Below are 115,459 nucleotides of genomic sequence, written 5' to 3'. Positions count from 1 at the left end.
ATCCTTGTTCTACCTCTTCGTCAGAGGAGGAGATAGAAGAGAGCCGTTACAGAGTTGTGCATCATTTTGGCTGGTGACGATGGTAAATAACCCTACCACAATATAGCCGGCAACAAGGCATATGTACCATTAACTGCCAAAATGAAAGGAAACACCAACATAAAGTGTCTTAATAGGGCGTTGGGCCACCAGGAGCCAGAACAGCTTCAATGGACCTTGGCATAGATTCTACAAGTGTCTGGAACTATTGAAGGGATGTAACACCATTCGTCCATGTGAAATTCCATCATTTGGTGTTTTGTTTATGCTGGTGGCACCGCTCCAGAATCTCCCATAAGCGTTCAATTGGGTTGAGATCTGGTGACTGAGAAGGCCATGGCATATGCTTTACATAGTTTTCATGCTCATCAAACCATTCAGTGACCACTTGTACCCTGTGGATGGAGGCAATGTCCTCCCACGGGGGCACAGCCATGGGAGCTGAAATAATGGCCTCCCCAGCATTTTTATACATGACACTAAGCATGACGGGATGTGTATTGCTTAATTAACTCAGGAACCACACCTGTGTGGAAGCACCTGCTTTCAATATAGGCCTACTTTGTAGCCTATCCCTAGAGCAGAATTGGGTAGCAAATTGGAGCCCTTTATTACGGCGAACAAACACACGGCACTAAGAAAACTAAACAAACACGGGTTGATTTAACCCGGCGCAAACCAGTCTGACGTGCACATACAAGTAACAACAAACAATACCACACACAGACATGGGGGGAACAGAAGATAATATACACAGAGTAATGAGGGGATGTAAACCAGGTGTGTGGGAAAACAAGACAAAACAAATGAAAATGTGGACCGGTGATGGCTAGAAGACCGGTGACGTCGACTGCCGAACGAACAAGGAGAGGGACCGACTTCGGCGGGTGTCGTGACATATGGTCCAAAAAAAGTTGGATTCAGACGTTTATTTGATAGTGAGGGACACATTTCTTCACTTTACGTCTGGTAAGTACAATTCCTAGAGATTATACATTGAGCAGTCAGAGCATTAGGAACACCTCCTTGCCCTCAGAACAGCCTCAATTGGTCAGGGTGTCTCAATCTATGTCATGGAAAGAGCATGAAAAAGCAAAAACCTACAGGATGGTAGCTCTCCAGGAACCCTGCAATACATACAGTATATTATGAAGGCACACAACTTTCACTGGGGACGGAGACTGTTTCAGGCAGCGGGATTTAGGACCACCCGGACACCACAGAGAGGGCGGAAAGGCTGTGTGAAGGCAAAGCTTCTGAAAGGCTGGCTGGACCAGCACGGGAGAGTTGAACAGAGGCAGCTGCAGAGCAAGCAGAGCAGCAACTGGCTACTCTTTAGTTGACTGATGTAGCTGACAAGGTAACTGCTGTATAACTTAAAAGAAACAAAACTAAACTAGTGTTTTTTTCCCAGTGCTGAGCTAATATTGTAATTGACATGCAACGTTAGCTAATAGTTCATCCCCTCTTAACTGGGGTGAATGAATTAGATAGCTACTGTAGCTACCACAGTCAGTTCAGCTCTAGCCTCTAGAAACTAGTTTTTCAACCACTCCACAAATTTCTTGTTAACAATCTATAGTTTTGGATAGGACATCTACTTTGTGCACGACACAAGTAATTCTTCCAACAATTGTTTACAGACAGAGTGAATTAGAAGTGAAATAACCTATCACAATTCCACTGGGTCAGAAGTTTGAATTCACTAGGTTGACTGTGCCTTTAATCAGCTTGGAAAATTCCAGAAAATGATGTCATGGCTTTAGAAGCTTCTGGAAGGCTAATTGACATCATTTGAGTCAATTGGAGGTGTACCTGTGGATGTATTTCAAGGCCAACCTTCAAACTCAGTGCCTCTTTGCTTGACATCATGGTAAAATCAAAAGAAATCAGCCAAGACCTTAGAATGTAAATTGTAGACTTCCACAAGTCCAGTTCATCCTTGGGAGCAATTTCCAAATGCCTGAAGGTACCACGTTCATCTGTACAAACTATAGTACACAAGTATAAACACCATAGGACCACACAGTCGTCATACCGCTCAGGAAGGAGATGCGTTCTGTCTCCTAGAGATGAACATATTTTGGTGCAAAAAGTTCAAATCAATCCCAGAACAACAGCAAAGGACCTTGTGAGGATGCTGGAGGAAACAGGTACAAAAGTGTCTATGTCCACAGTAAAACGAGTCCTATATCAACATAACCTGAAAGGCCACTCAGCAAGGAAGAAGCCACTGCTCCAAAACCGCCATAAAAAAGCCAGACTATGGTTTGCAACTGCAAAGATCGTACATTTTGGAGAAAAGTCCTCTGGTCTGATGAAACAAAAATTGAACTGTTTGGCCATAATGACCATCTTATTGTTTGGAGGAAAAACGGGGAGGCTTTAAGCCGAAGAACACCATCCCAACCGTGAAGCAACAGGGAGGCAGCATCATGTTGTGGGGGTGCTTTGCTGAAGGAGGGACTGGTGCACTTCACAAAATAAATGGCTTCATAAGGAAGGAAAATTATGTGGATATATTGAAGCAACATCTCAAGACATCAGTCAGAAAGTTAAAGCTTGGTCACAAATGGGTCTTCCAAATGGACATTGACCCCAAGCATACTTCCAAAGTTGTGGCAAAATGCTTAAGGACAACAAAGTCAAAGTATTGGAGTGGCCATCACAAAGCCCTGACCTCAAACCTATAGAAAATGTGTGGGCAGAACTGAAAAAGCGTGTGCGAGCAAAGAGGCCTACAACCTGACTCAGTTACACCAGCTCTGTTAGGAAGAATGGGCCAAAAATCACCCAACTTATTGTGGGAAGATTGTGGAAGGCTACCTGAAATGTTTGACCCAATTTAAACAATTTAAAGGCAACGCTACCAAATACTAATTGAGTGCATGTAAACTTCTGACCCACTGGGAATGTGATGAAAGAAATAAAAGATTAAATACATCATTCTCTCTACTATTATTCTGACATTTCACATTCTTAAAATAAAGTGGTGATCCTAACTGACATAAGGCAGGGATTTTTTTACTAGGAATAAATATAAGGAATTGTGAAAAACTGAGTTTAAATGTATTTGACTAAGGTGAATGCAAATTTCCGACTTCAACTGTCGCTATGTGAGATGGCTATTATTACTATCTAACAGCTGTTTGTATGGAAATGTTTTGTAGACTTTTTGTCCCGTTTCAACAGATGTAAATTAATTTAGCTAGCTTTCGCCACTCGATATATTGTTAGAGAGAGCTGGCCAAAACTAGGTAGGGATTATTTTTGCCTCATTCACACTAGACCTGAATCAAACGATGAAACCAGTGGGCAAATGATTGAAGACCAATAATTCTGACATTTCTTTTGTGCAATGTGAGTTTTTATTAGAGTCAGGATAGCAATATAATGTTATCGATTTGTCAGTTTCCCTAGCTAATTGCCTACTTTTAACACTAACACAGTAATAAACAGCTCTACAGGCTTCACCGTCAATACACAATATTATGATCATCATGTCTTAACAGGATCAGATGGTGACATGTGTCCCAGTAAGGGTCAAACAGCCAGTCTACAGAGCTCAGGTGAATTTAGCAGAATACTAACAATAACAATGTCAGTGAATGATACAAAGTTCCATCTTGAGTTGATGGTTGGACCTACAGTAGCTACAGGACAGCTTATTACAGTCTGGGATCTGGTTCAATTACTGAACCATTGATTATATTCTTGGAAAATATAATGTATAAATGTTCACCAAGTAAATCTTTGTCATGCCTCATCTTAGGAGGATCAGATTGTGACGGGTCTCAGCAGGGTCAAGCAGCCAGGGAAGTCCAATCTGTGATGGAGCAGAGGTGAATTTTTGCAGATACAACACTTTATTCTCTTTGTGCAGCAACACTGGGCAACCCAGATGGTTCAAAGATTTAAACTATTGTATAGCAGTCTGACAAACCTCCAAAGTTGATTTCAAACTGTAACAAGTGTTGTTGGAGGCTTTTCCTGATGACACAAAGCATGTAAAATCTAAATGTGAGGAAGACATGATAGAAGCTATTGATGATAAATTGATACAGATATGTTTGAATGCCCAGTCATGTTCATAATGTTCAAAATCTCAGACACACAGGGCATTCGGAAAGTACTCAGACCCCTTGACCTTTTCCACATTATGTTACATTACAGCCTTGTTCTAAGATTTATACAATAATCTTTTCCCCTCATCAATCTACACACAATACCCCGTAATGAATTACCGAAAACAGGTTTTTAGATTGTTTTGCAAATGCATTAAAAATGCTAAGCAGAAATACTTTATTTACATAAGTTTTCAGACCCTTTGCTATGAGACTCGAAATTGACCTCAGGTGCATTCTTTTTCCACTGATCATACTTGAGATGTTTATACAACTTGATTGGAGTCCACATGTGCTAAATTCAATTGATTGGATATGATTTGGAAAGGCACACACCTGTCTATATAAGGTTCCACACAGTTGACAACGCATATCAGAGCAAAAACCATGCCATGAGGTCGAAGGAATTGTGCGTACAACAGGATTGTGTCGAGGCACAGATCTGGGGAAGGGTACTATAAAATATTTCTGCAGCATTGAAGGTCCCCAAGAACACAGTGGCCTCCATCATTCTTAAATGAAAGAAGTTTGGAACAACCAAGAATCTTCCTAGAGCTGGCCAAACTGAGCAATTGGGGGAGAAGGGCCTTGGTCAGGAGGTGACCAAGAACCCGATGGTCACTCTGACGGGGCTTCAGAGTTCCTCTGTGGAGATGGGAGGACCTTCCAGATCGACAACCATCTCTGCATCACTCCACCAATCAGGACAGACGGAAGCTACTCTTCAGTAAAAGGCACATGACAGCCCGCTTGGAGTTTGTCAAAAGGCACCTAAAGGACTCTCAACCCCTGAGAAACAATATTTTCTGGTCTGATGAAACCAAGATTGAACTATTTGACCTGAATGCCACGTGTCACATCTGGAGGAAACCTGACACCATCCCTATGGTGAAGCATGGTGGTGTGAGCATCATACTGTGGGGATGTTTTTCAACGGCAGGGACTGGGAGACTAGTCAGGATCGAGGGAAAGATGAAAAGAGTAAAGAACAGAGAGATCCTTGATGAAAACCTGTTCCAGAGTGCTCCTGGACCTCAGACTAGGGCGAAGGTTCACCTTCCAACAGAACATCGACCCTAAGCACACAGCCAAGAGAACGTAGGAATGGCTTCGGGACAAGTCTCTGAATGTCCTTGAATGGCCCAGCCAGAGCCCGGACTTGAACCAAATCGAACATCTCTGGAGAGGCCTGAAAATAGCTGTGCAGCGACAATCCCCATCCAACCTGACAGACCCTGAGAGGATCTGCAGAAAAGAATGGGAGAAACTCCCCAAATACAGGTGTGCCAAGCTTTTAGTGTCATACCCAAGACTTGGGGCTGTAATCACTGCCAAAGGTGTTTCAACAAAGTACTCAGTAAAGAGTCTGAATACTTATGTAAATGTAATATTGTTTTTTAAAAACTTTAAAAACTTTTTTTTACTTTGTCATTATTGGGTATTGTGTGTAGATTGATGGGGGGGACAATTTAATACATTTTAAAATAAGGCTGTAACACAACAAAATGTGGAAAAAGTCAAGGAGTCTGAATACTTTCCGAATTCAGTGTACATTCCTGCAGTTTGTGACCATCAATAGAATGTACTATATGCAAGTGTAACTGAATAACATTGACTCAGAAACTGCCTCTGGAAGCAACATCAGGACACAAACTGTTCATCGGGAGCTTCATGAAATGGGTTTCCATGGCCGAGCAGCCGCACACAAGCCTAAGACCACCATGCACAATGCCAAGCTTCTTCTGGAGTGGCGTAAAGCTCGCCGCCATTGAACTCTGGAGCAGTGGAAACGTTATCTGGAGTGATGAATCGCGCTTCACCATCTGACAGTCCGAAGGACAAATCTGGGTTTGGCGGATGCCAGGAGAACGCTGCCTGCCACAATGCATAGTGCCCGCTATAAAGTTTGGTGGAGGAGGAATAATGGCCTGGGGCTGTTTTTCATGGTTCGGGCTAGGCCCCTTAGTTCTAGTGAATGGAAATCTTGACACTACAGCATACAATGACATTCTAGACGATTCTGTGCTTCCAACTTTGTGGCAACAGTTTGGGGAAGCCCCTTTCCTGTTTCAGAATGACAATGCCCCTGTGCACAAAGCAAGGTTCATAAAGAAATGGTTTGTTGAGATCGGTGTGGAAGAACTTGACTGGCCTGCACAGAGCTCTGACCTCAACCCCATCAAACACCTTTGGGATGAATTGGAATGCCGACTTTGAGCCAGGCCTAATCGCCAACATCAGTGCCCAAAATCACTAATGCTCTTGTGGCTGAATGGAAGCAATGATCCAACATCTGGTGGAAAGCCTTCCCAGCATGGAGGATGTGCTGTTTCTCTGTGTTCATTTACATGTGTCGTTGTATGTTTTTTTTTTATTGTTGTTTTTTAAACTTTTGTTTTTAAACCTTTCCCTTGGGAATAAAGAAAAAAAAGGTGGAGAAAAATGTGTTTTGGGAGAGAGTTTAGGTATTGACCAGACTGTTGGGGGTGCAGGTGGCTCAGGCTAGCTCGGCGGTCTGGCAGGAATTTTATATAGAGGATATCTTAAAGAATGTGTTTGATTGTTAGGCTATTAGTTAAAAGTGCAACACAATATTGATTATTGAATTACTTTTGATCTAGTTCAGTCTTATTAATCACTTAAAAAGATATTTAACAATGATCTCTTACCTAGCTTGATGACTGGGTGCATTTTTTCTTAATTTGAGTTGTTCTGAATAGAGAGGGCTAGAAGGGCCATTGGTTATATTGGATTGTGTAGAAATGCAGGAAATTTGCTTTAGATGCCAGACCCCTCGCAAAGTTATGTTCCCCCCACTTCTAAAACCAAAGTTGGGCCCCTTATATTAAGGTATTTTAATGTTGCGTGAAGCTAAATCAAGCTCTTTCGTTTTCAGTGGCTGGAGGTGGGTTCAGTGTTGCCAGCTCCTCAGTAAGGAAAGTAGCTATTGGCTGTCCTAAAAGTCACTAGAAATCGCTAAATGATGTCATCACCTAATTTGCATAATTGGCTATGTGCATGTAATTGTGATGGACGCTGTAGGTGAGAGGAATAACGTCGTGGTAGGGACAAAAAGTGAGTGAAAAACACCCTAAATATGTTTAGAACTACAAATGAACTTTCTTCTGTCAGTTCTTTTTTTTAATGTCACAATTCCAACCCTCCTCCTCTATCCGGGCTTGAACCTGGCAAAAGTGACCCAAAAGAGACACTCTGGCGGAGTTACTCAGTTTTTTAAAAAGTTTTTATTTATTTAGTTTTTTTAGTTTAGTTTAGTTTTCTTAATTTGGTTTGGGTTTTAACCTTATGGTCCACTTGGGAGCCTACAACAAGTCACAGTAAAACATGAACATTTATAACCATAACTTTTTAACATTTAAAACAAATACAATCTAAATGGACCAAAAAGAGACAATAGAAAAAAAATGTCAATGACAATGTGAGAAAATTATGTTCAGGTTAATAAAAGAAAAAAAAAATGGAAACCAGGGCGGGATCAGTCAGCGGTGGCTTCCCGCTTGCGGGATTCATTTGCAGTCTGGACGCGGAGGAGTGCTCTGACTGAAGCTGGGAGGGACTGCTATGCGAGGACTGGGCCGCCTGTGAGTACTTTGGGACCGGGGTGCTCGTTGAGAAGAGTAAGAACGATACGTGCTTTCACGTCTCCAATAACACCAGAAAGGGGTCTGAATACTAAAGGGGTCTGAATTCTCGCTAAATATAGCGACACATTCGCCAAGTTGGCAACACTGGGTTCCCACTAGTTACCACAGCCACAAAGCTGTGTCATACTACTTCAATATTGACTATATTGTAAAAATGCATGAAAACACAAATTTGCTTTATGGTCTTCATTTAAAGGTTAGGGTTAGGGTTAGGCATAAGGTTAGCAGTGTGGTTAATGTTAGGTTTAACATCAGATTTGAAGAAGAAATGGTAGAATTAAGCGGGGTTAATAATTTTGTGGATGTGGTAACTAGTGACGACCCCGGAGGTGGAGGCTAGGACAGCAGGACGTTCTCGCGCCTGCTCATCAGGTAGAATGTTTCAAATTGGGTGTGGCTTACCTATTTTTGTTTTTGACTGTTGTTGTTTCTTCAGAGGCGATAGGGGTCGTGAATCGTTTTTTAAGTGTTAGGTATATCATATGGGACTATTTTCTAGAGATATATACCTAGACGTGTTAAAACCGTCCACACCTGTTTGGAGCTGAACCTCATCTGAGTTCTGGAGTTTGTAAGGTAAGAAGCTCGACGAACTCGGGGCTTTTACTTTTCAGTAAAATATGTAGACGGTATTCACCCGCAGGGTTGTGTGCCGTTAATGTACAGACTACTTCTCTTGTATTTAAACAGTAACCAATTGCAACAACAAACATGTCCCAATATTTAGCCCATATCCGTTTGATGACTTACTGTGTAGAAAAATAATTTACAGAATATGGGTATGTAGGACAAAATTTAGAACACTACTTCACTGCTGAATCTACTGTACTAGTTCACATCAACACCCACAGAATCAGTCTTGAGACTGCATAGCCAGACACTTTTTGATGTCTGGGTTTAAAACAATCACAGTACAAACTGATGTCATAATGGCAAATTGTAGTAATAGTAGGCCTAGAGTATCAATAAGAAGTAGTATGACACTACCATTGTCTTTTATCCAGCTTGCCTTAAGTTCTCAAGTGAGATCTATACAAGGGTCAGGATGGCTGAGACTGAGCCATGGATCGGGACTGGAGGTCCATGGGAAGCCACTGTCCATCGCCTCCCTGTCTCATGGATCAAACAATGGCTGTGGCATCCTCCAACCTCCAGACCCAAGGTTGAAGACCTGGAGAGACATTATGCAGGACTGTTAGAAGACAGCACTACCAGTCCCTCCAGTTGCTGCTCTCGCCAGCGCATCCTCCTGGCCATCCTCATCATGGTGGCCCTGACAGTCATGGCACTGCTGCTACTGTGGAACTACCAGTGCATCATGGTGTGGCACCTCTGCCAGGAAGAGCACTCTGGCTTCCCTAAGATGATGGAAGGGGGTATAGGACTGGCACGTTGGGGGAGAGACTAGGGCAGCTTGAACAGGTTTAAGGTGTGATAATGCGAAAGCACATTAACCCTATCCAAACATATAGACCTGCTAGCTCATTTTTGTCCTGATTTTGTTTGTTTTTCTGCTTGGATTCTATGGTGCTATACATTTTGCACAATGTTAGTTTTTCCATATAAGTTATGAACAGGTGACAGGTTTTTCAGTTACTGTCAGATTTGTTTGTTTGAAACTCGGGTTCAGAAATAAACAAGGCCAAAAGTATGTGGACAGCTTATTCCAAAATCATGGGCATTTAATATGGAGTTGGTCCTCCCTTTGATGCAATAACAGCCTCCACTCTTCTGGGAAGGAAACTTGTTGTTAGAACATTGCTGCAGGGACTTGCTTCCATTCAGCCACAAGCATTAGTGAGGTTGGGCACTGATGTTGGGCGATTAGGCCTGACTCGCAGTCTGCGTTCCGATTCATCCCAAAGGTGTTCGATTGGGGTGATGACACGGCTCTGTTGGTCAGTCAAGTTCTTCCACGCCGATCTTGAAAAAACATTTCTGTATGGACCTCGCTTTGTGCACAGGGGCGTTGTCCTGCTGAAACAGGAAAGGGCCTTCCCAAACTGTCGCCACAAAGTTGAAAGCGCAGAATTGTCTAGAATGTTGTGTGCTGTTTCATTAAGAACCATAAAAAAACGCCCCAGACCATTATTCCTCCTCCACCAAACTTTACAGCACTATGCACTCGGCCATCCCGTTCTGTGAGCTTGTGTGGCTTACAACTTCGCAGCTGAGCCATTGTTGCTCCTAGAAGTTTCCACTTCACAATAACAGCACTTATAGTTGACTGGGGTAGCTCTAGCAGGGCAGACATTTGATAAACTGAGTTGTTGGAAATGTGCATCCTATGACGGTGACACATTTGAAAGTCACTGAGCTCTTCAGTATGGGCCAATCTACTGCCAATGTTTGTCTATAGAGAGTGCATGGAAGTGTGCTCAATTTAATAGAACTGTCAGCAACGGATGTGGCTTAAATAGCTGAATCCACTCATTTGAAAGGGTGTCCACATACTTTTGTATAAAACACACTTTCAATGGTTTATTTTTGCCATGTGTATTACTCAAGCTGGAATATATAAACTCTTATGCTCTTATTTCTTTTGTGAATATTAGAGGGTGATTTTATATTTTGTAAGTGTTCCTACACTAGAAATAAAGATACTTGTTTGTCATATTAAGCTTGATGCAAGTTTGCCAACCTACTATAGTTTTGTTGTATTTTACCACAAGGGGGAGTTATTGTCCATAAATAAAACATCAAGTCCCAGCTCTGATGTTTCAAGGTGCAGCACTAACTGTTGTTTTGCATGTCTTTTGGGGTTGAAGGTGGTCTCACTGATTTTCCTGCTAATTTAAACCAAGGGTTGGATAAAAATAAATAAAACAGTGTGGCTCTCAAATGGACTGTGTGTCTACATTGTGATGCCTCTGTGTGGTCAAAGCATGGGGGGAAATGTGTGTGATTATGTGAATGTGATTTTCACTTGGGTGGTATCGGGTGTAATCATTCCGCAGATTTTTGCAACAATCTTTTTATTCCAAATGGAAAATGTTTTGTAATGAAAACAAGAGTTTCTATTGGACAAGTTCATGTAGCTCCTTCGTCATTTCATTCCATTTGGTTGGTTCTTAAACGGTAAATGGTTTCCTTTGCAAGACATAACGAATACATCCCAGGACTTTTGCATGCAACAGTGTTCCTGTCATAAGTGAGTCTTGTGGAACACAGTCCATTCTGACCCTTTGATTCTGGAGTCCCAGGGCCCTGTCTGGTTTGAGGAAATGGCCATTTTTCCCTTTGCATTGGCAGACACAGGTCCTTGTTAAGGACCGGTAGTTGTGCCATTCTTCAGGGGATTAATCACAGATATTCCAATGGAGGCAATAAGGCATGAGCCCAAGGGATGGAGGGGAAGTAGACACATCGGAAGGCTGGTAAAGAACATTCTGAAAGTGGACAATAGGACAATTCCTGTTTATGTCATCAAAATTGTTGTACGACTATCATACTATCTAGTATGGTGTCTTATTGTCGTTCAAAAAGGTGAGGGCAAATTAAAACATGGTCATTATTGCACTTGTTGTGGAATGAAGTTGCCATGTAGGCCTAGTTTATAATGCCAACCATCATTTTTCCAACACTGGTGCAATGCTGTACTAGCCCACCATCATTATTGTCCCCGGCGATGACAACCGGGAGGGGACTGTGGATCTGTCCCAGTACATTCGTTTGTGTGTTCTTTCTTACAGTCGTCACACGATAACTCTGGCACTGGCCCAGTTTTAAAAATTTAAAAAACTTGGGCGAATGATGCGTCTTGCCATAGAGATCCAGCATTTACAAAAGTACACTGATTTGGCAGATTATGGCGCTATAACAAGATATTGAAAATGCAAAGTTTGAAACGTCAAGCCCCCCCTCATCCTGTTTGACCTAAAGTAATGAAATTCGGTACATGGGTCCCTCTCATCAGAAGGAACAAATGAGCCCCAGGGACCCATAAAGTCTGCCACGATGGATTTTCCGTCATTTTGAATTTAGTGAAAAATAATTTACGCAACTCTTCAGGCAGCAAATGACATATTTGCACGAAACTTGATATGTGGCATCTATAGACAGAGGTGTCTCAATGCAATATTCTCCAGACTAGTGCTTAAAACAACATTCAGCCTTGGCAATACAGCCACACCAACCCACATCAGTGTGTGTTTTTCTGTCTTTGTTCCTTTGTTGTCCTGTCTGTCTGTCTTGTCTGTCTTGTCTGTCTGTCTGTCTGTCGATAAAAGGTATGTTGAGCAGACACAGGTCCTTGTTAAGGACCGGTAGTTGTGCCATTCTTCAGGGTCCGTCCGTGTTAATTGCTGTAACATATAAGTACATCTGTGTCTCTCTGTTTTGTTCATACCTACACTGCACTCACCTCTGAGCTGTGTCTGCTAAGCCTAGCATCCTTTCCCACATCACTGGTACCAGAAGACCAGAGGATCACACTGCCTGTGCTGGGTCGAGCAACAATCTAGTTGTGAATGAATAAACACATTTATTTGATAAAGAAGAAAGATTATTGAACTTTTTTGTTTTTACATTGTAGAATAATGGGGAAGACATCGAAACTGAAATAACACATGGAATCATGTAACCAAAACCATGTTAAACAAATCAAAATATATTTTATATTTGAGATTCTTGAAAGTAGCCACACTTTGCCTTGACAGCTTTGCACACTTTTTGCATTCTCTCAACCAGCTTCATGAGGTACTCGCCTGGAATGCACTTCAGTTAACAGGTGTGCCTTGTTAATAGGGAATTGTGGAATTTATTTTCTTAATGCATTAGTAATGTTGTGACAAGGTATTGTTGGTATTAGTGATGCACCGATATGACATTTCTGCCCAATACCGATATCCAATATTTTCCTTGCCAGAAAAACCAATAGCAATAACCAGCAGGGTAGCCTAGTGGTTAGAGCGTTGGACTAGTAACCGGAAGGTTGCAAGTTCAACCCCCCGAGCTGACAAGGTACAAATCTGTCGTTCTGCCCCTGAACAGGCAGTCACTATAGTCCCTGGTTCGAATCCAGGCTGTATCACATCATCCGGGCCATCATTGTAAATAAGAATTTGTTCTTAACTGACGTGCCTAGTTAAATAAAGGTTACACACACACCACACTGACCAAAAAGTTATTTTATGTCCCGATTACCAGTAAAACATAATCAAAACCAATTTCTTTCACTTACTTGCTGTGCTGTTTCGTTGTTCAGTCATTTCATTCTCAACCATGATTTCTTTGGAATGCAGTTTGGGTCTTTGCGTGTCAAAAAATATACACAATCTGTTGGCTAGCTAACTATATAGCTAGGTGTCATCATCTAAAATAACCCTAATTTATAAGACAGTTCTTATTTGATTTAATGGTGGTCGGACCCATCTATGTGAAGCTAGCCACAATAATGATTATCCACAATAGTGGACTTTGCAGGTTAGCCTTCAAAATAAAAGTATGGCATATGGCATTCTACTATTTGTATTCATTTGTATTACTGTCAATGCCATACTTTTATTTTGAAGGCAAACAGCAATTTCCACTATTGTTCCTAATCCTTATTGTGGCTAGCTTCACAAAACAACCCAGTGTGTTCAAGCCTCACTAGCCAGATAGCTGGCTGCTTATAATGTTGCTTTTGGCAACAGGGTTAAATTGCTGACTAGCTATTTATTTTCATGAACTGAAGTTCAATTTCAATAGGGAAACAACAAGTGGCAACCTAGCTAATACTTACAAGGATTCCTAAATCATTGCTAAGATTGAATGAAAATGACTGCAGGTTCTACTGGTCATTGTTTTCAGGTTGGTTGTATGGGTGCTAGCTAGGTTCTAAGCTAAAGATAGCTACCCCAGACATTGCGGTCGAACAAATTATGCTTAATTACCAACGCGATATTGTAAACACATCGTTTGTGGCCGGTGTTTGCTTGTTTGCAGACTTTTTTTGTACATCTTTGACAGTGCTACTGTATCTTTTTTGGCATTCCATCGTATGTATGTTGTGAAGCTAATAGCAGTGACGCTATTACTGTGTAACTCCGGTAGGGCAACATTTTAAAAATACCACACTTGGTAGTGTGGTCGAGCACCGGTACAGTCGGCGAAAACCAACATCACCCACTACAGAGAACGGTTGATTGTGAATTATTTTGGTATTAATGGATTAAGCCTTTGAGTTGTCTCGTACGGGGGGGGGGGGGGGGGTGCTTTGTGATTAATAACTCATGGTGTAATCATGAAAACATACAGGAACTCATGTCCTTCTGTTCAGCCGATCTAGAATTCCTTACAATCAAGTTTTGGCCATTTTACCTACCAAGATAATTCTCATCAGGTATAGTCACAGCTGTGTACATTCCCCCTCAAGCAGACACCAAGACGGCCCTCAAGGAACTTCACTGGGACTATATGCAAACTGGAAACAATACATGCAGAGGCTGCATTTATTGTAGATGGGGATTGTAACAAAGCAAATTTGAGAACAAGTCTACCTAAATTCTTCCAGCATTTTGACTGCACTACGTGCATGCACAATACCGTCAACCACTGCTACTCTAACTTCCGCGACGCATACAAAGCCCTCCCCTGCCCTCCCTTCGGCAAATCCGACCACAATGCCATCTTGCTTCTCCCATCTTATAGGCAGAAACTTAAACGGGATGTACCAGTGATGAGAACCATTCAATGCTGGTCCGACCAATCGGAAGCCACGCTTCAAGATTTTTTTGATCACATGGACTGGAATATGTTCCGGTCAGCCTCCGAGAACAACATCAACCAATACGCTGACTCGGTGAGTGAGTTTATAAAGAAGTGCATTGGAGATGTTGTACCCACGGTGACTATTAAAACCTAACCTAACCAGAAACCGTGGATGGATGGCGGCATTCGTGTAAAACTGAAAGCGTGTTCCACCGAATTTAACCATCGAAAGAGGTCTGGGAATATGTCTGAATATAAACAGTGTAGCTATTCCTTCCAAGGCAATCCAACAAGCGAAATGCCAGTACAGGGACAAGGTGGAGTTGCAATTCAACAGCTCAGACACAAAACGTATGTGGCAGGGTCTATAGGAAATCACGGACTACAAAAAGAAAGACACCGACGTCACGCTTCCAGACAAACCATACACCTTCGCCCGCTTTGAGGATAATACAGTGCCACTGTCGCGGCCCGCTAACAAGGACTGACCCCCCTCCTTCTTTGTGTCCGACATAAGTAAAACATTTAAATGTGTTAACCCTCGCAAGACTGCTGGCCCAGACGGCATCCCAAGCCTCGTCCTCAAAGCATACACATACCAGCTGGCCGGTGTGTTTATGGACATATTCAATCCCTCCCTATCCCAGTCTGTTGTCCCCACATGCTTCAAGATTGCTTCCATTGTTCCTGTACCCAAAAAGGCAAAGATAACTGAACTAAATGACTACTGCCCCGTAGCACTCACTTCTGTCATCATGAAGTGCTTTGAGAGACTGGTCAAGGATCATATCACCACCTTACCGGCCACCCTAGACCCAGTTTGCATACCGCCCCAACAGGTCAACAGACGACGCAATCACCATCACATGGCACACTGCCTAATCCCATCTGGACAAAAGGAATACCTATGTAGGAATGCTGTTCATTGACTACAGCTCAGCATTCAACACCATAGTTCCCTCCAAGCTCATCATCAAGCTGGAGGCCCTGGGTCTCAACCCCGCCCTGTGCAATTGGTTCCTGGACATTCTGATGGGCAGCCCCCAGGTGGTGAAGGTAGGAAACAGCATCTCCACTTTGCTGACCCTCAACACTGGGGCCCCACAAGGGTGCGTGCTCAGCCCCCTCCTGTACTCCCTGTTCACCCACGACTGCGTGGCCATGCACGCCTCCAACTCAATCATCGAGTTTGCAGACAACACAACAGTAGTGGGCTTGATTACCAACAACGACGAGACAGCATACAGGGATGAGGTGAGGGCAGTCTGAGTGTGGGATCAGAAAAACAACCTATCACTCAACTTCAACCAAACAAAGGAGATGATCGTGGACTTCAGGAAACGGCAAAGGGAGCACCCCCTATTCACATCGAATGGCAATGGAGAGCGTGGAAAGTTAAGTTCCTCTGCGTACACATCACAGACAAACTGAACTGGTACACGCACACAGACAGTGTGGTGAAGAGGCGCTTCTTCAACCTCAGGAGGCTGAAGAAATTTGGCTTGTCACCCAAAACCCTGACAAACTTTTACAGATCCACAATCAATAGCATCCTGTTGGGCTGTATCACAGCCTGGTATGGCAACTGTACCACCTTCAACCGCAAGGCTCTCAAGAGGGTGGTACGGTCTGCACAATGCATCACCGGGGGCAAACTACCTGCCCTCCATGAGGCCTTTCAGCACCCGATGTCACAGGAAGGCCTAAAAGATTATCAAGGACATCAACCATCCGAGCCACTGCCTGTTCACACCGCTACCATCCAGAAAGTGAGGTCAGTACATGTTAGAGGTCGACCTATTATGATATTTCAACGCCGATACCGATTATTGGGGGACCAAAAAAGCCGATACCGATTAATCGGCCGGTTTTTATTTATTTATAATAATGACAGTTACAACAATACTGAATGAACACTTATTTTAACTTAATATAAAACATCAATAAAAATCAATTTAGCCTCAAATAAATAATGAAACTTGTTCAATTTGTTTTAAATAATGCAAAAACAAAGTGTTGGAGAAGTAAAAGTGCAATATGTGCCATGTAAAAAAGCTAACGTTTGGGTTCCTTGCTCAGAACATGAGAACATATGAAAGTTGGTGGTTCCTTTTAACATGAGACTTCAATATTCCAAGGTAAGAGGTTTTAGGTTGTAGTTATTATAGTATTTATAGGACTATTTCTCTCTATACCATTTGTATTTCATATACCTTTGACTATTAGATGTTCTTATAGGCACTATAGTATTGCCACTGTAACAGTATAGCTTCCGTCCCTTAATTAATCGGCCATTCCCATTAACCGGTCGACCTCTCCAATGGATATTAGAGTGGTTGAAATCTATCCTGTTGTCTGATGAGTCGAAACTTGCGATTTTTGATTCCAGCTGTTGTGTCTTTGTGAGACGCCAAGTAGTTAAACGGATGATCTCCGCATGTGTGGTTCCCACAGTGAAGCATGGGGGAAGAGGTGTGATGGTGTGGGGGTGCTTTGCTGGTTACACTGTCAGTGATTTGATTTAGAATTCAAGGCACACTTATCCAGCATGGCTACCACAGCATTCTGCAGCGATACACTATCCCAACTGGTTTGTGCTTAGCGGGACAAAATTTGTAAGTGCAGGCTGTGTAAGTGCTATTTGACCAAGATGGATAGTGATGGTGCTGCATCAGATGACCTGGCCTCCAAAATCACCTGACCTCAACCCAATTGAGATGGTTTGGGGTGAGTTAGACTGCAGAGTGAAGGGAAAGCAGCCAACATGTGCTCAGCATATGTGGGAACTCCTTCAAGAATGTTAGGAAAGCATTCCAGGTGAAGCTGTTTGAGAGAATGCCAAGTGTGTGCAAAGCTGTCATCAAGGCAATGGTTGGCTACTTATTGGACATGATTTGGAAATGCGCACACCTGTCTATATCAGGTCCCACAGTTGACAGTGCATGTCAGAGCAAAAACCAAGCCATGAAGTCGAATGAATTGTCTGTAGAGCTCCGAGACAGAATTGTGTCGAGGCACAGATCTGGGGAAAGGTACCAAACATTTCTGCAGCACTGAAGATCCCCAAGAACACGGTGGCCTCCATCATTCTTAAATGGATGAAGTTTGGAACCATCAATACTCTTCCTAGAGCTGGCCACCCGGCCAAACTGAGCAATCAGGGGAGAAAGGCCTTGGTCAGGGAGGTGAGCAGGAACCCGATGGTCACTCTGACAGAGCTCTAGAGTTCCTCTGTGGAGATGGGAGAACCTTCCAGAAGGACAACCATCTCTGCAGCACTCCACCAATCAGGCCTTTATGGTAGAGTGACCAGATGGAAGCCACTCTTCAGTAAAAGGCACATGACAGCCCGCTTGGCTGTCGATTGAACCCAATCCAACATATCTGGAGAGGCCTGAAAATAGTTGTGCAGCTACGCTCCCCATCCAAACTGACAGAGCTTGAGAGGAACTGCAGAGAAGAATGTGAGAAACTCTCCAAATAGAGGTGTGCCATGCTTGAAGTGTCATACACAAGAAGATTTGAGACTGTAATTGCTGCCAAAGGTACTTCAACAAAGTATTGAGTAAAGGGTTTGAATACTTATGTAACTGGTTTGTTTTTAATAAATTACCAAAAATGTGCTTTGTCATTATGGGCTATTGTGTGTAGATTGATGAGGGGATAAAAACAATTCAATCAATTTTAGAATAAGGCTGTAACCTAACAAAATGTGGGAAAGGTCAAGGGGTCTGAATACTTTCCCAAGGCACTGTTGCTGATTTAAGATGAAATCGTCAACGCTTGCTTTATTTGTTTTACGTAATACGCGCTTACTATAGTCATTTTTATTTAACCTCCTGAGATGGAAAATAACATTTTTGATTAAGTTGAACATGTGCTCTTTTAAATTATAATTGTTTAACTCTTAAGTTTTACACACACACAGACGAGACAACACAAAGCAATATAAATCATATACTACACTATAAAAAATACAAATAATACATTTTTAAAAAATAGTTTAAAGATACCATACTTTAGACAAGTTAAACACACCAGGCAGAAGGCTACAAAGGTTAAAGGGCAATCTATAGTAAGGGTACAGAGCAAACACCTCACCATTGTTCCTGTATACAGTCAAGGGATAGGAGTGGAGAAATGCAACCACTCACTGACCGTCATGGCCACAGACCGACCAGCCACAAAAAACACAAAGAAATGCTCATCCAATCCACAAGGGGGTCAAATACAGACTTATTTTGGTTTTAATAGGAATGCCATCAAAGGATGGACTGTTTAAAGTAAGACGAATGGAGCCCAAACCTCATTTAAACATTTTTTCTCGTTTCAGAGAGCACAACACATCTCTCACCCAATATTTATAAGATGGGGGAGCTACCATCCATTTTACATCTGACACAGGTAGGATCAAAATCAGAGAATATTCTTCCAAGTTTGGCCCCAGACCAGTGGATACTGTGAACCACCTTGAATTGAATGAGGCTGTGTCTAGTGCTAAATGAGGATGAATGCACCCTGTGCAGCACAGATTCTCAGGTGTCTTCCCCAAGTTCCTCCCCCAAATCCTTTTCCCATTGAGTCTTTAAAGGCACCAAAGAAGGGTTCTGTAAGTCACGAATGATTGCATATACATCTGAAATTGCGCCCCAGGAAGCTTGTTCAGCTCCAAGATGCTCTGTATGGCTGTATTCGCAGGCCTATGGGGAAATTGAGGTGTGTTAGCTCTGACAAAGTTCCTAGTCTGGAGATAGCGGAAAAAGTGGGATTGGAGGAGGTTGAACTTTTCCTGTAGCTGAGCAAAAGAGGCAAATGTATCATCAAAGAATAATTGGGCTAGTGAGGAGAGGCCTAGTGAGTGCCAGATGGCAAAAGCCCCATCATTCAAAGATGGAGGAAATAAAATGTTATGATTAATTCGGCCTGATAGAGAAAAGCCTCGGAGGCTAATGGCTGAATGGGACTGATTCCAAATTTTAAGAGACTGCTTTTAAATTGGTTTGACACACCTTTTGCCTAGGGACACTGGGAGAGACGAGCACAACACAGAAGCAAGTGCAGCAGGTTTACATGATTCAGACTCCATCTGGATCCAGAGTGGTCTAGGATCAGTCTGCAGCCAGTACAGAAGGGCTCTGAAATTTGCAGCCCAATAGTAAGTCTGAATATTTGGTAGAGCTAAACCCCCCAATGACTTAGGCTTCTGTAAATGTTTTCTACCAATTCGTGGTACCTTGCCATCCCAAATAAAATGCATGAATCTTTGATCCAGTGAAATAAAAAAACAGTTTGGAATAAAAATGGGTAAACATTGAAATAAATATAAACATTTGGGCAACACACTCATTTTAATGACATTAATCCTTCCGATAAGAGAAAGCGGTAGCGAATTCCAAAAAGTAAAAGATTGTTTCAATCTGTCTGCTAGAGCAACAAAGTTTTCCTGAAACAAATTTGAATATTTCCTTGTTACTTTAACTGCCAAGGAGGTGAATTGATCCTGGACAATCCTAAACTGAGAACTTGTAAAATAGCACTTTAAAGCAGCCGTATTTACAGGAAAAAGCTCACTCTTGCATAGATTCAGCTTGTACCCTGAGATTGATCCAAACTTTTTAAGAACAGATAAGGCACGTGGCAATGAGGTATCAGGGTTAGAGAGAAACAAAAAGAGGTCGTCAGCATATAGCGAGAATTTCTGCTCTAAACCCGTCCTGATTATTCCTTGAATGGCAACATTAGAGCGTAGTGGAATGGCGAGAGGCTTGATTGCCAAAGCAAACAACAAGGGGGAGAGTGGACAACCCGGTCTGGATCCGCGGTGCAAGGGAAAATAGTCAGAGGACAAGTTATTAGTCCGTACCGAAGCTATGGGGGAAAAATAAAGAATCTTTATCCACGCAATGAATTTGGGGCCAAAGCCAAATCTATAAAGGGCAGCTATTCTGTAATCTCACTCAACGCGGTCAAAAGTACACTGCCGAAGGTTAGGCAGAAGTTTTTTGTCCAAAAAGAAGTAATCAATCCGGGAGTATGTGTCACGCCTTGGTCATTGTATTTTGTGTTTTTGTTATATGTTTGGGTAGGCCAGGGTGTGACATGGGTTTATATGTTGTGTTTCGTATTGGGGTTTGTATTATTTGGGATCGCGGCTGATTAGGGGTGTGGTATAGGCTTGGCTGCCTGAGGCGATTCTCAATTAGAGTCAGGTGCTTATCGTTGTCTCTGATTGGGAACCGTATTTAGGTAGCCTGAGTTCGCTTTGTATTTTGTGGGTATTTGTACCTGTCTCTGTGTTGTAGTCACCAGATAGGCTGTAATTAGTTTCACGTTCCGTTCTGTTGTTTTTGTATTTAGATTCAGTTATTTCATGTACCGCGATTCCTTCATTAAAGTCATGAATAACCTACACGCTGCATTTCGGTCCGACTCTCTTTCTTCAACAGACGAACGCCGTTACAGAAACACCCACCTCTCACGGACCGAGCAGCGTGTAAACTGGCAACGACGTAGACAGCTGGAGCAGAAAAAGGAGGACGAATTATTCGGAGAATGGACATGGGAAGACGTGTTGGATGGTAAAGGTTGTTACACTTGGGAGGAGATATTGGCCGGAAGAGATCGCCACCCATGGGAACAGGTCGAGGCACTAAGGAGAGCAGAGGCAGCCGGAGATAGGAGCCGACGATACGAGGGAACACGGTTGGCAAGGAAACCTGAAAAGCAGCCCCAAAAAATTATTGGGGGGACTAGAAGGGAGAATAGTTATGCCAGGTAGGAGACCTGCGCAAACTCCCTGTGCTCACCGTTGGGCTAGAGAGACCGGGCAGGCACCGTGTTATGCTATGGAGCGCACGGTGTTTCCAGTGCGGGTGCAGAGCCTGGTGCGGCACATACCAGCCCTTCCTATTGGCCGGGCTAGAGTAGGCATCGAGCCAGGTAAGCTTGGGCAGGCTCGGTGCTCAAGAGCTCCAGTGCGCCTGCACGGTCCGGTCTATCCAGAGCCACCTCTACACACCAGTCCTCCGGTAGCAGCTCCCCGCACCAGGCTTCCTGTGCGTGTCCTCGATCCAGTACCACCAGTTCCAGCACCACGCACCAGGCCTCCAGTGCGCCTCGCCTGTTCAGCGCAGCCAGCGCTTTTCTCCTCTCCTGTGCTGCCGGAGTCTCCTGTCTGCCCAGCGCCGCCAGTGCTCCCAGTCTGCCCAGCGCCGCCAGTGCTCCCAGTCTGCCCAGCGCCACCAGTGCTCCCAGTCTGCCCAGCGCCACCAGTGCTCCCAGTCTGCCCAGCGCCGCCAGTGCTCCCAGTCTGCCCAGCGCCGCCAGTGCTCCCAGTCTGCCCAGCGCTCCCAGTCTGCCCAGCGCCGCCAGTGCTCCCAGTCTGCCCAGCGCCAGTGCTCCCAGTCTGCCCAGCGCCGCCAGTCCCAGTCTGCCCAGCGCCGCCCAGTGCTCCCAGTCTGCCCAGCGCCGCCAGTGCTCCCAGTCTGCCCAGCGCCATCAGTGCTCCCAGTCTGCCCAGCGCCGCCAGTGCTCCCAGTCTGCCCAGCGCCGCCAGTGCTCCCAGTCTGCCCAGCGCCGCCAGTGCTCCCAGTCTGCCCAGCGCCGCCAGTGCCCCCAGTCTGCCCAGCGCCGCCAGTGCCGCCAGTCAGCCCAGTGCCGCCAGACAACCAGTCTCTTCCAGATCTGCCAGACAACCAGTCTCTTCCAGATCTGCCAGACAACCAGTCTCTTCCAGATCTGCCAGACAACCTGACTCTTCCAGATCCGCCAGCCAGCCACGATTTACCGGAGGCTACTACCTGCCTGAGCTTCCTCTCAGTACTGGGCTTCCTCTCAGTACTGGGCTTCCTCTCAGTACTGGGCATCCTCTCAGTACTGGGCTTCCTCTCAGTACCGGGCTTCCCCTCGGTACCGGGCTGCCCCTCAGTCCCGAGCTGACCCTCAGTCCCGAGCTGCCCCTCAGTCCCGAGCTGCCCCTCTGTCCCGGGCTGCCCCTCTGTCCCGGGCTGCCCCTCTGTCCCGAGCTGCCCTTCTGTCCCGAGCTGCCCCTCTGTCCCGAGCTGCCCCTCTGTCCCGAGCTGCCCCTCTGTCTCGGGCTGCCCCTCTGTCCCGGGCTGCCCCACTGTCCCGGGCTGCCCCACTGTCCCGGGCTGCCCCTCTGTCCCGGGCTGCCCCTCTGTCCCGAGATGCCCCACTGTCCCGAGCTGCCCCACTGTCCCGAGCTGTCCCACTGTCCCGAGCTGCCCCTCTGTCCCGAGCTGCCCCTCTGTCCCGAGCTGCTCCTCAGTTATGTGGGGATCTGGGTGAGAACTATTAGGCCATGGTCGGCGGAGAAGGTGGATTATCCCAGGACGCGAAAGGGAGGAAATAGGACATTAATGGAGTGGGGTCCACGTCCCGAGCCAGAACCGCCACCATGGACAGACGCCCACCCGGACCCTCCCTATGCTCTTGAGGTGCGTCCGGGATTCCGCACCTTAGGGGGGGGGGGATTCTGTCACGCCTTGGTCATTGTATTTTGTGTTTTTGTTATATGTTTGGGTAGGCCAGGGTGTGACATGGGTTTATATGTTGTGTTTCGTATTGGGGTTTGTATTATTTGGGATCGCGGCTGATTAGGGGTGTGGTATAGGCTTGGCTGCCTGAGGCGATTCTCAATTAGAGTCAGGTGCTTATCGTTGTCTCTGATTGGGAACCGTATTTAGGTAGCCTGAGTTCGCTTTGTATTTCGTGGGTGTTTGTACCTGTCTCTGTGTTGTAGTCACCAGATAGGCTGTAATTAGTTTCACTTTCCGTTCTGTTGTTTTTGTATTTAGATTCAGTTATTTCATGTACCGCGATTCCTTCATTAAAGTCATGAATAACCTACACGCTGCATTTCGGTCCGACTCTCTTTCTTCAACAGACGAACGCCGTTACAGTATGTTTGATGAACATGAGAATAAAAGGAATACTGTCTATCTGTAGGATGTAGGAAACGCCAGGTCTCAAACATAGCATATTTCTGAAGAAAGGATTGAATAAGTAGGGCACATTTAGATGGGCCTGTAGTTGTTCGTGAGGACTTGTCAAGAACTGGGGACATTTTACAGTTGAAATCCCCCCCCCCCTACAATCAACAAATAAGAATCTAAATTGGGTATAGCATACAAAAAGGAAGAAATTAAACTTGTGTCATCCCAATTGGGAGCCAAAACAGGAGGGGTAGAAAACAGTTTGAAGTAAGGAAATTGTAGTAAGACAATAAAAAATAAATAAAAACAATAGTTGTCTAGCTAAGACAGCTTACAACCAAGACCAAAAAACTACGTAGTCGTTTGGCCTGTCTGAAAGATGAGCGCTGCCTAGAAACAGTGGGGGTGTAGTCCTGGTAGATGGAGAAGCTCTGTCCTTGAAAGCTCAGTGGTATTGCGGGCTCGTCGGAGAATCTCCATCTTCTCATGGAAAAAGTGCACTCAAAGAATTATGTCACAGGGCCTCTCCCCATCCCAGGGCTTTGGGCGCAGCGACCTGTGGGCACAATCAATCAGGGGCTACCAAAGGGACATTATAAACTGAAATATCTTATGTTTCACAGAGTCGTGGCTTAACGCCGACATGATTAATATACAGCTGGTGGATTTTAAGCTTTACGGCAGGATATAACAGTGGCCTCTGGTAATACAAGGGGTGGCGGCCTATGCATATTTGTTAACAACAGCTGGTGCAAGGATATCTAGAGGTTTTGCTCGTCTGAGGTAGAGTGGCTCATGATAAGCATTAGACCACACTATTTACCAAGAGAGTTTGCATCTATATTTTCTTAGCGGTCTATATACCACCACAGACCGATGCTGGCACTAAGACCGCACTCAACGAGCTGTATAAGGCCATAAGCAAACAGGAAAATGCTCATCCAGAGATGGCACTCCTAGTGGCCGGGGACTTTAATGCAGGGAAACTCATAAATTTTACCTCATTTCGATCAGTATGTTAAATGTGCAACCAGAGGGGGAAAACTCTGGACCACCTTTACTCAACACACAGAGATGCATACAAAGCTCTCCCTCTCCCTCCATTTTTGGCAAATCTGACCATAATTCTATCCTCCAGATTCCTGCTTACATTCAAAAACTAAAGCAGGAAGCACCAGTGACTCTGTGAATAAGAAAGTGGTCAGATGATACAGATGCTTTACTACAGGACTGTTTTGCTAGCACAGACTGGAATATGTTCCGGGATTCATTCGATGGCATTGAGGAGTACGCCACATCAGTCACCTGCTTCATCAATAAGTGCATCGATGACGTCGTCCCCACAGTGACCGTACGTAAATATCCCAACCAGAAGCCATGGATTACAGGCAACATCCGCGCTGAGCTAAAGGCTAGAGCTGCCACTTTCAAGGAGTGGGACTCAAGGAGTGGGAAGCTTATAAGAAATCCCGCTAATCCCACTATTGGGTTCTGATGGGGTATGGCGATTGAATTAAGCTCATGAGGCATACTATAAGTTATATTCTTCAAGAATCAATGGGTAGGCGACATCAATAATTTATAGGGCCAAAAATGGATGTAGCATCTACACTGAACAAAAGTATAAAAACAACATGTAAAGTGTTGGTTACATATTTCATGAGCTGAATAAAAAGATCCCAAGTTTGTGCATGTTTGGGATGCTCTAGATCGACTTGATGACAGCGTGTTATAGTTCCCGCTAATATCCAGCAACTTTGCACAGGCATTGAAGAGGAGTGGGACAACATTCCACAGGCCACAATCAACAGCCTCATTTAATTTTATGTGAAGGATATGTGTGGGCTGCATGAGGCAAATGGTGGTTACACCAGAGACTGACTGGTTTAATTATTTTTTTTTGTAGTACTTTTTACCCCTTTTTCTCCCCAATTTGTAGTTAGTCTTGTCCCATCGCTTCAACTCCCGAACGGACTCGGGAGAGGCGAAGGTCGAGAGCCATGCGTCCTCCGAAACACTACCCCGCCAAGCCGCACTGCTTCTTGACACACTGCTCACTTAACTCGGAAGTCAGCCGCGCCAAACTGGTGACCAAAGTCAGCATCCATGCGTCCAGACCGCCACAAGCAGTCACTAGAGCCCCAAATCGACAAGGACATCCTGGGATCAAACCCGGGTCTGTAGTGACGCCTCAAGCACTGCGATGCAATGCCTTAGACCGCTTCGCCACTCGGGAGGCTACTGATTGGTTTTCTGATCCACACCCCCATATTTGCATATCTGTATTGCCAGTCAGGTGAAATCCATAGATTAGGGCCTAATGTATTTATTTTAATTGACTGATTTCTTTATATGAACTGTAACTCAGTAAAATCTTTGAAACCTGTACCCCCTAGAGGTCGACCGATTTAATTAGGGCCGATTTCAAGTTTTCGTAACAATCGGATATCGGCATTTTTGGACACCGATTATGGCCGATTACATTGCACTCCACGGGGAGACTGTGTGACTTCAAGCCTATCAACTCCCGAGATTAGTCTGGCAATACTAAAGTGCCTATAAGAACATCCAATAGTCAAAGGTATATGAAATACAAATTGTATAGAGAGAAATAGTCCTAGAATTCCTATAATAACTACAACCTAAAACTTCTTAACTGGGAATATTGAAGACTCATGTTAAAAGGAACCACCAGCTTTCATATGTTCTCATGTTCTGAGCAAGCAATTTTGCACGCCCAATTTTTCAGGTTTTGATTTGTTAAAAAAGTTTGAAATATCCAATAAATGTCGTTCCACTTCATGATTGTGTCCCACTTGTTGTTGATTCTTCACAAAAAAATACAGTTTTATATCTTCATGTTTGAAGCCTGAAATGTGGCAAAAGGTCGCAAAGTTCAAGGGGGCCGAATACTTTCGCAAGGTACTGTATGTATGTATGTATGTATGTATATATATATATATATATATTGGTCCTCCAATAATCGGTATCTCGTTAAAATCATAATCGGTCAACCTCTAGTACCCCCTGTACATAGCCTCCTTATTGTTATGTTATTGTGTCACTTTTTATTATTTACTTTATTTGGTAAATATTTTCTTAACTCTTCTTGAACTGCAACTGTTGGTTAAGGGCTTGTAAGTAAGCATTTCACGGTAAGGTCTACACTTGTTGTATTCCGGCATGTGACAAAGTTTGTTGTGTTTATATTTTTGTTCAATGTGCAAGATTTTAACTGCAATTTAAATTCCGTGAAATAAACCTTTTTTCCCCCACCAATTTACACAACTCAAAAGGCACCCAATTTTTGGAACAACCCACATAGAAACGTGATACATGTAGAATGGCAATACATATGGTATCGCCAAAGTAAAAGTGATGATATCTTATTGTGAGGCACTTCCCAGCCCCACTACCAATGGTTCTATCTGTGGGGTTTTGTGATGGGAAGTAAAATAAGTAATTGAAAGTCATGCCGAAGTGACTTAAATTATGCTTTGTATGAAGCCAAACCCATTGTGTAGTTACCTCAAGTTGTTATCCAAACTCCCTTGCCTTCACTGCCAAATCAGGCAGCGCACGCACTGTGGATTTCATCTGCAAGAAGTGCACTGCTCAATTTTTAACAATGGCCAAGCGACGCTGTCATATTTTCGCTTCGGTTGCGCTATTACTGTTTGGGATTGTAGCCATTCTCCTTCTCACTATTCCCACGGATGACTTGACCGAAACCCCGGAATTTATGGTAAGATTCGTTGGGCTATTTTTGGACTGTGTCAGCGTTTTATATGCTGGTTCGTGAAATGTAAGCTGAACACAATTAGCCTCACCAACCCCTTACGAAAAAAAGATTGCAGTCAGAGTGCAGTTTAACTGTAGTATAATGCAGTATTACTGCAGTTAAAGCGGAGTTAACTGCAATATGCTGCAAATACTGCTTCCAAAATACTTTTTTTTTACAACTAATTTTGCTGTGTGACTGCAGTTATTCTGCAATTACTGTGTCCAAAATACTACAGTGCACTGCAGTTACTGCACTTGTACTTCAGTTTCAAAAGTGCTATATATTTTTGTAAGGGACAGTGTAGGCTGTGAATGGAGTGGAGTGAGGTGTCTATCTGCAGGCAGCAGCATGCATAATATAAACCGCATATTTGACAAGGTAATTGTAAAAGGTAAATGTCTACTGACTACAACACTGAAGATAATAACATTGTCAACAAGCATTCAACTATTCAGTCAGTTTTATCCACCTCTGCAACCTGGTCCCGAAGCATTTCATAATATTCTTTATGTAAATCCAAGATGCTCCTTTTAGTATTGCATGTCACGTTTCATATGGTATGTATACATTTTTGGATGCCCATCATCCATTTCATATAATGATACAAATTACAATTTGTATGATATGTTATGAATTTTTAAATGTACAATATGTTACGAATTTGCAAAAGGTATGAAGCGTTACGAATGGCAGTTTCTTGTGGCTAACGTTAGCTGGCTAGGGGTTAGGGTTAGCTAACATAAGTAGTTGCTAAAATGCTAGTGTCCATGATGAGATTCAAACACGCAACCTTTTGGTTGCTATACGTTCACATTATACACCCACCCTGACCAATGACCCTCCTTTCGTTTTTTTGCCTCAAGTAACCTGTCTTGTGTTAAGTTTGGTATGGTTACATATCATACTAATTTGAACGTCTACTATGCTAAATCAAATCAAACTGTATTTGTCACGTGCCAAATACAACAAGTGTAGACCTTACCGTGAAATGCTTACTTTACAAGCCCTTAATAACCAACAGTGCAGTTTAAGAAGACGTAAGAAAATGTTTACCAAATAAACTAAAGTAAAAAATAATGAAAAGCAACTCAATAACATAACAATAACAAGGCTATATACAGGGGGTACCGGTGCTGAGTCAGTGTGCGAGGGTACAGGTTAGAGGTAATTTGTACATGTAGGTAGGGGTGAAGTGACTATGCATAAATAAACAGCGAGTAGCAGCAGTGTACAAAATAAATGGAGGGGAGGGGGTTAATGTCATTGTCCAGTGGCCATTTTATTAATTGTTCAGCAGTCTTATGGATTGGGGGTAGAAGCTTTTTCAGGAGCCTTTTTGGTTCTAGACTTGGCACTCCGGTACTTCTTGCCGTGCAGTAGCAGAGGAAACTGTCTATGACTTGGGTGACTGGAGTCTCTGACGTTTTTATGGGCTTTTCTCTGACACCGCCTATTTATATAGGTCCTGGATTGCTGGAAGCTTGGCCCCAGTGATGTACTGGACCGTATGCGCTAACTTCTGTAGCGCCTTACGGTCAGAATCCGAACAGTTGCCATACCTGGCGGGGATGCAACGGATCAGGATGCTCTCGATGGTGCAGCTGTAGAACTTTGAGGATCTGGGGACCCATGTCAAATCTTTTCAGTCTCCTGAGAAGGGGGAAAAGGTTTTGTCTTGCCCTCTTCACGACTGTCTTGGTGTATTTGGACCATGATGGATCGTTGGTAATGTGGACATTTCTCTGACCACCTCCCTATAGGCTGTCTCATCGTTGTCAGTGATCAGGCAGAGTGCACTGTGTCGTCAGCAAACTTAATGATGGTGTTGGAGTCGTGTTTGACCACACAGTCGTGGTTGAACGGGGAGTACAGGAGGGGACTAAGTGCACACCCCTGAGGGGCCCCAGTGTTGAGGATCAGCGTGGCAGACGTGTTGTTGCCTACCCTTACCACCTGGGGGCGGCCCGTCAGGAAGTCCAGGATCCAGTTGCAGAGGGAGGTGTTTAGTCCCAGGGTCCTTAGCTTAGTGCTGAGCTTTGTGGGCACTATGGTGTTGGATGCTGAGCTGTAGTCAATGAACAGCATTCTCACATAGGTTGTTATTTTGTCCAGGTGGGAAAGGGCAGTGTGGAGTGCGATTGAGATTGTGTTATCTGTGGATCTGTTGGGTCGATATGCGAATTAGAGTGGGTCTAGGGTATCTGGGAGGATGCTGTTGATGTGAGCTATGACCAGCCTTTCAAAGCACTTCATGGCTATCAACGTGAGTGCTACAGGGTGATAATAATTTAGGCAGGTTACCTTCACTTCCTTGGGCACAGGGACTATGGTGATCTGCTTGAAACATGTCGGTATTACAGACTCAGTCAGGGAGAGGTTGAAAATGTCAGTGAAGACACTTGCCAGTTGGTCCGCAGCATGCTTTGAGTACACGTCCTGGTAATCCATCTGGCCCCGCGGCTTTGTGAATGTTGATCTGTTTAAAGGTCTTGCTTACATCGACTACCGAAAGTGTTATCACACAGTCATCCAGAACCGCTGTGCTCTCATGCATGCTTCAGTGTTGCTTGCCTCGAAGCGAGCATAAAAGGAATTTAGCTCGTCTGGTAGGCTCGCGTCACTGGGCAGCTCGCATCTGGGTTTCCCTTTGTAGTCCGTAATAGTTTTCTAGTCCTGCCACATTCGACGAGCGTCAGAGCCCGTGTAGTAGGATTCAATCTTAATCCTGTATTAACGCTTTGCTTGATTGATGGTTCATCTGAGGGCATAGCGGGATTTCTTATAGGCGTCCAGATTAGTGTCCCGCACCTTGAAATTGGCAGCTGTAGCCTTTAGCTCGATGCGGATGTTGCCTGTAATCGATGGCTTCTGGTTTGGATATATACGTACGGTCACTGTGGGGATGATGTCGTCGATGCACTTATTGATGAAGAACATGACTGAGGTGGTATAATCCTCAATACCATTGGATGAATCCCGGAACATATTCCAGTCTGTGCTAGCAAAACTGTCCTGTAGTGTAGCGTCCGCGCCATCTGACCACTTCCGTATTAAGCTCTCTTGGTAGATTGTGTGGTCTACAGCTTATCGTAAGGTACTCTACCTCAGGTGAGCAATACCTCGAGCAATACCTCGAGACTTCTTTAATATAAGACATCGCGCACCAGCTCTTATTGACAAAAAGACACACACCCTCACCCCTCGTCTTACCCGACTTCTTTGTTCTGATGGTGCATTGAAAATCCCTCCAACTCTATATTGTCGGTGAAACATAGGATATTACAGTTCTTAATGTCCCATTGGTAGGATAATCGGAATCGTAGGTCATCCATTTTATTTTCCAATAATTGCATGTTAGCAAGTAGAATTGATGGCAATGGGAGTTTACTCGCTCACCTACAGATTCTCAAAAGGCAGCCTGATCTGCGTCCTCTTTTCCTCCGTCTTTACTTACATTTACATTTAAGTCATTTAGCAGACGCTCTTATCCAGAGCGACTTACAAATTGGTGCATTCACCTTATGACATCCAGTGGAACAGTCACTTTACAATAGTGCATCTAAATCTTAAAGGGGGGGGTGAGAGGGATTACTTATCCTATCCTGGGTATTCCTTAAAGAGGTGGGGTTTCAGGTGTCTCCGGAAGGTGGTGATTGACTCCGCTGTCCTGGCGTCGTGAGGGAGTTTATTCCACCATTGGGGGGCCAGAGCAGCGAACAGTTTTGACTGGGCTGAGCGGGAGCTGTACTTCCTCAGTGGTAGGGAGGCGAGCAGGCCAGAGGTGGATGAACGCAGTGCCCTTGTTTGGGCGTAGGGCCTGATCAGAGCCTGGAGGTACTGAGGTGCCGTTCCCCTCACAGCTCCGTAGGCAAGCACCATGGTCTTGTAGCGGATGCGAGCTTCAACTGGAAGCCAGTGGAGAGAACGGAGGAACGGGGTGACGTGAGAGAACTTGGGAAGGTTGAACACCAGACGGGCTGCGGCGTTCTGGATGAGTTGAAGGGGTTTAATGGCACAGGCAGGGAGCCCAGCCAACAGCGAGTTGCAGTAATCCAGACGGGAGATGACAAGTGCCTGGATTAGGACCTGCGCCGCTTCCTGTGTGAGGCAGGGTCGTACTCTGCGGATGTTGTAGAGCATGAACCTACAGGAACGGGCCACCGCCTTGATGTTGGTTGAGAACGACAGGGTGTTGTCCAGGATCACGCCAAGGTTCTTGGCGCTCTGGGAGGAGGACACAATGGAGTTGTCAACCGTGATGGCGAGATCATGGAACGGGCAGTCCTTCCCGGGAGGAAGAGCAGCTCCGTCTTGCCGAGGTTCAGCTTGAGGTGGTGATCTGTCATCCACACTGATATGTCTGCCAGACATGCAGAGATGCGATTCGCCACCTGGTCATCAGAAGGGGGAAAGGAGAAGATTAATTGTGTGTCGTCTGCATAGCAATGATAGGAGAGACCATGTGAGGTTATGACAGAGCCAAGTGACTTGGTGTATAGCGAGAATAGGAGAGGGCCAAGAACAGAGCCCTGGGGGACACCAGTGGTGAGAGCGCGTGGTGAGGAGACAGATTCTCGCCACGCCACCTGGTAGGAGCGACCTGTCAGGTAGGACGCAATCCAAGCGTGGGCCGCGCCAGAGATGCCCAACTCGGAGAGGGTGGAGAGGAGGATCTGATGGTTCACAGTATCGAAGGCAGCCGATAGATCTAGAAGGATGAGAGCAGAGGAGAGAGAGTTAGCTTTAGCAGTGCGGAGCGCCTCCGTGATACAGAGGAGAGCAGTCTCAGTTGAATGACTAGTCTTGAAACCTGACTGATTTGGATCAAGAAGGTCATTCAGAGAGAGATAGCGGGAGAGCTGGCCAAGGACGGCACGTTCAAGAGTTTTGGAGAGAAAAGAAAGAAGGGATACTGGTCTGTAATTGTTGACATCGGAGGGATCGAGTGTAGGTTTTTTCAGAAGGGGTGCAACTCTCGCTCTCTTGAAGACGGAAGGGACTTAGCCAGCGGTCAGGGATGAGTTGATGAGCGAGGTGAGGTAAGGGAGAAGGTCTCCGGAAATGGTCTGGAGAAGAGAGGAGGGGATAGGGTCAAGCGGGCAGGTTGTTGGGCGGCCGGCCGTCACAAGACGCGAGATTTCATCTGGAGAAAGAGGGGAGAAAGAGGTCAGAGCACAGGGTAGGGCAGTGTGAGCAGAACCAGCGGTGTCGTTTGACTTAGCAAACGAGGATCGGATGTCGTCGACCTTCTTTTCAAAATGGTTGACGAAGTCATCTGCAGAGAGGGAGGAGGGGGGGGGAGGGGGAGGAGGATTCAGGAGGGAGGAGAAGGTGGCAAAGAGCTTCCTAGGGTTAGAGGCAGATGCTTGGAATTTAGCGTGGTAGAAAGTGGCTTTAGCAGCAGAGACAGAGGAGGAAAATGTAGAGAGGAGGGAGTGAAAGGATGCCAGGTCCGCAGGGAGGCGAGTTTTCCTCCATTTCCGCTCGGCTGCCCGGAGCCCTGTTCTGTGAGCTCGCAATGAGTCATCGAGCCACGGAGCGGGAGGGGGAGGACCGAGCCGGCCTGGAGGATAGGGGACATAGAGAGTCAAAGGATGCAAATTATGTGGATCTGAGCCTGTTCCCGGGATAGCAGTATATCTTTCACATCGGACTCGTTAAAGGAAAAAGCTTCTTCCAGTCCGTAGTGAGTAATCCCAGTTCTGATGTCCAGAAGTTAATTTTGGTCATAAGAGATGGTAGCAGCAACATTATGTACAAATGACGCAAAAAAACGTCAACCATCCTCTTCAGTGCGATTCTACCACTACTGGTCTGTGAGACCAGGCTGATCCACCTCATACATAAAATAATATGAGAAACTTGTAGCAATTTAGTTAGCCTACCATTTTAGGATTATAGGGTTAACATTCTTCCTTCCATACGTTTGAATAAGGTTGATAGCCAACCTTGCTGAGCATCTATCCAATATTACAGTCACTGAAAAGTACCAAAACATATTTGGCCATTAATGTGTCTGGGTCACATTGTCATCATATAATATTCACCCTGAGAAGTGTTAACATGGGTGTGAGTTGCTAGTGAACCTAGTGACACTACTTTGTGGTGTCCAAAGCAATCTGCTGAGACAATGTATCTTTCACCTTATGTCACTTACTGGGGTCCAACATATAAAGAAAAAGACATTACAGAAAAGACTACAATTTACATACATTAACATGTAGTGTAGAGTTCAACCGATTAATCTGCAATTTAAAAAAAGTTTTCATAACAATTGATAATCGGCTTTTTTGATGCCGATTACATTGCACTCCACAAGGGGACTGCGTGGCAGCCAGACCACCGGTTACACGAGTGCAGCAAGGAGCCAAGGTACAGTGGGGCAAAAAATTATTGTCAGCCACCAATTGTGCAAGTTCTCCCACTTAAAAAGATGAGAGAGGCCTGTAATTTTCATCATAGGTAGTACACTTCAACTATGACAGACAAAATTAGAAAAAAACATCCAGAAAATCACATTGTAAGATTTTTAATGAATTGATTTGCAAATTATGGTGAAAAATAAGTATTTGGTCAATAACAAAAGTTTCTCAATACTTTGTTATATACCCTTTGTTGGCAATGACAGAGGTCAAATGTTTTCTGTAAGTCTTCACAAGGTTTTCACACTGTTGCTGGTATTTTGGCCCATTCCTCCATGCAGATCTCCTCTAGAGCAGTGATGTTTTGGGGCTGTTGCTGGGCAACAGACTTTCAACTCCCTCCAAAGATTTTCTATGGGGTTGAGATCTGGAGACTGGCTAGGCCACTCCAGGACCTTGAAATGCTTCTTACGAAGCCACTCCTTCGTTGCCCGGGCGGTGTGTTTGGGATCATTGTCATGCTGAAAGACCCAGCCACGTTTAACTTCAATGCCCTTGCTGATGGAAGGAGGTTTTCACTCAAAATCTCATGATACATGGCCCCATTCATTCTTTCCTTTACACGGATCAGTCGTCCTGGTCCCTTTGCAGAAAACCTGCCCCAAAGCATGATGTTTCCACCCCCATGCTTCACAGTAGGTATGGTGTTCTTTGGATGCAACTCAGCATTCTTTGTCCTCCAAACACAACGAGTTGAGTTTTTACCAAAAAGTTATATTTTTGTTTCATCTGACCATATGACATTCTCCCAATCTTCTTCTGGATCATCCAAATGTTCTCTAGCAAACTTCACTGCAGGATTTGAGTCCCTGGCGGCGTAGTGTGTTACTGATGGTAGGCTTAGTTACTTTGGTCCCAGCTCTCTGCAGGTTATTCACTAGGTCCCCCCCGTGTGGTTATGGGATTTTTGCTCACCGTTCTTGTGATAATTTTGACCCCATGGGGTGAGATCTTGCGTGGAGCCCCAGATCGAGGGAGATTATCAGTGGTCTTGTATGTCTTCAATTTCCTAATAATTGCTCCCACAGTTGATTTCTTCAAACCAAGCTGCTTACCTATTGCAGATTCAATCTTCCCAGCCTGGTGCAGGTCTACAATTTTGTTTCTGGTGTCCTTTGACAGGTCTTTGGTCTTGGCCATAGTGGAGTTTGAAGTGTGACTGTTTGAGGTTGTGGACAGGTGTCTTTTATACTGATAACAAGTTCAAACAGGTGGCAATAATACAGGTAACGAGTGGAAGACAGAGGAGCCTCTTAAAGAAGAAGTTACAGGTCTGTGAGAGCCAGAAATCTTGCTTGTTTGTAGGTGACCAAATACTTATTTTCCACCATATTTTGCAAATAAATTCATTAAAAATCTTACAATGTGATTTTCTGGATTTTTTTTCTCTCATTTTGTCTGTCATAGTTGAAGTGTACCTATGATGAAAATTACCGGCCTCTCATATTTTTAAGTGGGAGAACTTGCACAATTGGTGGCTGACTAAATACTTTTTTTGCCCCACTGTAAGTTGCTAGCTAGCATTAAACTTATCTTGTAAAAAACAATCAATCTTAACAATCACTAGTTAACTACACATGGTTGATGATATTACTAGTTTAACTAGCTTGTCCCGCGTTACAAATAATCAATGAGGTGCCCGTTAATTTATCATCGAATCACAGCCTACCTTGCCAAACGGGTGATGATTTAACAAGCGCATTCGCAAAAAAAGCACTGTCGTTGCTCCAATGTACCAAACCATAAACATCAATGCCTTTCTGATAATCAATACCTATGTATTTTTTAAACCTGCATATTTAGTTAAAATAAATGTATGTTAACAGGCAATATTAACTAGAGAAATTGTGTCACTTCTCTTGCGTTCTGTGCAAGCACAGTCAGGGTATATGCAGCAGTTTGGGCCGCCTGGCTCGTTGCGAACACCATTTCTTCCTAACAAAGACCATCATTAATTTACCAGAATTTTACATAATTCTGACATAACATTGAAGGTTGTGCAATGTAACAGCAATATTTAGACTTATGGATGCCACCCGTTTGACAAAATATGGAACGGTTCCGTATTTCACTGAAAGAATAAACGTTTTGTTTTTGAAATGATAGTTGCCGGATTTGACCATATTAATTACCTAAGGCTCGTATTTCTGTGTGTTTTATTATATTATAATTAAGTCTATGATTTGATATATAATAGAGTAGTCTGACTGAGCGGTGGTAGGCAGCAGCAGGCTTGTAAGCATTCATTCAAACAGCAGCTCTTAGCAATGTGGGATGCACAGCGCTCTTAGCAATGTGGGATGCACAGCGCTGTTTATGACTTCAAGCCTATCAACTCCCGAGATTATGCTGGCAATACTAAAGTGCCTATAAGAACATCCAATAGTCAAAGGTATATTAAATACAAATGGCATAGAGAGAAATAGTCCTATAATTCCTATAATAACTACAACCTAAAACTTCTTAACTGGGAATATTGAAGACTCATGTTAAAAGGAACCACCAGCTTTCATATGTTCTGAGCAAGGAACTTAAACGTTAGCTTTCTTACATGGCACATATTGCACTTTTACTTTCTTCTCCAACACTATGTTTTTGCATTATTTAAACCAAATTGAACATGTTTCATTATTTATTTATGTATTATGTTAAGTTCAAATAAGTGTTCATTCAGTATTGTTGTAATTGTCATTGTTACAAATATATATATAAAAACTGTCCAATTAATCGGTAGCAGCTTTTTTGGTCCTTCAATAATCGGTATCGGCATTGAAATATTGTAATCGGTCAACCTCCAATGTAGTGTGTGTGTGTGTGCATCTACATGCCTTCTGTTTTCACAAGTGAAGCTTTGACCTCCACAGAAACTATGCCTCACTGACATAGGCCTGCATTACATTGCAGCCAGGGTCCTTGGAACTATATTACCTTCATCTGAAATATCCTATTGGTGGTGTCTGCTTTCTCACTTTCTCTGTGTTCTCTTCACTGCTCATGGAGCAGTCGCCTGGACTTCTTCAAAATGATCTTTACACGGATGACATGTAAACTAACAACACAATGTGGGCAACATGATGTGTGGTCAGGTATAGTGAAGTGTTTGCATTTTAACAGTCACATACCCTAATGCATGCCTGGCTCTTTGTGCAATGCTGAAAGGAGCCTCTGTTTGCTCGAACAGACGTTGCCAATGGCACAACCCTGTGTATGTTTGGGTGAATTTAAGAGCCTCAAAGGGAAGAGTAGTTGAATGCCTTGAACCATAACAGATAACTACTACTTCTTGTATGGGTTATTGACCGTCTGTGTATATAAAGAATGTGAATCAAACCTCTACTGGTCCTCATATAAATGTTATGAATACCCTTCAAGTTGTATGAATACCCTATATGGTGTTGTCAATGGAAAAACAGGAAAGCAGCTCTTTGTGGAGGACTGGTCTTGCAGTTCTGTCTGATCACACCGTAGAACCATACGAATGACTACTGCTGTATTTTTTTGTCAATGGGGCATATTCATTATGTTAATTTAGTTGCATATCCATGTTGCTCTGTTTTTGGAAGACTCTTCTTCCTTCTCTGCCTCTCATTGGGTGAGTTTGTGTAATTGAGAAATCTTTGTTTAAAAATCGGAAAACCTATCATCACAGCTAGAGACTACTATTGGTTTTCTGTGTGTCGCCCCTACCGGCTCGCTCTCTTCCCCCCATACCGAAGCCATCAACCACAGCTTCCTGTTAGCTGGTGAAATGGTTAACAGTCAGTTTGTTTAGAAAAAGTTTGAAGGTCTCATCCTGTTCCACCCCCGCCCCATCAAACATGTCATCGGGTGAGCTCGTTTTCAACTGAAGCGTTTTGGGGGGGTTTATTGGGAGGTCAAAACAGGAAGTTGTAATCCTGGGGTGGAACATGCCGGCCATGCCAATCAGCTGTTTCTATTCCATTTAGTGCCAGATAAATGTACAGAGACAGCACTTCAGTTAAATATAATTTCAGCTATGCACAGTATGCAAACCAACTCAGTGACCTTGTGGTTTGAAGGTTGGGAGTTAGATCCCCTGCCGAGTCGTACCAAATACTGTAAAAATGGGACCCAATGCATCTCTGCTTGGCTCTCAGCATTAGAGCTTCACTGCATTCGGAAAGTATTCAGACCCCTTCCCCTTTTTCCACATTGTTACATTACAGCCTTGTTCTAAAATGCATTAAATACATGTTTTCATCAATCTACACGCAATACCCCATAATGACAAAGCGATAACAGGTTTAGACATTTTCGCAAAAAAAAAAAAAACTTATTTACATACGTATTCAGATCCTTTGCTATGAGACTCGTAATTGAGCTCAGGTGCATCCGGTTTCCATTGGTCATCCTTGATGTTTCTACAAATTCATTGGAGTCCACCTGTGATAAGTTGATTGGACATGATTTGGGAAGGCACACCTGTCTATATAAGGTCGAACAGTTGATAGTGTATGTCAGATGAATTGTCTACAGAGCTCCAAGACAGAATTGTGTTGAGGCACAGATGTGGGGAAGGGTATCAAAACATTTCTGCAGCTCTGAAGATCCCCAAGAACACAGTGGAGTCCATCATTCTAAGTGGAATAAGTTACTCTACCTAGAGCTGTCCGCCCGACCAAACTGAGCAAACAGGGGAGAAGGCCTTTCGTCAAGGAGGTTACCAAGAACCCGATAATGACTCTGACAAAGCTCCAAAGTTCCTCTGTGGAGCTGGGAGAACCTGCCAGAAGGACAACCATCTCTGCAGCACACCGCCAATAAGGGCTTTATGGTAGAGTGGCCAAATGGAAGCCACTCAGTAAAAGGCACATGACACCCTGCTTGGAGTTTACCAAAAGGCACCTAAAGGACTCTCAGGACATGAGAAACAAGGTTCTCTGGTCAAATGAAACCAAGATTGAACTCGTTGGCCTGAATGCCAATCCTCACGTCTGGAGGAAACCTGGCACCATCCCTACGGTGAAGCATGGTGGTGGCAGCATAATGCTGTGGGGATGTTTTTCAGTGGCAGGGACTGGATAGACTAGTCCAGATCGAGGGAAAGATGAATGGCGCAAAGTACAGAGATCCTTGATGAAAACCTGCTCCAGAGTGCTCAGGACCTCTGACTGGGGTGAAGGTTCACTAAGCCAAAACAACGCAGGAGACAAGTCTATGAATGTCCTTGAGTGGCCCAGCCCAGAGCCTGGACTTGAACCTGATCCAACATCTCTGGAAAGGCCTGAAAATAGCTGTGCAGCGGCGCTCCCTGTCAAACCTGACAGACCTTGAGAGGATCTGCAGAGAAGAATGGGAGAAACTCCCCAAATACAAGTGTGCCAAGCTTGTAGCGTCATTCCCAAAAAGACTCGAGGCTGTAATCACTACCAAAGGTGCTTCCACAAAGTACTGAGTTAAGAGTCTGAACACCTATGTATATTAAATCAATATTTTTGGGGGGGGTGGGGTGGTAAATGTCTAAAAACCTGTTGTTGCTTTGTCATCGTGGGGTATTGTGTGTAGATTGATGGGGGGGAAACAATTGAATACATTTCAGAATAAGGCTGTAATGTAACAATGTGGAACAAGGCAAGAGGTCTGAATACTTTCCAAATGCACTGTAGATTGGGAGTAAATGGTAATCAAGCATTCTCACGCTACAAAAACCGTAAATAGGCTCCTGCTCCTATGAGCTGTTCAGGCTTGCACAAGCCAAGTCTTGTCCTAGGCTACTTACTTATGATGTTAGTATCACGTTTCCTTTTCGCAGGTTCACATATGCATGAATGCTCTGAGAGACATGGCAATCAGGTCAAAAATGATTGGCACCCTGTATAAAATTCATACATACTGAGCTATATTGTATGTAAAATAGCTCTTTTCATGTGATCTGATTCCAATCCAAGTGCCAATGCTGTTTAGCAATCTCCAAGCATTTACATTTGTTAGATGACATGAAGATCGAGCTCTTTGCCCACGCACACCAGTGGTGGGTTTGGTGTCGAAAGAAAGATGCATGAAAGATGAATTCACTGAATCCAAAGGTGGAATGTACAAGAAATTTAGCTAGGCCAACTGAACATGTAGCCGATAAATGGACGCACTCGCTTTGGCTCTACTGGTGCCTATATTGCATTGATGTTACAAGTCATTATACCACCCTGCTCTTAGTGAGCTGCCCGTTTTGTCCCCGTGGGAGAAAACCAGTACGCCCCTATCGGTGGTTGTGTGCTATATAATATAACTGTAGGCTACTTCAGTGGTTGTATGCCTGCATCTGTACTATAGATGCCTAATTCCTAAATAATCCAATTCATTTTATTTTCAATTAACACAGTGATGGCAAGTGTTTTTGTTGTTTTTCCTTTGTTATTGACTCTGAGAGGGATAACCTATCCCTTTAAAAAAAACAAGAGGTCTATCACACTAGCCAGGACAATATATTTTAATGTGACAATATATATTTTTGTTCTTTGGTATTTTACTTATCTATTTTTTACTCTAGTTATTTTCCTTAACTGCATTGATGGTTATGGGCTTGTAAGTAAGCATTTCACTGTAAGGTCTACACCTGTTGTGTGTCAGAAGGCAGAAGCAGACCTAGACAGGGCTCATTAATAATATTTACTATATTTACTTCAAACACTCAAAAAAACAATTATAATAATAAAGGAATTTGAAGAAAAAGTCATTTCATCCTAGTTGGGAAATATACACTCAGTAGCCAGGTTATTAAGTACCCCTTTCAATAAAATTGTTCACTCCTACAGATACAGTTGAAGTCGGAAGTTTACATACACTTAGGTTGGAGTCATTAAAACTTGTTTTTCAACCACTCCACAAATTTCTTGTTAACAAACTTTGGTTTTTGTAAGTCGGTTAGGACATCTACTTTGTGCATGACACAAGTAATTTTTCCAACAATTGTTTACAGAGATTATTTCACTTATAATTCAGTATATCACAATTCCAGTCAGAAGTTTACATACAAAGTTGACTGTGCCTTTAAACAGCTTGGAATATTCCAGAAAAGGATGTCATGGCTTTAGAAGCTTCTGACAGGATCATTTACATAATTTGAGTCAATTGGAGGTTTACCTGTGGATGTATTTCAAGGCCTACCTTCAAACCCAGTGCCCCTTTGCTTGACATCATTGGAAAACCAAAAGAAATCAGCCAAGACTTCAGAAAAACAATTGTAGACCTCCACAAGTCTAGTTCATCCTTGGGAGCAATTTCCAAATGCCTGAAGGTACCACATTCATCTCTACAAACAATAGTATGCAAGTATAAACAATTGTAGACCTCCACAAGTCTAGTTCATCCTTGGGAGCAATTTCCAAATGCCTGAAGGTACCACATTCATCTCTACAAACAATAGTATGCAAGTATAAACACCATGGGACCACGCAGCCGTCTTACCACTCAGGAAGGAGACGCGTTCTGTCTCCCAGAGATGAACATGCTTTGGTGCGAAAAGTACAAATCATTGCCAGAACAGCAGCAAAGTATCCATATCCACAGTAAAATGAGTCATATATCGACATAACCTGAAAGGCTGCTCAGCAAGGAAGAAGCCACTGCTCCAAAACAGCCATAAAAAAAGCCAGACTACGGTTTGCAACTGCACATGGGGACAAATATCGTACTTTTTGGAGAAATGTCCTCTGGTCTGATGAAACAAAAATAGAACTGTTTGGCCATAATGACCATCGTTATGTTTGGAGGAAAAAAGGGGGAGGATTGCAAGCTGAAGAAAACCATCCCAACCGTGAAGCACGGGAGTGGCAGCATCATGTTGTGGGGGTTCTTTGCTGCAGGAGGGACTTTTGCACTTCACAAGATAATGGCGTCATAAGGAAAGGAAATTATGTGGATATAATGAAGCAACTTCTCAAGACATCAGTCAGGAAGTTAAAGCTTGGTCGCAAATGGGTCGTCCTTAAGCCATTTTGCCACAACTTTGGAAAACAAAGTCAAGGTATTGGAGTGGCCATCACAAAGCCCTGACCTCAATCCTATAGAATTTGTGGGCAGAACTGAAAAAGTGTGTGTGAGCAAGGAGGCCTACAAACCTGACTCAATTACACCAGCTCTGTCAGGAGGAATGGGCCAACATTCACCCAATTTATTGTGGGAATCCTGTGGGAGGCTACCCGAAACATTTGACCCAAGTTAAACAATTTAAATGTAATGCTACCAAATACTAATTGCGTGTATGTAAACTTCTGACCCAATGGGAATGTGATGAAATAAATAATTCACTCTATTATTCTGATTATTATTATTCTGATTTCACATTCTTAAAATAAAGTGGTGATCCTAGAATATTTACAAGGATTAAATATCAGGATTTGTGAAAAACTGAGTTTGAATGTATTTGGCTAAGATGTATGTAAACTTCTGACTTCAACTGTAGTCACTTGGCCGAGCCCTGCTACAGAAAGCAGGCAGACAGGCATTGAAGCATTCAGTTACTGTTTCGAAAGGACGTTAGAATGGGCAAAACAAGTGACCTAAGCGACTGAGCGTGGTATGATCATCGGTGCCAGGCGCGTCAGTTCCAGTATCTCAGAAGCAGCCGGCCTCCTGGGCTTTTCACACACATCCAGTCAGCAGCAGTCCTGTGGGCAAAAACAGCTTGTTGATGACAGGTTCGAAGGAGAATGACAATCATGCAAACTAACAGGCGGGCCACAAACAAGAAATAAACAATTAAGTACAACAGTGGTGTGCAGCACGGCATCTCAGAACATCGTCCTTGTCACGGATCAGCTATAAACAAGAGGCTCCAGTGGGCAACCGATCACCAACACTGGACAATTGAGGAGTGGAAAAACATTGCTGGTCTGACAACTCCCGGTTTCTTTGCATAATGCTGATGGCAGAATCAGGATTTAGCGTAAGCTGCATGTGTCCATGGCCCCATCCTGCCCGGTGTCAACGGTACAGGCTGGTGGTGTAATGGTGTAGGGAATGTTTTCCTGGCACATGTTAGGTCCCTTGATACCAATTGAGCAACATTTCTAGGCCCCGGAGAATTCAGACTGTTCTGGATGTAAAGTGGAATCCAACCTAGTACTAGATGGGTGTACCTAATAAATTGGACTTACCAATGGAATCATGATTCGTGTTATTATATAGATTTAATCTTCTTCTTTTTTTATACACACCTTGTTTAAAATATTACATTTGTGGTTGACTAGAGCACAATTAAGTCTGGCCAAGACTATATATTTTTTTTCTTTGTATTGCGTAGAGACAGTCACTGACCAATAACCTGCATTAAAGGGAATTACCACTACAGAGGCACCAATAAGGTCGCTCTCTCACTGGTGCATCAGTACAGGACAGATTCACACAGGAAGCATCAAAGGGGAAAGGGGGGGAGGTGAAAGAGGAACATGAGGGATTTGTATTTATTTTGTATGTCGTGTGAATACATGCCCACTTAGAAGCTTAAGGGTTGATCAATACTACTTTCATTGTAGCTGTTTATGTAGTGTACCTTACATAATGTGTGGAGTCAAAATGTGAAAATATATGAAGACCCATCTCAATGTTATGTGTTTTTGTTGGAGGGGTATTGGAGGACAACTGGAGGTCTACTTAGAGTTAGTATGGAGAAGTATCTCAAAATGGTTGAAAGGACAACGATGAGTATCTTAAAATGTAACCCATCATGGTAATCAGTGTATCAAGTATAGCTAGCTATAATTCCACTGTTTATGCTGATAATAAGAAAATAATTTTTACATGGCTAAAGGACAAGGATTACATATTTTGTCTTCAGGAAAATCATTCAATATCTTTAATGAAGTGCCCACGATATTGATTATTGAATTACTTTTTATCTAGTTCAGTCTTATCAATCACTTAAACATATTTAACGATCTCTTACCTAGCTTGATGTCTGGGTGCATTTTTTCAAATTGTTTGTTCTAAATAGAGAGGGCTAGAAGGGCCATTGGTTATATTGGATTGTGTAGAAATGCAGTAAATTTGCTTTAGATGTCAGACCCTTTGCAAAGTTATGTCCCCCCCACTTTAAAACCAAAGTTGTGCCCCTTATATTAAGGTATTTTAATGTGTGAACCCCCTCCAAACCGCATGCGGGCGAGCTAAATCACGTTTGTTAATTTTCAGTAGCTGGAGGTTGGTTTCCACTGAAATGATTTGTTGATTAGTGTAGAAGAACTTTACTGGCCTGCACAGAGCCCAGACCTCAACCCCATCGAACACCTTTGGGATGAATTGGAATGCTGAATGCGAGTCGGGCCAAATTGCCCAACATCAGTGTCGGACCTCACTATGCTCGTGGCTGAATGGAAGCAAGTCCCCGCAGCAATGTTCCAACATCTGGTGGAAAGCCTTCCCAGAAGAGTGGAGACTGTTATAGCAGCAAAGGGGGGAGGGCGACTCTATATTAATGCCCATGATTTTGGAATTGGATGCAGGTATCCACATACTTTTGGTCATTGTGTATTTATAAGAATCTAATTTGACTCAACTATTTTACAATGGTAGGTAACTAGGAAAGGGGATACCTAGTCAGTTGCACAACTGAACGCATTCATAAATGCATTCAGTTCTCATGTCTTCTGCATTTAACCCAATCCCTCTGAATCAGAAAGGTGCACACTATTAAGTACATCAATAGACCGTAAAGGCAATAATACTGCTCATTTTCACCCTCTGGCGCTCATATTATGAATTATGGACACGTTGGCACTGGTTGATGTATGGACGCTTAAAAACCCGGACATACTTGTCCCAAAGTCACACCTGCGTTTGTCTTTGGTGCGTGCTTAGGGTCGTTGTCCTGCTGGAAGGTGAACCTTCGCCCCAGTCTGAGGTCCTGGGTGCTCTGGAGCAGGTTATCATTGATCTCTCTATACTTTGATCCATTCTTCTTTCCCTCAAAAACTAATCTCCCAGTCCCTGCCGTTGAAACACATCCCCACAGCATGATGCTGCCACCACCATGCTTCACCGTAAGGATGGGGCCAGGTTTCCTCCAGACGTGAAGCTTGGCATTCAGGTCAAAGAGTTCAAACCTGGTTTAATCACACCAGAGAATCTTGCTTCTCATAGTCCGAGAATATTTAGGTGCCTTTTGGCAAACTCCAAGTGTGTTGTCATGCCTTTTCCCGAGAAGTGGCTTCTTCCATAAAGGCCTGATTGGTAGAGTGCTGCAGAGATGGTTGTCCTTCTGGAAGGTTCTCCCATCTCCACAGAGGAACTCTAGAGCTCTATCAGAGTGACCATCGGGTTCTTGGTAACCTCCCTGACCAAGGCCCTTCTCCCCCGATTGCTCAGTTTGGCCGAACGGCCAGCTCTAGGAAGAGTCTTGGTGGTTCCAAACTTCTTCCATTTAAGAATGGAAGCCACTGTGTTCTTGGGGACCTTCAATGCTGCAGAAATGTTGTGGTACCCTTCCCCAGATCTGAGCCTCTACACAATCCTGTCTCTGAGCTCTACGGACAATTCCTTCCACCTCATGGCTTGGTTTTTGCTCTGACATGCACTGTCAACTGTGGGACCTTTATATAGACAGGCATGTGCCTTTCCAAATCATGTCCAATCAATTGATTTTACCACAGGTGGACTCCAATCAAGCTGTAGAAATATCAAGGATGATCAAGGGAAACAGGATACACCGGAGCTCAATTTCGAGTCTCATAGCAAATGGTCCTAATACTTATGTAAATAAGGTTTGCAAAAAAATTCCAAAAACCCATTATTGCTTTGGTATTGTGTGTAGATTGAGGATTTCAAAAATTATACATAATCCATTTTAGAGTAAAGCTGTAATGGACCCAAATGTGGAAAATGTCAAGGGGTCTGAATACTCCGAAGGCACTAAATCCTAACTGGTTATCCAGTAGGCTACTAAGAGAGACACATCCGGTGTTTCAAATGGGTCTCTTTGCTGTTATACAGAATAAAATCATACATTTCCAGTCACTTGACAATGGAGCCCTGTTTAAATGATCCTCTTTTTTAAAATGAGGCTTTACAGAGTTGGCTACTATTCCAATTTTATCATCCAGAAGAGGCACAACATATTACGGCAAATAATATGGCTAGACGCCAATATACGGAGAAGATAAACCAGTTCTCGTGTAGATAATGTTTTAGGAACGTTTGGTTATGAATGATATAAAACAGTCAAATTATGTCACGCAATTAATCAAGGGGTATGGAGATGTATGCTCAATACAAAATGATAACCAACTCTTCCCAGCTCTGCCACAAAAAGGTGAGGAGGATTATTTAAGATACTGTTTGAAGAGGTAAGGTTCCAGATGTTTTCAAAAGATATGCATGGACTCTGTATGGGTGGGAGGGCAAAGAGACTGGAGGTGGCACAACGGAGTGCTGGGGTGTAGGGTTTGAGCGTGGTCTGAAAGTAGGGAGTAGCAGTTCCTCTTGCTGTTCCGTAGGTAAGCACCATGGTCTTGTAGTGGATGCGAGCTTCGACTGGAAACCAGTGGAGTGTGGGGAGGAGCGGGGTGACATGAGTGAACTTGGGAAGGTTGAAAACCAGGCAGGCTGCAGCGCCCTGTATAAGTTGCGGGGAGCCCAAACAAGGAGTTGCAGTAGTCCAGATGGGAGAGGACAAGTGCCTGGATTAGGACCTGCGCCACTTCCTGTGTAAGGTAGGGTCGTACTCTACAGATGTTGTAGAGCATGAACCTGCAGGAGCGAGTCACTGCTTTGATGTTTGCAGAGAACAATAGGGTGTTGTCCAGGGTCACACCAATTTTCTTTGCACTCTGGGAGGGTGACATTGTGGAGTTGTCAACCGAGATGGAGTTATTTGAGCTGGCAGGCCGTCCCTGGCAGGAAGAGCAGCTCTGTCTTGTCGAGGTTGAGCTTGAGGTGGTGTGCTGACATCCAAGTTGAGATATCTGCCAGGCACGCAGAGATGAGTGTTGCCACCTTGGTGTTAGAAGGGGGGGAAGGAGAAAAATAGTTGAGCATAGCAATGATAAGAGAGACGATGTGAGGATATGACGGCGCTGAGTGACTTGGTGTATAGAGAGAAGAGGGCCTAGAACCGAGCACTGAGGGACACCAGTTGTGAGAGTATGTGGTGCAGACACAGATCCTCTCCACGTCACCTGGTAGGAGCGGCCTGCCAGGTTTGATGCAATCCAAGAGTGTGCAGAGGCTGAGACGCCCAAAACAGAGAGTGGAGAGGATATGATGGTTCATGGTGTTGAAGGCAGCAGATCGATCTAGGAGGATGATAACAGAGGAGAGTCAGCTTTGGCATTGTGGTGAGCCTCCATGACACAGAGCAGTCTCGATTGAGTGAACCATCTTGAAGCCTGTCTGGTTAGGGTCAAGAAGATCTTTGTGAGAGAGAGTTTAGAGACCGCACACTCAAGTGTTTGGGAAAGAAAACAAAGGAATAGGTCTATTGTTTTTGACGTCAGGAGTCGTGTTGTGTGTTTGAGGAGGGGAGCGACTCGGGCCATTTTGAAGACCGAGGTGTCACAACCAGTGGTCAGGGATGAGTTGATGAGGGAAGTGAGGAATGAGAGAAGGTCTGGGGTCCAGCAGGCAGGTTCATTGAGAGTGGACTCAATAGGCTGAGTGAATGAGTAGCATGTCAAAGTGGTTGACAAAGTTGTCTGTATGGAGGGAGGGGAGGGAGATTAAAGAGGGAGGAGAAAATAGTTTCCTAGGGTTAGAAGCAGAAGCTTGAAATTTAGAGTTGTAGACATTGGCTTTAGCAGCAGATGCTGAGGAAGAGAAGGTAGAGAGGGAGCAAAAGGATAGGTACACCACACCGGAAGATTACTTTTCTCCATTTTCGCTCAGCTGCCCGTAGCCCAGCTCTAAGCTTGCAATGAGTTACTCAGCCAAGGAGCAGGAAGGGAGGGCCGAGCCACCCGGGAGGAAAGCGGACAGTGCGAGTCATGGTATGCGGAAAGAGAGGATAGTAAGGTAGAAGAGGCAGAGTCAGGAGGTGGGAGGGAGAAGGATTTAGCAGAAGGGAGAGATGATAGGATAGAAGAGGAGGGTAGTGGGAGAGAGAGCGAAGATTGCGACGGCGGGTGACCTAGGTAGTGGCTGAGTGGTTAGAGTTGGAGGAAAGGGAGACTGAAAAGGAAACAAGTAGTGATCAGAGACCTGGAGGTCGGTTGCAGTGAGATTCGGAGGCGAGCAGCCTCTAGTAAAGATGAGGTCAAGCGTAGTGCCTGCCTTGTCAGTTGGAGGAGATTGGGAAAGGGTCAAGGAGGCAAGGAGGGGAAAGAAATGGAATTAAATTAATCGAATGCAGTCGTCGGGAGGTTGAAGTCGCCAAGTACAAAGTGTGGTGAGCCATCGTCAGGAAATTAGCTTATCAAAGTGTCAAGATTGAGATCTGAAAATATCTTTGTAAGATACTCAAGTGAGAGAGTGGTGTAGAGCCTGCCTGCCTGCCTGCCTGCCTGCCTGCCTGCCTGCCTGCCTGCCTGCCTGCCTGCCTGCCTGCCTGCCTGCCTGCCTGCCTGCCTGCCTGCCAGCCTGCCTGCCTCCCTCCCTCCCTCCCTCCCTTTCCGGCCTACCTTCCTTACTCAAACAACGGTCTTTATTTTAGGCGCCACTGACACAACCGCCACTTTCAGCTGAGCTGACCATGGAAGACTGAAGTACTAACACTAATTGCTAATTGCCTAGGCAGAGGTGAAACCACTCCCCCTCCAATACAGCCACTGATTACCAAAACAAGTTGGCAAATTGCCCTGCCCCTTAATTCTGGTTCCTGTGTCCACAACTATCTGCAAATTATGAGCAGTCAGCAGTTCACACACCATGTAGCCCACTGGAAAGACAGGCAATACTTAAAGTAGATTGCCCGAGCTAGTAAAAATACAGTACTGGACCACAACAGATATAAACAAAAAGATATATTTCTCACTCCTGGAGATATCAGGAGTCCTCTAGCTGTAGAATTAAGCACATGCAGAGTATACATGTTTAAGGTCCTCCAAACTTGGCTACAAGTGGATCTTCCAGCAAGACAATAACCACAAGTACACATCAAAATCCACAAAAAAATGGTGAATTGACAACAAAAATCAAAATTTTGCAAGGGCCATCTCAGTCTCCGGACTTGAACCCAATTTAAAATCTGTGGTTTGAATTGAAGAGGGCTGTCCATAAGAACAGATGAAGGATATCAAGGATCTGGAAAGATTCTGTATGGAGGAATGGTCTAATATCCCTCCCAGCGTGTTCTCCTATCACATAAAATATTTTAGAAAAATGCTCAGTATTGAAAATAGGGGTGGCAATGATTTTGACCTCTATCTTAAAAAAAAGTATTACTTCTCAAACAAAATCTACTTTCAGAACATTTGTATTAGTATACAATTAGAAAATGATTAGTTCAGCATTGTATTCTTAATTGTTTTCAGTATTTTTTTCCTCATCTTTATCAAGGGTGTCAATAATTATGAACCTGACTGTATATATGTGTATTACCATGTAAATACTTACACACAAACACATGCAAATTTACCATGAGGTCTTCAATACTGTAGTCCAGCTATTCCCAAAAGACTGCATCCCAAACACGCAATGGCGTCGGTGGTATGCCAAATAAAAATGTGATTCACATTTTCAAACAGTCCATTCAGATCTTCCAACAGGGCTATACATTTGGGTGATGTTTTTTTCTCGCCTGATTAGCCTCGTTTCACTGCCAAAAATTAAATGAAACCATCTAGTGTTCAGGGAAATAACAACGCAATGTCAAAAACAGGTAGCCTAGTCAAATAATTCCCTCTTTCGCGGGAATTCCACTAACGGTCCGGTCCGTATGTAGCCAAACGTAGCTGCTGCTTATTCCGTTTGCTCGAAAATGGATGAATGGTTAAAAATAAGTAAGGCCAGCATCCATAGAGACACATACCAGCTCTACTGGCAGTACTGCTACTACCAGCAGTACTATACCTGCACCTGTCAACGACACAAGCTGTTCTGCTTTCACGAGCACATCCAATGCTAGCATCAGTCATTTTACATTTGTTGCTAGCCCGGCTAGCATGGACACTGACAGTTGGGAATATGATGCAGCCGAAGAGCTACTGCCCCCTTACCCAGGAAAGCAGCGAACAACAGACAGGGACGTTGGCCCATCGAAGAGGCGCAAATATGACGAGAAATACTATCTCACAACTCGATGAAACCTTCACTCTTGCGCAGACATTTAGAGACAAAACATGCCAATTTGAAAAATAAGCCTCAGGATTTTTTTGAGCAAGAATTAAGATGACTTTCGAGTAGTAAGACATGTATAAAAGCAACAGATACTATTTAATAAGAAGGTAGCTCACCATATAAGACACTTCTAGACCCAAGTGGCTAGGACAGGCAAGCCCCATACTATTGTGTAGGACTTAATTCTTCCTGCTGCTGCAGATATGGCTGGGACAATGCTGGGGGAAAAGGCCATAAAACCTATACAGACAATGCCTTCATCAAACAACACTGTATCACGATGCATCAGTGACATGGCTGGAGATGTTTTGAAACAATTACTGTTTCGCATACAAGCCAGTGAATTCTATGCGTTACGGCTGGATGAGTCGACAGGCATTGCAGTCCTGGTATATGTCCGTTATGTTTATGGTGGGTCAATTAAGGAAGACATTATCTTCTGCAAACCACTGGAAACCAGGACAACAGGAGAGGATCGTTTTTAAGTACTGGACAGCTTTGTGATGTCAAATGGACTTTGGTGGTCAATATGTGTTGGTATCTCTACCGATGGCGCAAAAGCCATGACAGGGAGACATAGTGGAGTGGTAATGTGCGTGCAAGCAGTTGCTCCCGACGCCACTTGGGTACACTGCAGCATCCACAGAGTGGCTCTTGCTGCCAAGGGAATGCCTGACAGCTTGAAAGACGTTTTGGACACTACAGTGAAAATGGTTAACTTTGTTAAAGCAAGGCCCCTGAACTCTTGTGTATATTAAAGGCATAATGCAATGATATGGGCAGTGACCATGTTACGCTTTTACAACATACAGAAGTGCGCTGGTTATCAAAGGGAAAAGTATTAACAAGTTTTTAACATTTTCTTTACTGACCATAATTCTCACTTGTCTGACCGCTTGCATGATGACGAGTTTCTCACACAACAGGCCTATCTGGGTGATGTTTTTTCTTGCCTGAAAGATCTGAATCTAGGGTTACAGGGACTCTCCTCAACTATGTTCAATGTGCGGGACAAAATGAAGGCTATGACTAAGAAATTGGAGCTCTTCTCTATCTGCATTAACAAGGACAACACACAGGTATTTTCATCATTGTATGATTTTTTTTGTGTGCAAATGAACTCAAGCTTACAGACCATGTCAAATGTGATATAGCGAGTGAGTGAGCAGGGTGCGCAATTACACAGGTATTTTCCCGAAACAGACAACACAAACAACTGGATTCGTTATCCCTTTAATGCCCTGCCTCCAGTCCACTTACCGATATCTGAACAAGAGAGCCTCATCGAAATTGCAACAAGCGCTTCTGTGAAAACTGAATTGAATCAGAAGCCACTGTCAGATTTCTGGATAGGGCTGCGCTCAGAGTATCCTGCCTTGGCAAATTGCACTGTTAAGACAATGATGCCCTTTGCAACCATGTACCTATGTGAGAGTGGATTCTCAGCCCTCACTAGCATAAAAACTAAATACAGGCACAGACTGTGTGGGAAATGATTTAAGACTGAACTCTGCAATGTTGGGTTGTATTGGAGAGAGTCTGGAGAGAGTCTATGTACATTCTTTCAAGCACACCCTTCTCATTAGCCTGTGGTGAGTTATTCACAATTGTTGATGAACAAATAAGGTTTTATATGTAAGATGGCTAAATAAGAACAAAATTATTGATTATTATTATTATATTATTATGTGTGCCCTGGTCCTAAAAGAGCTCTTTGTCACTTCCCACGAGCCGGGTTGTGACAAACTCACACTCATTCTTATGTTTAATAAACGTGTCGTATAGTTTTGTGTGTGGCAGGCTTACAATGATGGCAAAAAAATAACATTTGAGAGTGTGCTGACCCTGGTGCTAGAGGGGGTACGCAGCTGGAGGTTGAGTGTTTGAAGGGGTACACGATCATAAAACGTTTGGGAACCACTGCCGTAGGCTATTCCCAAACACCCCCTTCCACCTGCCTTACCTTTGCTCTTGGGTCCTACACCCATAGTTACATATTTTAATTGCTGCCTCTCTTTCTCTGACACTGCTGTTGAAACTTGTATAATTACCTGACTGTGTTTGGCATCTGACTGGTTTATATGATATTTGTTTCGTGATGTATAACTACACTGAAGAAAAATATAAACGCAAATGCAATAAAGACGCAATTTCAACAAATTTACTGAGTTACAAGGAAAATCAGTCAATTTAAATAAATGAATTAATCTATGGATTTCACATGACGGCAGGAGCGCATGCATGGGTGGTTCCACCCACTTGGGATCCAGGACCTGCCAATCAGAATTAGTTTTTTAAATTACAGACAGAAACACTCCTCAGTTTCATCAGCTGTCCGTGTGGCTGGTCTCAGATGATCCCGCAGGTGAAGAAGTCCTGGGCTGGCGTGGTTACACGTTGTCTGCGGTTATGAGACCAGTTGGAAGTACTGCCAAATTCTCTAAAATGATGTTGGAGGCTGCTTGTGGTAAAGAAATTAACATTCAATTTTCTGGCAACAGCTCTGGTGGTTGTTCCTTGCAATCTGCATGCCAATTGCACACTCCCTCAAAACTTGAGACATCTGTGGCATTGTTTTGTGTGATAAAACTGCACATTTTAGAGTAGCCTTTTATTGTCCCCAGCACAAGGTGCACCTTTATAATGATCATGCCGTTTAAACAGCTTCTTGATTTGCCTCACCTGTCAGGTGGATAGATTATCTTGGCAAATGAGAAATGCTCTCTAACAGGGATGTAAACTAATTTGTGCTCATAAGAAATAAGCTTTTTTTGTGTACATATAATGTAGATTTTTTATTTCAGCTCATGAAACATGGGACCAACACTTTACATGTTGCATTTATATTTTTGATCAGCATATTTTGGTCATAGCAAGTTCCGCTGTAATAATGTCATCATTACAAAGTGGCCTCATGCAGGATGTTGGCCCAAGGGTTTTAATAGAAGACAGTATCTTAGAAAGTTAATGTTGCCTTAATCATTTGAATATTTACACACAATTTACTATGTTTGGAGTTTATGATTCATAGCATAATCAGGATTGGAGCGTACACGCTCTAAACTGTTCCTTCATGATTTTCAATCATGGGTTGTTCTCAGACCAGACAGGGCCTCTTACTTCTCCTAATTAATTCCCTCATCCTCTTTCACATCCTCTACAACTTTCCATCTATCTTACCATGACGTAAACATGCAAGCAACATTCTTGCTGCCAAAATGTATACACGATGTCATAAAAGCCAGAGGACAGGCCTTCAATCTAGTTAAATGTCTTCCAGATGTCTCTATCCATATTAAATGTCTTGGCATAGATGGATTTCAAACACCTGATCGTTTGTAACCTTTTATGGTTTGGAGTATACCCAATTAGGTTGTCTTTTCTTGGGGATTATTCTAAATCGGCTCTTTTTTATCAAGATTTGTCTCTAATCTCCCTCTCTTCTCTTCTCTCCAACCCTCTCCTCAGTATGGGATAGTCCTGGACGCAGGCTCCTCTCACACAGCCATGTACATCTACAAGTGGCCGGCAGACAAGCAGAATGGCACGGGTGTGGTCACTCAGCACACTGAATGCCACCCCAAGGGTAAGACAGTATCCCAATGGAAGGATTCTTCCAGGTGGTTGTCTGCTATTTACCAAGTGTTTACATAGAAATTAGTTGGTAGAATCGTAATTAAATTGTTATTACTCTTTTGTTCCTTAAAACAAGTAGTATTACCATGTGTTACCAGTGAGTAACCAATTATTTGAAGTACCAGAAAGTACAGATTTACATCTGAAATGTTTATCAAAGAGCAGGCAAATTGGGTGGCAGGTAGCCTAGTGGTTTTAGCATTGGACTTGTAACCGAAAGGTGGCTAGTTTGAATCCCCGAGCTGACAAGGTAAAATCTGTCATTCTGCCCCTGAACAAGGCAGTTAATCCACTGTTCCGAGGCCATCATTAAAAATACAAATTTGTTCTTAACTGACTTGCCTAGTTAAATAAAGGTAATAAAAAATATATTTTTTTTAAACAATAATAATTGTAAAATACTGTATTACCCAAAACCTTAAACCCAAGAAAACTTTTTGGGTGCTCCAGTTGGCAAAGAACAGTCCCCATTGTGTGCTGTGTTCACGCCGTGTGGGTTACGGTATCTCATCCCACAAGGCCAGAGATAAAGAAGCAGAAAAACATAGATGCCTAGCAACGGTGGATCTGTCAATAGTTCCGCAGTGACTCAGTGCACTGTGTGGTTTTCCAGTCCTGTCATGCCTAGAAGAGTTACGTGTTTGTATAGATCACGGTAGTTGGCTGCTTTAATTCATGTGAAGTATTTGTAAGTACACCAGCTCTCCTAGAGTACATGTAAACAGCATATACATTAGATCGTTAGGTCAGACAACTACATGTCATAGTAAGCACAGTAAGTTATCAGAGAAGTCAGTGCAAGTAGGTTGCAGCTAGGGAGTTCTGTATAGCACTTTGTGACATCGGCTGATGTAAAAAGGGATTTATAAATACATTTGATTGATTGAAGCAGCAACATCAACTCCTCAACAGCTCCTCCCATCTGTCATCACCTGTACCGCTAGTGCCAGGAAACAATACATGCTTCACTTACTGTACTTTACTGTCTTTCAGCAAACGCATGGGTTAAGACCTTTAAATATCCTGGGATTCTCTGACCAGTATAACATGATGGGATCAAACACTGAAATCTCGACTTCTTCTTCCTCCTCTCTACCTCACAGGGTATTAGAAACAAAGAGTTCAAGGGTGTTAGACTCAAGGTAGCACCTGGGCAGTTTGGTCTGTCTTGGAATTCGTCGGGCTCCAGCTAAGCTAACTGTATTGGAAAGTAGTTTGTGTGCGTGTGTGAGTTGTGTGTGTTGGAACAGAAGCATTCCAAGGGGTGAGACTACCCAACTTCTCCCTCACAATGTAATGTGTTGAGCAGAAAGCTCTGCCTCCTGCTTCAATGCCCCACAGAATGCAGGGAATTCGCTTGATCTGGTCTGAGTTGGGGGAAGGCATGCATGACCTGATCCCTGGGTCACTGCCTGGGCTTAATCCTTCCTGGGCTTAATCCTGCTCCATGAACCAGGGCATGGACACCCAGGTGAGGGGTGTTTGTTCTGCCATAAAGTATGTCTGTGTGTTCCCGCTATGCAGGCGGAGGAATCTCTAGCTATGCGGGACAACAGCGAGAGGCAGGGAGAAGCCTCCAGTCTTGTCTGGACCAGGCCACGCGGGACATCCCCAGAACCAGGCACCACCTCACACCTGTCTACCTCGGAGCCACCGCTGGCATGAGGCTGCTCAAGTGAGTTATAGTTTGTGTATGCATCTGTGTGTGTTTGAGTGTGAGTGCACAAGCATTTGTGTCTGTGTATCTTTGTGTGTGTGTACCTTTGTTTACATACAATCAGTGGGTAAGGATTTCACACTCAGAGGCAGACAGGCAAGAACAAGCCCCCACCTTTAATCTGCCAAGCTCTAAGCAAACACTACCACACCTGTTTAAAACAAAGGGATGTCATATTCCGACATTCTGATCAAAGAAGCAACAGTAGAGGCAGCTGAGGGGAGGACGGCTCATAATAATGTCTGGAATGGAGTGAACGGAATGGTATCAAACACATCCATTCCGTCATCCTCCCCTTCCTCCCCTCCACTGATACACACACATTATGTACACACAAAGTTACACTAAGACACCCATGTCCATGCAGATATGTACACATAGTCATTTCTCATGCTCTTGCACACAATGGTTTTAAACACAAGCAAAGTTAACAGAATGTACATCAGAGACAAACAGACGGACGGACGGACAAAGTCAGAAGTTTACATACATACAGTTGAAGTCAGAAGTTTACATACACCTTAGCCAAATACTTTAAACTCAGTTTTTCACAATTCCTGAAATTAATCCTAGTAAAAATTCCCTGTCTTGGTCAGTTAGCATCACCACTTTATTGTAAGAATGTGAAATGTCAGAATAACAGTAGAGATAATTATTTATTTCAGCTTTTATTTCTTTCATCACATTCCCAATGGGTCAGAAGTTTACATACACTCAATTAGTATTTGGTAGCATTGCCAAATGTTTCGGGTAGCCTCCACAAGCTTCCCACAATATTTTGGATTAATTTTGGCCTATTCCTCCTGACAGAGCTGTTCTATAGGATTGAGCTCAGGGCTTTGTGATGGCCACTCCAATACCTTGACTTTGTTGTCTTTAAGCCATTTTGCCACAATTTTGTAAGTATGCTTGGGGTCATTGTCCATTTGGAAGACCAATTTGCCACCAAGCTTTAACTTCCTGACTGATGTCTTGAGATGTTGCTTCAATATATCCACATAATTTTCTTACCATCTATTTTGTGATGTGCACCTCCTGCAGCAAAGCATCCCCACAACATGATGTGGTCAGCAAAGAGCATGGCCCCACAACATGATGCACACATGACTCATAAAAGCGTCTGCTAAATGGCATATATTATTATTATTATATTATGCTGCCACCCTGTACTTCACGGTTAGGATGGTGTTCATCGACTTGTAAGCCTCCTCATTTTTCCTCCAAAATAACGATTGTCATTATGGCCAAACAGTTCTATTTTTGTTTCTTCAGACCAGAGGACATTTCTCCATGTGCAGTTGCAAACTGTAGTCTGGCTTTTTTATGGCGGTTTTGGAGCAGTGGCTTCTTCCTTGCTGAGTGGCCTTTCAGGTTATGTCGATATAGGACTCGTTTTACTGTGGATATAGATACTTTTGTACCTGTTTCCTCCAGCATCTTCACAAGATCCTTTGCTGTTGTTCTGGGATTGATTTGCACTTTTCGCACCAAAGTACGTACATCTCTGTGAGACAGAACGCGTCTCCTTCCTGAGCGGTACGACGACTGCGTGGTCCCATGGTGTTTATACTTGCGTACTATTGTTTGTAGAGATGAACGTGGTACCTTCAGGCATTTGGAAATTTCTCCCAAGGATGAACCAGACTTGTGGAGGTCTACAGTTTCATTCTGAGGTCTTGGCTGATATCTTTAGATTTTCCCATGATTTTAAGCAAAGAGGCACTGAGTTTGAAGGTAGGCCTTGAAACACATCCACAGGTACACCTCCAATTGACACAAATTATGTCAATTAGCCTATCAGAAGCTTCTAAAGCCATGACATAATTTTCTGGAATTTTCCATGCTGTTTAAAGGCACAGTCAACTTCGTGTATGTAAACTTCTAACCCAGTGGAATTGTGATACAGTGAATTATAAGTGAAATAATCTGTCTGTAAACAATTGTTGGAAAAATGACTTGTGTCATGCACAAAGTAGATGTCCTAACTGACTTATAAAACTATAGTTTGTTAACAAGAAACTTGTGGAGTGGTTGAAAAATAAGTTTTAATGACTCCAACCTAAGTGTATGTTAACTTCTGACTTTAACTGTACATAACGTTACTATAAAATACATTCACACAAAAAGTTGCACAATAAGAGATTCTAACACATGAAAATATGGAATTGTCGCCTTGTCTTTCTCTTTGTGTTATTGCAGGGTAAAATGTGAGTCAGGTTGGGGTTCTGAGATGAGTCAACAAGATTGAGAGATGTGCGTGTGTCTCGTTAACAGGTTATTGTCAGTGGTGGAAAAAGTACCCAACTGTCACACTTGAGTTAAAGTATAGACACCTTCATACAAAGTTACTGAAGTAAAAGTGAAAGTTACAGAGTAAAATATAGCATGATTAAAAGTCTAAAAGTATTTGGTTCTAAATATACTTAAGTATCAAAAGTTAAAGTATAAATATTTTCAAATTTCCTATATTAAGCAAAGCAGACGGCAACATTTTTTAAATTTCCGGCTAGCCAGGGGCACACTCCAACACTCAGACATAATTTTCAAATGATGCATTTGTGTTTGGTGAGTCCACCAGAGGCAGTAGGGATAACCACGTATTATTTTGATAAGGGCATGAATTGGACCATTTTCCTGTCCTGCTAAGCATTTCAAATGTAACGAGTACTTTTGGGTGTCAAGGAAAATGTAGGGAGTAAAAAGTACATTATTTTCTTTAGGAATGTAATGAAGTAAAAGTAGTACTTTAAACTATTTCTACTTAAGTACTTTACATCACTGGTTATTGTTGTCAAGCTGAGTAATGTTGTTCAGTCAATACCCCCATGTTGATTCGTGCCTGTACCTTCTCTTTGCGCATCTGAAGTGGTACATTTCCCATTCTCAACAGTATCTCCAGCCCTGTCCAGTCAGCTCAGGTCTTAAAAGAAGTGGGTCGAACAATCCAGTCCTATCCTTTTAACTACCAGGGGGCAGCCATCTTAAGTGGCCAGGAGGAGGGAGCGTACGGCTGGGTCACTGTCAACTATCTCTTGGAGAACTTCATCAAGGTACCATGGCTCAGCTTTCACCATTCTATAGCTATTTATGGTACCCCAAATAAGTGTTTATTTATACAGTTGTTTGTAAATAACGATCCTGCATAAACATTGCTATGGTGGTTCGAAATCGATCCCTGCCTTAAGCTTTTCTTTCAATGCAACCATAAGCAGTTAAAAACTTAAGAACCCTGTGTTAGTTTCCTTTCAAGCTTCTGTAGACATTCTTTGAAGATTGAAAGGAAATTGATTATAGCTACCAAATGACTGATTTCCACTAAGGCTGATTCTTGTGTTAGGATTAATTGGTTGAGTATATGGCTACCTGAGGACCTCTAGTGACCATTACAGCACAGCTGACTAGACAAGCTACCCACACACCTCTCATATTACTATGTTTATCCCTATGTGCCCACTGCAGTATGGCTTTGTGGGCCATTGGCTGAGCCCAGGCAGACAGACTGTGGGGGCGCTGGACTTTGGTGGGGCTTCCACCCAGATCACCTTTGTGACCAAGGACGAGGTGGAGGACAAGAGGGACAGGATGAATCTACGTTTGTACGGCCATGACTACTCCCTGTACACACACAGCTTCCTGTGCTACGGACGAGACCAGGTCTTCAAACGCCTACTGGCTCACTTGGTGACGGTAGGAAACACTCTGTTTGGCCACAACAACATCAGAACCCCCTAAAGGCTACTTACTGTAAGCTTCACTCCATTTCACAGCCTGTTCACCCTGCCATCATCCAGAAGGCGAGGTCAGTACAGGTGCATCAAAGTTGGGACCGAGAGAATGAAAAACAGCATCTATCTCAAGGCCATCAGACTGTTAAATAGCCATCCCTAGCCGGCCTCCACCCATTACCCTGCCCTGAACTAAGTCACTAGCTGGCTACCACCTGGTTACTCATCCCTGCACCTTAGAGGCTGCTGCCCTGTGTACATAGACATGGAACACTGGTCACTTCAATAATGTTTACATACTGTTTTACCCATTTCATATGTATATACTGAAGGTCGGCCTTGAAACACATCCACAGGTACACCTCCAATTGACTCAAATGATTTCAATTAGCCCATCAGAAGCTTCTAAAGCCATGACATCATTTTCTGGAATTTCCCAAGCTGTTTAAAGGCACAGTCAACTTCGTGTATGTAAACTTCTGACCCACTGGAATTGTGATACAGTGAATTATAAGTGAAATTATCTAGAAGATTGAAATTCTGCTCGTTTTTAATGACCGCATGCTTCCGAAAAACGAGCAATCTCGCCCCAATGCTAAGATTCGCATTTTCATGGAATCCAATTGGCTGCAATAGCACGCTGACAAAAAACTAGCAGTATTTCAATATTCTCGATGTGTCAGATGGGATAATTAGGAGTACACTGCCATCTCCCACCCCTGGTTTGAGGTCCATCTTCTGTCCTGATTATGGCATAGTCGCATTCTGACTAGAGAGAGAAGGTAATGAAGGTCTAGACGGATGTTGGTTAATATAGTCTATATATCAGATCAAGGAACCAAGCGACAACACTGCACCCATGTCTGCAAAGGGAATGATAAGGCGCTTTTCAGTTTTTAGGTTGTCCAAATTTCGCCAAATCCCGGACTGTATTACAAGGAGCCGCCCCTTTTGTGACGAAAAAGAACACTGCAGTACCGTGCAACGCTCTGTACCTTCCGTCTCCATAGTGTGTGTATTTACCTTTATGCACTCCAGCAAGGGCCCGGAGTCTTTCCCAGTCATGTCACGTTACAAGAAATCTAGTGACTCTGTTATAAATCATTGGAAACCCACCCACTAATATATCACCCCCAGATTGTTTCTATGTGTTGTATCTATAACAGATTAAGATAACCATGTGTATTTGAAAGTCATCCCAGGCATTAATTCCAACAATAGATATTGGTCCTCAGTACCATAGTACTCCATTTATGACTGTAGCTTGGTCTCTACTTGTTATAGGAAAGTGTCAAGTTACTGTAATAAATTCTCTCTCTGTCTCTCTCTCTCTCTCTGTCTGTCTCTCTGTGTCTCTCTCTCTGTCTCTCTGTCTCTCTCTCTCTCTCTCTCTCTCTCTCTCTCTCTCTCTCTCTCTCTCTCTCTCTCTCTCTCTCTCTCTCTCTCTCTCTCTCTCTCTCTCTCTCTCTCTCTCTGTCTCTCTCAGGGTCAGGGTCACACAGGGAAAATGTCCCACCCGTGCTTCCCTGCAGGCTACAACGTCACCATGAAGGTGGGGACATTGTTTGACTCTCCCTGCACAGTGGGCCTGACACCCAGCTCTGGCTACAATCCCCAGGCAGCCCTATCTGTGGAGGGCAGTGGCGACTATGATCACTGCCTGGGCAACATGACTGAGATCTTCTCCTTTCACAGCTGCCCCTTCTCCCAGTGCTCCTTTGACAAGGTGTTCCAGCCCAATGTCAGTGGCAGCTTCATGGTGAGAGGCATTAGGAGGGGCCCATACAGTGGTTGAGTCAACCCTAACCCTATCCTCAACTACAACCCTAAACCTAGTTTCATGTCCACATCGTGGTTCAACCCTAACCTTAAACCCAACCCTCAAAACACAAACCTAACCCTAACTACAGCTCTGACCCTAATCATAACTCATCCTTTTTTTTCTCTCTTTCTCTCCATTTGTCCATCAGGCGTTCTCAGCCTTCTTCTACATTCACCAGTTCCTACAGACTACTACAGGAATCCTTGTTGCAACCCCTGCCCAACTGGAAGAGGCAGCCCGTGCTGTCTGTAACATGAGCATCAATGAGGTCAGCAGCCCTCTCTTTGTGTGTGTGTGTGTGTGTGTGTGTGTGTGTGTGTGTGTGTGTGTGTGTGTGTGTGTGTGTGTGTGTGTGTGTGTGTGTGTGTGTGAACATTTGTGTGTGTGTGTGTGTGTGTGTGTGTGTGTGTGTGTGTGTGTGTGTGTGTGTGTGTGTGTGTGTGTGTGTGTGTGTGTGTGTGTGTGTGTGTGTGTGTGTGTGTGTGTGTGTGTGTGTGTGTGTGTGTGTGTGTGAACATTTGTGTGTGAACATTTGTGTGTGAAGGGGAGAGAGCCTGCATGCATGTGAGAGACCCCGTCAGTGTTTGCATGTGTTTTCATGGATTTCATGGCTATGCAGTACACATTTTTGTATCCTGTTTCAGATGTTGGTGCTGGCCCCAGACCAGGAGCCTCGTCTGCAGGACTTCTGTGCTGCTTCTGTCTTCACCAAGGTGCTCTTCACGAGAGGCTATGGCTTTGACGAGATCTCATTCCCCCGCATTTCTTTCCAGAAAAAGGTAAACTTGCTTGATGTGAATATGATTTTTTTCTCGATCTCCTTATTTTACTCCAGATACCAGCATAATCATTGACATTACACAAAGTCTTGTTAGTGTTTGTAATTGACTTATTTTTAGGCTACAGCCTCTCCCCCTAGTGCACCAAGTGCCTATCAGAATGCTCTGAGTGTACCCAGGCTAACCTGAGGTGTTTGTTTGAAATGTCACTAGGCAGGGGATACCTCTGTGGGCTGGGCCCTGGGCTACATGCTCAGTTTGAGCAGTCTGCTGCCGGGGGAGAGCGTAGGCCTGAGGAAGGCTCTGAAACCTGGAGCCTGGGCGGCCCTGCTCTTCCTCTTCGCCCTACTCCTCACCACCGCCCTGATGTACGTCTCCCTGCAAGCCTGCCGCGGGAAGAAGAAAGGAAGCAGTGACATTGCCAGCTAATCATCATAAGGGAATCCCTTATGCTGGTGTTACTATCCTGGAGTGTGTAGATATAATGTTGGATAAAGTATTAATGATATTGTCTCTCTTTGCACAGAGATAAAAAGTGGGTCCTCCCAGGCTGTCAATACATTTTAAATATCCTCGCTTTAACAAATAGGGGGTTTTCTGTACAGCACGCAATGTAGGCTATAATTAATGTTCAACATCACTCTCACAACACATTTACCCAACATTTAAGTGCCATTTGTTTGTGATTTATATTCATTTTGTATTTTGATAACAAAAAATAAACTGTTTTGTTTTGTACATGAGTGGTGTTTGTATATTGACTACAACTGACTTAAACTACAAGTACCATAATAGCATCTTTCTGTATTTCCGGAAGTGTGCTTCGGATCTTTCTTTCCACATTGATCATCGCAGGAAGAATTGTCTACTATTTCAAATTCAATCATTATCAGCTGTGCGAACTAGCTAAGTACGTTGCATTTCGTGGAACTATTTTAAGGAAAAATGTGTACTCAAACGAAGGCTGCTTCCCTAATGGCGAACATTCCAGAGGCAGAAATCGACCCGACGGGTGTGTTCAAATACGTTCTCATTCGAGTACACAGTAAAGAAGACGGCGACGATTCGAGCGTAGATATTGTACGTGGATATGCCTGGGCCGAATATCATGGTAAGAGGACCAAGAATGAGGATGCTTTTTGTCTTTCAGTTTTAGTATAATTCATGTATATGTCACTGATCTACTAGCTACAGACTAAGACTCGTACTGTGCCGGCGGTGACGCTAGCGAGCTAGTAGGTGGGGCTTATGTCACTGGAAATGTCAGACAGTCCAGCCCTACCTTGCTATATTGTTGTCTTCGGTCTCTCTTCGTGTGTGTGTGTGTGTGTGTGTGTGTGTGTGTGTGTGTGTGTGTGTGTGTGTGTGTGTGTGTGTGTGTGTGTGTGTGTGTGTGTGTGTGTGTGTGTGTGTGTGTGTGTGTGTGTGTGTGTGTGTGTGTGTGTGTACAGTTTAAGTCGGAAGTTTACCTAGTGTACAGTTTAAGTCGGAAGTTTACCTAGACTTCGGTTGGAGTCATTAAAACTCTTTCTTCAACCACTCCACAAATGTCTTGTCAACAAACTATGGTTTTGGTAAGTCAGTCAGGACATCTACTTTGTACATGACACAAGTCATTTTTCCAACAATTGTTTACAGACAGATTATTTCACTAATAATTCACTGTATCACAATTCCACTGGGTCAGAAGTTTACATACACTAAATTGCTAATTACTAAATTGACTGCCAAAAACAGCTTGGAAAATTCCAGAAAATTATGTCATGTCAATTATCATATCAGAAGCTTCTAAAGCCATCATTTGAGTCAAATTGGAGGTGTGAATGTACTTCAAGGCCTACCTTAAAACTCAGTGCCTCTTTGCTTGACATCATGGGAAAATCAAAGAAATCAGCCAAGACCTCAGAAAAAGAATTGTAGACCTCCACAAGTCTGGTTCATCTTTGGTCAGAAATTTCCAAACACCTGAAGGTACCACGTTCATCTGTACAAACAATAGTACGCAAGTATAAACACCATGGGACCATGCAGCCGTCATACTGCTCAGGAAGGAGACTCGTTCTGTCTCCTAGAGATGAACGTACTTTGGTGCGAAAAGTGCAAATCAATCCCAGAACAACAGCAAAGGACCTTGTGATAATGCTGGAAGAGACAGGTACAAAAGTATCTATATCCACAGTAAAACGAGTCTTATATCGACATAACCTGAAAAGCCACTAAGCATGGAAGAAGCCACTGCTCCAAAACCGCCATAAAAAAGCCAGACTACGGTTTGCAACTGCACATGGGGACAAAGATTGTACCTTTTGGAGAAATGTCCTCTGGCCAGATGAAACAATAATAGAACTGTTTGGCCATAATGACCCGTCATTATGTTTGGAGGAAAAAGGGGGAGGCTTGCAAGTCAAAGAACACCATCCTAACCGTGAAGCATGGGGGTGGCAGCATCATGTTGTGGGAATGCTTTGCTACAGGAGGGACGGGTGCACTCCACAAAATAGATGACATCATAAGGCAGGAAAATGATGTGGATATATTGAAGCAACATTCCAAGTTAAAGCTTGGTCGTAAATGGGTCTTTCAAATGGACAATGACCCCAAGCATACTTCCAAAGTTGTGGCAAAATGGCTTAAGGACAACAAAGTCAAGGTATTGGAGTGGCCATCACAAGGCACTGACCTCAATCCTATAGAAAATTAGTGGGCAGAACTGAAAAAGCGTGTGCAAGCAAGGAGGCCTACGAACCTGACTCAGTTACACCATCTCTGTCAGGAGGAATGGGTCAAAATTCACCCAACTTATTTTAGGAAGCTTGTGGAAGGCTACCTGAAACGTTTGACCCAAGTTAAACCATTTTAAAGGCAATGCTAACCAATACTAATTGAGTGTATGTAAACTTCTGACCCACTGGGATTGTGATGGCTGAAATAAATGATTCTCTCTGCTATTATTCTGACATTTCACATTCTTAAAATAAAGTGGTGATCCTAACTGACCTAAGACAGTTAGGAATTGTCAGGAATTGTGAATAACTGAGTTTAAATGTATTTGGCAAAGGTGTATGTAAGCTTCCGACTTCAACTGTGTGTGTGTGTGTGTGTGTGTGTGTGTGTGTGTGTGTGTGTGTGTGTGTGTGTGTGTGTGTGTGTGTGTGTGTGTGTGTGTGTGTGTGTGTGTGTGTGTGTGTGTGTGTGTGTAATGACACAACACTACATAAAGAGAGACCTAAGGCAGCAACACATGACAACGCAGCATGGTAGCAACACAACATGGTGCAAACATTATTGGGCACAGACAACAACACAAAGGGAAGAAGGTAGAGAACGATGCATAATTGCCTCCACTCTCCTGGACAGTGGTGTAAAAATACTTTGAAGTACTACTTAGTTATTTTTGGTATCTGTACTATACTTTACTATTTTTATTTTTGACTAATGAGCTGTTTTTGCACCTAGACGTTTCCACTTCCACAATAACGTAACTTCCAGTTGACTGGGGCAGGTCTGGCAGGGCAGAAATGTGACGACATTACTTGTTGGAAAGCTGGCATTCTATGACGGTGCCACATTGAATGTCACTGAGCTCTTCAGTAAAGCCATTCTACTTCCAATGTTTCCCCTCTGGAGATTGCATGGCTCTGTGCTCAATTTTATACACCTGTCAGCAACGGGTGTGGCCGAAATAGCCAAATTCACTCATTTGAAGGGGTGTACTTTTGTAGATATAGTGTACATTCCTCATACAAAAAACAACAGCCTTTCATTGGGTTATTCTGCACATCAGTGCTTTTGAAATATTGTGTATTTTGATTATTTCAAAGAGATTGGTTCTGAAACCTTGAGTACATGAATGATTTTTGTGTTTTTGTCCCTGCAGCGGATATCTATGACAAGGTAGCAGAGGAGCTTGAGAAAGGAGGGCACCTGGACTGTGAATGTATTGGAGGAGGAAGGATTAAGCACGACTGCCAGTCAAAGAAGATCCACGTCTATGGCTACTCCATGGTAAGAGAATGCAGAATAGCGTTGTTATTTCAGTGGAACTCGTACGTCTATTGATTGGGTTTTCTGATAGTGCACGGCTGAGATTACATCTCTTGAGGTTCGTTATTTCCTAGCAGCCAAGTTATCCTTTGAATTGCTTTCTTGTTCTTTGCAGGGCTTTGGCAAAGCAAATCACGCTGTTTCCACAGAGAAACTGAAGGTCCGCTATCCTAAATACGAGATCACCTGGGCTGATGAGGGATACTGACCTACACTGGACCCACCTCTGTGCTTGGACTTGGTTCGGGCCTGACTCCTTCCTGAGTGTGGACCAACAGAACACTGCAAAACCTCAGTGGCATCACAGTATGTGAGATCTGAAGACAAACCTGTCGGTACAAAGCTGGGACTAAGACTGACATATTACCTAGTTCATCGTTTCCCAAACTCAGTCCTAGGGACCCCAAGGGGTGCATATTAATTTTTGTTGCCTTACACACAGTGTATTCAAATGATCAAATCATCATCAAGCATTGTTTATTTGAATCATCTGTGAGGTGCATGCATATTAATTTTTGTTGCCTTACATACAGTGTATTCAAATGATCAAATCCTCATGGAGCTTTGTTTATTTGAATCCGCTGTGAAGTGCTAAGGTAAAAAGTTTGGGAAATGCTGACCTAGTTGCTGACTAATATACCCAGAACAGTGCTTGATTTTTGTATTTTGTTTCAGTGAAACAATACATGGAAAACATTACTTAACAGGAATCTTTTCATGTTTAACCATAAAACTAATAAATGTTTACATCGATTTAATACATTGTAACGTATGCTTTATTAGCATGAATTCATGTTTAGTAAGGACATTTTATATCATACAATACCGGTTCCTGAAAACGAATGAGTATGAAATTCCATCTCCGGTCATGGAGTCATAAAACCATTATCATGTTGAGCAATGTGGTTCAACATAGGGGAAATATAACACTCCATCTTTCAAATAGCGCACTCCTGCTTCATAACAGAAAAACGCATCTGTCATTACGTTTCTCTACTTTTATCTCACTGTGTATCTAACTACAGGAAGTTCATGTGGTTTTGGGAGCCACTGAACTTCAAATTGCTGAGCAACTGCTACGTGAGTGATTATAAATGTGGATATCAGATAAGGTCAGGTGAACTCATTGATCTGAAATGTGTTAACTTCCGATGTTGCCATACAGGCACAGTGGTATAGTGGAGGGTAATTGCAGTTTACATGAAAGTATAGGGAGTGTTACTTTTTACACCGCAATCAGTTTACCCACCTATTGTTTTTACCATTACATCACTGTATACTGCAACTCTACACTCAATCATGTACCTAAAATATACCTTGCTGTCAGAATGTGCTACTGCCAATTAAATGATGCATCTATAGTGAATTTAAAGTATCCATATCACAAGTTTGATACCTTCATAAAGGTATACATTGAAAATTAGTATCCTATCACTATTCAGTGCCTTGGCTCTGAGCATATAGAAGTCAGGTTTCTACATGACACTGAGCACTGCAGAGCTGCCATGAAGAGGAATTCAGGACCTTTGATGAATGCATGCAGCCACAATATGTAGTCCTCTGTTCAGTAAAGTGCCTTTAAAGATGGAACGTGCTGTTGTTTTACGACCGACGGCTCTGACCGATGCAGGTGGATGTAAAGTCTACCTGTTATCCATCAGCAGATCAGAGGAGGTCAGAGGCAGACCGTGGCTGTTATCACAGTCTAGTAGGTGCCAGCTGGTGTTCAGACGTCCACAGCTCCAGCAGAAAGAGAAGGGTAACATGGGATTTAACAGAGGGATTTCAGCGCTGGTTTTACTGCTGACGTTTCTCTGGGGTAAGAACATTGACACTAGTCTTCATGCAATACTTTGCTAAATGTAGGCTAGTGTTTACTGAACTCACTGTCCGTGTCAGCAACAAGGACATTTTTTAAATTCACAGTTATCAAGGAAGTGCAATATCGTTTTTGTTTTAGACTTGAAATAGGCTGTGTAGATCACAGGTGCAAGATGAACCTAGGTCCTGTGGCTTTGGAAGTTACTGCTACCACAAAAACGGTTATTTATTATGTACAGTTACTTTATGGACTCTTGTGACATGGATTCTGTAATAGCTGCTGTCAGGGACCTTGGCTTGAACATTTCCCAGATTACTGCACTGTATGACCTTTGAGCCTGCTAACATTAGCAGCCTCATAAAACGTTGATTATAATGGGTTCTGATAAGAGGGGAATTAAGGGGTTAGTTACTGCCCGGGTAATTATTGCACGTACTCACTCGGGTCCAAGAATGGAAGATCCTACTGGGGCATTTATGCAATTGGCCACTTAAAAAAGTCTCAGTTTTAGTTTTGTCTGCATAAATCACTCTCCTACTGTACTGTAGATGGAGATTATTTTCAAAGTCAATGATGAGTCTGTTGTTTTGCAGCGATTGGCTCACAGACACTTGCATGCCAGACCCCAGAGCTGAAGTGTGACTTTGTTTGTGACTGTACAGACTGCATCGATGAAAACGGCTGTGGTAAGACTCCCTCTGCTCTGACTGAGCCATACAAATCAATTCTAAGTACCTGCGCTCCAGTGACCGTGCCCATTTGCCACTGAACACCAATCATGCAGCTCTGACATTTACTAAACGTTATGTTATATCACTAGAACGGGATGGAAAAAAGTCAAGAAAAAAACATTTCCAAGAACACACACTGCAGCTCCCTCAGACCAACACATTGCAATACAAGCTTTTGATTTTAAGTGATGCCTCTCTGTCTGCCTGTCTGTATCGTGCGTGTTGGTGTGAAACCCAAGGCTACAGAGGGATGGACTTTGTGTGTGACTTTGAGGACCCAGATGTGTGTGGCTGGCAGGACCAGTCCTTGGAGAAGGCCTACTCCTGGGAGAGGCGTCAGAGAGGGGACACACTGCCAGACAGCGGACCCTCCTCAGACTTCACCATTGGGACAGCCACAGGTACACTCTCGACAGTACCACAACACACAGAAAGGGACTCGGTGCACTCAGATACTCACACTCCTGCTCTCCCAGTGAATGTACACTAATATTTTTTTTTTAACACTAAAACACAGGGCTAAGAAGATTTGTATCACACACTACTAAAAAATGTAATTCACATCTATTTTCTTATTTCTTTTTTTATTTAACCCGGTAGGCCAGTTGAGAACAAGTTCTCATTTACAACTGCGACCTGGACAAGATAAAGCAAAGCAGTGTGACACAAACAACAACAGAGTTACACATGGAATAAACAAACGTACAGTCAATAACACAATAGGAAAAAAATCTGTATACAGTGTGTGCAAATGAGGTAAGGCAATAAATGGGCTGTCGTGGCGAAGTAATTACAATCTAGCAATTAAACACTGGAATGATAGATGTGCAGAAGATGAATGTGCAAGTAGATACTGGGGTGCAAAGGAGTAAAACAATTTATAAATATATAACAATATGGGGATGAGGTAGTGTCACGAGAATTTTCAATCCCAATGATAATAACTGACAATATATAGCTCTGACCAATCCCCGAGATCTGTAAGACCATGGGTTTCATAATAATTAGTCAAAAGCTCAGCTTATGCAAAAAGATAGAATGTTCTTTGAATAAACTGTACTAAAGTCCATTATACAAAGACATCCATTTTATAGCTGCGCACATACTTCAACACAAACAGTAGGTGAGTTTTATCCTTCTCCATAGTTCTCACCACTGTGTATCACTACCCAGCCGACAGTTCCATTCCCCCGAGATTAGGGAAACCTTGAGAAGTACTCCCTATGCTATCATAGGTTCCTCAGAGGCCTAGCCAGGTCGGTCCAAACACAGTTTAACTATGTTTTTTTCTTTGGCACACACATACACGTTCAAATCCTAAGCTACGCCTTGCTCAGACAGTCTGTGTTTTTCCACTATACAGATACATTGTTTAACCTAATTCTGACTAAAACTACACACATCATCAGATTATAATTTTATGATTCTAATCAATTTCATACAGTTATAAGGTTTCAGAGTGGAATCAATTTATCATTATCTTTCAACATATACATTATTTTATCAGGTAGCTGGATGTACAGATGCAGTGATCTGTGAGCTGCTCTGATAGCTGATGCTTAAAGTTAGCAAGGGAGATATGAGTCTCCAGCTTCAGTGATTTTTGCAATTTTTTCCAGTCATTGGCAGCAGAGAACTATAAGGAAAGGCGGCAAAAGTAGGAATAGGCTTTGGGGGTGACCAGTGAAATATACCTGTGCGTGCACCCACCCGTAGCGCGTGCTACGGGTGGGTGCTGCTACAGTGACCAGTGAGCTGAGATAAGGCAGAGCGTTACCTAGCAAAGACATAGATGACCTGGAGCCAGTGGGTTTGGCGACGTATATGAAGTGCGGGCCAGCCAACGAGAGTGGTGGGTAGTATATGGGGCTTTGGTGAATGGGGCTATTTGTGTGTGGGAGATTATACAATGACTGCGTGTTTTTTATTTTTTCAGGTTGGTTTATGGGAGTGACCGAAGTGAAGGCACATTCTCCCAGCACTGCAGTGATGGCATCTCCAATGATGAAACAGTCTTCACCCTCATGCCGACTGCACCTCAGATACTTCCTCTGGGACCCAGGTAACACAATAGCATTACAAAATCAAGGGTTTTACAGTAATATTTAGCTACTTCTTCTGATCAATTTTAGCATGGGAAACACAGGGGTTAGCCACTGTGTAGAATGAGGTAAATTCCCCCAAAATCTAACCTTTATACTATTATCAGGGTTCACAGGAATGGGGCCTGCCCCACTGTGGGCATCTGTGTATAGGGAGGACAGCACCCAGCAGGCAGTGGTGTGGCGTCCTGAGAGCACCAGCGTGCGTGGCTGGAGGGAGGCAACCGTCTTCCTGGGACGCATCCCCACCACCTTCCAGATCCGCCTCCACTCCCAACGCACCGAGGGGCGCCGCGGAGACGTGGCTATAGACCAGCTGCAGTTCTTCGACTGTGCCCTGCCTTGTGAGTCTCGCTCTTTTTCTGTCTTTTGATTCCTCTGTTTCTTTATGCTCTCTTCCTCAGATCTGTTATTCTGTGTCAGCGTGTTAACCTTTCTAGCGCAGGGGTTCTGCTAGCGGAACACCTCGACAACATTCCGCTGAAAAGGCAGCGAGCGAAACTCTAAAATATATTTTTTTAAATATGTAACTTTCACACATTAACAAGTCCAATATAGCAAATGAAAGATAAACATCTTGTTAATCTACCCATCGTGTCCAGTTTCAAAAAATGCTTTACAGCTAAAGCACAACATATGATTATGTTAGATCACCACTTAGTTGAAAAAAACACAGCCATTTTCCCAGCCAAAGATTGGAGTCACAAAAAGCAGAAATAGAGATAAAATGAATCACTAACCTTTGTGATCTTCATCAGATGACACTCATATGACATCATGTTGCACAATACATGTATGTTTTGTTTGATAATGTGCATATATATATCCAAAAATCTCAGTTTACATGGCACCTTACGTGCAGTAATGTTTTGATTTCAAAATATCTGGTGATTTTGCAGAAATACTAATAATAAACATTGATAAAAGATACTAGCGTTATTCACAGAATTAAAGATAGACTTATCCTTAATGCAACCGCTGTGTCAGATTTTTAAAAACTCAGAACCCAAAACAGCCAGAGGAATAGCCGCCATTTTGGAATCAACAAAGTTAGAAACAACACCATAAATATTCACTTACCTTTGATGATCTTCATCAGAATGTACTCCCAGGAATCCCAGTTCCACAATCAATGACTGATTTGTTCCATCATTTATGTCTAAATAGCCACTTGTTGTTAGCGTGTTCAGCCCAGTAATCCATCCTCATGAGGCACGAGCATTACATCCTGACAAAAACTCAAAGTTCCATTATTGTCCTTTAGAAACATTTCAAACGATGTATTGAATCAATCGTTAGGATGTTTTTAACATAAAACATCCATAATGTTCCAACAGGAGAATTCCTTTGTCTTCAGAAAAAGCACTGGAACGCGAGGTAACTCTGTCGGGAGTGTGCATCATGAGAGCAAGGCTCTCTGCCAGACCACTGACTCAGAGGTCTCATGAGCCCCTCCTTTATAGTAGAATCCTCATTTAAGTTTCAAAAGACAGTTGACATCTAGTGGAAGCCCTAGGAAACGCAACCTCATCCATATCTCAATGTGTACTCGGTAGGCCAAGCATTGAAAAACTACAAACCTCAGATGTCCCACTTCCTGGTTGGATTTTTCTCAGGTTTTCTCCTGCCATATGAGTTATGTTATACTCACAGACATAATTCAAACAGTTTTAGAATCTTCAGAGTGTTTTCTATCCAATACTAATGATAATATGCATATATTACCATTTGAGACAGAGTAGGAGGCAGTTCACTCTGGGCACGCTATTCATCCAAAAGTGAAAATGCTGCCCCCTATCCCAAAAAGGTTTTAACATCACTGAGTTAAGAGAGATTACTCTTTTAACTCTTTCTCTCTCTTTTCTCTCTTTCTCTTTCTCTACCTCTCTCTTTGTTCTCAGTGCCAGTCCCAGGGGAGTCGTGTGCTGCAGGGTTACTGCAGTGTAACAGGGAGGGCTGTGTGGAGCAGCGTCAGGTCTGTGACGGCACTGATGACTGTGGTGACAAAACTGATGAGCAGAATTGTGGTGAGAGTCACCTTATTTCAACCTTATTTTAACCCTGTTCCACTATTTTTATGAACTCTGTATGGCTTTGTGTGTTTAGGAGGCTACTGGGGCTGTGACTTTGAGGAAGGAGTGTGTAACTGGGACCTGAGGACTATCTCCACTAGTCTGAAGTGGACAAGGACCAGTCAGGCCAATATCTCCACGACAGACCCTTTTAAAGGACCTGGTAGAGACCATTCCGACAATACTGCATCGGGTACAAGCTCAACGACATTATAGAAACATAGTAATACTTGTTCTGTCCTGATTTTATTCCTCAGTGAGATGTCTTCAACTTGTGTTATTGCCCTGAAGGTCACTTCCTGTATGTCACTGTACCTGAAGGCGGGCTCATATCTGATTGGACATCCTTTCAAAGCCCTTTACTGGAACCAACCAACAGCACACATCCTTGCAAGGTATGCACTAAGGCACAATAATGCTTCTCCAAAACACCCCTCTATCATGCTGTCTCCACACACACACATGGCTTCTACCTTGGCAGGCCAGTCTTTTGAACTTTATACGCACATTTACATGTAAACAAAATTGCTATTTAGCAGACGCTCTTCTCCAGAGCGACTTACAGGAACAATTAGGGATAAGTGCCTTGCTCAAGGGCACATCGGCTGATTTTTCATCCTGTAGACTCAGGGATTCAAACCAGCGACATTTATATTACTGGTGTAAGGCTACCAAACACACATCACACACTATCACACACTACAACATCACTCTTGACAGTCATCATATTACTAACCTCTCAGTCAAGGTAACAATAGTTGAATCAATCATTATGTTCACTTTAATTACTAATGTACTACAGTCTGTATAGATACTTGTCTTTTAATGTGAGCAAAAACACCTAAATGAACATCATATCTGCCCTGTAGATGGTGATGTACAGCCACCAGTTTGGGCCAAGGTCTGGAGGCCTGTCTGTGCTGGTGGCAAACACTGAGATCTACCCGGTGTGGCAGAGGGGGGGTGCCCTAGGGGACCTCTGGGTCAAGGCTGAGGTGGAGATCATTAGCAACACCAGCTTCCAAGTGAGTGGACTGGATAGGGCTTGGTGGACATAATCAAAGCGTGGACATCTGTTTAAGATGGTTTTTCCAGATAATCAAAGAGCTTTACATTGGATGAGGGACAGTATTGTTATAAAAGCCTGTTGAATACTGACCACCTTTTCATTTGCATATTGCTCTCTTTCTCCTTTTAATGACATTCATCTGTCTTAGATTGTGTTTGTGGCTGCGATCCGAGACAAGGAGTATGGAGGGGTTGCTATAGATAGCATTACGATGTCTCCTAACTGTCGTCTCTCTAAAGGTGAACCAAATAAACACATACAAGGAAGGTATCTTCTGAATCACACAATGTATACAGAACTGAACTACTAATAATGTTAACCAACAGCACAGTGCAATATGGTCATAACATAGCATGTATACTGCATCTATTTACCCACTTAACTCTGTCCCCTTCCCACCTTTCCTCTTGCAGGAAATTTCACATTAGCAAATTTCCCCAAACCTCCTGGGCATCCTTGCACTAGCGATACCAGTAAGATCTGTGACTTTCGTGAAGACTGTGCGGATAAAGATGACGAGGCCAAGTGCGGTGAGTACTTTGCGTTTACGATGTATGTATTATTGTAGGTGTATTATACAGTTGAAGTCGGAAGTTTACATACACCTTAGCCAAATACATTTAAACTCAGTTTTTCACAATTCCTGACATTTTAATCCTAGTAAAAATTCCCTGTCTTAGGTCAGTTGGGATCACCACTTTATTTTAAGAATGTGAAATGTCAGAATAATAGTAGAGAGAATGATTTATTTCAGCTTTTATTTGTTTCATCACATTCCCAATGGGTCAGAAGTTTATATACACTCAATTAGTATTTTGTAGCATTGCCTTTCAATTGTTTAACTTGGGTCAAACATTTCGGGTAGCCTTCCACAAGCTTCCCACAATAAGTTGGGTGAATTTTGGCCCATCCCTCCTGACAGAGCTTGTGTAACCTAGTCAGGTTTGTAGGCCTCCTTCCTCGCACAAGTTTTTTCATTTCTGCCCACACATTTTCTATGGGATTGAGGTCAAGGCTTTGTGATGACCACTCCAATACCTTGACTTTGTTGTCATTAAGCCATTTTGCCACAACTTCATTGTCCATTTGGAAGACCCATTGCGACCAAGCTTTAACTTCCTGACTGATGTCTTGAGATGTTGCTTCAATTTTTCTACATAATTTTCCTTCCTTATGAAGCCATCTATTTTGTGCAGTGCACATATCCCTCCTGCAGCAAAGCACCCCCACAACATGATACAACAAGTTCTCATTTACAATTGCGACCTGGCCAAGATAAAGCAAAGCAGTTCGACACATAGAACAACAGAGTTACAAATGGAGTAAAACAAACATACAGTCAATAATACAGTAGAAATACAAGTCTATATAGAATGTGAGCAAATGAGGTGAGATAAGGGAGGTAAAGGCAAAAAAGAATGACCATGGTGGCGAAGTAAATACAATATAGCAAGTAAAACACTGGAATGGTAGATTTGCAGTGGAAGAATGTGCAAGGTAGAGAGAAATAATGGGGTGCAAAGGAGCAAAATAAATAAATACAGTAGGGGGAGAGGTAGTTGTTTTGGCTAAGTTATAGATGGGCAATGTACAGGTGCAGTGATGTGTGAGCTGTTCTGACAGCTGGTGCTTAAGCTAGTGAGGGAGATAAGTGTTTCAGAGATTTTAGTAGTTCGTTCCAGTCATTGGCAGCAGAGAACTGGAAGGAGAGGCGGCCAAAGGAAGAATTGGTTTTGGAGGTGACCAGAGAGATGTACCTGCTGGAGCGCGTGCTACAGGTGGGTCCTGCTATGGTGACCAGCGAGCTGAGATAAGGGGGGACTTTACCTAGCACGGTCTTGTTGATGACCTGGAGCCAGTGGGTTTGGCGTCGAGTAATGAAGCGAGGGCCAGCCAACGAGAGCGTACAGGTCGCAGTGTTGGGTAGTATATGGGGCTTTGGTGACAAAACAGATGGCACTGTGATAGACTGCATCCAATTTATTGACTAGGGTATTGGAGGTTGACAAATGACATCGCCGAAGTCGAGGATCGGCAGGATGGTCAGTTTTACAAGGGTATGTTTGGCAGCATGAGTGAAGGATGCTTTGTTGCGAAATAGGAAACCAATTCTAGATTTATTGGAGATGTTTGATGTGAGTCTCGAAGGAGAGTTTACAGTCTAACCAGACACGTAGGTATTTGATGTTGGACGGGCAGGCAGGTGCAGGCAGCGATCGGTTGAAGAGCATGCATTTAGTTTTACTTGTATTTAAGAGCAATTGGTGGCCACGGAAGGAGAATTTTATGGCATTGAAGCTCATCTGGTGGGTGGTTAAACACAGTGTCCAAAGAAAGGCCAGGAGTATACAGAATGGTGTCGTCAAATCGGAGGGCCCGGACAACAGGCCCTCCGATTTGACACACTGAACTCCATCAGAGAAGTAGTTGGTGAACCAGGCGAGGCAATCATTTGAGAAACCAAGGCAATCGAGTCTGCCGATGAGGATGTGGTGAAAGCCTTGGCCAGGTCAATGAATACGGCTGCACAGTATTGTTTCTTATCGATGGCGGTTAAGATATCATTTAGGACCTTGAGCGTGGCTGAGGTGCAACTATGACCAGCTCTGAAACCAGATTGCATAGCGGAGAAGGTATGGTGGGATTCAAAATGGTCGGTAATCTGTTTGTTGACCTGGCTTTCGAAGACCTTAGAAAGGCAGGGTAGGATAGATATAGGTCTGTAGCAGAGTGCCCCCCCCCTTTTTGAAGAGGGGAATGACCGCAGCTGCTTTCCAATCTTTGGGAATCTCAGACGACAAGAAGGAGAGGTTGAAAAGGCTAGTAATAGAGGTTGCAACAATTTCAGCAGATAATTTTAGAAAGAAAGGGTCCAGATTGTCTAGCCCGGCTGATTTGTAGGGGTCCAGATTATGCCGCTCTTTCAGAACATCAGCTGACTGGATTTGGGAGAAGGAGAAATGGGGAAGGCTTGAGCGAGTTGCTGTGGGGGGTGCAGTGCTGTTGACCGGGGTAGGGGTAGCCAGATGGAAAGCATGGCCAGCCGTAGAAAAATGCTTATTTAAATTCTCAATTATAGTGGGTTTATCGATGGTGACAGTGTTTCCTTTCCTCTGTGCAGTGGGCAGCTGGGAGGACGTGTGCTTATTCTCCATGGACTTTACGGTGTCCCAGAACATTTTTTAGTTTGTGTTGCAGAGAGCAAACTTCTGCTTCAAAAAGCTAGCCTTGGCTTTTCTAATTGGTTTCTAGCTTCCCTGAAAAGTTGCATGTTCGATGCTAATGCAGAACGCCATAGGATGTTTTTGTGTTGGTTAAGGGCAGTCAGGTCTGGGGAGAACCAAGGGCTATATCTGTTCCTGGTTCTAAATTTCTTGAATGGGGCATGTTTATTTAAGATGGTTAGGAAGGCATTTAAAAAAAACAGGCATCCTCTACTGACGGGATGAGATCAATATCCTTCCAGGATACCCCGGCCAGGTCGATTAGAAAGGCCTGCTCGCTGAAGTGTTTCAGGGAGCGTTTGACAGTGATGAGGTGAGGTCGTTTGACCGCTGACCCATTACGGATGCAGACAGTGAGGCAGTGATCGCTGAGATCTTGGTTGAAAACAGCAGAGGTGTATTTAGAGGGCAAGTTGGTTAGGATGATATCTATGAGGGTGCTCGTGTTTACGGCTTTGGGGAGGTACCTGGTAGGTTCATTGATAATTTGTGTTAGATTGAGGGCATCAAGCTTAGATTGTAGGATAGCTCGATTGTTAAGCATGTTCCAGTTTAGGTCGCCTAGCAGCACGAGCTCTGAAGATAGATGGGGGGGGTCAGTTCACATATGGTATCCAGAGCACAGCTGGGGGCAGAGGGTGGTCTATAGCAGGCGGCAATGGTGAGAGACTTGTTTTTAGAGAGGTGGATTTTTAAAAGTATAAGTTAAAATTGTTTGGGTACAGACCTGGATAGTAGGACAGAACTCTGCAGGCTATCTTTGCAGTAGATTGCAACACCGCCCCCTTTGGCTGTTCTATCTTGTCTGAAAATGTTGTAGTTAGCGATGAAGATTTCAGAATTTTGGGTGTTCTTCCTAAGCCTGGATTCAGACACGGCTAGAACATCCGGGTTGGCAGAGTGTGCTAAAGCAGTGAATAAAACAAACTTAGGGAGGAGGCTTCTAATGTTAACATGCATGAAACCAAGGCTATTACGGTTACAGAAGTCATCAAAAGAGAGCACCTGGGGAATAGGAGTGGAGCTAGGCACTGCAGGGCCTGGATTCACCTCTACATCACCAGAGGAACAGAGGAGGAGTAGGATAAGGATACATGAGAATTTGTCGTCTAGAGTGTCCGGAACAGAGAGTAAAAAGAGGTTTCTGGGGGGAATAAAATAGCTTCAAGGTATAATGTACAGACAAAGGTATGGTAGGATGTGAATACAGTGGAGGTAAACCTAAGTATTGAGTGATGATGAGAGAGATATTGTCTCTAGAAACATAATTGAAACCAGGTGATGTCATCGCATGTGTGGGTGGTGGAACTGAAAGGTTGGATAAGGTATAACGAGCAGGGCTAGAGGCTCTACAGTGAAATAAGCCCATAAACACGAACCAGAACAGCAATGGACAAGGCATATTGACAGAAAGGAGAGGCATGCTTAGTTGAGTGATCATAAGGGTCCAGTGAAGTGAGGTTGGTTGGGGTCACGGCGATTCAGACAGCTAGCCGGGCCATCGGTAGCAAGCCAGCGTAGGATGGAGGTCTGTTTTTAGCCACCTCGTGCGTTTCAGTTGGTAGATTAGTGGGGTTCCGTGTGGTAGAGGGGATCAATTCAATTGGCAATATAGATATAGTGACCCAATAAAAATTGTCCGATAGACCTATTAAGATAGCTAACGATTAGCGGGCTGCAGATGGGTGTTCAGGTAAAGTCGCGACGGAGGGGCCAGTTGTACAACTCCCTCAGGCAGATAACGTTGGTAGTCCAGTCGTGAAGGTCCAGTGGGGCTCCGCATCGGCAGTAAAATGGGTCCGAATAGGTGATTGTAGCCCAGGAGTGGCTGTTGGAACTCTTCAGCTGGCCGGAATAATTGATGTTTGCTCCGGGATCGACGTAAGCCAATAGTCACACGGATAGCAGCTAACTAGCTGCGAGATCCAGGTGTAAATGTCCAGAGCTTGCGGTTGAAATCCGGGGATATGGAGAGACAAATAGGTCCAGTATGTTCTGGTCTGAGTCGCGTTGTACAAAACTGGCGATAGATTTTCGAGCTAAAAGATAGCTGATGACCACAAACCATAGTTAGCTGAATAATAACGTTAGCCAGTAAACTGGCTAGCTTCTTGCTAACTTCCGGTCAGCTTCTGGCTAGCTTCTATTGTGGATTACAGATTTGAGGAAAATAATACTTTTAAAAAATTGGCGGGTTGCAGGAGAGTGTTTTGAAGTTGAGTTTTTGGAAAAAGAAAATATATAAAAGATATACGAAGAAAGATGTAAATATATATACACACGGGACACGAAAAGAAAGAAGATAAAGGACGTCTGACTGCTATGCCATCTTGGTTTATTCATGATGGTCATTATAGCCCAACAGTTCTATTTTTGTTTCATCAGACCAGAGGACATTTCTCCAAAAAGTACAGTCTTTGTCCCCATGTGCAGTTGCAAACCGTAGTCTGGCTTTTTTATGGCGGTTTGGAGCAGTGGCTTCTTCCTTGCTGAGCGGCCTTTCAGGTTATGTCGATTATAGGACTCGTTTTACTGTGGATATAGATACTTTTGTACCTGTTTCCTCCAGCATCTTCACAAGGTCCTTTGCTGTTGTTCTGGGATTGAGTTGCAGTTTTCGCACCAAAGTACTTTCATCTCTAGGAGACCGAACGGGTCTCCTTCCTGAGCGGTATGACTGCTGCGTGGTCCCATGGTGTTTATACTTGCGTACTATTGTTTGTAGAGATGAACGTGGTACCTTCAGGCATTTGGAAATTGCTCCCAAGGATGAACGAGACTTGTGGAGGTCTACAGTTTCATTCTGAGGTCTTGGCTGATATCTTTAGATTTTCCCATGATTTTAAGCAAAGAGGCACTGAGTTTGAAGGTAGGCCTTGAAACACATCCACAGGTACACCTCCAATTGACTCAAATGATGTCAATTAGCCTATCAGAAGCTTCTAAAGCCATGACATCATTTTCCAAGCTGTTTAAAGGCACAGTCAACTTAGTGTATGTAAACTTCTGACCCAGTGGAATTGTAATGCAGTGAAATTATAAGTAAAATAATCTGTCTAAACAATTGTTAGAAAAATGACTTGTCATGCACAAAGTAGATGTTCTAACTGACTTGCCAAAACTATAGTTTGTTAACAAGAAATTTGTAGAGTGGTTGAAAAACAAGTTTTAATGACTCTAACCTAAGTGTATGTCAACTTCCGACTTCAACTGTATTTGTATTATTTGTCAAAAAAAGTTTGGTGTGAATCTGCATTGTTCTGAGTGTGTGTGTTTGTGTAGGGGACTTCTCCTATGAGAAGGGCAGCTCTGGATGGACAGACAGCAGCATTGGAAGCCAGCAGTGGGTGCTGAATGACACCCCCAAAGGTAACTTTTGGACAGACGAGTGTGTGCGTATGCGTGTGCATACTTGCTTCTGTGTGTTATGCTTGTGTGCATATCAAGTTACTATAGAAGGTATGAGTGGCCATGTCTGGTCAGCTGTACATTTTGTTTAGTTTGTTTTTCAGTATAGTGACAGACCTCACCTCTCTCTCTCTCTGCCCTCAGACAAGTACCTGTTTTTAGCTGAAGCCCCAGGGCAGCAGTTAACTGAGGCCCAGACACACACCCCTCTCCTGGGCCCCTCGGGGCCAGCCTGCACCCTCAACTTCTCCTACTCCTTGACCAGCAAGAGCAATCACACCGGTAACACGGCCTCAGACACCTGCAAGAAAACCCTAACAATCCCCTTAACCAAAACCTATGTCCCTCCTACAGTTCAGGACATCTGCCACTCCTTGTCTTTACCTCTGCCTCTTTGTTCCCCGTTTTCTCCCCTAGGTGAGCTGTCCATCCGGGTGATTGACAGTCTGTTGGGCATTCTGCCCAGGCTGTGGGAGTTCAGTGGGAAAACAGGATCTGTAGAGGGGGTGTACCAGCAGGCGCAGGTGTACATCGGAGCCAGGGATCACCGCTTCCAGGTATGATGCCTTCAGGACATGCTTATGGTTTGGTTTGGGGGACCTTGTTTGCAGCCAGTAATTACCTTGTATTATCTACTACCATATTAATTGTATTCATTTTTTGATGCTGTGTTTACTCTTTTCTTTCACTCCCCCTCTCTTTCCAAGATTGAATTTGTGGCTCGTGCTAGGAAGTTGTGCCCATGTGCCAGAATATCTGTGAAGGATGTTCGTTTCATCAACTGTCACGCTCAGTATTTCCCATCCTCTCCCACAGGTAAGCAATTTATGTTTCAGTTTGAACAAATATTGTTTTGTTGTGATCATTTAGTATTTCAGTATGGTCACACACATATCCTGTATATTATATAGCATTTTATTTTGTTGATTTTCTGCTGAGATAATTTGTTTCTTCTGGACAGCTCTGTCATGTAACTTCGAAGAGGGACTGTGTGGCTGGTACCAGGATCAAGCGGACAACTTTGACTGGAGCCTGCGAACAGGGATGGACCATTCCATTGGCGTCGGTACTAACATGACCTTACACCTGCATAGAATAGTTAGCTAGGTTCACATAGCAAACATACCAGGTTTACATTCTAAACATGTCGTACTTCTCACATAGTAGCATTACTCCAAGTGTTCTCTGCTCTCTATGTAACCAATGGACCTGATCATTAAGTCATTAGGGGTCTATAACACCTTAATTAATCCTGTCTGTGATTACAGGTAAAAGCCTTGCTGTAGACGTATGGAGCCCCTTGTTGCGGGGTGTGTCTGGCCGTCTGTTATCGTACCGTCAGCCAGGCACCCCCGGACATCACTGCCTGTCCTTCTATTATAAGCTCTACGGGCCTGAGACAGGTGAGGATGAAGGGCTCTCCTTGGCTTCCAGAAGAGTCACTCCTGAACACAATGAACACCACTTTCACGTTCTATTTCCATCTCCCTCTTCTCTTCCTCTCACATCCTCTTCCTATGTTTTTACTCCTTCTCTCTCAACTCCCCTCCATCTCCCCCTCTCTCTATCCCTCTCAGGCGCACTCAGTGTTAAGATGCGTGATGCCTACGACGGTGAGAGTCTGCTATGGAGCCGCAGCGGTGCCCATGGCAACTTCTGGCATGAGGGACACTGTCCAGTATCTGAGCAGCTAACTAGCTTCCAGGTATGAGTGGGTTCAATACAGGATTCAGGTCCAGTTACACGTAAACATAATAATAACAAAAATATAATATGTCTGTTCATGTTGACATTGATATGACACTTCCATTTCTCTCCACCCCTGCTCCCCTCTCCTTCCTCCTCTCTGATTCACAAACACACACAGCTGATATTTGAAGCAGTGCGCTCCGGCTTTGACGGGCTGGTTGCACTAGATGACGTGGCGTTTGTGAACGGCCCATGCACCGTGCCCAATAAGTGCTCCTTTGAAGGCCAGCAATGCGGCTACGCCAGCACTGGCACTGCCAGCTGGCTCCACACTAACTGGCAGTCCTCCAACACTGGGCCAAAAACAGACCACACACTGGAGACAGTGATGGGTGAGAGAGAAATAGAACGACAAAAGGACATACTTTGTATTTTATTATGGATCCCGTTACTCTTCCTGGAGTCTTGTCAAAATGAAGGCAGTTATACAGTGTTGAAAACATTACAATACGTTCATAACAGATTGCACAACACTGTGTGCCTTCAAGGCCCTACTCCACTACCACATATCTACAACACAAAATCCATGTGTATGTGTGTGTAGTGCGTATGTTGTCATGTGTGTGTATGCGTGTGTCTGTGCCTATGTTTGTGTTGCTTCACAGTCCCCGCTGTTCCATAAGGTGTATTTTTATCTGTTTTTTTCAATCTGATTCTACTGCTTGCATCAGTTACCTGATGTGGAATAGAGTTCCATGTAGTCGTGGCTCTATGTAGTAATGTGCACCTCTGTTCTGGACTTGGGGAGTGTGAAGAGCCCTCTGGTGGCATGTCTTGTGGGGTATGCATGGGTGTCTGAGCTGTGTGCTAGTTGTTTAAACAGACAGCTCGGTGCTTTCAACATGTCAATACCTCTCAGAAATACAAGTAGTGAGAGATACAAAGAAACATGGAATCTACTTAAACATATCCTATTGTTGGTCCTTAGGGTACTACATGATGGCAGACAGTGATGTGGAGATCCTACCACAGGGCAGTGTGGCCACCCTTACATCCCCTGTGCGAGTAGGCGTGGCACAAACAGAGTGTGTTCACTTCTGGTACCACATGGGGGGAGAGAATCCTGGTGAGTATATACCTTTTACAGTACATACCCACCCTCAATCACACATCACACTTTGCATGCTGGGGCCTCCAGAGTGGCGCAGCGGTCTAAGGCATCGAAATGCTTGAGGAGTCACTACAGACGACGCACAATTGGCCAAGTGTCGTCCGGGTCAGGGGAGGGCTTGGCCAGCTGGGATGTCCTTGTCCCATCGCACTCTAGCGGGAGTTGCAGCAATGGTACAAGACTGTGACTACCAATTGGATATCACAAAAAAGGGGTAAATGTACTACAAAACAATATGTTTGCCAACATTAGTGTGTGTGTGTGATCTATTTTAGGTTTGCTGACTGTGTACATGAAGCCAGTGAAAGGAGATAGGGTGAAGATCTTCTCCAACAACCTGGACCAGGGAGATGTCTGGCGCCAAGGCAACGGCAACATCAGCAGCACCATCACAGACTGGCAGGTAGTGTACATGATGTCATGTGATCAAGCCACTGGTCAGACACTGCAAGCGCTGAAAGGTCAGATGTAAGCAGCCTAGTGTTTAAGAGTGTTGGGTCAGTAGCCGAAAGGTCGCTGGTTTGAATCCCCGAGCCAACTAGATGAAAAATCTGACGATATACCCTTGTGCAAGGCACTTAACCCAAATTGCTTCTGTATGTCGCTCTGGATAAGAGTGTCTGTTTGTGTTTCAGTTGGAGTTTGAGGTACAGGGAGCGGGTGGCAAAGGCACTCATGTCTCAGTTGATGACATAATTTTCTCAAACCATCCTTGTCAAACACTTGGTCAGTACTTTACACACTCACAAACACACAGAGAGATAATTATTCTTATTGTGTGTGTTAGTGACATGCATGCTGGTGTGTTTGTCAGGTACTAAGTGTGACCTGGAGATGGGAATGTGTGACTGGACCAACACTCAGAACCCTGAGCTAGACCAGTTGGACTGGGAGCTGACCAGTGCTGAGGCAGAGACTCACTACCCCACCCCATCCCATGACCACACCCTTGGGACAGAGAGAGGTGACACACTGACACATTTAAATGCATTTACTGCCAGCTACGGTCTTGATTAATCATCACACTTTACTTACAAGATGCAGGTATGATGGAGTTATAATGCATTATAAAAGTCGTCATAAGCATCAAATTGGCCTCTGAAATCCTACTCTTCCAGATTAGAATCCATGTTCTGATTGGTCCCAGTCTTATTGTCCTTGTGTCCATTCTGCAGGTCACTTCCTGTTCCTCCCCAGTAGCACCAGGGACACAGCCAAATACAAGGCCTGGTTGCTGAGTCCTCATCTGCCCTCCACCATGGGCACCTGCCTGCGCTTCTGGGTGTACAAACCAGTCTCCCGTAAGACCCAACCTACACCACTGAACATCACCACTGCTGTCTTAACTCTATCAAACAACCTGCCTTACCTGTCTGTTTCTTTGTGATGATGCCGACCATGATGGTGGTGATCCTGGTTGCCAGTTTGTTAATGCCGTTATATTCCATACTGTGTCCATGCAGATGGTAGTCATCTGAAGGTGTGGAGGCAGTCTGAAGGGAACCTGGCACAAATGTTGAGTGTGGAAGAGGTGGGAGCAGTTTGGTCACGCTTCAATGTTGACATCACTTCTGCTGAAGAGTATCAGGTCAGACATCACACACACACACACACACACACACACACACACACACACACACACACACACACACACACACACACACACACACACACACACACACACACACACACACACACACACACACACACACACACACACACACACACACACACACACACACAACACAGGTGTGGTTCCTGAGTTTATTAAGCAATTAACATCCCATCATGCTTCAGGTCATGTATAAAAATGCCCAGTTACCTATTATTATGACTACCATGACTAGATGAAGAGATCTCAGTGACTTTGAAAGAGGTGGTCTCAACGGAGCATAGGGAGCTTAAAGTGTGTGTTTGCGATCGTGTACGTGTGCATCTCATTTGAACCCAATTGAACACTTAGGGGAGATTCTGGAGTGACGCCTGAGACTACGTTTTTCACCGCTATCAACAAAACACCAAATGCTGGATTTTCTCGTGTCGCATCCCTCCTATGCCAAGGCACATTGGAGCTGTTCGGGCTCGTGGTGGCCCAACGGCCTATTAAGACACTTTATTTTGGTGTTTCCTTTATTTTGCCAGTTACCTGTATATATTGTATTATGAGACATTATTATTATTATTATTATTGTTGTTCATTGAGAATGTGTTTCTAGATTATATTTGAGGGTTTCAAAGGATACGCTGGAGTCTTGGCCCTGGATGACATTGACTATGACATAGGATTCAACTGTGCCGGTGAAGCAAAAGACCCACTAACAAGTAAGACACAAGCAATATCTTTTTCATGGCTCATGCCACTCGCCAGGCCTGGCTGTGCAACCCTTATCTAATAGCACCTTATGTCCAATACAGCCACACCAGAACCAGACAACGCAGGAGGTATTGCTGCTTCCATCATCGTGGTACTGCTGCTGCTGGCCACTCTGGGAGGGTTGCTGTACTACTACCTGCGCACCCAGGACAAAACAAAGGCAATGACTGGCGGAGCTGTGGAACAATCAGCTTCACCTTCCGCTATCGAAGGCATTGCCAATGACATGTATGACCCACACCCCACAGTGAGTATTATGGCTTGGGTTTTTTTTTCACCTGATTCAAGAACGGTTCAAGGAACGGCTCAAGAAGGTGTTTCTAACATGAAATATTTGTACATTTGTTCTCATTCTCCTTTTGTCCATTTTCAGCAGGGCCGAATGACCGTGTCTCCAGTTCCGGCACAACCCATGGCGGGGGACTTCACTAATGAAGTATGCGTCTCTGTAAGTACATGTCCCACTTCGAATCAATTCACTTATGTTGACTTATTTATTCTAATGCGCTCTGTGAATAACCTACAAATATCTGTTTTTGTGTGTCCGCAGGATTCCTCAGAATTAGTGAGGAAGGAGATGGTGTAGAAGGGGAGACTCTGCTGCCTAGTGGCGGCTTTGTGAAATGAAGGCGATATCACAGCAGAAGAACTGCTTGTGTCGTCTTGCACCTGACACACACACACACACACACACACACACACACACACACACACACACACACACACACACACACACACACACACACACACACACACACCTGGATATCAGGATAGCATTGACTTGCTAACTTTGAGTGAATGGCTATAGCATCCACTGCACGCCTTCACAAACCCCACACACAAACGCACTCACTCTCATCCATGTACCATTGCGATCAATGAAGCAGCTGCAGATTTGACTGACTGGGTCCTGAAGTCTGGGACTGCTGCTGGTGGACTGTCGGGATAGTTGGAGGTCGATGAGATGAGATGGCTCACTGTATGCAGTTCTAGCTGCCAAAGCATGAAATTGCCCCTTCGGTCCTCAGAGACAAGACAGACACTGCTCTGCTATGGTAATTCTACTAATAATGAGTTGGATGAAGTACAAATGAAGAACACTGACAAAAATCCAGAATCCTATCTGTTGGCTACAGTGCTAAATTGTACTTATAGCTTATTGATATGAGAGCCATGCTATATAGCTGCTTATAAACACTGTCATATAAGACAGCTGGTTCAACTTCAAGTAAGAGAGACAAAGACAGAGAGAGGGATGTGATGCCTTATATTAGAATCTGTGAAAGAGAGGTGCCTTGTTGCAATTTACTTCCAAATACAGTGCTGATGTTCTGGGGCAAATAAAAGACTAAAAGGAAAATATAATGATGAGCGTGTGTTTCCAAGCAAAATGCTATTGAAATGTAGCTTAGTTGTATGTTTTGTGATGATGAATAGTACAAATTAAATCAGAATGTCATGCACCATATTGCTTCAGTTCAGTTTTACAATAAATATCATCATTCATTTGATTATGAGGCTATTGCATATCTTGTGACAAGTAACATGCATGGTAGATATATTAAACTAAAACCAGTCAGACCTATGTGTAGTCTAATTATGGGTCTAATGTGTAATCATAAGGTAAGTAAATTGCGTCATGTTATTTCTCTTGGCTCCCTGATCAAGAGTCCAGAAGGCTTTGTCCTGGTCAAATGAGATTGATCAAAAAAACAGATGGACAAGGGAATCACGACACGACATCCCACCCTAGCAACCGCCATGTCTCCACGGCAACACCCTCCCCTGTCCTCTTCGGTGGCATCAATAGTATTAAAAGCATAATGGTCACTTGCACAGTAGCATGTTTTCGATTAGATGACCAACTCGTACGAAGATGGTTGGGGTACACACTATTGATCGTGGGGGGGGGGCATCATTTCGGCTGTAGCCTAGTCTATAGTGAGGTTAGCACGGGTGGGGTAGGCTACACAGTGACAGCGCACACACTCATAGATGTGGGTGGTTTATTAGGCGCAAATTAGGAAGGAGCAGGACTCGAGAAAATCTCGGTTGCAATTCCATTAGGACAAATTACTTCATTGCTCTCGAGAATAAACGGAGTATACCACGCGCGAACCCATTCTGGCTCCCGCTCCCTGGACAACCTCCTTTCCAGACTCGCGCCATCCGTCCTCTTCGAATACCTGCACAGCAGCCCGTTACCGTTCGTTCGGATGGATCCCGCTGTTCTCATCTTCCTGCTGTATATGATGATCGCTCATGAGCTGGTCTGCGGCTGGTTGCAGTACCGGAGGCAAGCTGCCAAGCCCCGCAAACGAGTCGGGCCGATGTGGAGTACCAGGTAAGGGCTATGTGAATGCTATTATGGGATGAATAAAAAAATGCATCAACGGTAGTAGACTAAGGCTATTATAATGAACTTTTTTTGTGTTTGAATAACTAATATTCATCATTACAGGCTATTATGCAGTTATTACAATACAGCATGACAAATACATTATTCATTCAGCTGTTACTCCCTCCTCTCTACCCCTCAGTGCCCGAGTTTGCCCGAGCAGCTGGCGGGTCAGTAGCCAGCCTTGCAGGACAGAGAGAGGACGAGACTGGAGGAGGGCTGCTGGGAAAAGTGGGCGACGAATTGTCAGAAAGGCCTGAGCTGGAGAGAGCATCTGTTGAGCAGAACTTCAGACAATTCCACAACCCCAGAGTGGATTGTTGGACTGAAAGACCTCTTCTTGTCCTGAACTTGGAACTTTGACAGGTTTGAAGAGCTTGATCTGCTGCAGCATCTCTTTGCTGTGATTGAGCAGCACATTGCCCATGGGGATTTGGTCAACACAGCTAGGAGTCTAAACTCCGGAGAGCAGTACAACATGAGGAAATGTCTGTGGATGTGTGGGAATTTTGTCTATTTATTTGTTCATCTATATGGTCATAGTCCTATGTTATCATGTTATTTGGTGATGTTTGTATTCCAACTCAGCTGTTAGCCTCCCTCCAGGATCTGTCTTTTCGACCACACTTCCAAAAGAATGCTATATATTCCATCAGATCCATCCAGGAATTTTAAGTGTCCTTTTCATTTAGACACTTAATTCTTTCTCAAAGAGAAAAATACACGTGTGTCATGTTTCCCACCAATGTAGAGACCACCAGGTGTGTTTACTGTGGATGTGGCTCTAATAACGTTTGTATTAACACACACTTCTGAAATGAACCGTTGAAAGACTGTCTGTGATGGAGCAGCCAGTATACTGAACAAAATAATAATGCAACATGCAACAATTTCCGAGACTTTACTGAGTTGCACTTAATTTAAGGAAATCAGCCTATTGAAATAAATCAATTTGGCCCTAGTCTATAGATTTGACTGGGAATACAGATATGCATATTTTGGTCACAGATACCTTTTTTTTTAAGGTAGGGGTGTGAATCAGAAAACCAGTCAGTATCTGGTGTGACCACCATTTGCCTCATGCAGCGTGACACATCTCCTTCTCATTGAGTTGATGGTGGCCTGTGGAATGTTGTCCCTCTCCTATTCAATGGCTGTGCGAAGTTGCTGGATATTGGTGGGAACAGGAACACGCTATTGTACACGTCGATCCAGAGCATCCCAAACATGCTCACATGTCTGGTGAGTATGCAGGCCATAGAAGAACTGGGACATTTTCAGCTTCCAGGAATTGTGTACAGATCCTTGTGACATGGTGCCATGCATTATCATGCTGAAACATGAGGTGATGGCGGCAGATGAATGGCACAACAATGGGCTTCAGGATCTCGATATGGTATCTCTGTGCATTCAAATTGCCATCGATAAAATGCAATTTGTTTTGTTTTCCACAGTTTATCCCTGCCCATACCATAACTCCATCACCACCATGGGGCACTGTTCACAACATTGACATCAGCAAACCGCTCACCCACATGATGCCATACACGTGGTCTGCGATTGAGGCCGATTTGACCTACTGCCAAACTCTCTAAAATGATATTGGAAGCCATATATGGTATAGAAATGAACATGACATTTTCTGGCAATAGCTCTGTTGGACACTCGTGCAGTCAGCATGCCAATTGCGCTATCCCTAAAAACTTGAGACATCTGTGGCATTGTGTTGTGTGACAAAACTGCACAAAAATTGTGTATGGAACATTTCTGGGATATTTTATTTCAGCTCATGAAACACTTTACATGTTGCGTTAATATTTTTGTTCAGTATATATCAAATATGTTGTGTTAGCACAATATTGGACTCTTGTATCGAATACAAAAGAATAAGAGACTTGATCGGAGAGAATGTTACATGTCAATTTTGGTAATGGCCTGCAAAACATAGCATTCCCTTTGAAACAATTAGAACTTTATTTGCATCTTTTTCTTATAAAATTGGAGGATGGATTCAGTGGCTTCATACCTACTTTTCAAAAGATGACTCATCCAGTTTAGGCTTAGATAGCACCTCTCCCAACCTCAGTATATTATCTGATTATACACGAGAGAGACACCCGATCTCTCCCTCCTGTAGTCGTTGACTTTGTCAGCAGACGTTGAGCATTGTGCCACATCAGACTCAGAAATACCCACCCCTTCTGTCCTGTGGCCAGTCCCCCAATGTCAGATCAGTAGTCCGTGTCATTAGAAGACCGTGTCAGTCTCAGGATAGCCAGCCTAGTGGAAAGTAGGTGCATTTCATAAAGAGTCGTCCTCTGTACTGGCCTGTAAATGTGTGCTCTTGTGCACTGAGCTGCTTACAATGCATGGATCACTAAACAGCACTAGTCCTCTCTCAGCAGATGGCCCGCCTGCGATAGCACAGGTGGGTGCTCATGTTTTATTTTTCATGGGAAGGAAGCATTCGGCTGCCGCAGTCTTCCTGGTTCAAAGGTCCATGCTTGTCGAAATCTGGTTGTATTTTTGTAAGAGGGTTTTGTGTTCATTCAGGGGTTAACATGTGTAGGATGTCAACAAATGAAACAGAATTTGAAATTGTTGTTGGTGTTTGCATATAGGATCACATTGTGAATTTGAGTTGGTCGGTGCTTTTGCATCTCTTCAGTTTTATTTATTTCACAAATGTGGACCTGTGAAACACTAAAGGATGTTGTCAACTCAAAGTTAAATGTACATCATAAGACTTACATAGTTGACAACTAGTCAAAGACTGATGTAGATTACGGAAACCAGTTTAAGGTGTTTTAATGTTAATTCAAATGTTTGTGTAATGAATTATACGGTAAGATAATGAACTCCAAAGCAGTTGAACTAGTTGATTGATAGCTCAGCCGTCAGTGATGAGAGGACATGTGAGCCTCTCTCTTCCATGTCACAACAAGCTAATGTCCATAGCCTGTGTAAAAACTCTAAATGGGTTTAGACGTCTCAATCGACTTGGATGATCTGAGGCTGACGGGAAGAGAGACCAGAGCCAGCCCTGCTTCAGTAGAATCAACTCTCCTCACGTCACCCATAAAACAGCAAGTGAAGAAGTTGGAAGTTTGGATGATGTAAAAGAAAGTGAAACGCCTCGCCCACTGGGCACACACTGGTTAATTCAACGTTGTTTCCACAGCATTTCATTGAAATGACATTGAACCAATGTGGACTGGCTGTTGAACTGATGTCTGTGCCCAGTGGGAGGACATGCTTTACATTAATTTAATGTGTGCACAACCAGCTAAACTTACCAGGTGTCAGGTAGAGCAAATTGTTCAATAAAATCTAAATAAAACTCACAAATACCGTTGTGTGCTCACAAATGATACATTTTGTTAGAGGTTTTTTGATGAAGACCAATTGACAAAAGATTATTGTCCTAGAAAAACATGATATTTGGGAGAATACAACAGTGTGCAGGCTTATTTTGTATGCCTCTTCTTTCTGCACTGTATGTCTACACTGTAACGGAGAACTGTAAATTATATAGTAATTTGGTGTATTATCATCAGTAAAATACTCTGCAGCATACTGTAAATTATGGTGCATTGTGGGAAAATATGGGCATGGAAAGAATTGCTGTATTACGAATGGTACTGTAATTCCATCTGACAGAATATAGTACCGTACCATACTTTGTGCCAAAAACCTCTTGACCACTAGTGGGTGCATGGTATTGTGGTTTCTGGTTCATTATCATATTTTTGCGTTTGCCTTGGAAGAGGTTGTATTTGTTGCAACCATGAGTGAGAATCCTGTAACAATTTGACTCCTATGTGGTTACAATGCCCCATGAATTTGTATAGGGTACAGATCAGAGTGGCAGCAAGTCTTTAAACTTAAATGGTTGAACATTATGCCATATTCTTTGGTCTGTTTTGTCCTGTAGTCGCTGCCAGCTTGGAAGCCGTTGTTAAGGCCTGCAGAACTGTAAGTGATATAAAACACCAAATATTCTTGAATATACTGTTATGTGTAAACACTTTACATAAGCAGCCAACCTACTAGCACCAATACCTTGTAATTACAGTAAAATACTGTGAAATACAAACACCTACACTCAATTAATTTCATTCACCCATTAATTCATTCCGATTCTGATAGCGTTGACTTTTTTACAGTATAATACAGTCAATTTTACGGTATTTTATTGTGTCATTACTTGCTTTTATACCGTATTTATATTACATTAAGTGTTCTGTAATATGAAATACATAATTGTACTTGCCTGTAAGCCACTGTAAAATTCACAGTAACCCTTTATAGCGGATCCATCACAGCATTCAGATTCTGAATGTTTTGTTTGTTTCTAGAGGGGTCGCGAATTTAGGCTTTTTCTTGTTGTATGATTATGCTCCTGACAATCCCCCATTTGGCTTTAGTGGTTTGTTTACACAGAGGTAAAGGTGGATTGTTGACCTATAGTCTTACTGTTGTTTAGCCAATGCTGTTTTCAGACAAACACAAAGACCTGTATGGTTGAAATGCTGCTGAAAGCAACAGAAATCCACCCGGCTTTGGGTGGATCAAAGGATTTGCCCCATCAAAAGATTGGGATCTAAATACATTTTGTGAAATAAAAATGTGTTCAATTCTCATTTGCATAGAGTACAAGGGAATGGAATGGAACATGAATAACAATACAAAATATGGTCTTGTGCAACACCTGATGACATTGTCTGATGAAACAACCATGAGGAATTACCTGCTGAACTATGTGTCACGATACAGCAAGTGTTCTCAAGTATCTGTTTCTCTGTCATTTTAACCCCCTTAGACTCTAAGCCATGGCATCTGTGTCAGTCAGCTCTCATCTAAACAAGGCCATCTATCAGCACTACCTGTCCCTCCCTCAGGGGACCTGTGCCACGTTATCTACATCTGGATCGATGGCTCCGGAGAGGGGCTGAGGAACAAGACTCGTAACCAGGACAAAGAGCGCTGGGAATAGAAGGTAACTTACCAGACCACAGGTTTAACTGTGTGGCCAAAACTTCCCACTCAGCAAAACATGTTTTTTTCCTTTGTACCTCTGCAGGAAGGTAAAAAGAAGTTCTGACTTTGACTTGTAGTGTTTACCTGACAAGAAAGCATACTTGTCCAGAGGTGACATGTATAATAAAGTTTTGCTTGCTTCATCAAGCCCAAAGCATTAGGCCCATCTCGCAGAACATTTTATCTATAGTACAGTGATGTTAATGCTCAAATTGATATTGGCAGAACTTTGATGGCTCCAGCACCTACCAGATCTAGGGATCCAACAGTGACAGGTACCTGATCCCAGTGGCTATGTTCCCCCTCAGGAGACTGAAAAGATTTGGCATGGGTCCTCAGATCCTCAGGTTCTACAGATGCACCATCGAGAGCATCCTGACGGGTTGCATCACTGCCTGGTACGGCAACTGCTCGGCCTCCGACTGCAAGGCACTACAGAGGGTAGTGTGAACAGCCCAGTACATCACTGGGCCAAGCTTCCTGCCATCCAGGACCTCTATCCCAGGCGGTGTCAGACGAAGGCCCTAAAAATGGTCAAAGACTCCAGCCACCCTAGTCATAGACTGTGCTCTCTGCAACTGCACGGCAAGCGGTACCGGAGCGCTAAGTTTAGGTCCAAGAGGGTTCTAAACAGCTTCTACCCTGAGCCATAAGACTCTGAACATCTAGTCAAATGGCTACCCAGACTATTTGCAGTGCCCTCTCACCCCCTCTTTACACCACTGCTTCTCTCTGTTGTCATCTATGCATTGTCCCTTCAATAACTTTACCGACATGTACATACTACCTCAAATAACCGGTGTCCCCGTGCATTGACTCTGTATTTGTACCCCCCTGTATATAGTCACGCTTTTGTTATTTCCCTGCTGCTCCTTAATTACTTGTTACTTTTATCTCTTATTCTTATCTGTATTTTTTTTAACTGCATTGTTGGTTAGGCCCTCATAAGTAAGCAAGCATTTCACTGCGCATGTGACTAATAAAATTAGATTTGATGTTCCGGGACCATTTCATCCTGTCACCCAACAAACTGGTACTGTGTGAGGTCCTTAAGTACAACCGCTTGCCTGCAGGTACTTGTAAAAAAAAAAAAAAAAATAAAAAAATTACTGCAAGAGATCACTTTTCTACATCAGTTGACAGAGACCAACTGGTTTTGGTCAAGATAAACAGCAGCCTGTAGGCTTTGACTGTCTAATATTTCCCTGTTAATCAAACTAACCCTACAGTATGCCTATTCTCTCCTATACAGAGTGTAACATACTTTCAGGCTGTAAGAAGGTGAAGCAGGAGTACACTCTACTAGGGATGGATGGTCACCCTTATGGCTGGCCCCAAAATGGATTCCCAGGTCCCCAAGGTGACTGACTCTATTGTATTATACTATGTGTCCTTGTTCATTTCATAACGTAAATGGTCTTGTGCACTCGGAAAAGCACTACATATATTAAATCTACCTCAATCTATATGTCCATATACAATCTTAATGTTATTAAATAGGCCTTTGAATTTGGCTCCATTTAACTCTCTCTCTTTCTCTTTCAGGTCCACACTACTGTGGGGTTGGTGCAGACGATATCTATGGCAGGGACATTGTGGAGTGTCACTACAAGGCATGTCTCTATTCTGGGCTCAGAATCTGTGGCACCAATGTTGAGGTTTTTTCTCCGATGCTGTATAACAAGTCTTTCAGGATGGTTTTAAAGGGGAACTGGAACGGCGCGGGCTGCCACACCGAAGTTAGCACCAGGGAGATAAGTGAAGAAGGGTGGCTGCAGTGAGTATTACTGTAAAAACATTATTGCACTGTCAGGTTCTGTAAGGCTGTATAACTATGAGATTTGGTCCAATACCTAACCCCTCCCCTCTTCAAACAGACATATTGAGCAGGCCATTGAGAAGCTGAGCAAGCAACACGCCGAGCACATCCGTGTGTATGACCCTTGCGGAGGCCAGGACAACATCAGATGCCTCACAGGATTCCATGAAACCTCCATCACCCGCGACTTCTATGCCAGGGTGGCCAACCGCGGGGCCAGCATCTGGATCCCACGCTAGGTGGGCCAGGAGAAGAAGGGCTACATTGAAGACTGTCGGCCCTCCGCCAGCTGTCACCCTTATGCCATGATGGCATCACAAGCACCTGCCTGTTCGTGTGGAGGAGGAAGAGGAGAGTACATGAGAGAGTGACCAGACTCATACAGTATGGTACTGTAGCTGCTGGTTCGGGGAAACCGGCCCGTTACATGATTGTAGAAGAGAACTATATTGTAGCCAAAGCAATCTGTAGTGATGTTTTTTGTTTTGCTGACTTTGAAGAGTCATTACTTGAAGGTAGGTTGAATGTTTATGGTCAATTATAGTTTTACATCTTTTAGATTACAGCTGGTCCAATTGGCATATTATTCAGTTTGTCTGAAATTGAGATTAAATAAAGAGGTGCAGAATTCAATGAGCCGCATGCTCTTTAAAATGACCACTAGGTGGAATCATGATGCAAGTTTTGATTGTCACCCCTCATACTGGACATGAATGACAATAAAATTAATAGCACGATAAACTCATATTAACTTTTGATTGTAAACTATTTGAATATATTGACAACACATGACAACCAGTCAAATTAGACTGTAAATGCATTGAATCAGGTTAGCTTATTTATTACCAACATGTCAGCTGTGGTTAAAACATCAAATCAAAATCAAATCAAATCAAATGTATTTATATAGCCCTTCGTACATCAGCTGATATCTCAAAGTGCTGTACAGAAACCCAGCCTAAAACCCCAAACAGCAAGCACTGCAGGTGTAGAAGCACGGTGGCTAGGAAAAACTCACTAGAAAGGCCAAAACCCAGGAAGAAACCTAGAGAAGGAACCAGGCTATGTGGGGTGGCCAGTCCTCTTCTGGCTGTGCCGGGTGGAGATTATAACAGAACATGGCCAAGATGTTCAAATGTTCATAAATGACCAGCATGGTCGAATAATAACAAGGCAGAACAGTTGAAACTGGAGCAGCAGCACAGTCAGGTGGACCGGGGACAGCAAGGAGTCATCATGTCAGGTAGTCCTGGGGCACGGTCCTAGGGCTCAGGTCCTCCGAGAGAGAGAAAGAAAGAGAGAATTAGAGAGAGCATATGTGGGGTGGCCAGTCCTCTTCTGGCTGTGCCGGGTGGAGATTATAACAGAACATGGCCAAGATGTTCAAATGTTCATAAATGACCAGCATGGTCGAATAATAGTAAGGCAGAACAGTTGAAACTGGAGCAGCAGCATGGCCAGGTGGACTGGGGACAGCAAGGAGTCATCATGTCAGATAGTCCTGGGGCATGGTCCTACAACACACACATCACGCCAAGCCATACTGCATCTCACCCATTGATAAAACTTGAATGGTGATGGAATGGTATTACTTTAGTTTGGCATCATGAATTTGTCATCATCGGGGGTTGAAGTGGGAATTTGGAGGTGGAGGAGCCCTGCTCACTGTCATCTGCCATGTCTCTCCACACTTTCCTATCGTCTTATGTTCACACTCTGTCTCAACAGTAACCCTAGCCCTACCCCAAGCTTCATGTCTACACCCTGGCTCAGCCCTAACCCTAGCCCTAACCCTAGCCCTAACCCTAGCCCTAACCCTAGCCCTAACCCTAGCTTCATGTCTACACCCGAGCCCTAACCCTAGCCCTAACCCAAGCTTCATGTCTACAACTTGCCTCAACCCGAACCCTATCCATAACCCTAACCCTAGCTTCATGTCTACACCTTTGGCACAAACTCAACCCTAACCATAATACCCCTGGCCAGTCTCTTTGGCAAGGAGTGGAATGTTAGCTGAAGGTATTGGTACCAAACTACCTTACCCTAGCCATAACCCTAACATATTAATGTAAACGCTATGTATACAGTGCCTTGGAAAGTATTCAGACCCCTTGACTTTTTCCACATTCTGTAAGGTTACAGCCCTATTCTAAAATGTATTACATGATTTTTTTCCCTCACAATACCACATAATGACAAAGCAAAAACTGCTTTTTAGAATGTTTTGATAGAAATATTACATTTACATAAGTATTCAGACCCTTTACTCAGTAGTTCGTTGCAGTGATTGCAGCCTCGAGTCTTCTTGGTTATGATGCTATAAGCTTGACACACCTGTATTTGGGGAGTTTCTCCCATTCTTCTCTGCAGATCCTCTCAATTCCTGTCAGGTTGGATGAGGAGCGTTGCTGCACAGCTATTTTCAGGTCTCTCCAGAGATGTTTGATCGGGTTCAAGTCCGGGCTCTGGCTGGGCCACTCAAGGACATTCAAAGACTTGTCCCGAAGCCACTCCTGCGTTGTCTTGGCTGTGTGCTTAGGGTCGTTGTCCTTCATTAAGGATCTCGCTACTTTGCTCCATTCATCTTTGCCTTAATCCTGACTAGTCTCCCAGTCCCTGCCGCTGAAAAACATCCCCACAGCATAATGGTGCCACCACCATGCTTCCCCGTAGGGATGGTTTCAGGTTTCCTCCGGACGTGACGCTTGGCATTCAGGCCAAAGAGTTCAATCCTGTTTTCATCAGCTCTGTCACAGTGACCAGTGGGGTCTTGGTTACCTCCCTGACCAAGGCCCTTCTCCCCCAATTGTTCAGTTTGGCCGTGCGGCCAGCTCTAGGAAGAGTCTTGGTGGTTCCAAACTTTTTCCATTTAGGAATGGAGGCCACTGCGTTCTTGGCTACCTTCTGTGCCTCGACACAATCATGTCTCGGAGCTCACCAGACAATTGACATGACATGCACTGCCAACTGTAGGACCTTATATAGACATGTGCGTGCCTTTCTCAATCATGTCCAATCAATTGAATTTACCACAGGTGGACTCCAGTCAAGTTGTAGAAACATCTCAAGGAGGATCAATGAATATTGGATACACCTGAGCTCAATTTCGAGTCTCATAGCAAAGGGTCTGAATACTTATGTAAATAAGGTATTTGTGTTTTTATGTTTACTAAATGAGCAGAAATGTGTAGACAGCTGTTTTTGCTTTGTCATTGTGTTGTGTGTAGACTGCTGAGGATCTTTTTAAAATGTTAATCTATTTTAGAATAAGGCTGTAATGTAACAAAATGTGGAAAAAGTCAAAGGGTCTTGAATATCTTCCGAAGGCACTATATGCTGAGCATAGCTGAATCTGGGACCAATTTAACAACCGTCATCTATACAATTTGAAGGTTGGTTCAAACTGCCGTTGGTACTACGCTTGTAGTTAAATCCATAACACATCATCAAACAACCGAGCAGTAAATGGTTTACCTGATAGGTAGCTGGTAGGTGTCTGGATGAGGATGTTGAGTGTAATAGCCTTCTGAGACCAGAACGTTTATTTTGTATATTTTTTACATAATGTAAGTCTTTGATGAAAATTAACTTATTACCTAAATATGTTATTTATTTATCATTGTATGTGCAAAATTGTCCTCCGTAGTGGTCATTAGGACGTAAATATTAAAACATTAACATTACAGCCAATGGTACAGTAGGTGAAAAACATAGTTGCGGCATCCAGGTGTCCACTACTGAGGGCATTTCTTGATAAGCTCTTATTTATTGTGAAAAAAATATATTACACAGTCCTCATAACTCCCTGAACTATTCCTGAGATATTCACTTACTAGAAACAATTTGAATATCAAACTCACAAAAATGTTAATTAATAATTACATACATTTCCATACACACTTCCATAAAATGTGCTAATTTTGATGGCAGCCATTTAATTAAGAACCAGGAAGATAAAGATGTCAAGGTCACACCCCCACATGTGATATCAGTGAAAAGCCAAGTGTCAATGGTGGGTGTAGCTGGTGCATGGAAGTCAGGCGCAGGAGAGCAGAGATGTATGGACAAAGAACTTTACTTAGGCAATCATAATACAGAACGCAACCGAGTCACAACACAATGCCCAAAGAACAAATGAGGCAGCACAAAGTATGAAACCCAAGTACAAATTACCGGCTGCCACAAATCACGGGTATAAATTAAACCCGCCGCAACCCAGCCAGGAAGCATGCCAACCTTGACAATAAACAATACCCCACACAGACATGGAGGGAACAGAGGGCGAAATACACATGCAAATTAGTGGGAGATGTAAATCAGGTGTGCAGGAAGACAAAACAAATGGAAAATTAAAGGTGGATCGGCGATAGCTAGAAGACCAGTGATGTCGACCGCCGAACGTCGTCCAAACAAGGAGAGGAACCGACTTCGGTGGAAGTCGTGACACCAAGATTGTCCTCTCAAAGGGACAACAGGACTTATACAGTGGTTTGTATGGCATCAGAGGTATGGACCAAGAACTGATGTGTACTAGAGAGGACAAAAATGAATTGCTGGATCTCAGGAGGATATGATGTGTGCTACTGATATCAAGTCCTGATATCTGAATGCCTCTATATGCTGGTGTTACTTCCATTTACGCCTTCAGTTGCCATTTCATGTGGCTATGGACTGCTGCTGGAATCACGTTTATATTCATTGATTTATCCTATGCATTTGAAAATGGCTCATAAATTCAGTAATAGAGGTGGAGTGAATGTCAGAGGGTAATTTCAGATACTTCTACAGGCGTTTGAACCTACAGTGAATCAGCAACCTGGAGGCATATACAACATGCTGCTTCAAAATTAAATACTTATTCAGACAAGATGAGAGCCATTTCCATGGATACTGGCAGTAACTTGGCAACTATTGAGTCTGTCGGTTGTCATGGAAGCATCTGTCTCATTGCATGTGATGCACTCTGCTTTTTTAACAGCCCAGTCATTCTCTCTCTCTCTGACACACACACAAGATTGTGTGTGTGTGTGTGCAAATGCAATAACTGTATGTTTCACAAGCTTGCACTTCATTTACATTTTTACATTTAAGTCATTTAGCAGACGCTCTTATCCAGAGCGACTTACAAATTGGTGCATTCACCTTATGACATCCAGTGGGACAGTCACTTAACAATAGTGCATCTAAAACTTAGGGGGGGGGTGAGAGGGATTACTTATCCTATCCTAGGTATTCCTTAAAGAGGTGGGGTTTCAGGTGTCTCCGGAAGGTGGTGATTGACTCCGCTGTCCTGGCGTCGTGAGGGAGTTTGTTCCACCATTGGGGGGCCAGGGCAGCGAACAGTTTTGACTGGGCTGAGCGGGAGCTGTACTTCCTCAGTGGTAGGGAGGCGAGCAGGCCAGAGGTGGATGAACGCAGTGCCCTTGTTTGGGTGTAGGGCCTGATCAGAGCCTGGAGGTACTGAGGTGCCGTTCCCCTCACAGCTCCGTAGGCAAGCACCATGGTCTTGTAGCGGATGCGAGCTTCAACTGGAAGCCAGTGGAGAGAACGGAGGAGCGGGGTGACGTGAGAGAACTTGGGAAGGTTGAACACCAGACGGGCTGCGGCGTTCTGGATGAGTTGAAGGGGTTTAATGGCACAGGCAGGGAGCCCAGCCAACAGCGAGTTGCAGTAATCCAGACGGGAGATGACAAGTGCCTGGATTAGGACCTGCGCCGCTTCCTGTGTGAGGCAGGGTCGTACTCTGCGGATGTTGTAGAGCATGAACCTACAGGAACGGGCCACCGCCTTGATGTTGGTTGAGAACGACAGGGTGTTGTCCAGGATCACGCCAAGGTTCTTGGCGCTCTGGGAGGAGGACACAATGGAGTTGTCAACCGTGATGGCGAGATCATGGAACGGGCAGTCCTTCCCCGGGAGGAAGAGCAGCTCCGTCTTGCCGAGGTTCAGCTTGAGGTGGTGATCCGTCATCCACACTGATATGTCTGCCAGACATGCAGAGATGCGATTCGCCACCTGGTCATCAGAAGGGGGAAAGGAGAAGATTAATTGTGTGTCGTCTGCATAGCAATGATAAGAGAGACCATGTGAGGTTATGACAGAGCCAAGTGACTTGGTGTATAGCGAGAATAGGAGAGGGCCAAGAACAGAGCCCTGGGGGACACCAGTGGTGAGAGCGCGTGGTGAGGAGACAGATTCTCGCCACGCCACCTGGTAGGAGCGACCTGTCAGGTAGGACGCAATCCAAGCGTGGGCCGCGCCGGAGATGCCCAACTCTGAGAGGGTGGAGAGGAGGATCTGATGGTTCACAGTATCGAAGGCAGCCGATAGATCTAGAAGGATGAGAGCAGAGGAGAGAGAGTTAGCTTTAGCAGTGCGGAGCGCCTCCGTGATACAGAGGAGAGCAGTCTCAGTTGAATGACTAGTCTTGAAACCTGACTGATTTGGATCAAGAAGGTCATTCAGAGAGAGATAGCGGGAGAGCTGGCCAAGGACGGCACGTTCAAGAGTTTTGGAGAGAAAAGAAAGAAGGGATACTGGTCTGTAATTGTTGACATCGGAGGGATCGAGTGTAGGTTTTTTCAGAAGGGGTGCAACTCTCGCTCTCTTGAAGACGGAAGGGACGTAGCCAGCGGTCAGGGATGAGTTGATGAGCGAGGTGAGGTAAGGGAGAAGGTCTCCGGAAATGGTCTGGAGAAGAGAGGAGGGGATAGGGTCAAGCGGGCAGGTTGTTGGGCGGCCGGCCGTCACAAGACGCGAGATTTCATCTGGAGAGAGAGGAGAAAGAGGTCAGAGCACAGGGTAGGGCAGTGTGAGCAGAACCAGCGGTGTCGTTTGACTTAGCAAACGAGGATCGGATGTCGTCAACCTTCTTTTCAAAATGGTTGACGAAGTCATCTGCAGAGAGGGAGGAGGGGGGAGGGGGCGGAGGATTCAGGAGGGAGGAGAAGGTGGCAAAGAGCTTCCTAGGGTTAGAGGCAGATGCTTGGAATTTAGCGTGGTAGAAAGTGGCTTTAGCAGCAGAGACAGAGGAGGAAAATGTAGAGAGGAGGGAGTGAAAGGATGCCAGGTCCGCAGGGAGGCGAGTTTTCCTCCATTTCCGCTCGGCTGCCCGGAGCCCTGTTCTGTGAGCTCGCAATGAGTCATCGAGCCACGGAGCGGGAGGGGAGGACCGAGCCGGCCTGGAGGATAGGGGACATAGAGAGTCAAGGGATGCAGAGAGGGAGGAGAGGAGGGTTGAGGAGGCAGAATCAGGAGATAGGTGGGAGAAGGTTTGAGCGGAGGGAAGAGATGATAGGATGGAAGAGGAGAGAGTAGCGGGGGAGAGAGAGCGAAGGTTGGGACGGCGCGATACCATCCGAGTAGGGGCAGTGTGGGAGGTGTTGGATGAGAGCGAGAGGGAAAAGGATACAAGGCAGTGGTCGGAGACTTGGAGGGGAGTTGCAATGAGGTTAGTGGAAGAACAGCATCTAGTAAAGATGAGGTCGAGCGTATTGCCTGCCTTGTGTGTAGGGGGGGAAGGTGAGAGGGTGAGGTCAAAAGAGGAGAGGAGTGGAAAGAAGGAGGCAGAGAGGAAAGAGTCAAAGGTAGACGTGGGGAGGTTAAAGTCGCCCAGAACTGTGAGAGGTGAGCCGTCCTCAGGAAAGGAGCTTATCAAGGCATCAAGCTCATTGATGAACTCTCCGAGGGAACCTGGAGGGCGATAAATGATAAGGATGTTAAGCTTGAAAGGGCTAGTAACTGTGACAGCATGGAATTCAAAGGAGGCGATAGACAGATGGGTAAGGGGAGAAAGAGAGAATGACCACTTGGGAGAGATGAGGATCCCGGTGCCACCACCCCGCTGACCAGACGCTCTCGGGGTGTGCGAGAACACGTGGGCGGACGAAGAGAGAGCAGTAGGAGTAGCAGTGTTGTCTGTGGTGATCCATGTTTCCGTCAGTGCCAAGAAGTCGAGGGACTGGAGGGAGGCATAGGCTGAGATGAACTCTGCCTTGTTGACCGCAGATTGGCAGTTCCAGAGGCTACCGGAGACCTGGAACTCCACGTGGGTCGTGCGCGCTGGGACCACCAGAGTAGGGTGGCCGCGGCCACGCGGTGAGGAGCGTTTGTATGGTCTGTGCAGAGAGGAGAGAACAGGGATAAACAGACACATAGTTGACAGGCTACAGAAGAGGCTACGCTAATGCAAAGGAGATTGGAATGACAAGTGGACTACACGTCTCGAATGTTCAGAAAGTTAAGCTACGTAGCAAGAATCTTATTGACTAAAATGATTAAAATGATACAGTACTGCTGAAGTAGGCCAGCTGGCAGTGGGTGTGTTGTTGACACTACACTAATCAAGTCGTTCCGTTGAGTGTAATAGTTTCTGCAGTGTTGCTATTCGGGGCTAGCTGGCTAGCTAGCAGTGTTGTTTACGTTACGTTGCGTTAAAAGAACGACAATAGCTGGCTAGCGAACCTAGAAAATCGCTCTAGACTACACAATTATCTTTGATACAAAGACGGCTATGTAGCTAGCTAAGTAGCTAGCTACGATCAAACAAATCAAACCGTTGTACTGTAATGAAATGAAGTGAAAATGTGATACTACCTGTGAATGCGACCGGGTAGTTGAGTTCTATACAGAAGACGTTGGCTAGCGTTGGCTAGCTAGCAGAGTCACCTACGTTAAGGACGACAAATAGCTGGCTAGCTAACCTCGGTAAATTAAGATAATCGCTCTAAGACTACACACTCTAAACCTAAACAACACAATTATCTTGGATATAGTATATCACCTTACTACATGCACTAATAAAGCAATAAGCATAGATAAATTACTTACTCAGCTTAAACGGGGAACAACTAGCTCTTCATTTGGGAACAGAAGTCCCATTACCACTTCAGCTTGGGAGCTCATTCTCTCCAGGACACTTTAATTATTTTCTCTGAGAGCTATAAACTATCACATTCCTTTGCTCCAGGGGTAGGCAACCATGGTCCTGGTGTGCCACAGTCACTTCATGTTTTTGATTTAAACACTCTGGAAAACCAGGTGTGTTGAATTTTGTCAATCACTGAACTAATCCATTAGCTCAGTTGGTCTGACGTGGTGCCCAGTTGGGACAAAATCCTGCAATATCTACGTCACTCCAGGAACAGGGTTGCCTACCTCTGCTCTGATCAGCCATCCTTTCTGAGTGAGACAAATTGCTGATGTCAGCAGCATGTAGCTAATCTCGATCTGGAGATGGGGAGTGCCCTGCTGTCTACCATTTTCTAGTGAGGTGGGGATGGAGGTGGAGATGGGTGAAGACAGGGGTAACCCACCATACAGTGTTTGATGCATCCGTCCTGTAATTCAGTGAATGTGTGGTCCAACTCAATCAATGGCTCAATGTCTGCAAAATAGCATGTTTAAGAAATATAGAACATTTCAGAGACCAATGTTGAGTAGTGCAATGTGTACTGTGGTTATTACAGTGTTATTATATTATCTCCACTGGGAGATGTACTGTGAATATGCCAAGATGACATAAACGCAACTGCTTGAATAACATACATTTACATTATGTGGCTAGTTATGAAAGAGTAGGCTACCAACCTTGAATATTTTTTTAGAAATATATATTTGTTATTATTAACAACAAGTATAACAAAATACACTTGAATATAATACATATTTGTTTATTGACGTCACTGCTCTTGAAAACTCGGTGGAGTGCATGCTGCAGGTGAGATTAGAGAGCCAGAGACGGAAGGGGAAGCGAGACATCCCACTCCCTCGTTTTTCTGGTTATATTACAGTCCATGAACTAGCAGACTAGACCCAGCTGCTATCGCATTGATGCCTAATCGGGAGAGCCACCCCCTTAAGCAGACCGAAACTAACCATGTTTTTCAATTGTAAACGGCCTTAGTAGTACATCTTTATTTATCCACCATCTTCGAGAGGGCTCGGTTCAAATTTCCACAGGCGGCGGTAGACCTGTCCCTCGCGCACCATAATCCGTTTTTTTGTTGTGAGACGCGGAGGGTAGCGAAGTCATGGGCAAGCTTCAGGAATTCGATATTACTTTTACCAACAACAAAGTGGTCTACAGCCCTGGCGAATCCATAAGTGGAACTGTGAAAATTACAAGTGGTAGCTCACTGCAATATAAGGGTAAGATTTAATTATTTGTTGAAACATTTACCACTGGCTCAACGAAGCGCATTAGGATTCGAATTTGGGTGGACGAATTGCGGGATGGGTGGAACTTTTCCGCTCTTTACATGGTTTAAATGAAAGATGCTGTCCTTAATTTCCAAAAATAACATGTATGAGTTTTCTATTGTCTATTTTATTTGCCTTTTGTCATGTAACATTGTATTAGTAGTATCCTACATTTATGTTTGGATAGCTATTGTGCATTGGTGCTGGTTAGTGGGCATGCCTGTTCTTGACTGACAGCTGCTGATTTCAGATGTTTACAGCAGTTTGGTAACAGTTAATTTCAGACAGTAGCAACATCCGGTAACATTATCGCATCCTGTTCAGTTCTAGTTCAGTATTACCTGTAATTTAGTTATCATAGTTGTGTATATGTTGCCAGTTATTCCAATATGATGTGGAGAAAAAACACAAGAACAGAAAGTCAACAGGTGTGGCAGTGTAGTGTTTTTTTTTCTTCAAGGTGTGAATATCTGATTTTAATCTGGTCAATTCCCACCGGACAGACGACAATTCAACGTCTATTCCACGTTGGTTCAACATTTAAATGAAATTTAAATGACGTGGAAACAACGTTTGATTCACCCAATGTGTGCTCAGTGGATTGTTACTTAAAAAGACAGATCATTTTAGGTTTTGTATAGATTATGTTTTTGAGATGGTAGAAGGTCGAAAATAGGTTAGGTAAGGTGGAGGGCAGCTTGTGAGGTTTCCATGAAGGTACACCAAAGCACTCATTGTTTAAATTGTGTGTAGAAGTGATCTTAGATGAGATTCCTGGCAGATAATAGGGGAATGCAATCAGCCCATAGCCATAGACAACTTCACAATAAGTATATTTCACTTCACATGATATATGACCATTACACAACATCAATAACAGCTCCTTGCTTGCAATAATACAGTATATGGAATTTTCAGACTTGTGAGATGGCAGTCTCTACTCACAGACAAGCCTAGTGCGATGGCAATAATCTATTAGGCAATACGATTTTGGCCCTTTAAATTGGCAAGTGTGGTTACTTGAAATGCAAACCCTTCCCAGAATCCCCATGAATGTAGTTTGACTAATGCCAAGTATTTTGCAAGCATCCTTTGTCTGACTTCCACTTCAATCTGTTTGCTTCCTTTATTAAAGACCTGCATATGGATCTGATCTAAATTTGAAATCACATGATGTGTGTTATTCAAGTATTGCTATTAAGTTTGAATATCATATATATATTTTTTCTGTCTCAATCATGTCGTGTGACATGGTGAATTTAAGCCAACATTTCTCAGTCTCCTTGACATTCTGAGCCTGATCCACCTTGAAATGTATGTATTAGTAGATTAAGACCATCCCATGTTTGCAGACCTGTGACACATCGCATTAAGACGGGTCGTGGCGCGTACTAATAATAATAATAATAATAATATATGCCATTTAGCAGACGCTTTTATCCAAAGTGACTTACAGTCATGTGTGCATGATACGTTACACTGGGAGGTCATATTGGCACCGGGCCGGCGGATCACACATCCCTATGGTGACTGATGAGACTAGTAGGTGTGAGCTCCGAGGACGGAGACACTTGGGGGGTAGTGTTAGTGGGTAGGTGTTGTCATCAGCCTAACACCAACACCCTCATAGAATCCGGCAGTTGTCAGTAGATAGTCTGTAACTTGCCTACCACATTCTCTCTTTAAGTAATACACTCACAGCATTCACATTAGACTTCTAGTGTGAAACCTGTGACCAGACCATGTTATCATCCCCCAATGTGATATATGGCACGTCCTTGTTGAATGAAGGCTCCTTAGGTTAAGAGATTCTGGACCCATTTCATTCTTTCTCAGGCATGACATCACCCTTTACTGTAAATGCCCGTCTGTGTGATCAATGACATCATCCTTTTAGATGCAATGGCTCCCCTATTTGATTGATGACATCATTATCCATTAAATGCCTTGACTCTAAATCTAATTAACGACAGAATATTTTAAATGCCCTGGCTATAACAGGATAAATTGTCTTGATTTCTTTCCAGTAGTAATGCCAGCCATGTTTTTTTTTAGACTGTGATTGGTGAAACATTAATACCAGACAAATAGGGTCCAGGAGTACTCTGTATTCCTATCACAGGCTGTACCCTCTCCCAATACTCTCACTATCCATCTCAAAACACCAGACATATAAACCTGTTTTTTGGAGATCGAAAGAAAATCTATGTAGATTAGTGAGAACAGAAATCATGTTTTCTGTGTCCACCCCTAATGTTCAGATTCAAATTCAGAATGCCATTGTTCAGATGTCTCCCATCTTCTCTTGATATGGTTGCTGCTGCCTCATTCCAAGCCGATGGTGATATATACCATACTTTCCTGTGTGACAAATGTCAGCACTCTTGTCTTATCTCTCCCACAGAGGTTTGTTCCTCAAGCTTCACTGCCGATTGCCGGAGGGCCACTGCCACCCCGCAGAGAGAAAGGAGGGGAAATTGGTTGAAATTGATCTCTGTCTCCTAGCCACACCATTGTCCGTGAGCTACCTAGTGCCTACACAATCAGCCTAGTCTCTCCTCTCGTTTAGTCAGTCTGCATGAAGTCTGTAAGGCCCCAGGAGACAATGGGTACTCAAGAGCTTTTTAAAATCATTCTGCTGATGTGTAGCCATGTCTATTTGGCTCTAGAGCCAGCCCTAGCAAGCCCTGAATCATGTTGAGGAACTGCATCAGACACTGCATTAACACCAGGTTATTGTATTTCATTCTGTCATCGTCACTATATGCAACAGGACTGCTGTGAGGATATTTTAGTAAAGGAGATCAATCGGGTGTGTCGTTTCTGTGGATAAATATGTTTTTTTTTCTGGCACTACAGTACATACTATTATGTGTATGCTATCCATTACATGGATGTCTTCATTATGTGAGCTTTATGGACTGGCTCAATACCTGTCTTGCATCTGCATTGTGGTCTGAGTGAGGTGTATACAGTTACCCAGTGTTGTACAGCAACAAATAGAATAGCAAGAACAGTGGTGTGGTGCAGCCTATGGTGTGTCTTTATGTAGAGACGGACCTTGAATGATGAGGGAGATTCACTGGCCCACTGTATTATTGATGAAGAGTAGACCATTAGTCTATTTCCATTGATTATCTAGCAGAGGAAGACAAACACAAGGGGTGGCAGCATTGGGCCAGTAACCGAAAGGTTGCTGGATCAAATCCCCGAGCTGGCAAGGTAAAAAAACTGTCATTCTGCCCCTGAGCAAGGCAGTTAACCCACTGTTCCCCAGGCGCCGTGTATGTTGATTATGGCAGCCCCTCACATAAAGGCTAGCTCAGGTAGGCATAGGTAGACCAAGGCGTTCTGTTTTTCTTTGGTTACTTAGCATTCATTCAGTGGCAGGGGAACCCACAGAGTCAATAATAAGACTGTGACTGTCCCTTTATAGATCTGACGTGGTGGCTGTGAGAATCATGGTGTCTATTACATGTATGTTCACTGTACTGCTCTGTGTTGACTGGCTGTCTGTCTTTCCTGGAGCTTCCCCTGGGTGAGCAGCATGGTGGGCCCCAGTCTGAATATGTGACCCGATTCAGGAAACTAGGCGTAGGTCGCAAGTCACGACTTCACAGGAGAGCAGTTTCAATGTAAAAACAATTTTTATCGAATTCTTTTTTTTTTTTTGGCAGAAATGCCTTCTTGAACATGTTAACTTTCATGTGCCTTAATAACAAACTTGTATGCCATCTGTAAATATGAATAAAATTGTTCAATTATGATCCTTGTTGGTTAAGCCACATAAAAAGATGGCAACCTTCCACCTAGTCATGATTGGCTGAGATAATGAGTGGGCTGGACACGCCGAGAGATGAGTTCGGATTGGTCTGCCATATAGAAGGCTTTTGTCTATTTTAGCTGGTCAGTCTGTGTTGGAATTCTGTCGAACGCTGATTTAAAAAAAAATGTAGCTGCATAATGTTTGCTCTCCACTTTCTGGAGGATCGAGTCTTGAAATCAGTGGAATTAGAGTACGATAGCTAAGGAGATGGCGAAAACACTTGTTTCCGGATTACGTCTTAAAACTATAACCATTTGTGGCATAGATTCATGACAGGGAGACGCGTCCACCATGTATGTAAGATAGTCTAGCTAGCTACATTTTCAGATATTACACGTTTAACATTTTTACAAAGTGGTTTCATTTCAACCTAAAGTGTATTGTTAGCTACTGTTAGCTGGCTGGCTCCCTAGCTAACGTTAGGTGGCTGGCTCGTTAGCTAACGTGACGTGATGTGATGTGTGTGATCTTACATGTTGTTTGCCTAGCTACGTTCCTTGTTTACCTAGGTAGCTAGCTACAACACCCATTGAATATGGCCGGTGTCAGTAAAAGTCAGCAAAAAAGCATAATGAAATTGTTGCCACCAGAGCAGGTTAGGCTGTTTTCATGTTATCCATAGGTAAACAAATTATCGGCCAGAGCATCAACGAGATGTGTGGGGCTAAAGCTTAAGAGGGTGTGAACGATACTGAATGGGTGTAGACAAAGAAGAGCTCTCTCACCGAAAAATGGCATTTTCTCAAAAGTGAGTTGACAAGTTTATCAACTTTCAAAGCAGAATTACTTTCCCATTGTTCTTCAAATGCAGTGTACGATATACCATTTTGTAGCTCTGAGTCTCTACTTGTATCCAATGTAAAAAACAGAAATTAAAATATTGCTACATAAGACTGAATCCAGGTGGTGAGTCACATATAGACATCTGATACAGTAAGGTAACCCCACTGTATTGATACTGCTGGTTTCATCAGGCTTTGGGAAGCTTGTGGTCAGGATGTATATAATTGACTCACACATTTGATGTCCATCTGACTGTCACTGGAAGTGTCCAATTATGAGGCTGGTAGGAAATGAAACTAACATTTCAGGTGAAAACGCCACATCAGTCTGATGAAGTCCCATCAAAGGGCTCTTACGAGAGTTATACGTAAGAGGAGGCTGGTTTTTCCCAACCTGACATTTCAGGTGAAAACGCTATCTAATAACCTCTTGCAACTAGGCCAAAAAAGAGAAACCAGAACCGAAACAGGTTTTCAGACCCAGTATGGATGGTTGATACTAGCATCTGGTCTGTTGTTCTTTTGAAGTGGCCTGTAATGCATGTTTGGTTTAACTTTACAAGCCAAACCAGACTGTAAAGAGCAAGGTGGGGAAATTAGACCTGGACCTATTCATCCTGTTTGTTTGTGGCTGGCTGATAATGGATGATGCCTGCGCTTGCAGAAAACCGACAAACATTTACTGTAACCCAACACTCATGAACTGTAACGGGAACAACTGCCCTCATGTCAACAACACTAAAGACACTCTTTACTTTCTCCTGTCATGTGCTGTTTCCATGACTGACTAGCATGTTTCAGTTTGCCTTGCTAGGCCTACAAAATACAAGGCTTTCAAACGCATGTCATTTGGATGGTGCGACTGTGCAAGGTTTTGTTATCACTATCAGTTTGAAATTTTATGGTTCATTCCCTGGTGACCTGGGAAACCACCAACCAGCATGAACCTTGATGACTCTTCCGTCTCCCCCAGTTCAGCACACACTCCCTGCCTTCCTGGCTGCAAATTGTAGTGAGTCACAAAGAAAGCCTTCCCCACAGGGCCAGAGTCTCAGTTTCTCCCTGGTCTGTCTAGATTGAGGGGTTTGACTAAATCATGATATCATCATAGCCCTGAAGTAGTGTGGAGGGAAGGTTGTTGGTGATTAACCTAGATGTATCAGACTCAGGTGGCAAAAGGCCCAATCATCAGACTTTGACTGGACTACTAACCAAGAGTAAAAAAAATATTTATACAATATTGTTTCATGGCATCCCTAACAGCCACCAACCACTACCCCCCATCCCCCCTTGGCTTAGATATGATTGAACCTTTTCTGGCCTGCGTACCCCAACTCCCTCATAAACCCCTAATCTATCAGAATCCCTTGGTGGAATCCCACCCCTTCCTCACCTCACACATCTCCCCCACTCTTCTTTTCTAAGTTAACAGGGCTTAGTTCCCTTATTGTATTGTAATATTGTAATATATGCATGGCTAGTGTACTTAGCTCCACTGGAGACATTGGTTTTAGTAGACTTCCTTTCCGCTTGTCTCTTCTGCAATGATCTGTAAAAGTGTACGCAACGAGTTCATTCTCATCTTTTGACTGGCTTTAACTTGTTCAGTCGTTACAGATCCATGAAGCCAGAGGAAAGGATGTAATAAAGCAAACACCAACATAAAGTGTCTTAATAGGGCATTGGTAGAGTTGGGACAATATGGACAAAAATACATATTGCAATAAATTGCCTAAATTAATGTGATAACTATACATAGAAAGATAATTAATGTGCAATAAAAAAACATGATCCTTTAAACTACTAGTACTAGTTTGATTGTTGTAGCCATCAATTGTCCCATTAACACTCACCCATTTTAGCAAACATATTTAATTTCAAACTTCACATTCCTCTAGTAAATATCGTTGTAATGAACAATATGTGACCGACGGCCTTGATTTGGTCTTATGTGTTTATTTTTTAATTTTTAAAAATTCTACCCCCTTTTTTTCTCCCCAATATCCAATTGTTAGTAGCTACCATCTTGTCTCATCGCTACAACTCCCGATTTCGTGGTATCCAATTGTTAGTAGCTACCATCTTGTCTCATCGCTACAACTCCCGTACGGGCTCGAGAGAGACGAAGGTTGAAAGTCATGCGTCCTCCAATACACAACCCAACCAAGCCGCACTGCTTCTTAACACAGCGCACATCCAACCCAGAAGCCAGCCGCACCAGTGTGTTGGAGGAAACACGGTGCACCTGGTAACCTTGGTTGGCGCGCACTGCGGCCGGCCTGCCACAGGAGTCGCTGGTGCGTGATGAGACAAGGATATCCCTACCGGCCAAGCCCTCCCTAACCCGGACGACGCTATGTCAATTGTGCATCGTCCAACGGACCTCCCTGTCGCGGCCGTTTTATGTTTGATGAAAGGAGAGACACAGAGCTACAAAATAGTATATTATACACTGCATTTGAGGAACAATTGGAAAGTAAATCTGCTTTGAAAGTTGACAAACTTGTAACCTCACTTTTGAGAAAATGGCCTTTGAATATTTTGGTACCTACTGAAGAGCTCTTCTTTGTCTACACCTATTCAGCATCATTCACAACCTCTTAAGCTTTAGCTCCACCAATCTCTTTAATTGTTGATCCGAGCATTCTGTCCTAACAACAGCAGTCAAGCACCCAAGCGAACTGGCTAACAGTTGTTGCATTGACATTCTATTAAAATGGACACTTGCATAGTGGAGTCTTTTGTTAAGACATGTACCTAGCTAGCTAAACAATGAACCATGATCCCAACTCATGACATTACTACCCTGCATGAATCTGCAGGTAGCTAACCAAACAGGGTCAATGTTAGCTAGCTAATATTAGGCTATAACTAGCAAAGCAAATGGCTCTAAGATACAAATAATAGGATCATACATGTAACGTTAGCTAGCGAGCCAGCCGGCTAAAGCTAGCTAGCTAACAGTACACTTTAACTTGAAATTAAAAGATTTGATGTCAAAATTAGAAACGTGTAATATCTGAAAATGTAGCTAGCTAGACTATCTTACATTATGGTTGGACGCTTCTCCCTGTCACAGATGCCATGATTGCCCTTAGTTTGAAAATGTAATCCGGAGACAGGTGTTTTCTCCATCTCCTTAGCTATCAAACTCTAACTCCTCTGATTTCAAAACTTGGTCCTCCAGAAGTGGAGAGCAACACTTATGCAGTTCTACTAAGCAATATATATTTTTTAAAGCTGCGTTAGACAGGATCACCTACACATACTAACCAGCTCAAATAGACAGAAGCCTGCTACATGGCAGACCAACCTGAACTAATTTCTCGGCATTTCCAGCCCACTCATTATCTCAGCCAATCATGGCTAGCAGGAATGTTGCTGGCTTTTTATGTGGCTAAACCAACCAGGCTCGTAATTTAACAATTTTATTTGTATTTACAGATGGTAGAGATGGAAACTCGAGTCCGAGACTCAGTCTCGAGTTGCACTTAAGTCGCAAAATGACTTGCGACTTGACTTAGACTCGTGATCAGTTGCTTTGAGACTTGACTTGGATTCTAGATGAGAGACTTGTGAACAATGCAAGGCACTACAGAGGGTAGTGCGAACGGCCCAGTACATCACTGGGGCCAAGCTTCCTGCCATCCAGGACCTCTATACCAGGCCGTGGAAGGAGGCCCTAAAAATTGTCAGACTCCAGCCACCCTAGTCATCACCTTCCGGAGACACCTGAAACCCCACCTCTTTAAGGAATACCTAGGATAGGATAAAGTAATCCTTCTCACCCCCCTTAAAATATTTAGATGCACTATTGTAAAGTGGTTGTTCCACTGGATGTCATAAGGTGAATGCACGCTCTGGATAAGTCATGACTTAAATGTAAATGTAAATGATGGCAAGCGGTACCGGAGAGCCAAGTCTAGTCTAGGTCCAACTTCTACCCCCAAGCCATAAGACTCCTGAACATCTCGTCAAATGGCTACCCGGACTATTTGCATTGTCCCCTCCCCCCCTTTACACCACTGCTACTCTCTGTTGTCATCTATGCACAGTCACTTTAATAACTCTACCTACATGTACATACTACCTCAACTAACCGGTGTCCCCGCACATTGACTCTGTATTGGTACCCCCCTGTATATAGTCTCGCTATTGTTATTTTACTGCTGCTCTTTAATTACTTGTTACTTTTATCTCTTATTCTTGTCCATATTTTAAACTGCATTGTTGGTTTTGGCCTCGTAAGTAAGCATTTCACTGTAAGGTGTACACCTGTTGTATTCGGCGCATGTGACTAATACAAGTTAATTTCATTTGAACAGGCGGCATTGTAACACAAAGTAGTTTAATCCAGGGGGCTGAAAAGCATTCTAGAATGTTAAAAAAAGCAGACAAGAACGTATCGATTTCAAGTGTTGGCTGTGCCTGCCACCAGTGCTCCAGTGGAGAGAGTGTTAAGTCATGGAGGCCTCATCATGCGCCCTCATCGTGCCAGGCTCAGTGCAAAAACGCTGACAAACTTGATCTTTCTGAAATGTAAACTGTCTGCAACAGAAATGTTCTCCGTCTTAGGGCACAGGATGTAATTTGCTACTTGTATTTCTGTTAAATGTCATGGTCAGTAAGTATATTTGAGGAATAATCAAATCAAATCAAATTTATTTGTCACATACACATGGTTAGCAGATGTTAATGCGAGTGTAGCGAAATGCTTGTGCTTCTAGTTCCAACAATGCAGTAATAACCAACGAGTAATCTAACCTAACAATTCCACAACTACTAGCTTATACACACAAGTGTAAAGGGATAAAGAATATGTACATAAAGATATATGAATGAGTGATGGTACAGAACGGCATAGGCACGATGCAGTAGAGGGTATCGAGTACAGTATGAGTACATTATGAGATGAGTAAAGTGGCATAGTTTAGTGGCTAGTGATACATGTATTACATAAAGATGCAGTAGATGATAAGAATACAGTATATACATATACATATGAGATGAATAATGTAGGGTATGTAAACATTATATTAAGTAGCATTGTTTAAAGTGGCTAGTGATATATTTTACATCAATTTTCATCAATTCCCATTATTAAAGTGGCTGGAGTTGAGTCAGTGTGTTGGCAGCAGCCACTCAATGTTAGTGGTGGCTGTTTAACAGTCTGATGGCCTTGAGATAGAAGCTGTTTTTCAGTCTCTCGGTCCCAGCTTTGATGCACCTGTACTGACCTCGCCTTCTGGATGATAGCGGGGTGAACAGGCAGTGGCTCGGGGGGTTGTTGTCCTTGATGATCTTTATGGCCTTCCTGTGACATCGGGTGGTGTTGGTGTCCTGGAGGGCAGGTAGTTTGCCCCCGGTGATGCGTTGTGCAGACCTCACTACCCTCTGGAGAGCCTTACGGTTGTGGGCGGAGCAGTTGCCGTACCAGGCGGTGATACAGCCCGACAGGATGCTCTCGATTGTGCATCTGTAGAAGTTTGTGAGTGTTTTTGGTGACAAGCCGAATTTCTTCAGCCCCCTGAGGTTGAAGAGACGCTGCTGCGCCTTCTTCACGATGCTGTCTGTGTGGGTGGACCAATTCAGTTTGTCTGTGATGTGTACGCCGAGGAACGTAAAACTTACTACCCTCTCCACTACTGTCCCATCAATGTGGATAGGGGGGTGCTCCCTCTGCTGTTTCCTGAAGTCCACAATCATCTCCTTAGTTTTGTTGACGTTGAGTGTGAGGTTATTTTCCTGACACCACACTCCGAGGGCCCTCACGTCCTCCCTGTAGGCCGTCTCGTCGTTGTTGGTAATCAAGCCTACCACTGTAGTGTCATCCGCAAACTTGATGATTGAGTTGGAGGCGTGCGTGGCCACGCAGTCGTGGGTGAACAGGGAGAACAGGAGAGGGCTCAGAACGCACCCTTGTGGGGCCCCAGTGTTGAGGATCAGTGGGGTGGAGATGTTGTTACCTACCCTCACCACCTGGGGGCGGCCCGTCAGGAAGTCCAGTACCCAGTTGCACAGGGCGGGGTCGAGACCCAGGGTCTCGAGCTTGATGACGAGTTTGGAGGTTACTATGGTGTTAAATGCTGAGCTGTAGTCGATGA

The 115,459-nt window shown here is 43.7% G+C and overlaps 4 protein-coding genes, 1 long non-coding RNA gene and 1 pseudogene across 9 annotated transcripts in view; all 6 read left to right on the top strand.

Moving 5' to 3' along the window:
- Positions 1 to 7,416: 7,416 nt before the first annotated feature.
- On the top strand, positions 7,417 to 10,674 carry LOC124006732. 2 transcript variants are annotated; one of them, XR_006833829.1, is made up of 3 exons: positions 7,417 to 7,765; positions 8,265 to 8,404; positions 8,833 to 10,674. It is a non-coding gene; the product is annotated as an uncharacterized LOC124006732 (long non-coding RNA). The 2 variants fall into 2 exon arrangements; XR_006833828.1 differs by lacking the exon at positions 7,417 to 7,765 and having other exon boundaries at positions 7,772 to 8,404.
- A 16,251-nt stretch (positions 10,675 to 26,925) lies between these two features.
- On the top strand, positions 26,926 to 62,322 carry LOC124006730 (ectonucleoside triphosphate diphosphohydrolase 2-like). 2 transcript variants are annotated; one of them, XM_046316848.1, is made up of 9 exons: positions 26,926 to 27,220; positions 53,374 to 53,491; positions 55,066 to 55,216; positions 58,149 to 58,308; positions 58,718 to 58,945; positions 60,470 to 60,742; positions 60,954 to 61,073; positions 61,450 to 61,584; positions 61,798 to 62,322. In XM_046316848.1, exons 1-9 carry the CDS (start codon positions 27,104 to 27,106, stop codon positions 62,011 to 62,013), a joined length of 1,518 nt encoding a protein of 505 aa, XP_046172804.1. In that variant the 5' UTR covers positions 26,926 to 27,103; the 3' UTR covers positions 62,014 to 62,322. The 2 variants fall into 2 exon arrangements, with proteins under 2 accessions (XP_046172804.1, XP_046172805.1); XM_046316849.1 differs by lacking the exon at positions 26,926 to 27,220 and adding an exon at positions 53,258 to 53,277.
- Positions 62,323 to 62,398: 76 nt separating this feature from the next.
- Positions 62,399 to 66,386, top strand: phpt1 (phosphohistidine phosphatase 1). Its single transcript, XM_046316850.1, has 3 exons — positions 62,399 to 62,695; positions 65,462 to 65,589; positions 65,744 to 66,386. The coding sequence occupies exons 1-3, from the start codon at positions 62,530 to 62,532 to the stop codon at positions 65,834 to 65,836; spliced, it is 387 nt and encodes a 128-aa protein (XP_046172806.1). The 5' UTR covers positions 62,399 to 62,529; the 3' UTR covers positions 65,837 to 66,386.
- Positions 66,387 to 67,288: 902 nt separating this feature from the next.
- On the top strand, positions 67,289 to 86,801 carry mamdc4 (MAM domain containing 4). 2 transcript variants are annotated; one of them, XM_046316847.1, is made up of 29 exons: positions 67,289 to 67,447; positions 68,044 to 68,136; positions 68,421 to 68,582; positions 70,118 to 70,243; positions 70,391 to 70,627; positions 72,185 to 72,310; positions 72,390 to 72,548; positions 72,647 to 72,750; positions 73,225 to 73,380; positions 73,573 to 73,663; positions 73,838 to 73,954; positions 79,931 to 80,017; positions 80,201 to 80,338; positions 80,474 to 80,613; positions 80,764 to 80,872; positions 81,018 to 81,122; positions 81,325 to 81,459; positions 81,634 to 81,761; positions 81,924 to 82,137; positions 82,734 to 82,871; positions 83,192 to 83,319; positions 83,552 to 83,642; positions 83,731 to 83,880; positions 84,092 to 84,217; positions 84,380 to 84,504; positions 85,133 to 85,238; positions 85,332 to 85,537; positions 85,667 to 85,738; positions 85,841 to 86,801. In XM_046316847.1, exons 1-29 carry the CDS (start codon positions 67,393 to 67,395, stop codon positions 85,874 to 85,876), a joined length of 3,660 nt encoding a protein of 1,219 aa, XP_046172803.1. In that variant the 5' UTR covers positions 67,289 to 67,392; the 3' UTR covers positions 85,877 to 86,801. The 2 variants fall into 2 exon arrangements, with proteins under 2 accessions (XP_046172803.1, XP_046172802.1); XM_046316846.1 differs by having other exon boundaries at positions 85,664 to 85,738.
- Positions 86,802 to 92,844: 6,043 nt separating this feature from the next.
- On the top strand, positions 92,845 to 95,121 carry LOC124006642 (annotated as a pseudogene).
- Positions 95,122 to 104,319: 9,198 nt separating this feature from the next.
- arrdc1b (arrestin domain containing 1b) overlaps positions 104,320 to 115,459 on the top strand; it is a 59,504-nt gene continuing 48,364 nt past the window's right edge. The window contains exon 1 of one of the 2 annotated variants that reach the window (XM_046316626.1): positions 104,320 to 104,696. In XM_046316626.1, the coding sequence (XP_046172582.1) occupies positions 104,579 to 104,696 (118 nt within the window). In that variant the 5' untranslated portion in view covers positions 104,320 to 104,578. The remainder of the gene's footprint in view (positions 104,697 to 115,459) is intronic. The other variant, XM_046316627.1, reaches the window with a different exon arrangement.

This window comes from Oncorhynchus gorbuscha, linkage group LG20 (assembly GCF_021184085.1).
Source record: "Oncorhynchus gorbuscha isolate QuinsamMale2020 ecotype Even-year linkage group LG20, OgorEven_v1.0, whole genome shotgun sequence".
Taxonomy (NCBI): Eukaryota; Metazoa; Chordata; class Actinopteri; order Salmoniformes; family Salmonidae; genus Oncorhynchus; species Oncorhynchus gorbuscha.
Note: the sequence above shows the minus strand (reverse complement) of the source record. Positions and strands in the feature narration are given on the sequence as shown.

Bases quoted from the DNA above. Each gene is read 5' to 3' on its own strand.
- mamdc4 (XM_046316846.1), top strand. From the start codon at position 67,393: ATGGGATTTAACAGAGGGATTTCAGCGCTGGTTTTACTGCTGACGTTT. The intron at 81,762-81,923 runs GTATGAGTGGGT...AAACACACACAG, and splicing joins AGCAGCTAACTAGCTTCCAG to CTGATATTTGAAGCAGTGCG. The intron at 82,138-82,733 runs GTGAGAGAGAAA...GTTGGTCCTTAG, and splicing joins CACACTGGAGACAGTGATGG to GGTACTACATGATGGCAGAC.
- phpt1 (XM_046316850.1), top strand. From the start codon at position 62,530: ATGTGTACTCAAACGAAGGCTGCTTCCCTAATGGCGAACATTCCAGAG. The intron at 62,696-65,461 runs GTAAGAGGACCA...TTGTCCCTGCAG, and splicing joins TGCCTGGGCCGAATATCATG to CGGATATCTATGACAAGGTA. The intron at 65,590-65,743 runs GTAAGAGAATGC...TGTTCTTTGCAG, and splicing joins ACGTCTATGGCTACTCCATG to GGCTTTGGCAAAGCAAATCA.
- LOC124006730 (XM_046316848.1), top strand. From the start codon at position 27,104: ATGGCCAAGCGACGCTGTCATATTTTCGCTTCGGTTGCGCTATTACTG. The intron at 27,221-53,373 runs GTAAGATTCGTT...CCCTCTCCTCAG, and splicing joins CCGAAACCCCGGAATTTATG to TATGGGATAGTCCTGGACGC. The intron at 61,074-61,449 runs GTCAGCAGCCCT...ATCCTGTTTCAG, and splicing joins GTAACATGAGCATCAATGAG to ATGTTGGTGCTGGCCCCAGA.